Source organism: Ostrinia furnacalis, unplaced genomic scaffold (genome assembly GCF_004193835.3).
Source record: "Ostrinia furnacalis isolate ACB-3 unplaced genomic scaffold, ASM419383v2 OfSCF7554, whole genome shotgun sequence".
Taxonomy (NCBI): Eukaryota; Metazoa; Arthropoda; class Insecta; order Lepidoptera; family Crambidae; genus Ostrinia; species Ostrinia furnacalis.
The window spans coordinates 303,728-427,196 of record NW_021137793.1 but is presented as its reverse complement, the minus strand read 5'-3'; the positions used below and the strand labels follow the sequence as shown (position 1 = coordinate 427,196).

Sequence of the window (123,469 nt, the reverse complement as noted above, 5' to 3'; positions counted from 1 at the left end):
CACAGAGAAGTCGTCGCGTCGCGGTGCACAGGTCATGTTTAAAGTTTGTTCGATCCAGAACAGTCCAGCTTGCCAGATGTCTTCTCACGCGCCCGCCAATTTCCTAACTTTGATGACAATATCTCCACATAGCCAACACTCACAAAACAAGTTAAATCCTAACCCAGCATGTAATAATTTTCTCTAAAACGAAACCAAAGATATTTCATCTTTTCCTTCCAAGTATGTCCACTAAAAATTTAAATGTACAGTCAGCATCAAATAGTTCGTGATACCCAAAGTAGCCAAAAAGTTCGCAACACGTTTTTATCAGTTAAATTAGTTTAAGGTTGTGTTGTCAACTTTTTGGCCACTTTGGGTGTCACGAACTATTTGTCGCTGACTGTACTTACCTACATACGTCTTGGTATTTACTCCAGCCCGTTTGGATCGGGCGCGCACGGGTGACTTTTTTTTGTCGCCATGACAGTATTATCCGTTAGTTAACGGGACTATTCCCACCGCTGCAACTCCTGTGTAGCCAGGATCTACAGCTTGACCGCCAATAAAAACCCAACCAATGAAGGTCAATTTTGTACCGGGGGAAAGTCATTGGACCCGCAACGAAATTAATCAGAACATTGGAGGAATTCAAAGTTCTGTATCTGTTAGTTAGTAGTATATTATATAATATATCTGTTTCTTTTACACCTAAGAGAAAAAGAGAGACTGACGGTGACAAAGTCACCCGTGCGCTCGCGTCGTTAGTGAAAAATCGATAGGTCCGTGTCAGCTCACCACGGTACCTAACAATAACATTAAAGATAGTTGATGGTTGGTTGCTTAAACGTGGACAACGCGAATAAAGGCACAGACGACGAAGATCAGTATGAACCTATGCCTCCATGGGAAGTCTCAAGCGTAACAAAGTGCCGATTAATTAACTAATTATTTGTGTTTACATCACAATGTCAATTTTGTTATAAAATGAAACGTTTAAGCCTTCAGTGAAAATATAAAAAATACAAAGTCCTAAAGGTATGTAAGTAGATAAATGAGGTATAAACATGCCATTCACTAATAAATACACAGCAAATCAACCACACCAGTGTCCATACAAAAGTTTTAGAAACTATAGTAGGTATGATCACTTAAAAGAGGTAAAACACTACATAAAATTTGGGTTTCATAAAGCAGGCTAGAGCTAGTTTCGGTTTTAATATTTAAATAATTATTCACCTACTTTAGGACTTGGAAATTTAATTCCAAGAGATATTATCAAAATCATTCCTGGAGCAACTTTAAAATGCAATTCGAAGCACTAAACAGTTGGTCGAAACAAACGATAAAAATATACACCTGTGTGAAAACATTTAAGTGAAAATTACTGCCGAACATTTTATAATTTACATACAGGTAAGTAACAACTACATTTACCTGTATATAGACATTATTTCATATTATATCATCAAGATGAGATTAATTTATTTCATCTTCAGACCATTTAGTGGCAAACAGAAAATGGAAACAAAATTATCACTGCATATTTGGTAGCACTATATTAATTTCATTAAAACTATGCATTAGGTACGTACAGAATTTAAGTTTGCTCATCTTCAGCAAAATCCATAAAAAACTAATTAACTATATATTGCATTTATATACAAATGTCTTACATTATTATGAAGTGTTGAAATTACAATAATTTTCACTAATATTATCAGAGATTGTTAATTTGTTACATAGAACACAATATTGATTTGATAAGTTCAGTATCACAAAACTTATATTAATTTATAATCTCTTCAACATTGACAAGAATTACTACGAAACAAATTCAAATTGATTATTTCAGTCCCAAAATGTAGGTACCAACCCATGACAAGGATTAAATAATTTGTGCTAATGAAATAACAAGTTCAATATTTTCTATTTTAATCAATAAATATTTTCATGGAATCATCAAATAAAATCTGATGTCTATCACACAATACTTAATCAGAATTTCAAGTCACAAAAATAAATACTAGATAAAATATCCTAGTCAGTGACAATTAAACTAATAATTGAATATTAACGGTGGAAAAGTAACCATAAGGTATTTGCGGCTGTCAGTCTGCTGATATAGCAGTAGGCAAATCAATTGTACGGCTCTCATTGCCAAAAATTAGCCTTAAGCGTTTCATAGGGGGCAGAGGACGGATGGGACTGTGCTTACGATGGCGTTCTTTTGAACGACGCCTTTTTTTAAATCGACGCACAGTTTCCGGATCTACACCTTCTAATCGTAACACTTCGTACTCGGGCACCTCAGCCGTGGCGCCACAATCCATCACCTCCTCCACAACTGGGCTCCTCTTCACCCGTAATGTCAGTTTCAGACCTCTCCGAGGTGGTGTGCACGGACACTCGCTGCTTTTATTAGAATTATCTGCTAACCAAGGAGGTCCAGAGTCAGCCTCTTTATTAGAATCTTCGTTTCGCTCCGTTGATTCTACTTTATAACTTTTGTTCACTTTGTTATCTTTTATTTCACTTGGGTTAACATTTTCTCTAAAGTCATAAATCTCACTTCTGGAACATGCATTATTACCACTCACACAGTCAACTTCTATTTTTTGCTCTTTAATTTCAGGTCTTTCTACTGGACTATTTGGTTTGACTTCAAAGGGTGTAATTGTTTCTATGTTTTGATGCAGAGATTCTTTTGTATCACAATCACCTTCTTGCTTCACATTTACTACAATGCCTTCAGTATTAGTTTTCATAAGCTTATGGTGGCTATTTGTTATTTCAGTTTTATTAATTATTTTATTTAATTCTATTTCACTTATATTTTCTGATTCTACCTTAGGAGTGTTGAGGTTTCTATCTTCTTCTTTTGCATCATCAGTTTTGACATTATTTTTAATTTTGGAGCATGTAAGTTGATTACTGGACTCCAGAAGCCGCTTATGGCTTCTTAAAACTATACCAGTGTGAGAGTCTCTACTACTTCTTGAACTGGTTGTACTACAACACCGTGATGGTGGAGCTCTCTGCTTAGTTGAACTTGAGTTAGTTAGACCGTTAGCAGTGCGATTGCTATCAGTGCGCTTCCTTAAACGCTCACCTCTACTAGATGCAGAAGACTCTCTGCTTCCTTGGCCTTCTTTATTTGCTGAAGCATCCATAACATCAGCAATACATCCTTGAGCTATTAATAACTCAGCATCGTATTTTGTCAAACCTTTCTGTTTCATTTCCTTCATGCTCAGTGGTGAAACTATATTCGAATTTTGACGACTTGACATTCGAGATTTTTCAGAACTTTTTCCGTTTTCAATCTTTTTAGTCATCTTAGCTTTTGTCCTATTAATTCTGTTATCAGTTTCTCTAAATCTATATCTAGTTGCTTGTTCATCAGTGTCTGCACTTTTGACTGAAAATGCACCTTTACCTCGTCTTTCACAAGTTTCACATTCACAATAGCAGTTTCCATTCCCAAAGAAATCTTCACCATAGAAGCAAGTTATTTCTTCTCCAACCTCTATATCTCTTAAAACACGTACAAATGCTTTGCCTCGATCAGTGGCCTCAAAAGTACAGTTAGGTCTGCAGTCGTGATTAATATATGCAGCAGGCCCAAGCCAAAGTTGAGCACAGTTTTTTCTACAACTGTACATTACAGAAAAATCATTCTTTCCAGGATGAAGTAGTTGTTTTTCTTCATCTTCTGTCATTTCTGCTATACATCCAACTAAAAAATCTATTCTTTCATGCTTGAAAAACTTTTTGGTTGTTGAAATTTTTGCTCCAACTTGACCTTCTAATGAATATCTATAACATGGTTCTATGACAAAACCAGCCTTCTTATCAAATACTCGCAGGTAACGATAAATCTGAAACAAGTTATGTTATTGTTTTATTTTATACAGAATACAATTTTGTAAACCAAAATCAATCAAATACGTATCATTAAACAATAAATGGTGTATTAATACTGAAACAGCTGTACCAGATAAAAAGAATGCTTATTTAAAAAATAATTAAACTACAAACAACAACCTGTTTACAATAAATACTAACATGTTCTCTCAGTTTACTTTGCTGATGTTTATTTTTGCTAAAATGTCTTGGCATCCAGTCTCCATTGGCTAGTTTGGAATATGCTTTATTGTAGTCTTGAGTTTGAATGAATTCCTTTACAATATTCTTTAATTCCTCCTTGTTTGTTTTAATTGGTCTATAGCGGATATTCATTTTATGGGTTGTGATACCAAGGTAGGGGTCAACTATCAGAGCAGTCGCCAAGTCGTCGTAGTCCGAGAGCTCGCGCGGGGTCATGCCCATTGGCTGCATTTTGTGGAGCACTTGCCTCCCTGGGTACGTCGCTGATCCAACAACCATTCTGAATTAAACCTGAACAACAAAGGACGAGAAAATCTTATTAATGAATGACTTTACTAATGAACAGTACTTTTATGTTATGACAGGGTTAAAACTTGGAAATTATGCCCAATACTTTTGTAAATACATAACATGGTTATCACTAACACACAAAATCAAAATTCATCAGCTTTTTACTAAATAAATTATAAAAGGACAAACATGGCGGACGATCATGAAAGCCCGAAAACGACACGTCAAATCTTTGACACTCATTCTCAACGTTTTAGGCTAGATTTAGAGAACTATTGTTTGATGAAATAAACAGTATTAACATTCAACTAACTTAATCACTTACTAATATCATTGATCAAGGATCATAGTCATGTTTATTCCCTTCTAACAACTGCAGTATCTAGAAGCACATCCAGACGCTAACCTTTAGGTTATTATTATCTTCTTGCATGGGAAAACTTTTGTTTATTTTCCATTAAAGCGACTTCATTGTAGCTAACTATCAATTAAACATTAATGAAACCAAACAATGTTTATAATCTCCAAGGAAAGCTGAAAAACAACCATGTTTTCTTTTAGTTTCTTTTTTTTTAATACTACCAAATTTCCAAAGATAACAAAATTAAACAACTAAACCACCTTATTGCATAACTTTTTTTTATTGTTGTACACTATTTAAAATACTTATTTGTCGTTAGACGAGCCCTTGTATCGTTGTCGACTCGACTAAATTACCGTTCTTTTTTTACACAGTATTGATATTTAACGCGCAACGAGAGTTGAGGCCATTTACATTGTAGTCAAAAGAATCTGAAACGTCGAGTGGCAAAAATCGGTACTAAATCCAGCGCCCCGATTGCGCTAATTTGTAGTCTCCAATTCTTTCGCATTTCAACCCTAATCTACACTCCAGTCACGCTCCTTTTTCGTTCCAGCTGATGTGCAATTTGGTATCGCGGTAAAGTTCACGCGCAAACAAAGGAATTATGCACTTTTCATTAAAAAAAAGTCTCAACACCTTATTTTTTAAGTTAAAATTACTAAAACCTAAAACACAGCAGTAAATATTCGTGTAGCGCTTGACATGCGTATGAGAAAAAGTAGCTTTCTGCACGGTAATACTAGTATTACAACAAATACGTCATAATACAGTATTACTGCTTTTTGTCAGATTTTACTCAAAGGCGTTTTTTTACCCAACGTTCGCGTAGTCTGTTCACGCGGGCGGCTAACTTCTCACTGCTCTGCGCGGCAGGTCTTGTCAACTAGGTGGGCCTGTCGGGCAACCCATAACCCACAATTGAGTGGGCCGGGGCCGTCGAGGCATTTGCCCGGGCCACGATGCAGGGGACATCTTTAAAAACTCCCACAGGTGGGGGCTAGCGGGGCATTTGCCCGGGCCCATTCTTTGGAAGGCCGCTCTCGGTACTTCTCTGATTAGCAGACTGACTGAGCAGCGGCATGGAGCAGAACGTAACCCACTACGGCGGGCCGAGGGTCTTGTTGTACCAGGGCTACGAAGAGAAAACCTGTATAAAAAAAACTGGAGGAGGGAATTGGGAGTTTCCGTAGTGTGGATGAGCAAAACATTTTTGCCGACATTAAAAAAAATCTAGCCACACCGGAGAGTTATTAACGTGACACATTAGTACCCTGAGATAATTTTCGGGGCACAATCGGGCTCGAATAATAAGCTATCTAATGGTGTAATTTTCATCCACCTAGACCCAACAGATGAAAATGATGTAGCCAGGATAACGTTATCCTGGCAGAATCCGTTTTTCTTGAATACTGCCGGAACGACCAATGGCTCAAATTTAAAATTTCGGGCACATTTACACCAGATAGGGCTCTAATTAACTGCATCATTATGTTAGATTTTTGAAAGGAGACATTTTGCCAGGATAACGCACTCGAAACAGCAACAATAAAAAAATATATTTTTGAAGCTTAAGAGATAAAAGGACTTTACAATATAAAGGTAAGTTTATGAATAGAGACCAATATTAGGTTGATATAAGTTTTTATTTGGTTACATTTTAATGTTAACAAATATTTAACAGCTTGGTTTGTTTCAGTAGGTACTTCCAGTATCTGAAAAATAACCTCATTACTTTTTACCTTTACTACTAAGCAGAGTCTTCAGTGCGTGTTTTGCTCTAGACCATTTTGGTTGAATGTTAACATTAAGTATTGTTTTTGTCCTGGACCAATAAACTTTGTCTTTGTTGATTGTGTAGTGCAAAACACGCGCTGGAGACCCGGCTTTATCTCTGCTGTTTCAGTAATTTCGTGCTATGTTTCATTGTTTTTTGTTTGCGGAGCTGGAGGAGACTCACACCTATAGGCTTCGCAAATATAGGTACTGTTGATACTTAATTGTCGCTAGTATGGGTTATGGAGTTTTCATTATCCATTTCTTCATATTGATCATCTGCTGTTGAAAGCCAAGTTGTTTTGAAATCTGGAGAAAATGGACTATCACTATCATCTATGCTGGAAGCAGAAGTAACAAGAGCTGTAGGTGGTTCCAGGCTTTGTATGTCCAATCTATATAACATTCTATTTATTTCATACCTAGCTTTACATTGTAAATGTGGTGAATATTGTCGTAAACGTGCTGCAATATATAACCCAAAACTTGTTAGATCATCAGCAGGATTTTGTGAGATATTTTTTCTTTCCCTAATAACTCTCAATGTTTCCACTGCTTCTTTATAAAATGAACTCTGGCCATCTGTTTCCCTTTTCTTCTTTTTTGGTAGCGGTGGCTTAGATGGTAGTGCTTGAGTTAATAAACGCGGGGGCGTTGGAGTTCTCTGTGGCGGCGGTGGCGTTGTAGTTCTCTGTGGGTAATGCCAACAATGTTCAAGACAGCGAATATTTAATTACAGATGTGTCGCGTCTGATTGACCAAAATGCATTTGGCATATTTTAAAAAAATCCAGCTTTTAAAAAACACTTGACAGTGCAAATCGACACTTAAGTAAGGCGATGCATGCCGATTTTAAGTGCCACGTGGCACATTTAATAATGAAAACTTAAGGTGAAATATTACCAGTGCCCCGATTGCGCTAAAAATGTTCATCTTCAACGCGCCCCCGGACGAAGAACGAACATCAGCTGTTTTGAAAAATCCGTATCGCGGTGTTGTTTTGACAACTAGTTGAAACGAAGCATAGACGTAAACAGAGAGCAGCTGCGCCTTCGAGTAAAGTTAGAAAATTCTTCAAAACAAAGTAAACGTCATTATTTTCTGTCAAAAGTAGTGCAACCAACACTTGAACATGTGCTTGAACTTCCAAATCGACCTTCGATTTTAGATAAATATCTCATGTGACAATGAAAATACTAACAATCCATTTCCGTTTTTGTTCTCGCTCTAATCAAATGGTGATTCTTTGCGATAGAACGAGATGACATGACAAGCAATGGATAGTTAACACTGTGGCCGATAGTACGTCCATTACCGTGATACCGACTTTGCACCTCAGCTGGAATGAAAAACGGAGCGCAACTGGAGAAGAAGCGCCAATGAATTGGAGACGTTAAAAATTAGCGCAATTGGGGCACTCGACTTATTGGAGTTTTCAAATCATGCTTACCTCACTATTATTGATGTAAACTATTGGTGTATTGCATGACATTAAATCCTCCATCTCCTTGTATGCATACCATTTTGTTTTGTATACCGAGTCTGCGCTGCTGCCTGTTAAAAATAATATACAAACTTGTATGGCCAAACAAAAGTTTGTATGGCCGGGTCTCCAGTGCGTTTTCCCCTATACAATCAACAAAAACATGTCAACATTCAACAAAATTGCCTACAAAAATGTTGACATGTTTTTTTGATTATGTAGGGCAAGTCACGCGCTGGAATCTCGACTTACAATACTGTAAAAAATAAAAATATAGTAAAAGGAATTAATCAATAACAATTAATTAATTAACAATATTGTCGTGTCATATTAAAATACAAGAAATAGAAACAAACCCATCATCTTTCTCTTTTCCCGGCTGAATTGATTTCGAAGAATAGTCCATTTTACATTAACTTCTTTTATTGAGATGCCCATCAACATCGCCACTTCTGCCAAGGCGTCATGTCGTTTGTTTTTAATTTTGTGATCCCGCGATTGAGTGTTCCATATCGCAGGTCTCTCTCTTATAAAGCCAATGAAGCTTAAGATCGTTTCTTTATTCCAATCCATCTGTACTTGCACTACACCACCAAAAAGACTATGAAATAAATAAAACCTTGCTGCCAAACAAAACACACAAACACGTAGGTACAAGCCGAGCTAGCGAATTGTCAAAATGACAAATGTGAAATGATTGATGTGACAGTACGTATATTCTGCCCCTGACCCACGTGAGAGAGATTTTGTGTACGTGTTTTCCATCGGGCATGAAAAGCAAAAACATTGTTGGTGCAAACATAAATGTGTAATGAAACAATGTTTTGTCTACAGACAATTTTAATCAAGGTTGAATAAAATTGTTGATTGTGTGAGGCAAAACCATTGACGTATTATACGTACTATGGACTGGGCATACCTTTAAAATAAACGTGCTTGCTTTAGCACATACCAAAAAAGAACGTGACTATCGTCTATCCCTCGCACCTCCCACTCACCCACACACCTCTCCGCTTTCGCCCCGTTCGTGCCCCGATTGCGCTAATTTGAATGTCTCCGACAGGCTAGTTGTCCTCAACTTTTGTTGTTGCGCGTCCATTATCTAAGTAATATACACTGTTTGTTTAAAATTAGCCAATAGCTCTTTATACCGTATTCAACCTTCATTTACAATATCTTTGGTGACTCGAAAGTGACGCAAGAACCACTCTTTTATGCTCTTTGGCAAGAACTGTCAAACATCACATCACAGCTGACTGAGCGAGCAAGCGCTAAATATTCAATTTCAAAAACAAACTAGGAAAAACTACAAAAATACCTATTTAACAAAGTGGGTAAGTAAGTAGTATTTTAATAAATAAGTAAAAAGTGAATATGTCTATTTTCTTCATCAGACAACTATGAATTTTATTTAGTGATGAATTTTATGGCGAGGTTAACTTTTATGTTATCAACTATTTAACCTTATCATACTTATCACAAAAGTTGCTTCCACGCGAGCTTCTCATAAAATAGATAAGCGACCGTGTGGTGATATTTATCATATTTATCCAATTTTATTTACAACAGTATATTTTGTTTGTTCACAGAACAATAAATTGTTGAATTTTGCACAAACTATTTAAGCATAAGGGTATTTATTTACATGATTAAAATTTATAAAATTTATTTCCTCTATCCTCGTTCCCATTAAATCCTGCATACTTACCAAGTAAGGCACATTAGAATAGGTTTAAAAAATGCCCAAATCATTTTCAGTTTTCACAGATATACCTACTTAACTGGAAAAATGACTCATTCATCTGGTTCGTCTGGGAACCTCAAAAATGGTATTATTGATTTTACTGCTGGATCTTTGGGTAAGTTGAAGTTATTGAATAAACATAAAAATAATTATACTTCCAATGTGGTGTGTAAGAGTGCAGGACTTAGTATATTAGTAAAATGAAAATTAATAAAACTTAATTTATTCCATAATCCATATTATTTTGGTAAATATATTTTTCTTAAATTTGCGTTAAATGTTATTTACAGGAGGAGTAGCAGTTGTGTATGTTGGTCAGCCATTAGATACAGTTAAAGTGAAAATGCAAACATTTCCACATTTGTATAAGGGAATGTATCACTGCCTTAAACAAACTTTAAGAAATGATGGGGTTATAAGAGGCTTATATGCTGGCACCACTCCAGCGATTATGGCCAATGTTGCTGAGAACTCAGTTCTTTTTGCAGCCTATGGATACTGTCAGAAATTTGTTTGTAGTGTTACTGGAACAGAGGTAAAAATCATAATACATTGGTTTTATAGTGCTAGTACATCTTTTTCTATTTAGTCCATAAATTAATATAAACCGCAAATCTTAAGGTTTTAATGAAATTGTATTAAAAAGACATTATTATATTTTATCTAATATTATAAAATATATTTTTACATTTCAGAATATCGAGCAACTGTCAGCATTGGGCAATGCATCAGCAGGTTTTCTGGCTGCATTCTTTTCCTCATTTACACTTTGCCCGACTGAACTTATCAAATGCCAACTGCAAGCTATGCGGGAGGTCAATGTGCAAACTTCACAAACAGCTGTATGGTGATTTGTTTTGGTATCTGTTTAGTATAACAAAAAAGGCATATAAGTCTGGGTTGCACCATCTTATATCAACTACATATAACCAAAATCTAAAGTCAGTCAAACTCCATACAAAAACACCAGTTATATAAAATTACGGTTAAAGTTTAGGTGGTGCAACTTAGCCAATGTGAACAAACTACCCATTTTTTTTGCAATGTCACACCTATTACAGTGTATTAAAGTATATATGTATATTATATTAGTATATTAAAGTAACATCATCTATACTAATATTATAAATGCGAAAGTAACTCTGTCTGTCTGTCTGTCTCGCTTTCACGCCTAAACCACTGAACCGATTTTGTTGAAATTTGGCATAGAGATAGTTTGAGTCCCGGGAAAGGACATAGGATAGTTTTTATCCCGGTTATTGAAACAGGGACGCGCGCGATAAAGTTTTTCTGTGACAGATATATTTTTATAAATTTATAACAATTTGTACAGTGTACTTGTGCAATATTTACTCAAGAGATAAGTTTATCTATATTTTTGAAGTAGATTTAATTATCAGAAAGTATCCTAATCAGTAATAGTTCATAATATGTTTTTATTACGTCATTTTAATATAGACAATATCTTTAATATCTAATTGGCCTTTGCTATCGGAGCTCGCCGCGGAGGCACGATTATTATCTGCCTCAGTTTATCGATGTATGCGCCACCCTGTATGGTATGGGTGTAAGTTTCTAAATGATTAGAAAATGTAAGACTTAACCTAGGCGCAGACCACCGATTTTTATTTGGCCGATAGGTCGGGCTGTTGATCAAAAAAAAAAAAATAAAAAAAAAAAATAAAAAATGTATTTATTGCCTTCAAACCATTAGACATAGGTAGGTACAGGTAGTTAGACTTACAACTAATAAGTACACTGAAGGCAATTGGACCTGGCTCAGTATACGTTGTAAGGACAGATCCTTGCAACACTGGTTTTCAGCCATGCCATCAGTATGGAGATGTATGAAAGTGCGCACACTATACCGATTTGGTAACGGACGATACTTCATACAAATTAGTATCGGGCCCAACTATCGGCCAACTAATAGTCGGTGGTCTGCGCCTAGGTTTAGTAAATATTATAACTTAATATAGGAAAACTTTAAAACTTCTAGATAATGTTACACATAATTCGTTTTATGACCTATAAAAATATGGCGGGCAAGTTGTTTCAAAAGTATAGCCTGACCAGGAACATAAAAACCCTGGCATAGAGGCGCGTCAATTGCATTTGATAGTGCAACACTGAGTACAGTCGTACCTGTGTTAAATTAATAGGCTAACTTTATGTATTAGGATTCAGGATTACGGGCTAATTTGATATTTTCATAAATTAACGAAAAAATATTATTATAGGTAACCTGGTTTAAATAAATTAAATGAAACCATCAATCGAGCTAGTAGGATTTATTTTATTATTCATCAATAATCAAATTCAGAACTTGAATATTCAACTGCAATGTCTGCTCATGAACGCTTCAAACTCGGTACTTCTTTCCCAATTCCATAAAATTCAACACTTAGAAAGTGACAAAAAACTTTAAAATAGGTAGTTGAAACAAACCACAGCTAATTTTCATAGTGGACTGTACTATACGATAAACATGTCAGTCAATTTGACAACCTTTGTCGGAAACATTATTCAATGAAAATATTGTCCGAACCCTTAGTATTTCTCTTCGACAAATACTTTAACACCTTGTGAACCACTTTTCTTTTACGACTATAAAAAGATTTTAGCAATTTAATTCACAAAATCAATTGCGCACATTTAAACTAAAGTTTGTTTACACTTTGACAGCAATAGACTGACATGCAAGGTGACATTTCAATGAAGTTTTCAGTTACTGTTGCCATTAAAAGAAATTAGTACCATTAGTTTTCCGCAACATGGCGAGGGTTTTTATGTTCCTGGTCGGGCTATAACTGTTAAATTAATTAAAAAACAAAAATACCAGTGGAATAGAATTTTTATAACAAATTAAGTATTGTTAATAACTTACAAAGTGCCCACTTGGCCCTCCCCTAGATCATTTTCATAATATTGATATTAATTCGAGAACTAAATATAGTTAGGCCCGGTTTCCACCAAAGCGAAGCAGAGCGGAGAAGTGCGTAGCGGAGAACAGAAGTGGAAGACAAGAGAGAAGTGAAATCTGATCGATTTCAAAACACTTCTCCGCTCCGCCTTGGTGGAAACTGGGCCTGAATGCGCACATAATTATACAGGGTGGAAACGATAAGTGATCTCACTCGAATATTTCTAAACTATACAATATATCCAAAAATTGATTACTGATCCTGAAAGTGCTTCACGAGCTCTATCCAACGCCTTCCGCCCCGGGTGCCAAGCATCAGGGGGTGACTGTTGTCGCGCAGATTAGTGCTCACTGGCGCATCTGCGTTGCCAACCCATGCTAAGCCGCCACTTATCGTTTCCACCCTGTATAGCACACACTAATTATAAAGTCTCAAGAAACCAAGTCTGCTCGTTTAAAATAGCATTATTTTTTGTTAAATACAGTATACTAGCTTTTGCCCGCGGTTTCACCCGCGTGAAATTTAGTATGTCACAGATCGTCATAAATTATAGCCTATATGTTAATCTGGGTTATAAACAGTAATACTGTAAAGTTTCAACAAAATCCGTTCAGTAGTTTTTGCGTGAAAGAGTAACAAACATCCAGACATCATGACATCCAAACTTTCGCATTTATAATATTAGTAGGATAGGATAAAACTTGTTCCAACATTGTCCTGTTTTGTATACCTAGCTAATAAAGTAAATAAATACGGTCCCATTAATTTCCATAATAAGTATCTTTATTCCATTGCAGGTTAAAGTGACTCCCCTACAGTTGACGCAACAGATTTTTAGGCAATATGGGATACAAGGTCTATTTAGAGGACTTGTCCCGACAATCATGAGAGAAATGCCAGGATACTTTTTCTTTTTTGGTGGTTATGAAGGTAAGAAAATAATAATAATAAATTTATGTATTACAGAGGTACAATGCGCTAGCTACTAAGAATACTTATTGTCTGATTCCACTCATTCCACCCTCGGCTTGCCATTGTTGTTTCACGTGCCTGTCTCATACGCATTACGAACCCAGTCTGCGCCACGTACGAATACGTGATAAATACAACAGATCTTTATGCAATAATGTGAGGAAGATCATCAATACAGGGTGTAAATCCCAGGTTGGCAAAAACTTGAATGAACGTCCGCCATAATATCAGAGCCGAAGTTAAAAAGAGTAAGTTTTATTTAATCGATTTCTTTTAACAAGCTGGATTTTTACAGGTACAAGAGAACTACTCAAAAAACCCGGACAAAAGAAAGAAGATATTGGCTTCGTAAAGACCATGATAGCTGGAGCCGTTGGTGGACTAGTCCTTTGGACTGTTATATTTCCTACTGACGTCATCAAATCTCGAGTACAAATTTCTAACAAGAGCCAAAAGTTTTTAACTGTGGGATATGAAATAATAAAAAATGAAGGTTGGTACATAATTTTACAAATTTTTTTTTACTTAATAGTAAATCTCCACTTACCTAATAACAATATTAGTAAAATCACTTGCACTAGATAGATTACATTTAAAAAAAAAATTAAGATTATTAGTAATTTGTGTTACAAAGTCCCGTTAGCCCCTCGTACTAAGCTTATTATTATGCTTGTATCACGAGTGAGCTCACCACAATAGTCGAACGGCGGCGGCGGCGGGGACCGAACCCACATTCCCCGGATCACGAGTCGGCCAGTCCGACCCCTTCACCGTTCGGCTATCTTGGTTTCGAAAAATAAATACAGGCTTAATACTTACATTCAGAAAAATCTCAAATGAGTAGGTGTCGTATAATCGCAATAATGGGAAAACATATGAATGGGTAAAAGTGGGTGATAATGTGTCTTCAATGCAAATTAAGCGGATGGTATGTAATGAATAACTTCTTTTTTCAGGTGCCTTAGCTCTTTACAATGGTTTAAAACCTACATTAGTGAGAACTATACCAGCTACTGCGGCTCTTTTCGTAGTCTACGAATATTCCAAGAAGTTCATGCACCAATCATTTGGAGATTGACATTCTTCTGATATTGCAAAATAAGTAGTGCTGAATTTATACATTTTTATACTTTATTTAATTGACCTGTACAAACTGTAAAATTGATTATTATTATATTTCTAATCTAAGACTATTAAAAAGTTATCGCTGAAGCGAAATGTTGAACTTGAGTCTTTCATTCTCAGTTGATAAATATCTTACCACGTTTTGTAACATAAATGATTTACGGATTTTTATACATTGTTAAAAACGCTCATATAGGTATCTCATTTCCAATGCGTTTACGCATTTTAAATATTTTAGATGTCTAAGATCTATGTCACAAATAGTATCTACCAAGTATCGCTAGTGAGGTTTTCTATGGATAGGCTCGAATTTACTTGTAACCCTATTTTCAATGAAAAAAGTAGAATTGCCTTATATTAATGCATCATTAGTACGTTAGTTTCAAGCAATAAATGATGTCCACTGCAGGACAAACAAATATTTCCACAACGACCAGGTTTCCACCAGAAGCAGAGCGGAGAGTGTCGGGCCGTCTCAAATTTTTCTATAGAATTTGACAGAGGCGGCGGAGCGGAGCTAAAAAGAGAAGTGGAAATAATTAATTCTGATTGGTTATTCAAAACACTTCTCTGCTCCACTCCGTGTTATACCTACTTTAGTTGGTCTATCTTCTCCTTATGTTTGAAACGATCTTTTTTGGACAGTCTGTATTTCTCTGCATGCCCAATTAATTTTCTTTTGACGTTGTCAATTGCAATCATAATTGCGAGAACCGATCTAAAGTGATTTTGATAGAAAACAACAAATCAAGATGCTATGATTATCAAAATATTCATAAAACTTAAGGGTTGCATCCTAAGTTGCATCTTCTAGTACCTATATTCAAGCTGTTAGTAATGTCATCAGACGATTACCAGGTGCAAAACATTTATCGTTATTCAAGGAAAAGTTATAAGAAAAACCACAGAGAGACGCAAGACGATATTAACAGTCCTAGGAACATCGAAGTAACAGAATTATCACCCAGAAGTGATGAGAGAAATAATGGCCATGCATTTGGTTCGCCTGGCTGCAGTTGCGATATGGATTCTGAAGGAGAAGTAGCAAGTATTTTACACAAAAAGTGCCCTGTCATAACTCTTGCTCAACAACAACTTCAAAAGCTGCTTGACGAGACAGACAAACTGCTTTGCGACAATACAAGATGTTGCAGGTAGGTATCTACCGGATTCTACCGTCTTCTTATCATGGATGAAAGGAAAGCTAATAATAGGTAGGTACCTACAGAACTGAGTATAAGTAAATACATTCTGCACATCAGTCAAATTACAATTGTGATTTAATAGCGGGTTGGTAATTAAGTACTTTTATTTTTGAGGTGATCATGAGAGCGAAAGAAAACACGGAAATGGATACTTGCAACTCTGGCCAACTTTTAACCCTAAGTAGGTACCTACCTACTTCTTACCTTACCTACCATAGACTGTTCTGCTATCTGTAGCATAAATTCCTCTAGCTAGAACAAAGAGAGATTCCTAGGATAAGCGAGTTAGTTATCGCTATGCTACTTTCCCACCAAAGATACGCGTGTGTGACGTGAAAGTGCGATTATACGTGGCCAGTAAGTAGCGGCGTAAGAGGGGGGGGCGGTCCGCCCCGGGTGCCAAGCATCAGGGGGGGACAACAGTCGCGCAGATTAGTACTCACTGGCGCATCTGCATGACAAGGGTGGCCATGACATGCGATTGGTATCATCATCTATCTATCATATATCCTGGAGTTACCAACCCGTGCTACGCCGCCTAGGGTTGCCAGGTCCAAAATCATAAAAGCCGGACTTTGTGTTTCATTTGGCCGGACATTTTACCCTAAAAGCCGGACATGTGACGGGGGGGGGGGGTGCAATTAGTGTCAGCTCATGAGTGAGTACTATCATCATCGGTTGCTAACCAACATCCTGATGCGTGTAGAGTTGCCAGGCGTCCGGCTTTAGCCGGACATGTTTGGCTTTTTAGGGACTTGTCCGGCCAAATGAAGCACAAAGTCCGGCTTTTGTGATTTTGTGTGATTTTGGACCTGGCAACCCTAGATGCGTGCGCTTCATATGATTCTGTGGCTCGACTTTCGCCTGGCGCGGCAACCAAATAAAAAGCCTAACAAAAGCCGGACAGGCCGGACAAGGCAATATTTGGCCGGACAAGACCCTAAAAAGCCAAACATGTCCGGCTAAAGCCGGACGCCTGGCAACCCTAACGCCGCCACTGTACGTGGTGAAGAGAGTAGGTACAGTCAGCGTCAAATAGCTCGTAGCACGCAAAGTGTCTTAACAATTGACAACACCATCTTATTCCAATTTTAACAGACGTGTTGCGAACTTATTGGCCACTTTAGGTGTCCGTTGTTGCCACAATATATTTATGAAGCAGGCAATTACTTTTTCTAAACTTAGTACGTTTCATATTTTCTTCTAAGGAATTATTATGAGGTACGAAATTTTACTCTTATTATTTTTTAACACATGTGTTAAACGACTGTTACTTAAAGTAACTGATCTATCTTAACCGTTATAGTTTTCCTTGAAAGTTCATAAAAAGCACAATTTTTATGATATTGGTCGTTCAACAGCGTACGTCAGCTGTTTTGACCAATCGTATCGCAGAATCAGAAACGCGTCTGGATTGTAGACGTTATAAAAGTTAACCGTAATCGGGGCTCTGTCTGCGACATCTACATACCGTGTTCTATTAGGTTAACCCTCTATCAATTTTATTTCAGATCAGTATACGACTTTCTGTGTATTTGTAAGGATATTTTACTGAAACAAGACAAATGCCAATGTGCTTTAATTGCCCTTATTGCCGTGGCATTCTTTACCGGAATTTTAATTGGTGCTGCCACCTGCGGCTCCTACCTTGGAAGATTCAACAGTCCTATTTTAACGTGTATTGATAATTTCTTTATTCCTGAGAGTTATACCTCAATAAAAGAATCGTATCTCAGCATTACTTAATAATTTATGTTACTTATTTAATTTACTTTGATTATTACACTTTTAGTTAATTTAATTTACTTTAATAAAAATAACTTTTACTTAAATACTTACATGTTTATTTTTATTCATTCCAAATTCCGCTTGTGTAATAAAAAGTAGGTAGGTAGGTATGTAACCTTAGTTAAGTAATTAAGAAGTTGCATTCTTTCCCTATTCCACATTCCCTACCGACATAATAACCCCATGGGGATTGACTAGGATTTTTTTTCCACTTAGAGTAGGCGCACACCGTTGATTTTTAGTTGGCCGATAGTTGTGCCCGATTTTAATTTTTGTATGAAGAATCGGCCAAATCGAATCGGCGTAATGTGCGCACATGCCCATACTGATCAACTGCCCGACTAAACTATCGGCCGACGAAAAATCAACGATGTGCGCCTACTCTTATACCGGTAGGGATATACAGGGTGTCCCAAAAAGAAGTGTCAAGCCGAAGCCCAGAGGTAGAGAGCATCACTCACTAGGGCTACCCAAATCATCGTGCGTGACTTTTGAGTTACGTTTTTTTGTACAACAGAGGATTTTAGTTTACATTCGTATGATGGATGTAAATACTTCAGAATCAGCTAGGCCTAGTATTCATCTAATAATAATAAAAAAATCAGGAATGTAACTTGCTATCAAAAATCGCGGAACATAGGTACATGGGGGTGATGCGGATAGCCCTAGTGATGTTCTATTGGAATCTTTTGCTCCATCCTATGTATATTATGAATCATAATAATCATAATCTAAGGATATATCCCATCTATCTAATTATCTCCACTGATTGCACTGGTGGAGTTGGATTTTTATTTCCATTTATCGTTACCTACCAGTAGGGATAAGTTTTCTAGGGTTTCTTTAATATTAGGACATAATAATATGAAATGCTTATAAAAAAACTTAAGTTATGAAAACGATTTTCGTTCGTTCGTTTCAGCCAAAAGACGTCCACAGCTGGACAAAGGCCTCCCCCAAGGATTTCCACAAAGACCGGTCCTGCGCCGCTGGCATCCAGGCACCTCCCGCGACCCTCACCAGATCGTCGGTCCACCTAGTGGGAGGCCTACCCACGATACGTCTTCCGGCTCGTGGTCGCCACTCAAGAACTTTATACTTTACCTACTTGTATTCCACGAAATAGGTGAACTATGGTTACCTACATTATTTTGAATAGTAGAACACCTAGGTGAACCACTTTGGTGTTCCACGGGTCAGAAGGGTTTTTAACGGCTTTTTTTGTTTGATATTAACCCTTATTCAAACGCGAGCTGGTATGCATTTTTTTTACAAAGTTGAAGTGGATTTTGGGTAATTGTGGGTCACTTATTTCATATTTTTGATCAAAATTTATAAAAAAAAATAGGGGAAGGGGTAGTTTTTTGGGTGGTAAATAATTTACCATTATCCATTCATGACTACAAATTATTAAATGTTGGTGGTAAAATAGTTACCATTGTCCGTTTTGGTTTATTTTTGGTTCTTGACTAGTGAATTCCTCTTGCTTCTGCCTATATTTTATTAAATATTTTGGGAATGAAATATTTTTATTGTTTTTATTTAAAATAATATTGATTAATATTAGTTATTATGCTTAAAATTAGGATGCTTACCTTGAGTCTGAAACTAACAATTCACTAATTACGTAACGTCAAAACGTTACGTAAATAGTTATCAAAATAACTTAAAATTTCTCCAAATATTTATTTAGTTTTATTTGTGCACATACAAAAAACAACAGTTTTTTTATATATCATCAGACTTTTGTCAAGACGGGATCGGACAATGGTAAACTATTTACCACTTCTTTAAAATGTCTAAATTATATGAATAAATCAATTGCAGACGTTGCCTATAAGTAAGAATATACAATAAATGTTATAGTTTAGGAATTTGAATCCAAAAAACACTTATCAGAATTTTCGTTGAACAAAGTTTCAAAAATACTAAAAACGCGCGCTAAAAACTTGAAATTTTTAACACCAAAACCGTTTGGTTGACTTTGACATTATCTGACAGTGACAAATGACGTTGAAAAGTTGTAAAATGGCATAGATAAGTAAAAAAATATATTTAAAAATATAAATAAGTGACCAAGATATCTTTAAGTATTACCATATCGAAAATTAGGATCCTTTTTTAAAAGTAAACAAAGTGGTAATATATCTACCTTTATTTGAATAAGGGTTAATATCGAATGTCTTTAGTCAAATGAAATAAATTTCAGATCCAGATAAGACTGGATAGCTAGTTACGACGAGCCGCCAAAGTTTAACAAAAGTACAAACCTAGAATAGAATTGCATAGAATTACCTACTCTCTTTCTCTCTCCATTCCAGTCACTGAACAAGTAATTTAAGCCAGTGGACAAATCTTTAATGCTAGGTCATGAATTAAAAATAAACCATTTAAAATCAATTATTTATTTAAGTAGGTATGTATGTACTTAAATTAATTTTGTTAGGGAATCAATTTCATCAATTAGGTTCTCTTTAATAAACCCATGGGAGTTTCAATTTCTGGTGGCTATCAAAACGCCACCAATGAACTTGCATGATCATAAACATTATCTATTCATGTAGGTATTTTTATAATAGTAACACCACTTGACCATCCAGACTAATAGCCTATTTATGCCAATATAATAATAATTTATGCTAATTAGTAGTATATTAAAAGCTCAGAAATAAAGGCTTGCTTGTATGTCATGTGAATAATAGGAGGACTAACATATAAAATTTAAGTTACTAGGTAGGTACTGACACTGGTGTAATGAATGATATCTTGGATGAGGTGGAGGTGATGAGATAAAACTGGAGAAATATTTAAAGATGTTTACATTAATTTAATAATACTATATTATTATTAGGTTAAATTAGAGAATTAGGTTCACATAGCAACACTCCTGTAACACAAAACATTTTTCAAAAAAGTGAAATAACTAAACTTGATGTATTTTCGGGTGAACTATACAAAATCCCTTAAAAATTATTATAATTAAAATCTAAAAAGAATTATAATTTATAAGCTAGTCACAGTAGTGTTACATTACTTTTCCTCACACCACTCATTCTCCTTACGTACTTGATCTTCCTCCGCAGCTGTAAAGTCATTTTTGATGTTAAATGTTTTGCGGATTTCTTCAGGAGATTTGCCTTTGATCATATTAGCTACAGTCTTACATGTCACATCCAATAATCCTTTGATGTCTAAATAATTAGCAGCTAATATCAGTTCAAAGAGAGTGCCTTGATCCACTTTCAAAAAGTCAGCATCCCAAGAAGAGATATCATCTGTTCGCTTTTCTTTGTTTTCGTCATCTTCTGGCAATGGAGGATCATCTTTATGGTATGTGGCCCACTGAATCACTTTTTTTAAAATAGCGGAATTTACATTGGGTAATGGAACGACTTCTTCTTCTTCATCGTCGACGCCGAGGTCCTCCAACATAGTTTTGATTGTGACGGAACATTTTGCGATTTCAATATCGACGGGAAATACTTCATTGTCCGAAGACTGCAATTTTATATTCGGCATCTGTAACAATCATACATCCAAAATTACTTTCGAGCTTAGGGCAGACGCCATTTTACACCACGAAATTATTTTAGTTAGATGGACTTACCTTTCAGCGCTGATTAACCCAATGCGTTTTTAAGAATACTTTTTTAGGAATGACTGTGACTAATCAGAATTTAATTCGATCGATTTTCAGAAGTAAACCGGTAAAACAAGAAGCAGATTGGACTGGACTATTATTTCACCATTTTCATACCCACAGGGCGAGTCAGCAAATCTGCTTGCCTTGTTGCTTGATAAAGGCAGTGTTGCCATTGCTACGACAATTACCGTGTTTTACGGAAATTTGACAAAGTTGAAATTAAATCTATGGCCTACGGCAGCAAATCTATTACGATAGCAAACTCTACGCCAATTTTGAAAAATCTCTAATTAAGCCTAGGCGCCCAACTAAAAATCGGTGGTCTGCGCCTAGTCATGGCAAGGACATGGGGGGGGGGGGCACTTCCACTTCCGCCACTGTAACGCATTGTAACGTTTTTCAAGACCTCATCTCCCCCCAGATTGCATTACGTAACACTAGAACGCCCCCTTAGCAACAAATACCACTTCTCACTTTAAAAAAACGCTATTTTTGTTTTCACCCACCAGAATGGGTGATAATGGGTAAAATCCGGGTTTTTACCCAAATCACCCAGTTTTAACCCAATTGGGTGAAATGGGTTTTTACCCACTACCCATCTGCAAACGTTGTGATAGGTTATAGGGGCATTTTTGGAGAAATTTAACAAATAACCAAAAAAACACGAATATAAAAGCATTTTTTTTAAAGTATAATTTTTTATTATTTGTTGGCCTTTTTTGTGTATTTTATGTATTTTTTTAGTATCGCCTCTTATTTAGCATTATTACTGTTTTTATTTTATCAGGATATACCGCTTAGTTTAAAAGTTATTACGTTTTCTTTACAATAAGTTATTGGAAGAAAAAAAATCTCTAAAAAATAAAAAAAATCTCTCAATTTTTTTGACCTCTTTTTAGTCGATAAAAATAGGTCTAGTTTCATCTATTTTCATATGTACACTTTAACGTGACTCACACTGTATATGTTAGGGTTAATGTGATAAATTGAAAATTATAAAATATTATCATTTTCCATACTGAAACTGTCAATGTGCCAACTAGTGAGTTATTCTCGGATAAAAGTTTGGTCGAATCGGGCCTGAATGAACTATAGTTCAAAAGGAACCCCAATATTTTGATACGGGGTCGTTTAAGCTACCTACGGCCGCGGCCGCTCAAAAGATAGCTTTTCCTTTAAAAACACTGCAAAAAAAAATTGTCAGTGGCAACATTGATGATAAAAAAATCTTACCATAGATAACAGAAGTAGTCTTGTCAAAATGTAATGGCGCAAGTACACTATGCGGGAAATTGGCCAAGACTATAAGCATGAACTTGGACCATTTTCCGCATAGTGTACTTGCGCCATAAATCATCAATGGACAAGTTTCCATTTTTTTTCTTATAATAAATCTTGAAAATGTAAAAGCTTTCGCTAATGTCAGTCGCCGCGTCACCAGTAATTCGATTCGATCGGAAAATGGCAGCCAAAATGCACATTGAACCACCAACGACGCGGCGATATAAAAGTTCATTCAAAATCGAATAAAAGTTAAAAAATGTCTATGACTTTGCGACTGTTTTTACTTTTTGTAGCTTTTTTTTTTAATTTGTTTCTTCCTTCTTTCTGCTCTCTGTTTTATACACAGATATGGATTAGAGTAGACACAGCAAGTTGATCGTCAAAGCGTGCCATTCCGATATGTCCAAATGGACATACACGGTCGAGTGATGTTCATGTAATCCGATTACAACAATCGGTTACGATGATTTTACGAGAACAGTAGTACGAACACAGTAGAAAGAAGATATTATTTACGGATTGAGAATTGTAATTAACAGCACAAGTAGCAAATAATTAATTAGAATAAAGTAGCAGTAGAAGAAGTATAAAGTAGCATTGTTTTTAATACATATCCTGCGATGTACTCTTAAGAGTTAAAACCATGGTCCCTGTATGTGGTGCACTCATACCGATCCCAAGGAACCGTACTTACTCATAACAATAAGACACACACTGATCCATGTATTCATGCACTTGACTTTATGTCTTGAAACGCTGGTAGGGTAAAAAAAATAACGAGATTTGACGATTTGTAAGTATTACTTTATTTTAAAAAGGTAAATAAAGATGCTTTTAGTTTTGTATTTAACAAATTATCAGTTTTATCGGAATTAATTAATTTTCGAATCGAGTCACACGATATCATTCGATGACTTTGCGAATGCAGTACGATGATACGATTACTTTTACGTTGCGGCAATCACTAAAATTCGCTAAAATGACACTAATGACGTTTAAAAAGTGGCACGCTCGGCTTCATACAATTTTTGACACATGCTGCATCTATCCATATCTGTGGTTTTATACGTCTATGCTTCGCCGTCAAACTAACTGTCAAAACGACATCGCGATACGGATTTGTCTTAGGGTGGGTTGCACCATCTTAGTTTAACTTTGACAAACGTCTAAAATCTGTCAAACTCCATACAAAAAACTCCGGTTAACGTCATAGTTACGGTCAAAGTTAGGTGGTGCAACTCACCCTATTGGTTTTCGATCGAATCGAAGCTTATCACCGGGGTTTTAGTAATCGCAATGAAAAAGGCGGGTGTTGCGATTCGATTCGATTTTGATTGAGTCTTAAATGCATGTTGGCTAAGCCTTTGTATGGGAAATTTCAATCCAGTCTTTCGATTATCGATAGGTAGGGCTTTGCGATTCGATTTTTTGCCGTTTGACTAAGCCTTTTTTGTTATCGACCTCTTTTGCGATTTGTTTATTTGTTTGCGACTGGTTTGCGATTTTAAAGTGCGTTTTGACTAGACCCACTGTATAAAAAAGATGTGCATCCGTTCATAAGAGTAAAATTGACCATTTATTTGGAATATTCATAATAAAGAAATAATAATTCTATTTCACAAACAAATGAATTGTAAATTCTTCTTGATGAAATAAATGTCTTAAAATAATTTGGGCCAGGCAGGGGGGCCTCCACTCCTGCTGCCTCGAGGCCTCCAGACCTCTAAATCCGGCACTGGTCCGTGTCATGAGGTTTACAATATTTACAATAAAAGATTTTTATTACATGTATCAGATTTATATTTTTAAAGATTATATTTTTTAAATGCAACAATAAAATATATTATTTTCCCTTAGTTGTAAGTAGCACACTAATAGCTTAGGCCTAATACACATTGAGTACAATGAAAGTAGATATACATTCAATGCCCTAAACGGCATAAATAAATAAGTCTTTCTAATTTCTATTCAGTATAGATGACCCACGCTGAACTGTCCCACCAAACTCAATGACAGGGGGGCGCTACCATCGTTCAACTATATGGTTTCCAACATGGCAAAAATCTGAACCAGCGATCCGGTATTGACGGTGGCGCCCCACTGTCAATGTCATCGACAGGACAGTCCAGTATTTTGGAACTATAACTAAGTATTAGCCTAGGCGCAGACCATCGATTTTTCGTCAGCCGATAGTTTAGTCGGGCAGTTGATCAGTATGGGCATGTATGGAAGTACGCACATTACACCGATTCGATTTGGCCGATTCTTCATACAATTTAAAATCGGGCACAACTATCGGCCAACTAAAAATCGGTGGTCTGCGCCTAGTCTTATATCAGATAAATATAAAATTATAGGTACAATCGTTCTTAGGCTGCCTCTTTTAGGCTCTGATTATTAGTTAGTATTAGTTTCCTCTATTTTATAAAGATAGATAAAGGAATTTTTAGAAGATTTCCCGGGAATAACATGACAAGATAAAACTAAACATTACATACTAATAACACTTTGGCAATTTTGAAATTTTCATCTAAATTACTTTACGTAACTTCACATACGAATCAATAGAATACAATACCTACACTATTCTCTAAGAGTCATGGACTACCTACCTACTATCATTTTGGGATTACAAAAGGTCTGTTAATCCAAGCCAAGGAATGTTAATCCTGACTTCTGATCATGAGCAATGGCTAGATTATTATTTATTTATTTTTTATTTATATTTTAGTGAAACAATTCTGATACACAGACAATTAAATAAAATATTTTGTAATGAAATACCTAAGTACCTAAAGAAAAATTCTAGAAAATCTACGTTTTATCGAAAGTAGTTTCATCGAATGTCATTTAACATCGAAGCCGTTACAACGAACAGTCATTATATCGAATCATTGGCCTAAACATTGAATGGATAAAATATCGAATGTTTTCTTATCATCGAAAGGTATATTATATTATATTATATCCATCGTGTTCTTCTCATTTTCTTTTTTTTTTTTCTCTTTTTCTCCTCTTTCAGAATAAAGAAAATGACAAGAAGAGTAGAGATTCGATGTGACGGCTTCGATGTTATGTATTATTAATGATTAAACGAACTTAAAAAGTGAAGTTCTATCATAATTATGCGAGGGCTTTGTCCGAAGAGATTAGAAAGTTGAACCGCTTGAACGACGTTCAGCACCCCATATCTTCTGCTCCAATTTATTTATTTTCTTCAGCAAATGTTCCTTATCCTCATTTGACGTTTTTCGTTCGGCATTTTGACGACACAAAAACACTATTTTTAACACTGGGTACGTATTTAAGTAGAAGAAGTGCGAACTGGCAGAGCACTGAATCGTGACTGACGACGGATACCAATGTCAAATGGGATGTAAACTGAGATACCCAAAAAAAAAAAAAAAAAAAAATATCCCCAACTAACAGTGCGTAAACTGGCATCACCGTACGTGATACTACATAGTTCTTATTTCTAATCTCGAGGACAAAGCACGAGCATAATTCGATATAAACGTAGAAAGTGCTATATTGGCCCAACTTGTGTAGGTATGTACCAGATTGTAATAATAATATATTTGTATGTAATATTTATTAAATGACGATAAATACATACATACTTAGGCATACATACAAGAATACACTTTACAGACCCATTATACTTTAAGTACCTAATAAAATCATGCTCTTACGACTCACCCACCACTGAGAGCGGACTGTATCTTTTAAAATAGGTAAAAGAGCTTTTGGTAAACATTTTGAAACGGCTTTCCTTATTTAAAGAGATTTATAGTCCACACTCAGTCGTAACCTCAGATCATAGAAGGGAATAGATGTGAAACGGGGGCGTGGCGCGTGTCTCCGCGATATGCCCAGAAACGAACATCGCCCGCGACACCAGGTTAGTCGCGATTCAGTCGTACTGAGGAAATGTTCTCCGATATTGTTGGATAATGCGTCGTAACGTGCAATAACATAAGTGAAACGAAGAACTACAGGAACAATGAAGTCATTTACCACATGTAAGTATTGCAAATCCATTGGTATTTTGCTTATAAATAAAAAAAACTAAACATTTTTACGAACGAATTCAGTGCCGTGACATTTACTGCGATATCGAAATTAGTGGTGATAAAAATTCAAACACGTTGTACATTGACGATTTAGTTAGCAACCACTTTATGTCATGCGTAACTACTGCGCAATGTATTTTATTTCTTCCGATATCCACTGACGCGTGAAAATACACAGTACGGCCGCATGTGCCGGTCGTAACATAGTGCAGGGCTCGTGTTCTAATACGGTTTCCTATTATCGATAAATAGAAGTAAATTATTATTTTCTATTTTCTAATTTTGAATGAAAAAATCATGAGTTGCTTGCGATTTTTAAGTTTTTACAAAAACAATAACAATAGTAGAAGGGATTAGTAACTGTCAACTATGTAATTACTATAAGAGCTAGTTGAAAGCCTAATATAGGCATTATTTTTGATAAACATAGGCGGTACGAATTTCGCCATAATTAAAAAGTTAATGCGCGATAGTAGTTAATAATAATTACAGTGATCCTGTTATTATTATTAAAGTAAATAATAATATATTACCAATATTGTAAGTACTCCATCGATAACAATATTGAGCTTTGGTTGGGGTAAATTAATATAAGGTAACTTCATTTAGTCCCAATAATTGATTCTGAGTTTTTCGTCCATCTAAAATGGAACTGACTCCTTTATGCAAAAATCGTTAAAGAACATAATAATAACGTATAATAATAAAAAGGTTTTCATACAAGCATTTTTTAAACCAATTTCGAGCCTTGCCCCCAGGATTTAAAGTATCGATATCTTATCGACTCCATTTTATCTTTCTTCTCTCTTAATTGCTTTTTTCAAAGTGTGCGTCACGTCACGCGGCCATTGATTGGCCATAAGGCACGCCTTCTGGCCAATCACAGCACTTTTAAGCCGGTTGCACATGTTGTCGTAGACTCTCAGTCGCTTTGTTTTTACACAGTTGAATGTGTATGTGGGAGCTGTGGTGGGGGAAATGTGGGGACACTGGTTCTCGTTGTAGTTACGCGCGACTTCATATCTATTATCTTTCTATGATCTGAGGTCGTAACCGTAAGTCGTAACATGCTTTTTGAAGATGATACAGTTTTCTCCTTAAAACTATAAAAAATCTAAGAAGCTATTTTGATATTACATTTTATGTTCACCGAAAAATACATAATAGGTATAAATCTTTAGAAATTTCAAAATATTCACCTTATTTACGTACTTTGAACAATATTTTCATTGTGCATATAGTTGTTGTTGTTGCGTTTTGATTTGTCTTAGATTCTTTTTTCTTATTTGAAAGTCACTAACTCTAGTTTCTTTTGGATTGATGCTTATCTATATATATAAAAATGAAACCCGTTTCGCGTTGTCACGGCATCACGTGTGAACGGCTGAACCGATTTCGATAATTCTTTTTTTTTAATGTTTGTGGAAGTCCAAGGATGGTTCTTACGGAAAAAAATATTAAGAAAATCTCTACGCTAAGGCGGTACGAAGTTCGCCGGGTCAGCTAGTACGAAAATAATAATGTTGGTTAATGTGACATAATTATTATTCAGAATACAGTTTGTCACAAGCGAAATGTTCAATAGTTTCATTTAACTCCAGCAAGTTAAAGTGAAGTACATAGTATGTAGATTAAACTAGCTTTTTGTTGCTGACGACATATTTTCTATACATTCATAATATACCTACTATTTATTACTTTAAAAATAAACATTGATTTAACAAAGTTCGATAAAATAAATTTAACAGATGAGACCATTTTTATCATTGATGTGTGGGTAGTATTTACTGTAAGCGTTTCTAGCATGCAGAGCCATCTTTTGACAGCGCTAAGAACAGATTTTTTTTAATACAACCAATGCAAAATAAAATGGTTCTATAAACCAAAGAATCCTGATGTGGCTTGACTTGTTAAATCTATTTAAATCTATTTCATCATAAATAATTTACAGTAAAAATTTGGCACACATTGCATCATTATGTATATTTTTTTAATAATATAGCCCTGGCGTTAACCTTCAACTATAATGTACCTTTTTTATTTTGAGTAAACGGAGGTCCTTGATTGCAAACCCAAGGTCCAGTGGGAAAGAAAAAGGCCTTGTTCAGACAAGGCAAGACAAGACAAGACTTTCGCTGCAATGTTGCTTTATTTTAAATTCCAAAGTTAGTGTAACAAGATTCTAATTCAGGGCTCTAGCCATCTATAGCGTAAAAATAATTATGCAACTTTTACACTGTAAAAAAGCACCAACGACTAGAATGATCAGATACAGTTTTTATGTTAAAATTCTTAAGAAAATACATATAAAAATACAGGTTGAAAAAAGGTAAATCATAGTTTGATTTATTGTATAGCAATTTATGAGATGCTAGATTAGTTTGATAATAATAAAATAATGTTATTGTTTCTAGATTATAATTATGTATAAAAAAAGTTATATACTGAATATTGACATCCTAGTTCCTAAATGGTAAAAAGTAATTTGGCTGTTATCTCTAGATTTTTGTGATTGTTTTTTTTTTGTTTGTTTTACATAAACCCAAAATTCCATTCAGTTATTCAAAACAATACATTCAAAATCTGGGTCTTTTCAACCCGCATGCTCGGCCTAAAATGAGACGATGGAGACAGCCATTGCAGTGACAATAATTATTATTGTTGTCAATTTAACAACTTTTACGTGTTTCTTATTAGGTACAAAAGTAAATTGAAAAAAATACATCCTTACAAACTACAACAAAAATTATCACAATAATCTTTAAGCTTTGCTTTAAAACATACCAAAACAACAGGAAATAATATTTTATAACGTAATCATTTATAGTTTGATAGATATAAATACTTGAGAACTATTTTGTATGCCATTTAATTAACATTAAGCCTTTCCTTAACACGAAAAAATATTTTTAGGGAGGGTCTCAATATAGTAAATAACATAACCAACAAAACTAAGCACAAAGCGACATATTTTGATATATTGTCGCCAACTTTCATCCACCAATCAGAAAATAAGCCTAAACAAATTGTAACTATTCCCAAAGTAAAAGTTACAAGTCCAATAGAAGCATGCAAAACTTTAGTGTAAATTGGGGCAAGGTAATATTTGAGTTTAAGACTGTATAAAGCACCAATTCCTCCGAGCATGGTAGCCATCATGAATATCAAAGATGCCAAACCAAATTTTCCATGTAAAGAGGTGAAGTGAGGTTTATCAATTTTAATTTTATGTATAAGTATAACTAAAAATCCAATAGTGATAATAATACCTCCAATGGCTTGTAATACCCAGTGACGTGCGCTTCGAAGACGTATAGGCATCCACTCTGTTGCTAAATCTCCTGGAGTAATAGCATTTACAGCTGTAGTCATAAGGAATATCCACTGTAAATAAAAATAAATCAAATCATTAGAAATAAATTCAGTTCTTTGGCTTTATTACATTTTTGTTCTACTCCAAACATAAAATAAGTTGTAACTTACCCCCAACGTCATCAACGTGGGATGGAATGAAAATAGGGTGACTTCCTTTTTGAAACAACAATAAGTTATTATTCCGAGAATAATCAAGCCACACAAATTACTGATAAGGTTAAGGTAGCTAGGTTTCTGTGCAGAGCTCGACGAAACAAGACGAGATGTTTCAGAATCTCCATCAGCTGGTGGCATATCGGCGAAGTTGAGGTAGATTTCGACAAAAATTCCAGAATTTGGATTTACGAACTTTTGTCAAAAAAAATATTTATTTAGGGAAAATGGTGTGAAAAGCTAACTGAAACTGTGATTTCTCGTTGGAATTTTATTAATGTAGTTGGAATCAATTGCTGAGATAAAACTGTGAGATAAAATCACTTTTTTTTTCTATTGGCATCACAATACAATACACCACAGAGCACGCAATACACCATAGAGAAAAAGCACTGAAGCTAAAGATAAAAATGGAGACCACACTTGGAACAACAACTTGAGTCAAATACCTACTTATCTCTATCTCGCTCTCTGTGGGCCGACCTCTCTTTTTAGTGTGGACTGTATTATTGCTATCTCCTTATTGAAATCTCCTAGTAAATTCTTTGAAATAGCCAATTCACTAACCAAATCAGAATAGGTATAAATAAATAATTAAATATTTGAACTACAATTATAGCCTGACCAGGAACATAAAAACCCTCGCCATGTTGCGGAAAATTAATGGTACTACTTAATTTCTTTTAATGGCAACAGTAACTGAAAACTTCATTGACATGTCACCTTGCATGTCAGTCTATTGTTGTCAAAGTGTAAACAAACTTTATTTTAAATGTGCGCAATTGATTTTGTGAATTAAATTGCTAAAATCTTTTTATAGTCGTGAAAGAAAAGTGGTTCACAATGTGTTAAAGTATTTGTCGAAGAGAAATACTAAGGATTCGGACAATATTTTCATTGAATAATATTTCCGACAAAGGTTGTCAAATTGACTGACATGTTTATCGTATAGTACAGTCAACTATGAAAATTAGCTGTGGTTTGTTTCAACTACCTATTTTAAAGTTTTTTGTCACTTTGTAAGTGTTGAATTTTATGGAATTGGGAAAGAAGTACCGAGTTTGAAGCGTTTATGAGCAGACATTGTAGTTGAATATTCAAGTTCAGAATTTGATTATTGATGAATAATAATAAAATCCTAGTTGCTCGATTGATGGTTTTATTTAATTTACTTAAACCAGTTTACCTATAATATAATATTTTTTTGTAAATTTATGAAAATATTAAATTAGCCCATAATCCTGAATCCTGATACATAAAGCTATCCTATTAATTTAATACAGGTACGACTGTACCCAGTGTTGCACTATCAAATGCAATTGACGCGCCTCTATGCCAGGGTTTTTATGTTCCTGGTCAGGCTATACCTAGTTAAATAAAAAATCACAAAATTGTCGGCCGTTTAGGCTTAATGTGTTGGCGAATCAGGGAATTACAATCCCAATTTCTGGGAAATCGGTACCATGTGGCAACATTGGCCCATCATGGCGGTTGTTCACTATTTTGTTTATTATGCAGTTAATTTCGTTTGAGATTTTTTACAGGACATAATCATTGTTTTATCACAAGAAATGGTGCAAAATGGCAATGCCAGATTTTGTGTGGAAGGTGGCGTCTTTTTTTTTCGCGCGGCCATCGACCAAACCTTATTTTTTGATTACAAAATAGTGTGATAAACCAAACTTACTATGACATGTATACCTCTAAACTCAGTCTGAACTGAGTTACGAGCATTAGAAGTTTGATGATTTTACATACTAGATTTGCTTTCTGCGCGCAAGTTTTGTAAGAAATTGCAACAAAGCAGTGACATTGTATGTGTAAACAAACAGTATCATCCATTATAGGCTCCAGCCATCAGTGTGGAGCAGAATCAGCACAATAAAAAAGACGTCACTATTTTGTTGCAATTTCTTACAAAACTTGCGCACATAAAGCAAATCTAGTATGTAAATCATCAAACTTCTAATGCTCGTAACTCAGTTCAGACTGAGTTTAAAGGTATACTCATCTGTGTCATAGTAAGTTTGGTTTATTACACTATTTTGTAACCAAAAAACATGGTTTGGTCGATAGCTGCGCGAAAAAAAAAAGACGCCAATTTCCGGCATTGTCTTTTTGTAGTGCGTGGTTGCGGTAGTACGTGGTGTCCTGGAAATGACTTAAGATTCCACGCGTAAGTGTTTATTTCGTGATTTCCGACATTGCATCATTGTAAACATTTTTCACAGTAATTTCTTCCTAAAACGTTTTATCAGTAGGTATTTACACTTATTACCAGAATCTCATGGCAAATAGGGAAAATAAACTTTGTTGAGAGCAATACTGGGGAAATTGGAATAAACGATCTTGAGAGTGTTTAATTTTTTACTTTTATGACTTTAATATTAATTAACATGAAGTACGAATATACATTTTAGGTAGGTATGTGTATGAGGAATGTTGTTAAACATCGGGTTTTTAGCATAGGAAAATGTCTTAAAAAATAAATAAATCGTATTATTACTTTAAGTAACTAATTTTATTATGCATTATACTTTTAACTTATCACTTCATTCATAACTAGAAAACGATTCTAAGAACTCCACTTGCAATTTCTTGTTCTTCAATAGATGATCAAGATAAAGAGATAAAATCTTTTTCAATTTTCTTTATATGGTCATAACATTTTGACCATTCCTCTGCACCAATTTGTGAGATATACCTGAAAACCCCGATAAAGCAGCTATCAAGAATAATATAAAAAACATAACCCTCCTTGTGACGTAGTTGGGTAATAAACTAAGTGTATCAAAACATTTCAGTCCAACTTACTGTCAACTCGACGACGCGCTTTAGAATCAAAGATTGACTTTGAATTATGCCTTATTTTACAATTCACATTGAAAACAATATGACTTGCTTGAGCTTTTTCGACTTTTTCACAAAAATAACAAATAGTCAAGAAGAGATTACAAAATTTTTGCAGCGGCTGACAGATTTCATAACTTTCTTTGACAGGTGACAATTAAACCATAGACAATTGCCATATGAAAAACACACTTTTCCAATATTTTTGTTTGGCATGAGATTCTGGTAGACCTATATCATTTAATGATACCTATGTCAAGAAATAAAGATTTTACATTAAGTTTCATTGACTTTGAGCAAATTTATATTTTTTGTTTATTTAGAAAAATAGATTCTGCCCACAGAGAGCGAGATAGTGATACATAGGTTGTGCTTCAAGTAGGTATTCGGAGTGTGGCCTCCATTTTTCTGAACTGTCAAACAAAACTCATTGACAGGGGGGCGCCACCATCGTTCAACTATAAGGTTTCCAACATGGCAAAAATCGGAACCAGCGATCTGCGGGTCTAGTCAAAACGCACTTTAAAGTCGCAAACCCATCGCAAACCAGTCGCAAACAAATAAACAAATCGCAAAAGAGGTCGATAACAAAAAAGGCTTAGTCAAACGGCAAAAAATCGAATCGCAAAGCCCTACCTATCGATAATCGAAAGACTGGATTGAAATTTCCCATACAAAGGCTTAGCCAACATGCATTTAAGACTCAATCAAAATCGAATCGAATCGCAACACCCGCCATTTTCATTGCGATTACTAAAACCCCGGTGATAAGCTTCGATTCGATCGAAAACCAATAGGGTGAGTTGCACCACCTAACTTTGACCGTAACTATGACGTTAACCGGTGTTTTTTGTATGGAGTTTGACAGATTTTAGACGTTTGTCAAAGTTAAACTACGATGGTGCACAGACCCACAGTGGGTCTAGTCAAAATGCCATCCCAAACCAATAGGAAGTTTTCACTAATGTCAGTCGCCGCGTCACCAGTAATTCGATTCGATCGGAAAATGGCAGCCACATTGAACCACCAACGACGCGGCGATATAAAAGTTCATTCAAAATCGAATAAAAGTTAAAAAATGTCTATGACTTTGCGATTGTTTTTACTATTTCTAGCTTTTTTTTTATTAGTTTCTTCCTTCTTTCTGCTCTTTTACGTCTATGCTTCGCTGTCAAACTAGCTATCAAAACGAAATCGCGATACGGATTTGTCAAAACAGCCTTAGGGTGGGTTGCACCATCGTAGTTTAACTTTGACAAACGTCTAATCTAAAATCTGTTGGTTTTCAACTCACCCTATTGGTTTTCGATCGAATCCAAGCTTATCACCGGGGTTTTAGTAATCGCAATGAAAATGGCGGGTGTTGCGATTCGATTCGATTTTGATTGAGTCTTAAATACATGTTGGCTAAGCCTTTGTATGGGAAAGGATGATGGGCACAAATGTATGGAAAGTGGTACCCGCTCCAATAGCCATAACCAATATATATTTCAAAAGGCCTTTAGATGTAGAAAAATGTCTGCTATGGGGCCAGTTCTAATTCACGTTTTGAAAGCAGTAATTCCACTAAGTATTATATGAAAGTATAACACAATCATCCATGTATACGAGTATGTACTATGACTAGAATCTATTAATATAACTAAAATAAACATTGAAAAGGAAAGGATTATACCTACGATGAACTACCCAAGCCATTAGCCCTTTATTCGCTTTCATCATCATCATCATGATCATTTTAGCCATAGAACGTCTAGTTGAACATAGCCCTCCCCTAATGATTTCCACAATGGCCGATTGGTGGCGGCCTGCATCCAGCGCCTTCCCGCTACCTTTATGAGGTCGTCGGTCCATCTTGTGGGTGGACTTATTGGGTCTTGTGGGTTCGCTTTAGCAACCCATAATAAAACCCTTAAAAAGTAATAAAACTCCAACCCCTTTATTAATAAAAGTTACACCCTAGTTAAACTCTGGCTTAAATTGTCATTTGGTATGGAAATGTCATTTTAATCCAAGGTTCATCCTAGGTATAACTTTTTATTAATAAGGGGGTAGTAGTTCTTCAAATAAAAACATTTATTTCATTAATATCCCTATCAATAATTATAGAGTTAAGGAAGGATGCTCCAGCAGTAAACCCTTTATGCCTCGCATAACCTAAGTACCATACGATGGACAATTGGACACGTATGATACTTCGGTTACACAAAAAGTATGTTTATCTTCGAACGCAACCAGATCTGAGGTTGGTGGCCATAGTAAAAGTTGTTCATCTTGGTAAGACCTTTCAAACGACACTAGAAGCATATCTATTGGAGCCGGGTACCATTTTGCCCATTGTCCTTTCAATCCAGTCTTTCGATTATCGATAGGTAGGGCTTTGCGATTCGATTTTTTGCCGTTTGACTAAGCCTTTTTTGTTATCGACCTCTTTTGCGATTTGTTTATTTGTTTGCGACTGGTTTGCGATGAGTTTGCGATTTTAAAGTGCGTTTTGACTAGACCCACTGTGGACTGGTCACGGCGGTGGCTTGTCGTGTTGTCGTCTTCCTTCATTCATCATGTATGATGTCTGTGACTGTGATGATCTGTGGTGATGATCACTCACTCACTCACTTCACTTCTCATCCATCTGTGCAGTCTGCAGTGTGACTGTGCACTCACTTGCTTTGCTTGAAGAAGTGTTCGTTCGTTTCCTATGTATTACTTTTCTCTATGGTGTTCGTGTTGTGACTTGCTTGCTGCAATAAATGTTCCCGTTTTTTGAAGAAGTTACCGGTATTAACAAATTGTTTGCAGTTGTGACTATTTACCTATTCAATTACTTTAGTCAGTATTCAAGTATCTATTGTGAGTGTGAGGTGTAAAATAAACTTGCGTGAATGTGATTGAGGATTTCATCCTGAAGATGAGCTTCAAATTGAAGTAAGTTTTACCATAGTTTTATAAATTTATTCTAAATCACAGTAGTTATCACCACTCGTTTTCATTTTATTGCCAACACAACTTATTTATTTTTATTTTAAAAGTATTTGAACTCGATGTTTTATCATATTTTTAAAACCCAATTCAGGATGGAATTGGACGAAATATTATGTTGAATCGGTACCATTTTTTTTAAGTCTTAGATTGTAATTATTTGAGGTCATGGACTTGCAGTCAAATAATTATATTTCGATATAGTGATTCATTAGATAGAGTTAAGGATGAAGGCTCTTTTCATGGCATACATGGCATCAGCATCACAAGTTTTATTATGTATCGAGATAGAGCGAGATAGGCCTCAAGCCCCCGAGAATGATCCACCTTTTTTACTTAAAATTTTTATTTAATCCACTTCCATCCATAATGGCCCACAATTGTTTTTTAAATGACGGTAAGTAGGTATTTTAAAATCTTAATACGAATCAGTCATATAATTTTCTTGTACATTTGTACAATTTATAGTTCATTCAGCTTATGATGGTGATTTAGACAGATGAAACATTTTGTTTCATGAATCCAACTTCCTAAGAATAAAAATATGAGGTATAAAAATCAATCACTTTTTTGTGACTTTATCCTTTCAAAATACAATTAATAATCTTTCTCACTTAACCTAAACAAGAATTTCAAATACTTATTAGTTTATTATTTATTAAATTTTGTGAAAATTATCATATTACATGAAATGCATAATGCGTTAATCGGAACTTTTGCTCATAGGGATGGACAAGAACAATCGCAACCAATCAATAATCGGTATGGTAGTCATCTCACCATCTAATCCCAATTATTCTCTCAGGCAAGTCAAAGTTCAGTCAGTACGTGTGCGTTTGCCTTACATGGCCGGTTGTGTATTACGCGATTTCTCCACGAGTTGTATGTCATTCAATATTCTTGTTTTTATTGAATAAAATGCATAATATTTAATTAAATAAATAAATATCCTTGGACATTTTACACTGCGCTTCTAGTCCCAAACTAAGCAAAGCTTGTACTATGGGTACTAGACAACGGATATAAACATACTTAAATACTTTTTTTTTTGTAAATACATACTTATTATACATAGAAAACACCCAGTCCAATACAAACAAATAGGTTCATCCACACAAATGTTTCTACTGTGCGGGAATCGAACCCGCTACCTCCGGAATAGTAGTCCGTTTCGAACCACTACACCAAACGGCCGACTACTACCGAATTCTTTGTGATTTATTGTGTAACAATGTTTATTCCATATCCAGATAATTAAAATTCGTAGATATAATTTTGATTTTTCATAGATAAAATTAAAAATCAAACAAATAAAAAGTCAATTAGATTTCTTAAGAAAATAAATTCTTGATTCTAAAAAATATTGATTAGGTTTAAAAGAAGCGTCTCACTAAATAGAAGTGTCATAATCACTTTCTTACACTGAATAGACTATAATTAATAATCATTTTCAATTTTTCTGAACAATTAATACTTCCTTAGCTTTGGCTGGTCATCCTCCTTTGAATTTCATTTGGTATAGCTCTTGCCTTTGAAGGTTTATTCAGGCTATGAAGCAGCTTAATTTAGCGTCAGTTTATATGGTATTGGATAATATTCATACAAAATAACCTTGATGTTTTGTATGTAGAAAAAATGATAGCGCACATGAAGCATTTTCAGGATCAGTAATGAACTTCTTTGATATCGTGTATAGTAGGGATATTATGGATATGTAGTTTTGGTTATGGATAATAATATTATACCGATATTTTTTATATCAGATATCCGAAAGTTACGGTTACGGATATCTGTGATTTAGAATGCAATTTGCAATAGTTGTCCAACATGGTTCATTCATGGCCACTAGGGCATGCATTATTCGTTCGATATTGGTATTCGAATATTTCGAATACTAAAATTTATGGTATTCGAATACTTCGGATAAAACGATTTTTTCGAATACTGCTATTTTCAAAATAATGTAAATTAAAAGAAACACTTTTTTGTCTATAATCATTTTAATAAGGATCAATTTGCTTAATACAATCATCTAACTTCAATAACTACTTGAAAAAAAAACGCTGCTATCGAAGGTATTTGAAAAAATACTGTTCAAACGAATAAAGCCCCAGATCGGTGATCTGATACCTGAACACCAATTTGGTTTCCGGGAAAGACACTCCACAACTGAACAGGTCTACACAGTCTACAGAACCACAAACATCATCTCAGAAGTACTAGAAAAGAAACGATATTGCTCAGCTGCGTTCTTGGACATAAGTCAAGCCTTCGACAAGGTCTGGCATAAAGGGCTCTTGTACAAACTGAAACAGAACCTCCCATGCCCGTTCTACGAAATACTTAGGTCGTATTTGAAAGACAGATGCTTTGAAGTCAGATCTGGAGACTCTTGTTCTGCCCTATGCAACAAACCGTCCGGTATATCCCAGGGTAGTGTCTTGGGGCCCGTGCTATACCTATTGTTTACCGCAGACCTGCCAACAACTGCAAATACATTCACAGGAACCTTTGCTGACGACAATGTAACAATGGCAACACACGACGATCCAGTCACGGCCTCATTCTATATCCAGGAAAGCCTGACGGAAATGGAGAAATGGTACCATTCATGGCGTATTAAAGCGAACAGAGAAAAATCTGTGCATGTTCATGTAACCTTCACTTTAAAAAGAAACTCCTGCCCACCGGTTAAACTTAATAGTATCCAAATACCTCAGGCTGAGCCGCTGAGGACATTAGGTATCTGGGCTTGCACTTGGACCGCAGGCTAACCTGGAGAAAGCATATATGGACAAAGAGGAAGCACCTAGATGCCAAACTAAGAAACATGATGTGGCTTGTCGGAGGCCAGTCACAGCTGAACACCAGTAGCAAAATGATGGTCTACAAACCTATCTGGACCTACGGGATACAGCTGTGGGGAACAGCTGCCAACTCCAATCTCGACATAATCGAGCGCTTCCAGACAAAAGCCATACGTTTGATTTACCAAATCCCGTGGTATTTTAGCAACAGGCTCATCTATCAGGACTTGCCATTGCCCACAGCCAGAGAGGAAATAAAGAGCCACACACTCCGTTACAAGGATAAACTTTCAAATCATCCAAACTCATCAGACCAACAACTCATGACCATTGAAGGCTTCCTATTCAACAGACTGCAAAGAGCTAGTGTCAAGAGTCTCCTTAGTAGATTCCAGGACAGTTGAGAAACCATGACCACTGAGGGCAACTGAGTCACTGGACTCCTGCTGATTTACTACAAACAAAAAATCTCATTACAACAGGAGATAACTACACCATAACACTAGCACCATCGCTGCATCGAAAGCATTTATGTCTAACACTTTAACCTTTTTCGCGAATATTGGTTGGCACTTGAAGGGATATCTGCGATTGCGCGCACTTGTCCATTCATCTAACCTTACCGCTAACTTCTTGCCTGCAGTTTTAATAGTTCTAAGTTTTATTAAGTAGTTTGCGGTCAGATATTTTTACAAGTTTTTAATAGGAAAGGCGTATTCGTATTGTTCCAAAAGACCGAATAATTATATAGATGCTATTCGAATAATGAATGTGGCGAATATCCGAATAATATGGATATCCGGATATCCGAATTGCATGCCCTAATGGCCACACACTTTACTTATACAGAGTGTCCCAGAATGGGTGAATCAAACTGCTAGGGGAGGTAGCTCTACTAATGTACTATAGACTAGAGATGAAACGGATAGTTGTTTGGCCGGATACCGGATACCGGATATCCGGCCAGCTGCTAGGCCGGATAGCCGGATATCCGGCGGCCGGATAGTTGGCCCATTGTGTCGTTGCATGTCGTGACGAGTTTAGCGCCGCACAGGTACTTCGAATGCGATCAGTGGGTCTATTAGTAGACTAAACTAGTCACATTTTTCGAAAATCGAATCAGTCCGAATAGAATGTCAGATTTTGCCACTTGTCTAGGGGGCAGATCAATTCGGGCGATTTCGGTTGCTATCGTGAATGTGTGATTGAATAGCGAAAATTAAATTAGTTTACTTGCTACGTAATCTGACNTATAGTCTTTTTCACCTAAGATGATCCGTATGACGTTTCGAGTTTGAAAGATTTAGAGATGTCACATAACTAAACCATAGCGATTTATCTATCGATTTTTTTCGAAGAGTTAGTAAAACCTACTTTTAGAGAAATATTTTGTATAGGTGTTATTTAACAAAAAACATGTTTTTTTTCATTACAAATATTATTGTAACAATTTTTTATTGATAATATTCAAATTTCATGGTTCGTGTTCAAAAAAACGATTCCTAAAAAGTACTGGTTCTGTTTCTTTAAATTAAAAACTATTAATTTATTTTCAATGCGTTTATTAAAGTCAATAAACGAAAAATATAGTTGATTTTTGTGATGTTTTTAATAACTAAGTATTTACTGCAATCGATTAATGAACCGCGGAAATAATCGTTTTTATTATACAAGAAATACCCCAGCACTAAATCTATTCCGTTTCACACATTGCGCACATTAAATAAAAAATATTTGTACATCGTATTTCATTAAAATATAATCAATAGACTCAGGTTTTACTATATATTTCAAGACAAGTAGTTAATTTTTTTTTATTATATTGCTAATAAAATACAAATATTTTTTCAAAAATATTCTGCATATGTAGTATGCGTAATATGGATAACCTTGAAGTGTCATACGGATCATCTTACGTGAAAAAGACTTATAGATTAACGTTTACCAATCGTAAATACAATAAATGCTTCTTAAAATTAAGTTTTTATTTATTTTACTTTGCTTAAACAACCCTAACGCTTGAGCTGCGAGGTAGATAAATTCTGATCACAAAAAAATTGCGCTCTTGTGAGCGTAGTATTACGGTGCGATTTCGAATGCACCAGGTTCGTTGGAAATTTTGCATTATTATTATTACCGTTAAAATGTCGGCATCTGATCCTGATCAAAGGAGTGCAATTTCTGTTGGTACTATTATGTATTCTGTGCTCATAGCTCAAGCGTCAGGGTTGTGCAATGTAAAATAAGGTACTTGATACAAATAAGGCCTACGTTCTAATAAGGCCTATACATCAGAAAACACAGATAAATAAATCCAACCGGGATAATACTTCAAGGACACGTACTCATATGCCCTACAACCCGGTAGAGTGCAAGAGTGTCCCGATCCATGATCCCAGCACCAATTGGCACGCGTTCTTCTAAGGTGGTGGGTGATTTCGTGCTCTCTTATAAAAATCTGGCAATTTCATCTTAAATTTTCGGTAAAATAACGCTGTTTTAGATTAATCTTTTCTTTGTAATCGTTTCTAAATATTTCTTACTAGCTAATAATTACCTTAATTTGTACTACTGGCTATAGATGCATTATTTGTAAATTTTTAAAGACAACAAGAGCGAGATATCTAATAAGGCCTAGGCCTTATTTCAGCATGGTAGGCCATATTGGATACTTATGTCAACACCTGATAACGGACAAATTCATTAAACTAAATGAGTCAAAGAGTAACTAAATATTTATTTAATAAGAATGTTACTAACAGCACAGAAAATAAAAAGAAAACAGAGTAAAAAAAATTTACTAAACCTGTAAAAAAAAGAAAAAAAATACAAAACCAATAAAAAATAAGAAAAAAAAGCCGTATGTATAATTCTAAAGGATAGGAGAATCAAAGCTGGTATTATCATGCCTGTCTCGAAGACAATGTAGCAGATATGCTACCATAAAGGACTGCTTTTGGTGGCATCATAAAGATTGTGTAGGAGTTCGTAAAGATGATTCAGAAGCCTTTTTATGCCCTGGTTCTAATAAAAATTGAGATCTCATTTTGTTTNAAAAAAACGTATATAATCAAATGTTTTCAAATATTTATCTTTTTATTTGACTTAAAATTACGTTTACGTGACAATATAATAGCAAAAGTAGCCATAGAAAATGTATTTTAACAAAAAAATAATATTTTAAATCAGATTTACTCTATCGTTAAATTCGTCTTTAGAATAAAAAAAGAATAAAATTAAAAATGTTTTATTCTTTAGAATAATATGGCGTTTCAAACAATAGTTTGGTGAAGTAAGTGTCTCTCTCCGAAAAGCGGGACCGAGCCTGTCCCGCGCGGGACATTTAAATTTGATTTAAAAATCGGGACGTCCCGCCAAAATCGGGACGTCTGGCAACGCTGACCTATAATGAACTTCAGTGTTGCGATAATTCGAAATTGGACAAACAGTTTTAAAAGGTGTAGGTAGTGTCGGAAAATAGACACGGTGAAGTAAAGTTAATGTTTTTATTAGCTAAAATAATTTTTTTGCTACAGTTTTTTGTCATAATTATTTCAAAATTACTTAAAAAGTGTAGTTTTTTTAATTATTTAAATTACTGCAGTTAATTATTATTCCTAAATATTACGATTTTCCATTAAAGAAGGATAACAGTTCTGTTGGAACAATAAACCTTGATTGCGACGATGATCGACCGAGCGTGTATAGGTACACAGGCGCGTGGCGGCCCTGACTGATTTGCAACTTGAAGTTGTCGCGCGCTGTAGTTAATTATCTCAGCCGGCATAGGCGAGTGACGGAGGCCTGGTACAGGTACCTATTAATTACCTTAGTAATATATCTACATTTATTTAATTCCAACAAATAAAAACGGCAATGCGCGTAATCCATCGAGTTCCAGATCTACTCCCGTCCCGTCCGTCATCGCGTCACCCGATTTCCGATCGAGGAAATTCAACAAAAACATTCTAGGAGTCACGACTTTAGGACCAATAATGTTAAGAAAATGTTACTTTAGGTATCTACCTACTTAATAATGGAAAAAATCCCTCGATTTTGAAACATTCTTCATTGATGCTCCGCTCCTATATTCCTTGGTCTTATTAGTGTTATAATTTACAGGGAAAGTCGTACAGAATATTGAAGGACGTGATTATTCAGGTCATTTCTGATCGAATTGATCCTATAATATGGTATCCGAAACCTAACCGTTATGGAGATGTCGCAGTCAAATGGTATAATCCGCCGTTTTACATTACAGCTAGGCATTTTGCATTACAGCTCTGTTTTGTAATATGGCGGCTTAACGTTTAGGCGTATTGAATACAGCTGAATGAAAATCCGCCGGAATGTATTCGGCGCCAAACGTTCTTCAATACGGCTAGCCGTAATGTAAAACAGCGTGTCATTACCCGCCGCTTTGATAGTTTTTAGTTCCTATTTTCAATACCGTGGCGCTGCCGGATAAAGTGGCTATGGATTCTGGTGTTCGGCGGAATCCTACACAATAATATTATTAGTGTAAAATATGAAATCATGGCTGTGGCCGGTGAAGATAATTTTATCTTAAAGAAAAATAACACAGAAAAATGACTAAAACTTTATTGTTTTGAGTTACCTGTTCCCTGTGATCATTTTTAATGTCTAAAAAAGACTAAAGCCAAATATCTAATTAGGTAATTCTTAAAATGTTTAGAAAAGTCTAATTGTTTTGAGTTACTTTTTTTTAGATGACTATCCCTTGTGATTTATAAATAAGTAAAAAAAAATACTGAAGCCAAATATATTATTTAGTATACAGTAACGAAGATAATAATTCTTAAAATCTGTCTTATTAAAATTTATTTTCATTAAACATTGTTTTATTTTGTAAGTATGGTCACCCTACAATCTATAGTAGTACGATGCGGCTAAACGTGGGCCGCCGTATTGAAGAACGTATCGCAATGACGATCCGCCTAAACGTTAAACCGCCGTATTACAAAACAGAGCTGTAATGTAAAATGCCTAGTGGTAATGTAAAACGGCGGATTATACAATCCGACTGCGACAGAGATATTGAATTTTTAAGATTAAAAAAAAATTTTTTTTCTTTTGTCTTTTCTATCGATTTTATTGCGTTTGGAGCTACTAGGGCCCGGTTTTTTTATGTTTCCAGTTAGAAGGATAAATGGGATTGGAATGGGTTCCTGAGATTAGCGCGTTCAAGTAAACAAACAAACTCTTCAGCTTTATAGCTCGGGCAGAAATTGAAATGATGAATTTTAATTTCTGTGACGGGTCTGGGTGTGACTATGTATAATATTTATGTATTTAAAAAAAAAAGTATATAAGTAGTATATCCGTTAAGCTAGCACCCATAACACAAGCATTAAGTTGCTTACTTTGGGGCTAGCTGGCGCTGTGTGAAATTGTCCAAAGATTTATTATTATTATTTATTATTTATAATATTAACTAGCTTTCCGCCCACGGCTTCGCGCGCGTGGACTACATTATCTACATATTTTACGGAACCCTATTTTTTAAAATAAAATTTAGCCTATGTTACTCGTGGATAATGTAGCTTTCGAATGGTGAAAGAATTTTTAAAAACGGTCCAGTAGTTTTTGAGCCTATTAATTACAACCAAACAAACAAAGTTTTCCTCTTTATAATATTAGTGTAGATATAATATAAGTAAAGTAGATAGATAGGCATTATGATGATATTTTTGTTTTATATTGACATTCACAAAAAGTGGATGCTGCAGGGCCTGCAGGTAATCCGGTTTAGTTGCTACGACTCACCGATATCGGTGTGGTATCCATGATGAGTCATCGGAGAGCATAGCACGGCTTGACACCGACTCCGCCAACCGCTTAGCCAGTTTAAAAAAAGATCAATCGGGTTTAGGAAGGAAAGAAACATAACAATATGAATACAAGCAAAACAAAATATGATGTTACCTACCTATTTTGAAATGATGCTTGCTAGGTACTACGTATTTTTACAAATTGCAAGTTGCAAGTGTTGCAACCATTTTTATGTTGAATGTGCGTGAAACTTGTGGTGAAACTGAAAGAAACAAATCATTTTCTTCTGAAGTTCTTGATGAACCGGTAACCGGAAAACACAAATTATTTGCAGCCTTATATTTCTTAGATCCTACTTCCTACTATAATAAAAACTAATGAACGGATTTTGTTGAAACTTTACAGTATTATTGTTTATAACCCAGAATAACATATTATAGGCTATAATTTATGACGATAATGTGATAAACTAAATTTCACGCGGGTGAAGCCGCGGCCAAAAGCTAGTACCTACCTACCCCATAAAAATAGGTACTACTAGGTAACTTGGAGAAAAGATGTCATCAACATTGTCCTTGGTAGGAACTACTTTTGGATTGCTTGTAGCCTACCTACTATAACGTAGTTCTCTCCCACGACGAGCATAGGTACATCTATAATGATGTGTTTGTAGATGTAGATTCTGTAGGTATTATTTTTGTACTGTTAACCAATATGTTGAGTACCAAGGTCATTCGACTGTTTATTTTCTTATTATAAAAACTTGATTTGCGTATGAAACAAAATACCTATCTTGTCGTTGATTTTACATAATAGGTAGGTAGTGCGGTCAATGACCGTAAACTAGCGCCAGATCAAAGGATTCTTTCAGGCAACCTAGAAATCAGTCGCTTAGAATAAATGTAATAAAACGGCAAGGCGGTGGGTGTAAACTGATTAGAACTGTCTTAAAATTTTCGTATGGACTGGACTGGACCACTGCTGGACTATGAGCCTCCTCCACTGCCAAGCGTGGGGATATGGCAAAACCCTCCACTATAGTGGAGAAGGCTCATTCATGTATTACTTTAAATATAATTATTCGTTTGTGGAAAATGGAGATTGCATTAACTCCATAACGCAGTCGCTAAAGAGCGCGTAAAGGACACGTGCGCATTTAGAATAAATTAAAATAGTGATGTGAATCAGCAGATCGGCCGGTTATCGCGCTCGCTCTCGGCTCGCCGCGCATAAGCCCCACTCGCTCGCGTTATGTACCCTTTGTCTTTTTGTTACTAGCCAGCATCGCAATAAATATTGACGCAGTAAGCTCGCAAAGAAGCATGCGCTCACCGAGGAATGAATGATTGGGTCATTGCCCGATTTAGATACCTACTACGATCAATATTATAAGTTTACTAGTTATAATAGTAGGTTAGGTAGGTACCTACATACCTACTTATGTTAATAATGCCGAACAAGGAAAGATATTTTTTTTAGATTGATGAGCAATTCATTTCGTCAAAGTTCACCACACAGCTAGGTAAATACAAATCGTAAATTGCATAAATCTGTTGTGATAGTAAAGGAATGGATTTATTTTATTTTCCTACTCACAGTCACAATATTGTTTTATTAAAAGTTTTCCTTTTTAACATAATATAGGATATCTTAGGAGTTATTTAAAGTTTGCGTAAAAGGAGACCCTACTGTATGTTTTTGTATTACCTACAAGTTACTTTATGCCTATAGCACCTACCTAGGTACAAATCAAACATATGCTTGCGGACACAATGTTTATTATGTTTTTATTTTAAACTAAAGTAGATAGTCAAGATTGGAGATATTAACCTTTATTATACCTATCTGTTTGTTACTTTTGTAGGCAATTTAATTATGATATTGTATAATTGTAATGAAATTCAAATGGGACTGATATCATAATTCATTTAGTCTGCAAATGGGATTGGTATCATATTATGAAATAATAATATTAAAAATAAAATACTTTTGTAATTTTGAAAATTATGTACAATACTTAGCTAAGAAATAGACAAAGTTAAATACATAATTATAAATGATTAAGTTTGGTTTCATAATGTTAATATCATAAAGATCCTGGAAATATAAAACTAGAGACCATCCCTAATAGCACAGTAGCTAATAGGGTCCCGTTTTCATCCTTTGGGTACGGAACCCTAAAAACTAGTCTATACAAAATGTTAGGAAAATGCTTTCTAATGTCTTTTGACTTTTGTAGCTACTAACTAATAATAAAAACAATTCAACAGCCACGTTATCAATTCGTTATAATATTATGTCCAGATTAGGTATACGTAAATATAGGTAGGTACGTAGATAACGTAGATTAGGTAGAAACTTCTAGAACTCATAACAATCAGGTCCAGATTATAGGGAAGTATAGGTACATAGATTAGGTAGAAACTTCTAGAAGTCATAACACAATCACGTGTTACGTTTCGCTGATAGATAATAAGTGCAACAGACGACTCGCGTCGCGTCGTTCGATATCAATGGCCAATCATAAAGCAGCACTCCATGTGCGTTGTAGTAAAGGAAACTTCATTAATTAAATACAAGTTATTCCAATTAAATAGGAACTGCATAATATGTTGTAATGGCATAAAACCACAATTTTAAGTTATTAATTGGAGCGTAATACTCATACTTGTAGTTGGTTTCGTTACGACAGCTTTATGGAACCAGATTAAATACATGTAGGTGTCCATGAGGATTTGTAGGATAGATAATTCAAGTTCTTTCGAGCGAAAAACATTAACCCTGAGTTACACCATCATACATAACTTTAACGAAAGTAAAAAGTCTGTCAAACTTCAGACAAAAACAGCGGATAAGGTTAACTTAAGGTCAAGTGTTACTAAGTATTGACAGCTAATATTTCCAGATAAATTTCTATTTCATGGTTTACCCATGTAATGTAGGATGCGCGCGCGAAACTCGCGAGCTGGAAACTGTACTGAAACTAAATGAAAACTTTGTCTTTTCAGCACATTATTGGTGCTCTGGGCATCTTGGGTCGGCATGGGGGTGTCGAGCCAGCCCGCGGCCTGCTACGAGAATTCCAACTGCCCCACTGGGTTTTACTGCGAGAAGGCCACTACTCGATGCCTCGAGTGCCTGCAGTGCGAGGTGTTCAAGCGCAAGCCTCCGCCAGGCGACGTATGCGTCACGTCTGTCGTGCATTGCGGAGGCTGCACAGAGGGGTGAGTGATTTCAATGTTCGACATAAAGGTTTTTTGTCACCGTTGAGGTAGCAGGTTCATGTAACCAACAGTTACATACATAGCCATACACATATTATTTTCTTTCCTGTTTCAAAACAATTTGTAAGGATTTATTTGCGACTTCTAGGGAATGTGAAGTCATAACTGATAATAATGGCGTCTGCTCAATTGGTGAAGATAAGATAAAGATATTTTGCATTAATGATCGAGTTATAAAATTATTCCATCGAAAATAAAATAATGATAGCAATTAAGTTCACCCGTTCTCGGGCGTTGAGCTCTACACTCGACAGGGTATTGAGTATTGCGTCATGCGCTCAGTAAATCCGATAGTGGAATAAATTGAAAAATGAAAACAGCTAATGCAATTTATTTTATTGCTATTGTCTATGAAGTTCTTAATTTTATAACGTGCACAAATCACATAATATGTTATGAAAATTGTATGTTTAATTACGTAGTTTAATTAAATAAAAACAGCGAAACAGCTAGTAAGTAAATGCATCACTCATTTGAGGTGTGGGCGGGCGGTTGTGGTTTCCAAATCAATCGTAATCGAATTGAATCATACCAGGATTAAGATACCAAAGAGGAGCTCTCTCGTTCTATTACAAGTTGATTTACCTACCGTCGTCTGTACTTACAAAATAATGAGTAAGTATTTGGCTATGTATGTATAATGTAAGCTGCAAGCAGGCGTGTACACCAAGCGTAGGTATAATGACGAATAGCGTCTACCATTGTTCGCCCAACAAAAGTTGAGGTGAACACAATAATCACACTAATATCAAATCAGTCGGCAGAATACGCAAGATGTCAGCGCCCTAAGCGTATACAGATCTAAACCTTTGCTTGTGTGATGACCTAACTGTCTTTACTATAAGCTGCGCGCCGTGGACAGCAGCTGTACATAATGGGTTGCGTTATTTATAGGCTGGTTGAAGATCTGCGCATGGACAACGCGTGCGTGCCGGCGTTAAGCGCGCCGACCGCCGGCGCCGACGCCGCGGTGCCGGCGTACATGTGGGCCGTCGTCGGACTGCTGCTCGCCGTGCTCGTCGTCCTCATCGTCTACGTCGCCGTGAACAGGGAAACCTTGTTCCAGTTCATCCTCAAGATTCGTGCCAGTGAGTGCTCTTCATTATCGAATGGTGGTCGCGCGATATATTATTAGATTTAGATAACGCTACAGTGGGACGATAATATGCCGGATTTCCGATTATGTGACTTTCATGGAACTGGGCTTTGTTTATTTGTTTCATCTATCTTTCGAACACAACTGATTATATCATGTTGTACCTATTATGCACGTAGATTTACATTTTCAGTGGTGTTTCACAAGAAAGGAATCTTCTAACGTGTTTCCATTACACATTTTGTTTGTTTTACGTAGGTTAGGTATGTTTAATTGTGTCATAATATGGTATTCCTGTAAAAATATAGGTAGATTCTTTAATTTCTGATGTGAAATGTTCTGGATTGACTCCCGCCTAGACAACAGTTTTTAACGTATGATTCATAAAATCGGTCTCGCTGTTTCTTCAAGTTTCAGACTTCATGGATCCATGTTTGGAAAAAAATATTTTGACATAATCAAGCATTGAAAAGGTTAATTTAGGAAATAGTCTAAGCTTAGTCGCAGACCATCGACTTTTAGTTGGCCGTTAATCAGTATGGAGATGTATGAAAGTGCATTTGGTATCGGTCGATTCTTCATACAAATTGAAATCGGGCCCAACTATCGGCCAACTAAAAGTTGGTGTAAATAGAAAGACACGGGTCTTCTTAACGCGACATTTATTAATGAGTTACATTATGTACTCACGGCTTGACGTTTCGGGTGCTATGCTGCAGCCGTGGTCACAAGACCCGTGTCTCTATTTAAGTCGAAATGGAACGCGAAAGTTTAAAATCTTATAAAAGTTGGTGGTCTGCGCCTAGGCTAAAGCCTAAAAGGTTGAATGTAGAGTGTCGCGGTATGGTTGCAGCGACGTCGGTGCACAGCACTGCCGCAGCCGCGAGCCCCAGCGCGCCGGAGCCGCCGCCGCCGCCCTACACGGCGCTGTATGCGCCCGCGCAGCCGCCGCGATCCGAGCTGTTTGTCGTCGATGAAGGTAACACTTGTATTTGTGTCTTTTGTTACTAAGAAAGAAATAAAAACATTTTATTTCTTTCTTTCTTTATTTTTTTTTACTTTATTTAAGTTCGAACAACATGCCCCAGAACATCATGCATATCATCATTAGGTCCTTTTACATTAGTCTCCGTAAGTAAGCCGTGTGGTGACGGCAGAGTGGAAAACATTTGTCACCAACCCCTACTCTTCCCGCGGGTGACGTCGACGACTTAGGGACTACACATCAAACAGAGAACAGGCAGTAGCGCCACAGAATAAGCGCTCTCTGAAAAACATCAGTCTTTTAAACTGCGATCTCCAACCCGCCTGCCAAGCGTGGGGATTATGGCAAATTCTGCACTATAGTGGAGGAGGCCCATAGTCCAGCAGTGGACTGTAAAGGGCTGTTGATGATGATGACGTTATTCTCCATGTCGTCCTATAGTCAATGATTGTATTAAGCCTAAAATACTAACATAATTCAACTCACACATCATCATGATCATCAGTTCCTTTAGTTCCATGTTGTCAATGAAGGTACAATTACACATAAGCATTTCAAACATAAGTCTCTATTTACCAGAGGAAAATGGAGGATTTGGCCTTCACTCCCCCCATGCTGGCGATAAGGTTTGGAGAGGGCTGATGTTCGCATATTTTTATGGCCTTGCCTTAGCCCTAGTAGTTTTATGACATTTCAGAAAGGGAGTGGTGTTATTCTAATCTGCCTGAACTACAACGGCTAGATCCAACCCGTACATATTAATTTTCATACACAATACATTCATATGTACCTATAGTCACATGGTGTCAGAGGAACACGAGGCATTTGTCTCCAACCGTGGAAAAGCCTGGGCATACACATTGCACTGGCCCTTATCTCTTTCACCGTTGTTAGTTGTCACCAATAACCAATAACTTAACTTCTCTAAAGAAACTCTTCATTTTAGCACTGAAAATAGAGTTACATTTCAGTTGTATGTAAAATTTGATTTTTAGAATTTATCAGTGAGTTCGCGCTCTTATGACGTCATAAGTAGTCCCTCCCTATTGCAATGCAATAGAAAATGTCGCGCTGGGAAGCTCATAAAAATGTAATTTGACTAGGAGTACTAGGGCTATATTCAAAATAATCATTATTCAACTTTGTAAATGTGCCATGTGCTGCTAATGTGCCATTTTGTAATAGTAAAATAGTTTTTAGCTTGCAAATGTTCATTGTAATAAAGTACCTACACTCGACAGCAAATAAATCGCACCACCCGCGACGCGAACTTTAAAGATTTTCTTTTGACACAATAATGGTGCCCCAACAATATTGGTGTTATTTGAAAGCCCAATAAATATCCTTAAAGAAAAACACATTAATTTCTTAATAAATGATTAACATATACCATAAATGTGACTTGAAAAAAGACCTCACTTTGGGCTCACCTCTGGGTTCAATTAGACCAAAGGGTTATGCCCACTTAGTATGGGACATTTGGCCTGAGGTGGACAGACATTACAGCATGTAATTTGTTATTTATTAAATAGTCTATACCAGTAAGAAACAGAATATAAATATCATTTTGTATCCAAGTCCTTAAAAAATTTTTTTTTTTGCTGAAGACTAGAAAGGTTAGAAGAAAATAAAACACCATTTTTTTTATTATTATTATTGTAATCTGACTCATGGGTCAATAAAATATTGTCTAGGAACTAGGCAGGTGGAAATACATGTTACTGATACCTTGCCCAGCTCAAAAACCACAAAATTGTCATAACATGAGCACAGCAACCTACTGTTATTCGGCCAATATCAGGGCAAATGAATCCTCGTCCCATCATGTGTTTGTTGGGGCTCCATAGCATGTGTAGTAGCTCGATCAGCTCACTGCCACTTAAGGATGACATATTTGGTCAGATCCCCGCAGCTGAAACAAAGAAATTAATTATGGTATCATTCAAAATTCATTCTTTAAGATATTGAGATGTGATGTCAATTTTTATCTATCAGTAAGAAGTATTTGTATAGAAAAAAATATACACTTTGTTCAAATATATCAAGCCAATGTCTTTAATAAAATATAATGAAAATAATTATAAAAAAACTTACTTGACGAGGTGAAATCTGTTCCATTATTACATTATTTCGAATATGTGATTCTCTTTCCGTGTTAATATGCAGTCTATAGAACGTATTTGTAACAAAGACAATCCACGTTAACAGTGACCAGTGCTAGAGGTTGCTTCTTCATTTGAAATATTATTTGTCCTTGATTGGTGCAGAGCCACACCGTGGCCACGGTCCAACATGAGTGACAACATACACTGCTGTTATCAATCTAAAAAAAAAAGTTTTATTAGGATTATGGTAATCTACGGTAAAGGTAGTTGATCAAATACATTGTAAAAGGTATTCAACAAGTCCACACGCTCATTCAATAACTTACCAGCTGAGGAGTCATCCACTGACATTATAACCAACTGAACTTAATAAGCTCTAGGCTATGTCGCCTCCTCTGCATCATGTCAGCTATACAATTGATACATTTTTATGGTTATAAAACCAAATAATGATCACACGTGTCCTCTTTAACAGATGGATAGCGATTAATCCCAACTTAACAGTTTTATAGCCATAAAAGTTGGCTCAAGCGTAACTATCTATTTTTTGAAGAAGTGACTCTGGATCCTTCTAAAGAAACATTTTTGAGGTAAAAACCTTTCCTATAATGAAATGAAGTTTAGAACTAGGCTTTTGAATGGTACCAATATTGGTGTGAAGTGGGGATGCTTACGTTTGAAAGTGCTTGTCGCGGGTGGTGCGATTTATTTGCTGTCGAGTGTATATTACTGCTAGAACTATGTTTTATCGACCATTTGGCTGAGAATAGCCGTTAGCCTAGCATATCGTGCCGCTAGAGTCCAGTTTTCCGTGTATCAATATAGTTGTTTGTCGGCAGAAGCCGACCTGCTCCTGAAGCGCACGCAGGCGCCGCCGCGACCGCGCGAGGCCGCCGACTGTCAGGCCGCGCGGCCCTACAGCAACCCCAACTACATCCGAGGCCCGACCAGGTAACGCACTCAACTAGGATCGTCCTTACTCTACTGGAGCCCCTTAACTTCGAGCTCCTCTTATGTTTAACTTTCCCCCGGGACAAACTTGACCTTCATTGGTTGGGTTTTTATTGGCGGTCAAGCTGTAGATCCTGGCTACACAGGAGTTGCAGCGGTGGAAACGAGAGGTGGGAATAGTCCCGTACTAGAGGCCCTGAGCTCTGAGCAAGGGGCCACTTTTCCTTAATTAACCCTTAACCATCTACCAGGAGTCACTCAGACTACGGTGAATTTGTTTCTTGTCGTAACTAGTCCCATGCGCTGTAAGATAATTAGGCTTTTTTTGACAAATTTCTTACATCTTTTAACTAATTTACCTTTGGACAACTTAGTTTTTTGTTTAGAGTCTTGAAAAGAGAGGAGTTTGAGAGACTCCATGGTTATGTGACTGAAAAAAGTTTAACACACTTTTTTCAGTCACATATTAACCTACATGGAGGTTAAGGGTTAAAGGAAAAAAGAGGAATTGCAATTATACAATCTTAACAGCTATTTATGGTACGACGGGGTCCCCCTCGATCGCGGGGCCAAGGGCACGCCCAGAGTTCCCAGTGGGAAAGGGGCATGCACACCGTTGCAAAAGGAACTAAAGATCGTTTGCAGGAGCAAAGAACAGAAAGAAAATGCCGCGTCATGGATTGGACGCCTATGTCCAGAAGTGGTCTGACTATAGGCTGATAACGGTGATGATGATGCGCAAAGAAAAGAACCTAAATCTTATCCTTTGCGCTTTCCAAGATCCGGTTCGTAATATACGGCGAGACTCTTATCTCGATCGACACAGTACCTATCATGGTTCCCCGCAATGAAAGTAAGGCGTAAAGCTATAGAAAATTTGCATCAATTTAAAAAGTTTATGATTATCTCATATTCAAACAATTTAGCTCTGAAAAATTGTATTCAAATCGAAACCAAAGAAGATGCAAGCGTTTAAATGTAATATCAGCTGAGCTTGACGTCACATAATATCAGTCCATATTTACAATGAATGGAACGACACGCCACCACCACGCGTGCCGTTTTATCGCGGTAACTGACGTCATAATTCAATGAAAAATGTATTTTTTATCAAGTGTGTACTATAAAGATAAAGTTATTTATTTCCAAGAATAGGTATCCTCACCTATAACAATAACAACAAAAACGCTATTTTGTTCTGTTAAAATATTTAACAATCAAATTTCTTGAGCACTGTAGAAACAGGCATCAGCAATTCCTGAACTTTTTTCACCATCAATTGTGAAATCTATATATATAAAAATGAAACCCGTTTCGCGTTGTCACGGCATCACGTGTGAACGGCTGAACCGATTTCGATAATTCTTTTTTTTAAATGTTTGTGGAAGTCCAAGGATGGTTCTTACGGAAAAAAATATTAAGAAAATCTCTACGCTAAGGCGGTACGAAGTTCGCCGGGTCAGCTAGTATGTAATAAAAGAATTATGAATACATATAAAGTTGATAATGATGCTATGAAAATATTGCTATGACAGTTTAAAATTCATGTAAATGTGTTATTTTTTAATACAGACCTTGATGCGCGTGCGCTGCGCTGAGTCAGAAGCTTATCGGTTATCACGACACGACGCCTTGTAGGGCACTTCAGTCCACCAATAATTTCCATTTAATTGTGATCAGGTGATCAGGAGTCACGGCGAGACAAGCATTTTTGTCCGTGATATGGCTTAAATAATTTTATTTCTCGTTTGAGCCAAATAACGGTTTCACCGATGTATTAAGAAATCTACTAGGTATTCTGATATTCAAAATAAAATCAAAACCTGCAAAGATACGCGGTTCCTTGGCCCGTTCATAAGCCCGTGGTCATAATTCACGACATTGCCCAATTCGAGGGCGAGGTCCTAGCAAATGTGCTATTTGTTGATAAGTAGGTATGTAAATGTACAGTCGCGGAATGAAAAGGTTCGTCACCTTAGTGTCGGTTTTCGCTTGCACTAGGTACTGTAAGAGTCAAACCTGCCAACATAACCGTGCAAGAAACATTGCTGCTAACATTTAAATAAATATGACGTTTGCTAACGAATAAGGTTTTGCTTATTTATTTTTCTATCCCATCAGTGCAATGTCACAAAATGTAGTTTTTTTTATTTAATAGATAATGGCAGGTTGAACCAACAAGAAGGTTTTAGTTTATCAATCATAATAATCTTCTTGACAAGTTAAATTGTCAAACAACTTTGATCTGAATAATTTTGAACTTTACTGACGAACAGTTAAAGATTATTTTCTCTTAACTCGAGATTATTCTGTAACATAGTTTCAAAAGGTAATAATATGTGCTCGTGATTCGTTGAAGGAATCAATTTGAAAACTGACGAACCTTTTCATTCCGTGACTGTACAAGACACTATGATTTACAAAAGAATAAAATATGTATTAAGTTTAAACAAAATCCGCAAGCTAACTTCGGGTACACAATTTGTGCAAAATAACAAATAGAGTAGAGGACTGTAGCTTTTATTTAAATTACAATGACTCCATATATTTTGTAAACCATCAATGCCGTTTAAACTGACCACTTATTGTTTATATTTTTTGCATGCGGCTTGAAGTGTAAGTATTCCCGGATTATGTAAGCTAATTTCATGTTTGTTTGCACAGGTCCGAACCTGTTTTAGCCTGTGATAGACAGGTCTATTGCTTCCTTGCAATACAATGAAGAAGTATTTTCCTACTTAAGCCTATTGTCCAGGCATTCTTCAAAACCTTGTCAATATTAAAATAATTGTTTCGGTCTAAATAACATTTTATCTGTAGATATTCAATGTGTTTGGTTTCACTACTTTATGTAGGTATAATTTACCATATCTTGGCACCTACTTACTGTTTATTATAAAGTGTCTGAACGCTTATTGCTTTTAATTGATAAACTTTGGTCTTTTCCATTTGACATCACTTATGAGGTACAAGATAAACTATTAAGCATGTTATTATAATTTGATGTGCATTTTTTGCAGTTACAACCAGAATGAGGAAGCGGGACCGGCGTCACCCCCCTTCACTCCTCAAGATGAAGATACTATGGAAAGCCCTTGGACTCCAAATGAAACCACAAACAACGTTGTTAGTGATTCGAAGTGAGTATGAGTGTATAATTATGGAAGATTGCGACACGAATTTTATTGCGATGCATAAGATTTGACAGTTTTATTTTAAAAAAGTTACTAAAAAGATTAACGCCCGTATTCCCAAACATTACTATGAGGTCTCACAGTGCGCGTGGAGGCACAAGGTCACATACGAACCAATCACAGGGCTCTATTCAACGCTGTGCGTTCGTAAGCAAGCATCGTTTGTGAATACAGGTGTAATACCTATTTTAGCAGTTTTATGCAAGTGTGGTTCTAGAAAGCATCAAAATGTTCTAGCACTTTCTATTATTAAAGTAGAAAATTCTTTTTCTTATCATTTGAAGATAATATCGGTTCATATTCCGACATTAATACTATTGAATCCTGTAATTTTTGCACGTCTGCGAGCAGACTAAACACATGATCCTATTTAATATTGTCACCCTGTATTACTGTGTTTTTGGCAAATAAACGTTTTGAATTTGAATTTGAATTCGAAACAACATAACAACATTAAATGCGTTACTTCCATGCTCGATTTCAGCGAGTCTGCGAATTTTATTATTATTAGCGTTGAGTAGGATAGTGCTAATTACGTAGCCGGTATTGTTGACCTTGCATTAAAAGGTTATCTTATCCCCAAGCGGCAACGCGGCGGCGCTGGCGAATATGGCGGGCGCGGCGGGGCCGGCGGCCGGCGCGCGCGCGGCCGACTCGGACGACGAGGGCCCGCCTGCCAAGACCCTGTGCGTCAGAGAGGTCAGTTCTTTTTAAGAGTAGGCGCACACCGTTGATTTTTCGTCGGCCGATAGTTTAGTCGGGCAGTTGATCAGTATGGGCATGTATGGGAGTGCGCACACTACGCCGATTCAATTTGGCCGATTCTTCATACAAATTAAAATCGGACACAACTATCGGCCAACTAAAAATCAACGGTGTGCGCCTACTCTAAGATAACATTTTAAACCTTCGCGTTCCATTTCAACTAATAGACAAACACGGGTCTCAATGCGACATTCTTATTATTAACTAGCTTTCCGCCCGAAGTTTTCCCGGAATTTACCTAATCGAATTTTTCTCGCCGTAAAACCATCCTTGGACTTCAAAATCATTAAAAAAAAATGTTAAAATAATAATTGGTCCAGGCGTTGTTGAGTTATGCGCTTACCAACACATTTTGCGATTAATTTTTGAGACCTGTGTTTCTTTTTTTTATGTTAGGGAGCGCTCGGCACACGGGTGACTTTTTTGTCACCAAGGCAGTAGTAATAATTAATTACCCGTAATAGTATATCTGTTTCTTCTACACCTTTATAAAGAGAAAAAGAGAGGCATACTGTCGCGGTAACAAACATCACCTGTGCGCGCGCTCCCTTATTAATTCCCAATATTTTAAACTTTCGCATTCTTTTTTTACAATAAAATTAAAATCGCGGCACTTAACGCTACATTTTTATAAAGTAAGATGTACCTACCTACACAACACAGTCGAAATGTCAAGGTGTGAGTACCTACTCATGAACATACTTAATCAAAATGACACATTGAGACCCGTGATTCTCTATTTTAATTATTCATTCTTATAGTATTCTTATTTTTTTTAAATAATTTCCTTGTAGAATGCATTTAGCCACAACGGCGGTAAACATGATTGTGTCAGTCACCGCACCACTGACATGATATCTATCCTCTGAAGTGCCCCAAATGTTTCGTCATTAGTATTCTAAGAAGTCAACTCAATAAATAAAAATCTTAAATATATTTGACATGCATGAAAATGGCATGAAATGTCTTTTTTCAGTGATATATAGGGTAAACCAGAGAGTGATTGCCCACTGGTAGTGATTGCCCGCTTTAAGAATAATATTGTCAGGTGCTGACTTTGAATCACTCTAGTTAGATTTGAATTCACTAAGTAGATGGCTCCGAGATCAATGTACAGTAGATTTAAAATTTACAATAGGAAACACTAAAAAAAAAAACAGTTATGGCGGATTTTGTCAAGACGGGTGAAAATGTTACTCAAACAGGTAAAGACTTTAACAATTTTACTAAGGAATTACTTTCTTAGAGGTAAAATTTTTTTTGCAAGTTATTTAATATTCAACTAATGGTGTATAGTCATGATGAAATTATAAGTGTCTTCTCCATTATCAATGAAAATAACTGATAAAATTTGATTTCTAAGCTCAAATACTAATAATAAAATGCAAATAAAACATACCTTAACGACCTGGTTTTTCTTGTGTTGGGAAATAACTGAAAAAGGTGTGAAAAAAATCATGTTTATTTCTAATTAAATCCATTCTTACACCCTTAAAATGTATGAAACTTGTATCTGTTTTCTACTTCTACTAATAGATAATTTTATTGGCTATCGCATGATATAAAATTTTTGCTTATTTAATGTTAAACTACCCACGCTATCACTTGTTTTTGAAGGAAGAGGTGAAAACTTAAAATTAAAAACTTAAATCCTTGTAAATATGCGAGAAATGGGTCAAGCCCCAAATTTAAAGTATTTTCACCGATAAAATTGTCCATAGATTACGTCCTTAAAGTTTGATCACTACATGCCCGGACACACTGTATATTTTAAATACCTTCGCGAAGTAAAACTTCTGTACGTAGTACTTATTATTATTCTGTGGTTGAAATATTTAATTGTATTACATTCGGAGAAGTCAGGCAATCTAATCAACACAAGTAATTTATGTAATTCAATATTTATTTATAATATTTATAACTAGCTGACCCGGCGAACTTCGTACCGCCTTAGCGTAGAGATTTTCTTAATATTTTTTTCCGTAAGAACCATCCTTGGACTTCCACAAACATTTAAAAAAAAGAATTATCGAAATCGGTTCAGCCGTTCACACGTGATGCCGTGACAACGCGAAACGGGTTTCATTTTTATATATACAGGGTGTTAGGTAAATGGGTATATGAGCCGACACTAGCCCATGTTAACATGGTCATATAAATGGTATGGTGAAGTCAGAAAATTGATATCTTCATTTTAATTATTTTATTTTTCATACAAATCGGATTTTATAAAATTTATTTAGTATGAAAATTAAAAAAATTAAAATGATGATATCAAATTTCTGACCTCACCATACCATTTATATGCCCATGTTAACATGGGCTAGTGTCGGCTCATATACCCATTTACCTAACACCCTGTATATAAGAAGATAAGATAAGATATGTATATGGCTGTGACGAATCACTTTATGTGCCAACAATAGATATACAAAGATGCCATATTATTATTGAAGGTAAGATTCAGGGTAGGAGGTGATGGACACGTGATGAGATAAGGATGACATTGAGGACAAAGGTGAAGAAGTGGATGAGGAATCCTTATCAATCCTGAGAAATCGATAGACATCGAGTAAAATAATTAGGTGGCTGTTTCACGTGCGCGTGAGTAGGAGGAACCTGGAAATTTATTTAGAAACCAACCAAAAGGCCAAATCTTTCTTTTGCCTCTTGTAGATTAGGAAAGATCGTCCTCCTGCAGCGGACCCTGATCGACAATAACAGTTTCCGATATTTCGGCACTGTTGCAAGCGACATGATCACGGGAGTAACTGAGGAAACTGGTGAGTGCAACAGTGCCGAAATATCGGAAATTCGAAATTAAGGTACACGGTAGCGATCCATCAATAATAATATTAATAATGATTCCTGTGGCAGTTCTAGGGAGCATACTCGTGTATTAACATTGTCGGCCGTTTGGTGTAGTGGTTCGAAACGGACTGCTATTCCGGAGGCAGCGGGTTCGATTCCCGCACAGTACAAACATTTGTGTGCATGAGCATATTTGTTTGTATTGGACTGGGTGTTTTCTATGTATAATAAGTATGTATTTACAAAAAAAAAAGTATTTAAGTATGCTTATATTCGTTGTCTAGTACCCATAGTACAAGTTTTGCTTAGTTTGGGACTAGAAGCGCAGTGTAAATGTCCAAGGATATTTATTTATTACTAGCTTTCCGCCCGCGGCTTCGCCCGCGTGGAATTTTGTCTGTCACAGAAAAACAATATCGCGCGCGTATTTGCTCACCGTTTAGACCTACCCTGGGCTACGACAAATATTTTAAAACCAAAATCAGCTCAATCGGCCCATCCGTTCTCGAGTTTTAACCAGACTAACGAACATCAATTCATTTTTATTTATATAGATTTATTTATTTATTAACGTGAGTGCGTTTGCGCAGGATTCGAACAACAACCGCGGGCGCGAGTCTGGCGCGGGCGCGGCGCCGGCGCTCGGGCCCGTCGTGCACATCAGCGTCGTCAGCAACTTCACGTCGCTGGAGCAGCGCAACAACGTCAACCTGCCCGGGCACTAGCCCCTCGCCACGACCCGCTGCCTTGAAGCCCGTCAGACAACAACTTAGCAGTAATAAACATACACGGTCGCTTACTGCTCTTGCGGTCATAGTCAATTGCAATTTTACCGTGCTGCCAACCTTCGACTTACAAGATTACTTATTATTTTCAGGATTGCCAATTTCTGTTAGACTAATGCCCGTTTTCACCATCAATCGTTAATTCGTTCATCGTGACCCCTATGAAAACAAAATTCCTGTTATGTTTTACCATAGGGGACACTTAAAAATTAGGGATTGATGGTGAAAACGGGCATTCTTGTATTAAGAATCTTTAGCGAATCTATCCGTGATGCGCATAGTCCGAACTGTAACGTCTCTTGGCGGAGCCGAAGAGGCTTATTTTAAAATTTAAGCCTTGCCTTACATCACATTTTTTACTACTTAATTTCTATGTTTTGCTATGTTTTTTAGTTCGTTGTCGTTAACCTGTGATTAAACTAATCTTCTATTTGCCAACCTTTAGCCATGCCATTTTAAATCAAATTTAAATTCCTCTCTTCTTCTTTACTGACTTATTCGCCCGAACAAAACAATGCCAAAAATATAAAAACGTAAAATAAGGAGATTTGAGTGCGTATTTTAGAAAGAGGGAAATAAAAGTTTCGACTAAAAAGGTTAAGGTTTTGTACTTTATTGTTTAAAATATTTCATAACGTTTTTCAAGTTTTGTAAGAAAAAGGTAAATAAATAAATTTTTCTATTACTAATTTTGCTCTAAAATGAACTACATTAGCAACTATGTTATTTTAAGTTAAAACTAGTTTAATGTGGTCACCCGGCCGGGACCGCTAAAGCACTCAAGTGTGTGCAGGCGTATGACGTGCTCCCAGTCCGTTCAAAAGGTTAGTAACGAGAACGACTGACCCACAGGCTGTATCAAATTCACAGCTAAAGTTGACCGGGAAAATACCGTCACTTTATACGCCCGCAGCACACGGCGTCGCTAGTGTTGTAGCTAGATGTAGTGAATATATCAAATACCTACAAGCAGTGTGCGTTATAACTAGTGATGCAAGAGATCGAGTATTATAAACCTTATGACAGTAAAATGTAAACACTACACAGTATTAAAAATGAGTACATCGTTTTTGTAGGCCTTAACACATTGAACGCCAACGCGGTCAATGTTGTCCGACACTGCACTTTCCTACCAGGCCAAGTAAAAATTTCAATTTTTTTCAATTTTCGTCGATTGTTTTTTTTTGTTAAATCGTTACATTATAAACATAAATAAAGGATTTTATTAACATATAGTTGTTTTTGAGTCTCTACATCGAATTATTAAGCGTCGGACATCATTGACCCCCATGGCCCCAGCGAGCGAAAATTCGAAAATCCGTTCCGTAGGGCCGCGCGGTCATGTTGTCGACCATCCCCGCTCGCATCCAAAAAAAAAAGGAGAACAACCAAAAAAATAAAGAGTTGTACATTGGTAGGTTTTTGATATATTATATTACGCATAAATAGGAATATTATAAGGTATAAAATGAGAAACGAAACTAGCAGGATAAGTCTTAAATAGTGATTAAAAATAATAATAAATAAATCGATGATACCGTAAAAGGAACGCTAAAAGTGATTTTTTTCAAATTGTTTTAATTAAAAAAGGTTTAAATTTTATTTAAAAAATTGAATTTATCAATAATTCGTATAAAAGTTGTCCAAAACTGAGTCGTCCCAGCTATGGCATTGTCAGGAAGGCGCTACTATCAATACTGAACTATTAGTTCCCATTTTTGCCTCGTTGGACAGCCATATAATTATGAAATTTACAGGAAGGTGCTACTAACAACTGGGTTATTAATCCAATTTTTGCGACTTGACGTTTTAGAAATTGTTTGACTGTATTTTGAATTTTTCATCCATCACTGTAGTGTCACTTTCGATCGGTTCTTTTTTCAAAACAATATTGAATTGTCAGTATATCTACAAATAATATTTAAAAATATACTTAAAATTAAAAATAATTATAATGACATAGCTGATTTAACATGCCAATAATTTGACCTACATGAATAATAAAAAAAGTTCTAGAATAGAGTATCGATAAGAGAAAAAATGTTTTTTTCATACATTAAACAAATCTATTTTTCTCGACAATCCTGCTAGGTGTAAGCATCTAATAAGTACAATAATTTATGCCACTAATAAGGTTTTAAATGGCATAAGTTTTGTAGCTGTACAAAGAACTTAGTACCTGTACCAACCCTTCATACAAAGTGGTTGTTCAACAATGAAAGTGATTTTTTTTTATTGTCCTGCATATTATAAATTATATAAAATAAGTAAACGATATGTTTTAATTAATAAACCGTTATAATCTTGCTAAAAAGTTGATAAATTTGCAAAAATGCATTGTATAATTACCATGTTTCATTGCGCTACCGTTATCCACATTTTTTTTTCTAAGTCCGAGCTTTACCTGAGAACCAAGTGACGTACACTAATCTTGGGAGCCGCGCGGGTCAGCTTATATGAGAATTATTGAAGAAATGCTGTCCATCGGCTCAATACAGAGGTTTAAACATAGGTCTGACTCGCGGTCATCATTGTCCGACGCGGCCCGAACGGAAAGTTAAAGTGTCGCCCATCATTGTCCCCCATGGCCCGAACGGAACAGTGCCATTTTTAGGCTGGCAGCGAAGGTGTTAAAGAATTCTTGCATTCCTAGTTATAATTTGTGATATTGTAGAATCATTTAATACGACAAACTTCATACAAAAATCGTAAAAAAGTAAAAAAAAAGATTTATTATTGGTGATTTTTAGCATTAAGGTTTTGATTCTTTTAAGATGAATGAGTTGTATTATATTTTCTATAATGTTGCCAAGGTGCTTCTGGTACAGTATGGGATTGTATTTGTCATTCGCTGGCATTCTATTACTTGGCATCTTAGGCGATATCAAATGGGCCGTCAGCCGCCACTATAGCATCTAGCCTGCTCATTATTTATAATGCTCAACATAGTTCTAGCTCGTCTCGGCCCTGATTGCTCTAGTGAAGTCTAGGCAGGTCTTAAAACGGGAACAAAAATTATTGACGTAGTCTATTTTAATATTTAATTGCAATGTTATCTTTAAATTAATATAAAAGTCAATACTTTTTGTGTTACCTTATGTTATTGTGATATTTTAATTTTATTTTATTTAAGGAGTTGTGTATTTAAATACATAAAATGTTTTATTTAATTGGAGGAGAAATTCACCAACTCGGACCACAAGCCTACGGCCTATTTGGAACGACTTGCAGAAAATCTAAATAATTGCAACATTCGTCATATCGTCCCATTTACTTTTTGCGTAGAACTTATAAACCTTATCAACGTGTGGTACACTAACACTTATACTTCTGAACTTGTACCTTTATCTATAGATTAGTAACGTGGGACGTGTTGACGAATGAAATTTTAATTAATTTAGATTTTCTGCAACTTGTTCCAAATGGGCCGTAGGCTTGTGGTCCGAGTTGGTGAATTACTTCGATTAGAGCATTTATAAAAATGCCAGAGGAATTATGAGTACGGTTGCTAAATGGATTCTGTCAGATCTTAATATTTGACTGACTTGATAGAAGGTTAGTTAAATTTACCAGTGAAGTGGTATACGCATGCATGTTATCTATTACTTTTAAAGAAAACTACTCGTATATAATACTTAACTACTTAACTAACACAGTACTCTACGCAGTGGTTGCATGTATTTATATTTAGTTTATTGTTGCAATAAAATAGTATGATATTCATGCAGACTGCTGTCAGAATTTATATTCTAATTAGCACATAATGCCTATTATAAACTAATCCTCATGTTGGTTTGTACAATTGCCATATTATATAGCATTTCGTTAAATAGTTTATAATTTAGTGTTTTTCGCTAATCGTAAAGGCAGTGCATTTACTACGTACTCCCTGCTCAATAAATTAACAATATAATAAGTTTAGATGTAAAATTAAGCATAATATAGTTATATTAAATTAAAACTGTGTTACGGCGAGTTTACAAGGTGTATAACATTGTGTTCGTGGTGTTTTAGGAGTTGTGCAGTTGACACGACAGTCATTATGTGTAACCGCCATGTTTCAATCACGTACCTAAATACATTGCTTTCCAAAAACAGGTTTTTAATACAATCATGTAAACTCGTTGTTTTTAGGTTATGTTAGACTTATCAGTTGTTTGAGATGTTGATTATACATAATACGTTTATCACAAATAGTATTTGTGTTAAGTTAGTTTCCGCTAAACAACACTAAATCAAAATGAGGAAACAGTATGTATTGAACGTAGCTAAGGCTGTAATTAATACAGATTTCTTTGCCAGAACTTACAGAAGATTGTAAATAAATTCTTCTTTTGGTCGACTAAATGCACTTAAAGAATCCATTAAATTATGTCTTCAAAATTCATGTGAATCGATCAAAACCGCGCAATTACTAGCTATGTATATTCTCATTCAACGCACAGCGGTCGGACACAGTTAATTTATATTTAGTGCACATATACAATGATAGGCTCACATAGATAGATACCTACATGTGTATGTATGCCAATATGACGCATTTTACAAGTCGAAATACCAACTTCCAAATCCCTTTAACTAATTTCAACTAATTACAATCCCATTGCAATATTCATAAGTCCCGTTGCTATCAGTTTTAAAGTTAATGGAACGTAAAAGTTTAATTCTTACATTCAAATAACTCTTAGGAAAATCCATGTTATATGTATATTACTTAATAAACTTTTAAATCGAATTTTAGCTTAAAATAAATTTTGGCTGTGCGTTGATAAATCAGTCTAGCGGCCTAAAATTATAATATACATATAGCTTTTATAATTAGCATTTGGAACGACCAAATTAGTGTCCCCGCGCATCAGGCGGCTGGGCCGAGCGGCCAGGTCACTGCGGCTAACAAAACATGCATATGAAATGGCAATGCCAGATTTTGTATGGAAGGTGGCGCCTTTTTTTTTCGCGCGGCCATCGACCAAACCTTCTAACGCTCGTAACTCAGTTCTGACTGAGTTTAGAGGTGTACATGTCATAGTAAGTTTGGTTTATAACACTATTTTGTAATATAAAAACAAGGTTTGGTCGATGGCCGCGCGAAAAAAATAGGCGCCAATTTCCGGCATTGTCTTTTTGCCGCGCGGCCGCGATATGCGCGCACTTACATACACCGCGGAAGAAGTAGTCTGCCGCACGGTGGGCTGATATTAGAGCTTCATAGACTTAGCGTCGCTCAAAAATCAAGTGCCTAATTTTGAAAAAATAAATATGCCAATGTGTTCCTTTACCAAAAAGGAATATTTTATGTTATGTAACGTTTCTTGATAAAGTTATTATTTAATAAGTTATTGACAATTTCCTTTTTTTTTGTATGGAGCTCAACATTTATTTTTATTTTATTCGTTATTCTCAAGCTTTCTAAAGAAATTGACTTTTGTATTACGTAATGCAACATATAAGCTATGTTATCACCAAGTGTCGCACTTCGGAAATCTTCGGAACAATGTCATTTTGGACTTTAAAATAAAAAAAATAAAAAATTTAAATAACTGCCAAATTTTGTAAAAATAACTACGCCAATGTGTTCCTTTGCCAAAAAGAAATATTTTATGTTATGTAACTTTTCTTGATAAAGTTATTATTTAATAAGTTATTGACAATAATTACTATTTTTTTGTATGGAGCTCAACATTTATTTTTATTTTATTCGTTATTCTTAAGCTTTCTTAAGAAATTGCTTTTTGTATTATGTAATGCATCATATAAGCTATATTATCACCAAGGGACGAATCCCGGAAACCCTCGGAACATTGTCATTTTCGACTTTAAAATAAAAAAAAACTAACGAAAAAAATAACTGCAATGTTATGTACTTTCTTCCGTACTACCCTAACGAGGTGAAGAACTAAGCACGTTTTTTATAGTGGTGTTCCCAGGAGGCCTAATCCACTTGTAAGATTATTAAACAGAACACTTACTCAGTATTTTTGAAACCAATCCACTGGTGCTATGAGCCGAAGACAAAAAAGCCGGTAGAGCAACACTGGAAATTTTGCGAATACCCAAACCTACAAACCTAATAGGTAGAGAGGCTTGGGTCCATGATCGATCATCTAAAGGAATATTTAAAACGGAGGAAATAATTTGTTTTATAGAGTTATCTAATTTGGCAGTTAAGCTAGGGTATTTCCAAAACTGTGAAGAACGAATGCAATATGTGAATTTAGGAACAAAAAGACAAAATCGAATAATTTTGCACGCCATGTGTGTGTTAATTTTAAGTAAACGGTCCAAAACATTTTCAAAGCTCTGTAATTTTTCGTCTGTGAAAGAAGCAAACGCTTCCTCCAATATAGGAGACCCAAGGAGGCGAAGGGAATCTCTTTTAATAATTTTAATATTGGGAGCTATGGAATTAAAATTCGAAATGTTTTGTCTTATTTTCATAGATATATGGCAATAACATAATATAAATATGTAGGTACTTAAATACAAGATAAAATTTTACCGATAACGTCACCTACTAAGTTACAAGATTCTACGCAATTGGTTTTAAGGGTGATACTGGTGGCATTCTGAAATGCTAAAAAAGCAAAAAAAAAAGGATTATCAGTACCTCAATAAAAAAGAACTCTTAACTTATCAGTCCCTCAACAAAAAATATGTTTATTTATTGAGGCCAGATGGCCTCGTATTTTTGTTGTACAACTTTTAACTCAAACTTCAGATTAAATTAATCTTACAAACAGATACACAGTCACATATACAGACATACATACAGACAAAAAAAATACGAGGCCCTTATTTTTTTATTGATGTACTGAACTCTACTCAATACGTATAATTTATTCGTTTTAAAATATTGTAAAAACTTAAACACCAGTCATTATATTTTAAAATAAACCAAAGCAAGAAATCACTTTCGTGGCCTAAAATCACCTTCGTGTATAAAACACCACGAAGGTGATGCCACGAAGGTGACGAAAATTTTAGTTTTTTATTTATTATTCCTAAATTTGAGTTTAACGGTTCAAGTTGAATACTACACAAATAAGTCTAACATGTTAAGTTTTCAATGGCCTAAGTTTCAATTAAATTGTTTAAATTTTAGAGGTAGAAAATATTGTTCAAGCAAGCGACGGTAAGTCTATGGATAATCACAAAAAGTTACGTATTTTTTTCGCGGAGCGACGATCGACCTATCTCACCTCCCCAATGGTCGAAGAGCGACTGACGTTAACCGAATAGAACGCTGTGATTGGTTGCTGGTGTTCGGTTTCACGGCAATCTTGTATTATTACTCAAAATTTTAGGTACCTAAAATCGTGTGACCAACGTATTTCGCTTTCTCAATTCAAAATAATTATAAGAATTAAGAATAACGAATAAAATAAAAATAAATGTTGAGCTCCATACAAAAAAATAGTAATTATTGTCAATAACTTATTAAATAATAACTTTATCAAGAAAAGTTACATAACATAAAATATTTCTTTTTGGCAAAGGAACACATTGGCGTAGTTATTTTTACAAAATTTGGCAGTTATTTAAATTTTTTATTTTTTTTATTTTAAAGTCCAAAATGACATTGTTCCGAAGATTTCCGAAGTGCGACACTTGGTGATAACATAGCTTATATGTTGCATTACGTAATACAAAAGTCAATTTCTTTAGAAAGCTTGAGAATAACGAATAAAATAAAAATAAATGTTGAGCTCCATACAAAAAAAAAGGAAATTGTCAATAACTTATTAAATAATAACTTTATCAAGAAACGTTACATAACATAAAATATTCCTTTTTGGTAAAGGAACACATTGGCATATTTATTTTTTCAAAATTAGGCACTTGATTTTTGAGCGACGCTAAGTCTATGAAGCTCTAATATCAGCCCACCGTGTGCCGCAGCGACCTGGTCGCGCGGCCCGGCCGTCTAATGTGCGTGGGCACTAAAGATCTGATGAACTGATCTCAAGTTTCCTCCTCGACTCAAAATTAGCTTGTTGTCTTGTAGGTAGAATCTAGAGGGTGACAGTTTTGCTCTTAATTGCATTTCTGGAGTTGAAGAAAAAATTTGCCTTTTGGTGTGATCTCTCGGTCTGTCTATAGATTGGGATATTATGTGATTTGAGTATGAAATTTTATACATTCGTGTCTTCCTCAATGTGATATAAAAGATATTGTTCTATATTTTTTGTAAGTATGTATTTTTTTAAACAAAATTCGTGTGTGTTGCAAATATGTAAAAGTGGCAGCTCTATCTATCCTCTTATGAAATCTAAAGATTACAACATATATGGTATAATGTCATATCTGTGTATTTCTTTACATAGTAAGAGAGATGCCACACGGGCGTTTACGTTGCGGTGCGTCACCGCAGCGAGGGCGCACCCGCACGTCAGATTTATAGTTCAATATTACACGTGACGCACCGCAACGTCAACGAACGTATGGCATCTCTCTTACTGGGTAATTTAATTAATCAAAAAAATAATTTACTATCAAAATTCATGTCAATTGCGACTTAATAAAAGTACTTAACTATATTATGGGACCAAATTATCATCTTGGAATGTATTGAAATGTATATTATCCGAAAATATAATAAGCTATGTAACTTTTATCAATACAATACAAATCGAAATCAAATATATTTTTTTAAACTGTTGAAAATGTTGTTGTGAGGAAATGTTTTCTTCAAGTGGAACATCACTGTTATCTGTACAACTTTAGACGCGTCGACCTATTGATAATTTCTTTGAAATGTTGACATAGTGTTGTATTGTATTCATATGGTCCCTCCATTATGTATCATATGTGCGTTGGTTTTAATGTAATTTTATAGTGTAAAAACGCCGAGATAACTAAAAATATTTATTTTAATTTTTGTAATCATGTTAAAATATGTTTCTATCAATCGATTGCATAACGTGTTGACAGAGTGTTATTGAATTAGACGACACAATGCAAAGACAACGGGAACAAAACGCCTTCCATGGAAATTATTAGTTAATCAACATTCATCATAGATTTTGTTGTAATTAATTCAGTAACGCCATGTAAATGTTATTTAATATTGTTTTAATGTAAAAAACTCCAATTTATGATTTCAAATGATCGGAGATAACATTTGATTTGCACTTTTTAATCACGTTTTAGTTTATTATTTCAAAATGTTCCTCGTTAGTGAAATATTTCCTATATTTCTAGTCGAGAAAGTCGCCGGAAAATAATTGTTTAAATCATTTTCAAGGAACTTTTTAATAAACTGGTTATGTATTTTTATACAGTGGTTTTATTCAAGTTGCCCTTAAAATTCATCGAAAGATATTAGCAATATTCTTATATTAATAAAGGCAATATCATAATATTCACTTCAGTTAATTTCACCTAAATTCAACGTTACTGGTGTTTGTCTACACGAGCAAAACAGATACACCTAATTTTTTTGAAATTGAACCTCTCAGTTCACACATTACAGTAGAACGCCGATTATCCGAACGCCGATTAACCGAATCGCCAATTATCCGAATCGGTTCTAAGGGTAATATAAAAAATTAAAACCTAGGAATTTTTGTTTTATTGTATTGTAACAAATTGGAACTCACAGGAGTCTAGATATTTTTCAACAAAGCGTTATTGTAGAACTCTAAACACAGTTAATAAAGTTTATTCTATTTGTGTCAGTTTGTTTTTAACACGTTTTTTCTTTATTACCAGTCTATGTCCGACTATCCGAATTTTCGATTATCCGAATCGACCCCGGTTCCAATTAATTCGGATAATCGGCGTTCTACTGTATTTATCTTTAATTATAATACTTGCCTAAGTATAAATAAATATTCAGCAAGGATTTGAATCATAACGGAGAGAATTTGGGGTCTAACTCGATCAACTTACCCAAAAACAGCAATACAAAGACTACTCCTATACGAGTAATAACAAAATTATCACTGTGCAGTAGTGAGTCCTTTGGTAACGGTCTTTGCCTATGTATTGGCGCGAAGGTTACACGCTCAGTTTGGTTTCATTTCAGTGTATCAGTCTAGATTTACTTGACTGACGCCAGAATGATGGATGGTATTTTTTTCAAAACTTTACTCTTATCTGCACTATTATTCTTAGCAAAGTTTGAATAAAAGTGATTTTGCTCAAATAGATTTTACAGGAGCGTGCCTGTTCAATTCTTTTGTTTTTTTTTTGTTCGTCTCCGCGGCTGTGCTCTCCGTTGGCAAAACATGTCGCGACATGATCCTGCGTTCAAAACAAAACACAATGCGAAGGAGGAGCGCATAGAGCAAGTCTTCACTTGTTTGCAAGTAAAAGAGGGATGCACAAGGATTTGTAGTGAAGGTGAAGGTGTGCCTATTTTATGTGTATGTAAAGGTGAAGTTAACGTAAATTTTAATACTTGTTCGTTACAGTAAAAGTTTGTTAATTAGTTATAAAGTTTCGAACCAGTGTTTACCCACCGTTTGCAGAAGTCGCTGAGATGATCAGGTTCAGGTAAGTGCCGATTTTATTTCTCAGTAGCACAATCATCACAGTAGTATTTGAGTTATGAAACAAAGTAACCTACCTATGTTAGGTAAATAGATTTTTAAGGTTCTAAATAAAACTTTCCTAAAGAGCGTCATGCTTCTTACATAAAAGTTAAGTTATTGAAGTAGGCTAACTAACAAATAAGTATTCAATCAGTTTACTCACATAGATACTCTCTAATCCACTTAAATCTGTGAGTTTACTTCTGAGCTACCTAGTTTGGAAGTAAACTATAACTCTTTAACACTGACAGACGATATTCCTAGGTTTAAACCTATGTTCAAAAATATTTTTTGTAAAAAATATTTAAAAAAACATAAGTAACACTCAGTTCGTATTGTTTAACTACCCGTACGCAACATAGGATAACACGTTTATTTTGCTTTTAGGATTGTATTGCTGGTCATGTGTTTCGTGCATGCTCAATCAAATCAAGCTCCGTGCACTGAGGATTCTCACTGTTCGATTGGATTCTACTGTGATGAGACGGTTTTATTCTGTCGCGGTTGTCTGAGCTGCGAGGACCACCAGCGCGAGGCGCCGCCTCAGCGCGACCTCTGCGTCAAGTCCCTCGTGCAGTGCGGGGATTGTCTCATGGGGTAAGCAAAAATAGGATGATAAAAATAGAAGCACATGAATCAGCTATTAGCAACATTTAAGTTACATACTTTCCTTTTGTTTTCAGTTCACAGGCGAATACTCAAAATGGCAACGAAAAAGTTAACACTGATTGCGAATCGTCGTCAGAGAAAATTAAACAACACCATCCCTACCTCCCTCCATACGCGTGGGTTGCTATAGGTTTCGGGCTTTTGCTGATGGTGATTACAATCTGCGTATTTTTAAGGACTAAGATGTTTAAAGTTGTGTCTTATTGTAAGTGTTATTTAATTTTATCATTTACATAAACAGTTTATTTAAAAAAAAGTAGGTACTTACGCGACATGATTCTTACACTTGAATTCGAAAATTTTCAGCATCGCAAACTTCTGTGCGTTCTATGCGTGGGAATGAGGCAGCCGAACTAGAGGCAGTGCCTCCGCCACCCTACAACTATCAACTGCCTTCCACTTTTCAGCCTGGATCTGCTACTGAAATGCCAGAGATCCGGAGTCTAATTGGTAAGCTAAAAACATTTTGTGTCAATTTAAAATATTTTTTCTTTATTGCGCTTTTGTTATATTTAAAGCGACTGTCCTAATTTCCTAAAGCCGTTATCGGTTCTACATTTACGAGTACTTTATATGTCAGGCATCGTGGTAATATTGTCATTATCGTTACCAGCAGATTCACCACAACCGTGCTTGAAGCCTTCCCCGGAAACACAGACGTCGCGGACTCGTGAAACTGCGGGTAGCCAAGAGGCTCGTGTCTTCAACAGTCCAGCGTACGTGCGCATACCGCAGAACCAGAGCAGGTGAGTGTAAGCAGGAAATCCACCTATCTACCTATAAATGAATCGATGTTTTTGTTTTAAAAGCAAACAAAATATGTACACTTTGCGCTCTGTTTATAAACTGTGAGAGCAAAGGTGAATATTCCAAAGAAAGTAAAAAATTACTGTCTTTCAGATGCAACACACCAGAACCAGAGGCTGATTACGTTCCAGCGGCGGCCAGTAATGACTCGCATCTCTCCACAAGGAATATTGTAAAGTTAGATAATAATTCTACTGCAGCGTAAGTATCGTTCGGTTACTTCTTACCTACGACCGTTACGTTTTCATCTACATATTATGTTTAGTAACCCTCTTACTTACTAATAAGTAATTATTTTTTGCCAACAGTGATCAAAGTAGTGGTAACGCATCGACACATCGAGACAAGAATAGCAGAGTACTACAGGTTGGTGAAACTGCCTGTGTGCATTTTGTAAGCGTAATGTGCTTTTCAACCACTTGACTAATGTCCGTTTTCACCATCAATCCCTAATTTTTAAGTGATCCCTATGGTAACAATTAACAGGAATTTTGATTACATAGGGGTCACTTAAAATTTAGGGATTGATGGTGAAAACGGGCATAACTGACTTGTAACTTAGATAATCTTAATATTGCTCTTATGAAAGCTATTTTTGGACATGGATTCAGCTTCAAATGATCTGGGATTTATTATAGATATGTAGTAAGTATTGTACGAATTTTCCTTTACCTGAAATTAATTATGTCTCCGTTCATTATAGGTTCAAGACTCGAATAACAACTACCCGCGAGAGGAATCTTCGAATAGGGTGCCAAAAACCAGCGGCATTTCAATCTCTGAAACGCGCGTCATTGGCGGCCCTTCATTCGTCATCAACGTCTTGGAAAACATTCACAATTTTCAACAAAGCAATCACGTCAACTGCTACCATCCAGACCCTTCGTAGATTTTTCTATTGTGAGGATGATTGAAGGAATCATTAATTATACACAATTAGCAGTATTGATATTAATTTTGTTTTGTTTGTAACAAAACAAACAGGTACTTATTTTTTAAAAGTTTGAGTATTAATATTTTTAAATTGCATTGCGCACTTGCGCATAACATTTTAAAAAACTTCAGTTCATATTGTGATAGATATGTAGGTACTTATGTGATTTTTACCTTAGGCTAGTTGCCAAAATGTTACAAGTGATCTCTTAAGTTTAATATTACGGCCATTCTCACGATTAGGCGTTCTCAGCCTAATTACCATATCATTTTTGAAATTTGGCTTAATTGACTTAAACGCATTTAAATATGAAACACATGAAAAGTACGAATTTAACAATCGTTAAGGCGTCAAATTATTCCAAGCAGTTTTCGCGTAAATGAGACTCAAAAATTTTATGGTCATGGTAATTAGATAAGGCTAATACTGAATCTAACGGTAATTAGAAAAAATATGTAAAATAGCAAGAAAACAATATCTTGCATTGATATATTTGTATATAAATATATAGCGTCATAAAAAACGCTGTAGGTACACTTAATAACCCTTTGAAAAAAGGAAAACACTCATTTCTATTATTTATTGTATCAATATATTTTCAGTATACTGCAATAATTGAGGCTATAACAGGAACACTTAGTTTCGGCCAGACGGGGCTACGTGTCACATTTCATCAGAATCTTAATAATCATTTATTTGATTTCAATGTGGTACAAACGATTTAACGTACAGATAATGGATCAGGAGATCTCACAAATTTGATTTTTCGGATATGCATATATCGAAAAATTAATCAATGATTTAAGTGATTTTTCCTCTTTTTAATTTATCTGCGATCAGCCATCACCCATTATCAGATTAAATTGAATTTGTAATAATGACAGTTCCAGCTCAGCATATCAAATGATTTGTCACCTCGATTCTTTTACAATAAGTTTTCAGATTGATGCTATTCGCTTTCTCCTGAGCCTAAATGCAGAATTCTTAGAATTTAGAAGGGATGCAGCAAATAGATTGCATGAAGGTCTAGTCACTAGACCTTCATGCAATCTAGACTAGACTCTAGTCTTTGGTTGTAAGCTTTACAGGATTTTCCACACCCTCTTTGACGTTTGGTATCACTTCAGTGGACTTTGTAAACCAAGGTGCACAGCTCAAGATTTTTAAAACTTTATTTTGAAAACGTTAAAGTATTTCTACATTTGCGAGGCTAAGTCGATGCCATGTCTACATGGGTTTTAGGATCCATTTGTATATAGTTTGTTCTCCAAGCTTCTTCTGTCCAGTACCCATTGCATATCACGAAGTTTTTTCTATGCATAACAAAGCAGGTAGGATGCAGTTTAGGATGGTACAAAGTGCCTATACACTCTTGCCTTGAAAAGTCCCATTGTCTGTTGATTTGTTCTCTTTTGTTCTTAATGTGATCACGCCAGGTAAGTGTTACTGTTGGAAAATCTCATCTTCTTAGGGCAAAGGTATTATGGATAGATGTTAATGGTATTATATTAGAATTAATTAATGATTTAAGATGTTAATATCAATTATACTAATAGTAAAAATAAATATCTGGTACGAGACATGTTTCATGCAGGGGTGACATCTCCTGGCCATCAGAAAGCCCCGATTTCACTCCAGGTAACTTCTTTTTGTGGGGTCACCTTAGGGGTTAAAATATACTCTTAAATCCAACAACCATGCAGCAACTGAAGCTGAACATTCGTCATGAAATCGAATCTATTTCGAGGTTACTCTAACGAAAGTTTTTTAAAATTTTGATTGTCAGATTGGAAGAAAAGTCCGTACAGTTGTTATGCGAAAGTCTAGGTATATTTCATATTTTATCATCATACTTATTCAATCGTGAGTGCAATTTGTAGGTAATAATTTCATACAACGGTGATTATAAATATACGGTAATTAGTACATGGAAATTATAAAACGATAGTTTTTCTTCAAAATTTCCAAAATCTTCAGCGTATGCAAATACTGTCTTACTACAACGTATGAAGGCTAAAGTACTGAATCTATTTAAATTAACAACGTGGATCTACCTTCAAAAATCGAGTATAAAAATAAGGACATGGTAAATAGAAAAATTGAAAACCAAAGATATGGTAATTATACTCTTACGCAATTCATCGACGGTACGCCAACGCAATAGACGTCTACTTGCTAACAGGTCTTAGAACTAACTAAGGGCTCGCGCCGCGCGCGTAAATGATGTGTCAAATATTATTATTTAGGCTTGTGTGCCCAAAAACAGAAAACGTCACGGGAATTAGGACTTTCGCTCGGACAAGCAGTTTTTTAATTCTAATTATTTACAGAATGGTTCTATTGAATAGTTATTTTGCTATGCGTAAGACAATCTTTTGTACTCTTTAAAATGTTGAATGGAGTAAACCAAATCTATACGACATAAAAATTACAGCCAAGTTTTAACATTAAGTCAATGTGCGGACGCGTAACGGTAATTAGAGAACAGAGGTTCATGAAAATAATTAAGTCACAAATACTTAAAATAGAGGTCTATGATTTAATGCACAACTGGATGGGGTTGTTAAGTAACATATAAAAATACTTGCATGTCTCTAATTTGTCATTTTTAACGATTTAACAGTCCGGACACGCAAAAACTAGCTCATCTGAGAATGGCCGATTATTACATAATATTTTTGTATAATACTTTAGATGTAATAGCAATTAATTAATAAGAATATGGTCTGGGTTGCTCTGAGGCAGATATTAATGATTAAAAAAAACAATTATGAATGTAAACCAGAACCAGAATAATTTTTATGTTTCACAATGTTGAGTTGAGAGAATGAATAATTTTAGTTATATTTACATACATTTTTTTTTGTAAAAATCATTAATTCTGCTTTCGACTTTATTTTGTAAGTACCTAAAAGTGCTCTCAATTATTTTGAATAAAACATTAGTTGGTAAATTAACATTATTTTTAGATAATTGTTATAGCATTGTTAGAGCAACAAAATTGTAATTTGCTTTAATACGTGTACTGACTATCCAAAGTTACCAACATTTATGGTAAATTTTTACCAAAATAAAAGCATCTTAGATATAAATTATTTTGTTTTATTGATATTTCACCTGGCGTTTTGGGAATTCGGGGTTACTTAAAAAAAGGCAAAATTTAATTTTAGAGTATTTTATTACATTGTAATTAAGTGCGACCTACTACTGGCTACTACAGCTACACACAAGGATAATGATACACTCAAGATAAAGAATTAACTCTAAAATGATTACAAAGAAGGCCCCGGGTGCCAAGAATCGGGGGGTGACAACAGTCGCGCAAATAAACCAAAAATCCTGGGTCACAAAAATCGCCCCGGGTTCCAACCAATGCTGCGCTGCCACTGTTTCAACTAGTTTTTCAGAAATTCTATGATTTAGCTAGTGTTTATTTATACATACATTATGAACTTTTAAAATCGATACATATTCCCTATTAGCAACCGGTAGCTATGATCTGTATGAGCCCGGCCGCCGGCGGCTCAGTGGGCGGCGGGCGCGACGGCGAGCGCGACGGCGTGCAGCGCGGCGAGCGGGCGCGCGAGCGGGCGAGCTAGCGGCGCGCGCAGCCACGCCAGGGCTGTCTCGCGCGCCGCGCTGGCGTACAGCGGCACCTGCGCCGTGCCCTCGGGGCGAAGCGATATCTCACCACCCTGGGGAAATACATAAACAAATGAATGTGTGAACTCTCGAGTCACAACAAGGTTCATGCTATTGTCTTTTAGTTCTCGTTACGGCCGCGAGGGCGCTGTTTAAGTTTCCATGCAAAATCTTACGATGGCGATTTGAATACATAAATGATTTGAAGACCGAGGTTTTTTGCTCGCGACATCCCAAAATCATATTTGAGCATACTGCATGCGATCTTCTACATTGCTATAATAAACCGAATCCCATCATAGATAGTTCATTAATAAGCAAAGATTTAGGAGAGTATGAGGACATCCAAGAATCTCTTAAGTGACGTGCGTGCGTGGCACATGAAAAAACGTTAAACTGAAAGGGCCGCACGGTGGTTAATATAAATTGAAATAGGATTAAAATTAGTACATTTAAATAAAAATAACAACTATTCAATGTTGAAACATTGTTAAATAAATAAAATGTTATTATCTGCTATATTACATAAGCTTTCTTAACGATTTGAAGATCTACTCATTAGGAAACGTTGAAAATCTTTCGACTTGAGGATCCTAATCACTCGGGTACAGTTACCGTGGGCAGGTACCGCAGCAGCAGCGGCGGCGCGGGCGCGGGACTTGAGGATCCTAATCACCCGGGTATAGTTACCGTGGGCAGGTACCGCAGCAGCAGCGGCGGCGCGGGCGCGGGACTTGAGGATCCTAATCACCCGGGTATAGTTACCGTGGGCAGGTACCGCAGCAGCAGCGGCGGCGCGGGCGCGGGACTTGAGGATCCTAATCACNTAGTTCGGGATAGTGATGAATTTAAAGCCAAAATGTAACGTTTGATGTGCTTTTATGCCCTATACAAACTATAGGGCGTGATAGATAATATTAGTTTACGCTGGCATATTATTTATTTTGTCTTGCAAGTTAATAGAAAAGATTAGCTTTAAATCATCTGACACACAGCTAATTATTTTAATTTTAAAGTAACTTGTATTGATTACAATCTTGCTTTGCGCCCCTCGCTAAGTCGTCGTAACTGCCATGGACTCTGAAAAAGATAAAAATCACATTACTCTTAACAATCTAACTATTATTTAAACGGAGAAAGGAGCTCTGCTAACTCTAACGTCATTTTAATGGAGTGATTTGGACCCTATCTTAAACAATTTTAATTTTTTTTTATTCTCAACATTTTGTAAAGAAAGGTGCGACTAAGATCTAGTTAATACTATTTAGTTAATTCATACTTTAGCTAGGTATATCAAACTCCTGGCTCGTCTTTCGATAGTAGAATCCGCAAAACTGCAAGCCTAATTAATTTTGCTGCATTTCAAACTGTGATTCCAACTATTAAAACTTCTCATTTCCAAAGTGAATTCAAATGAAAAAAAAAAATCTAGCATTTTAAATTTTAAAAGCGGAATTCGCTTGCATTCTCTCTAAAGTTTTTTTCACCATGGCTTCGTTCGTAGCCAGTATTATGAAAATAAAAAAAATATTAAAGTTTAATTCAAGGCTCTACGTTTCAGCTACGTTCGCGGTTCAAAAGTTCTCAATTCAAAAAGCGAATAAAACAAAAGAAAATACAGCGCATTTTAAAAGACAAAAGACTTTTTTTTCTCTCAAGCTTCCAGCCAGTGTCAAGTAAATACCTAATGTTATAAAAAGTTTTTCTTAAATCTGCGTCTGTTAGCTAAACGCGGTTCACGGTTGCCTTGTCTATCTGGAGTCGCAAGTTCATTGACTGAGGCGTCTATACAATTTTAGTTAGATAACCGTTTTACTTCGCCTCAACGGAGTACATCGTGCTCCGTGATTGGTATGCGATTCTGAAGTACACTGAATTTGGTTGTGGCAATTTGACGTTTGGAAAGTTAGTTGAGATGGAGTTTTCTATATACATATTGTGCGTACATAAGGGTCAATTCTCCAAATCAAATCAAATCAAATCAAATCAAATCAAATTAGTTTATTGCAATTGTAGGTACATATCATACATTGATGGATCTTAAATTTAAACGTAAAATTGTTCAGCTACAATTTGCCAAGCAGATGGCGTGCAATATACATATAAATGGTTACTTAATACTAATTAACTAATTTACTTAAAACCTGTTCATTTTATAATTTTACATGCAAACATTTAATTTTTATGATCACATTTTTAAATTGTCCAGGAGGAATTCGTTAATGGAGTAGTATGCCTTCTCAACCAGAAAGTGAAATAATGCATTTTTAAAGGAAATTAATTCTTCTTTATTTCTTATGTTGTCCGGTAACTTATTGAAAATACGTGGTGCCATACCCGTGACATTTTTCGTGAACAAAGCAGTCTTATGTGTTTTCGAGCATATTTTGTTTTTATGACGTTTACTATTTATCAAACTTCTAATGCTCGTAACTCAGTTCAGACTGAGTTTAGAGGTATACATGTCATAGTAAGTTTGGTTTATTACACTATTTTGTAATCAAAAAACAAAGTTTGGTCGATGGCCGCGCGAAAAAAAAAGACGCCAATTTCCGGCATTGTCTTTTATATCAAACAATATAGGTAATCCACGGAAGACCAGCATCGTGGCATTATCTACTGAGATGCTACGACACCATGCTGAGTGGATACCTTTTCAGTATCATTGTAATTACCTTCTCATTAAATAATGTTAAGTATTGAAAGTGTATTGTCGATGATACTGAATAAACATTTTTTCTTTCTTTCTTTCTTTTCTTTCCAAAGATTCAGCCAAATCATCGCGATCAGCCGACGTGCAGCGATGGTAATCAATGCATTTAAGTCTGATCGTCATCGCTGCACGCCGGCCGATCGCGTTGGTTTGGCTGAACCTTAAATAGACCTAGATCACAATTATAACAAGAATTGAAATGGGACTGATAGAAAAGATACTGGATAGCGTTCAAACTTTTAGCGTAGAATAAAATGGCATGCGCCCGTATTAAACCGTAATATTACACCGTGGTTTTAATGTCGGCGAAGTAGCGTGATTAGGTATGCACTTCACTTAGTTTCGCCTCGCCTTGCCCGACTTTCGAAAAGTTGTCGGTAAATATAGGTTACCACGTTTTTGCGCAAATAAAGATTCTTATTCAAATGCGTTCGAGTCGAAGAGCTCCGAAGTTAAACAAGAAACGTCTGACTACATTCAACTTCGGTTTACGTAGAGACATTCGACACGCGTTTCAAACTTCGGTTGACTTTCTCAAAGATTCGAAACAACGAAGCGAGATTTCAAACAAAAATACCTAATTTGAGATATAGGTATGTAAAGTAAATACTTTTTACTTTAGGGTCTATGGTTTGTCTATGACTTTGACGTCTATCAAATGAATGTCACAGTGAATAGTCTATGTGGAAAATATGAAGATATTTTAAGAGATAATAATAAACTTTAAATGTCGTTTCTTTTATTTTACAGGTTTGTGTTATAGCTAATGAATAGGGAAGTTAGTTTATTTCTATGAGAAATGTATTAATATTGAATAAATCTTTTATTTTACAGAGCAACACATGCGTTTATTTTATCTCTAAGAAAGAGTACTTTATAGGTATTTGAAAAGAACAGCGTGATACAGAATGTGTATATTCTTAGCTCACTGACCTGTGCAGTCCCACTTGGCGGCGAGCGTGAGGTCGTGCGGCGCGGTGCGCAGGCGCGCGGCGCTCACGGCGCGCAGGGCCCACAGCGCGCGCGCCGGCCGCAGCCAGCCGCGCAGGTCCGTCTCTGCAACATTTTTTTATACAGGGTGGAATTTTGTAATGCCACCTGGAGGGAAAGTACTCTTAATACTGTAGATAGAAAATTTAATTGAAAGAAAACATTCCTTTATTTTTGAAAAGAAAGAGAAATGCATTCAAAGATTTTAGAAAATTTTTCGAAAATTCTCTACCATACCATACAATTTCCTGTACATAATTAAAATAATTTAAGATTTCATGGTTTTCCTTCCATTTGATTTATCAAGTTTGTTAGAAAGATTTCATCCTTATACTCAACCCTAACGATCGATGCAATAAAAATACAGGGTGTAATTTTTAACAGATTTTATTTGGTTCTAATTCCAAATGTGGCAAGCAAATTTTTGGAAATCTTTGAATGCAGTTCTATTTCTTTTCAAAAACAAAGGAATGTTTTCTTTGAGAAAAAATGTCGATCTACAATATTAAGAGTACTTTCCCTCCAGGTGGCATTACAAAATTCCACCCTGTATAATAATGCTAGGTTGCACCATCTTACTTTAAATATAACAAAAGCTGTCAAACTCCATACAAAACCACCGGTTATGGTTACGGTTAAAGTATTGGTGGTGAAACTCAGCCTTAGACATTTTGTTCAATAAAAAGTCCCGTAACCGCTCGTATTAAGTTTGTGTTACGAGTGGGTTCATCACAATAGTCGAGCGGCGGCGGGGTTCTAAGCAGCGTTCCTCCCTCGGATCTCGAGTCGGCCAGTCCGACATCTTTCACCGTTCGGCTATCGTCACTTCATTTACAATACGACTTTGACGCATACTAAAATTACGGTCAAATGCGAGTCAGATTCGCACACTGACAATTATTAACTAAGTTGCAAATATACATGTAAGCAGTAGCGATACTGACATATTATTTTTTGTGATGGGACAACAAGTTTCCTTATGCTGTGTGTACCAACAGCAACAAATACAGAAAATGAAAACTTAAATTATTGTGAGAAGTAAATTTTTTATAAGTTTATTAAATTCTTATAAGTTTACGTTCCCCTGCAGTGTTAGAAAAAAATAGTCTCAAATGGCTGTACTGAATACTGATATTTGTTTCCAAAATGATTCATCCTACCTGCGGGCGAAGGTAGCTCTGGCCTTGGCAACCTTCGCACAACTTCGCCCCATATGGCAGTCACGGAAATTGACCCGAAGGGTCAAGATCAAAATATTCGGGTCCAACGTTAAATCCGTTCTGCTCTATAGGTGTGAAACGTGGAAGGTCACCAAGGTTATCTCGCACCAGCTGCAGGTCTTCATCAACCGCTGCCTTCGCCGAATTCTCGGCATATACTGGCCCGAGAAAATGTCCAACGTTGAGCTATTGGAACGCTGCCAAGAAATTCCGATCGACCAGCAGACCAAGCGCCGCAGGTGGAACTGGATTGGCCACACTCTCCGAAGGGACCCCGATCACATCCCTAAGCAGGCTCTGGATTGGAATCCCCAAGGAAAACGCAAACGTGGTCGACCCAGGCAAACTTGGCGGCGCACTGTAGCGGACGAGGCGAAGAAGATCGGCAAGACCTGGAGCGAGATCAAGCGAGAAGCTCAAGACCGAACGAGATGGAGGACTGTTGTGGACGCCCTCTGCCCCATCTAGGGGACATAGGACCATAAGGCAAGTAAGTCACCTGCGGGCAGGTAGTCGTCTGCGAAGGGCGCGGCGAGCCGCTCGAGCGCGGCGCGCGCGCGGGCGCAGAACTCGCGCACGTATTCCTCGGGCCGCTGCGGGCCCGCCCATAGCGCCTGCCACTCTTCCGGCACCTACGAGAAAATATCTCTTTATTGATTGATCTCCTACTTTAACGTCAACCTAAGTTTATGAGAGAAATCATCATCATTATCATTCCTATTGTACAACTGACAACAGTTTGTTGCTAAGGCTGTGTTGCACCACCTAAAAAAGTAACTTTAACTTTAACTAGTGGCGTAACTATAGAGGGTGGCAGGGCTGGTAAAACACCACGGGCCCCCGACCCAAGGGGGCCCCGGCCCAAGAACCTGATCGCCCCCCGCCCCTCGCGATGCTTCAGGGCGCGATGGCCCCGGGGCCTCTCTGAAAATAACCCTAGATACGTCAAGGGCCCTATGCCCCGAATTTGCCACAGGCCTCGGATGGTATAGTTACGCCACGTCGATAACTGGTGATTTTTGATGGAGTTTGACAGATTTCGGATGTTTTGTTAAAGTAAGGTGGTGCAACTTAACCTTAAGATTCGTAATACGCATGCCGTTTGTGCTGCAACTGCCCAGCATTGACATCGTACCTTGTGCAGCGGCGGCGCGCGGGCCGCGTGGCGCGCCAGGCCCGCCAGCGCGAGGTGCAGGCCGCGGGCCGCGCGCGCCGCCTCGCGCGCCTCGCTCGTGTATACACTGCCCCACCATCAGGAGTCAACACCACATACCTTGTGCAGCGGCGGCGCGCGGGTTGCCTGGCGCGCCAGGACAGCTAGCGCAAGGTGAAGGCCGCGGGCCGCACGCGCCGCCTCGCGCGCCTCGCTCGCGCACACGCTGCCCCACCATCCGCGCATGCGCTGCAACGAACAAATCAAATTAATCCAATCTTATCAATAAAAGCGAAAGCCACTGATCGACTGACTCACTCATCACGAAATCTCAGAAACTACAAGTGCTAGGAGTCTCAAATTTTGCATGGGGGTTCCTTTTAAAACGTAGGTGCTCACTAACAACGGATTTTACTAAACTCCACCCCTAAGAGGCTAAAACGGGATCCACGCTTACGACCGCTAGCCCGCGTCGCGGGCGGCCGCTAGTGTTTAACTAAAAGGGAAATACCACTCACTGATTAATCACGAAATCTCAGAAACTGTAATACCTACAAACTTGAAATTTGACAGGTAGATTTCTTATAGAGTGCAAAAATCCGCTAAGAACGGATCTTACGAAACTTCACCCCTAAAGGGGTAAAACGGGGCGTACAAAGTCGCGGACGCCCGCTAGTTTTAAATAATAAACATACATACTCAATTTATACCATCACTAGAGAATAAAGAACTTACGTCAATCTTATAATCTGCTTTTAAAAGAGGACTTCCAGACATCAACTTCTTCCAAAGTGCCAGAATCATTTTCAAAGGCGTGACATTGTTTTTATTATTTTCTTGGCTACTCGTTGTCGAGTCCAATTCTGTAAATTAAGTTTAGTACATAATATTAAGCAATACTCAGTGAACAAAATAAATTAACAGCATTGAACAGTAGCGGCGTAAGGGGGGGGCGGTGGGGGCGGTCCGCCCCGGGTGCCAAGCATCAGGGGGTGACACAAATCGCGCAATTAGTTCTCACTGACGCATCTGCATGGCAAGGACGGTCGTGATTTCATGACAGGGGGGGTGCCATTCTGGGATGCCTTAGGCTATAATTTNGCTATAATTTATATTATGACGGGGGGGGGGGGGGGGTGCCCCCCCGGGTGCCACCCTTTGCTCCCCCCCCCCTGGCATTGAATGATTACTCACCTTTTAAACCATTTATGATATCGTTGGCGGCGTTTCTTTCCCATGCGATTCTGCAATTGGCCGGCAGACCGAGTATTTCTGGTGTATCAATTTGAGGGAGAGCTTCAAACGCCGAGGAATATTCCTAAAAAACAAAATTTTTGTTTGTATACAATAGATAAAGTACTCGCACTTGAATCATGGTTGAATATCGGTTATCATTAAAAAATCCGATTGAGTTAGAATTGGGTAGCTGACTTGAAATCAATAATTCTAAGACACAACTTCTTTAAAAACGCTTCAATTTAACTCTGAAAATCGAGACAGTTTTCAATGCACCTGTGTGCGGGTGGCATGTGGCAAACGCAGCGGTAGTCCAAGGCCTCGCTCCTCGCGCGCGCCGCGTACGGAGCTAGCATCAGAGCGCGGCTTTATATGTACCTGTGTACGGATGGCGTGTGGCAAACGCAGCGGTAGACCAAGCGGGCGCATTATACAGTGCGCGCAGGGCCGCGCGGTCGGCCTCGCTACCCGTGCGCACCACGGACAGAGCCAGGACCAAAGCGCAGTTTTAAAATATTAGGTACCTGACCTGTGTGCGCTTGGCATGTGGTAGACGCAGTGGTAAACCGAGAGGACGCGGGTCGTGTACTAGCGCATGATTCCCGAGCGTTTCATTATGTAAGGCGCGCAGGGCCGCGCGATCAGCCTCGTTACTCGCGCACGTGTATAGAGCTAGCATTAGAGCGCTGCTTTATAATATGTACCTGTGTGCGGGTGGCATGTGGTAGACGCAGCGGTAGACCGAGTGGACACGCGTCGTGCGCGAGCGCGTGATCCCCGAGCGTTGCATTATGCAGCGCGCGCAGGGCTGCACGGTCGGCCTCGCTTCCCGCGCGCGCCGCATACAGAGCTAGTACCAGCGCGCAGTTTTATAATATGTACCTGTGTGCGAGTGGCGTGTGGTAGACGCAGCGGTAGTCCAAGCGGGCGCGCGTCGTGCGCTAGTGCGTGATCCCCGAGCGTTGCATTATGCAGCGCGCGCAGGGCTGCACGGTCAGCCTCGCTGCCCGCACGCGCAGCGTACAGAGCCAGGACCAAAGCGCAGTTTTATAATATGTACCTGTGTGCGAGTGGCATGTGGTAGACGCAGCGGTAGTCCAAGCGGGCGCGTGTCGTGCGCTAGTGCGTGATTCCCGAGCGTTGCTTTATGCAGCGCGCGCAGGGCTGCACGGTCAGCCTCGCTGCCCGCACGCGCAACGTACAGAGCCAGGACCAAAGCGCAGTTTTATAATATGTACCTGTGTGCGAGTGGCATGTGGTAGATGCAGCGGTAGTCCAAGCGGGCGCGCGTCGTGAGCGAGCGCATGATCTCCGAGCGTTGCATTATGTAAGGCACGCGGTCGGCCTCGCTCCCCGCGCGCGCCGCGTACAGCGCTGCTTTATTATAATGTACCTGTGTGCGCGTGGCATGTGGTAGACGCAGCGGTAGTCCAAGCGGGCGCGCGTCGTGCGCTAGCGCGTGATCCCCGAGTGTCGCATTATGCAGCGCGCGCAGGGCCGCACGATCGGCCTCGCTTCCCGCGCGCGCCGCGTACAGCGCCAGGACCAAAGCGCGCGCGCCCGCGCCGCCGGCCCGCAGCGCCTCGGCACTCGCGCACACCTCGCCCCACTCCCACGCGTACCACTGGGTCCAACCTGCACGAGGCTGGGTTTACTACGTGTTCACATACAGGGTGGGAACGAGAAATGATCTCATTAGATTAGTTCTAACAATATGATATCGAAAAACTAGTTCCTGTAGGCCTAAGATGCGCGCCGCGATAAGCGGTTATCACGCCATTTTATCGATTTTTCCCATACATTTTGGCGTCGATAAAAGTTATCACGTCGCGCATCTTAGGCCTACTGGTCCTGATAATGTTCCACGAGCTCTATCAAACGGTATCAATAATAGGTTAAAAAAACGATAACTACGATACTAAACTATACAAGATATCGAAAAACTAGTTCTTGGTCCTGAAAATGCTTCACGAGCTCTATTATCGGATCAATAATAGTTTAAAGAATATACTGGCTCTATCCGAAAATTCAAAGTTTGCGTTGCGTTTATAAATAGAAATAAGCAGGTTCGTTCATTTCAACCATAGGGGTTCATTCGTTTCAATCAAATGAAATCCATTACTGGACAAAGGCCAGGCATCCAGGTGCTTCTCGTGATTTTCACTAGAACCTCAGCCCACCGAGCGGGAAGCATGCCAAAATTACGTCTTCGGTATGTTGTTGCCACTGAAAACCCAATCTCGACCGCCATCAATTCTGTACCCCACTACCAATAAAGTTTGGCAATACGACAGTAAGCATTCATCATCACCATACCCACCTTGCGGAATATAGGCGCGGCGCTCCTGCAGCACGGCGTGGAACAGCGCGAGGCAGGCGTGCGCGCGTACCAGCGCCGGCGCCGCCTCGTAGCCGCCCCACGCCGCCAGCGTGCCTAGAGCGTTGTGCTTCACGCCTTCGGGCGCCTGTCGACAGGGAATACGCGTCAGTTACGCAGCCCTATCACAGAATAATAATAAGTACTTACTACGTACAGAAGTTTTACTTCGCGAAGGTATTTAAAAAAATGTATGCTCAATGTCATTAACAATATGGTGTAATTTAGCCTGTCTCAAGAGTCAAGCACCATTTTGTTGACAAACGTCAGTGATCGGCACTGCGCCGAAGTTATAGGGCTGACTTCGGTAAAATGATGTGACGTGAGGTGCCAAACTGCGAAAAATGGCGGAGGAAAATACATGATTTAGCATGAATTACCAAGAATAATATTAACTACTTATTTACCTCTCAGTGTCTTGAGGCAACTTAAAAAAGTTCATTCTGTGTTTTTATTATTATTTAGGCAGTTAAATACTGCACAGTATTTAGTATACCATTTTCTTTATTTTCTTCCATCATACACAAGAATACGCGTGCGTGAGTCAATGTTCGCTCGTGTGTGAGGCCTTGTCGAATAGTATCCTGTAGGTGGGCCATCGTGCGTGTTTTGTTTTCGATGTAAACTCGCGGAGATGAACAGGCCTGGCCCTATGCTATGCATAGTTATAACGGAGCCCGGAGACCCCCTCCCCCTGTATGCATAGATACAGTCAGTGTCAAATAGTACGTGACACCCGAAGTGGCCATAAATTTCACAACACAACCTTATTCCACTTGTAACAAAGATGTCTTATTCTATTGGACGCACATAAGTAGTATTGTGGGTACATAAGATAATGTAACTAAAAAAGTTGCCATCTTCCTCTCTGGGTCATAAGATGGGTACATCCATTATCATACCAGCACCGTACTCGAATAAATGCATGCGAAACAAATTCTTTGCATAAAAGGGACGATGACACTGCTTTCTGTAAGTATTATTAAAAGAAAGGTAGTGAAAGATTAGCGACATAACTGATGAAGTGACCTTACCTCTAAAATGACATTCACGCACGCATTTGCAATAAGTGGTGGTATTTCACGGTCTTCGGAAACAATCCACAAACGAAACTCTTCACTGAAGTCTTCAGGCTGAAAACATAATTCTAATATAGACTTCTCTTAACTTCATCAAGACATCGAATTCTGCTTTGGTACGTGACAAATAAATGCATTTTTTAACCCTTTACCCCGTGAATCGAGACAAAATAGACAATCAGTTGTCATGGTCATTTGCAACCGCTTAAGGTTTGATGGTATAAGTAGTAGTTAATTATAGATGTCCAACACTGCACCGTCGCGTCCCAACTATAACCTTGCCTAGGGGGTTACTATCAATACTGGATTATTAGTTCCGATTTTTGCCACCTTGACCAACCTTAAAATTATGACATTTACAGGAGGGCGCTACTATAGGCACAGTGTAGTTAGTTTTTATATTGGTCACTTGGAGTTTCACTCCCGTATTCACGAACAATGCTTGCTTAAGTGAAGCAGAAAATTGAACACACAGCGTTGAATAGAGCTGTGATTGGTTCGTGTGACCCTGTGCGTCCACGCGCACTGAGAGACCTCACAGCTGCGATTGTGGTTAAATACCTGCCTTGTTATGCATAAAAAAAGATGTTTGTGAATACGGGCGTCAGAATCGTTTGGATAGCAGAATAGACTCACCGGTCGTTGCACGAAGGCGGCGACGAAGCTATGCAAGTCGCCGGTGAAAGGTGAAGCGCCCACGAGCAGCGCCAGCCAGCCGCCGCCGCGCGCCGCCTCCACCGCCGCCTCCCATGCGTGTAATCCTTCTTCCACGCCCACCTAAATGTATGGTTATACCATTTTATATGAGCAGCAGTTGGGACTTGGGTTAGTATGTTATCTCATTACGCGGTCACAATTGCTTAAGCTTGTTATTCCCTTGCTTACGTGACGTTGATATGAGCTTTCTCGTAGTTAGGGTTTCTGCTCGAGCTTTCTCGAACTCGAGAAAACTCGAGAAATTTGGCTTCATTCGAGACGAGAAAAAAAATACCGGAGCTCGAGAGTTCTCGAGTTTCGATTTTGAAGCTTTAATATGTTTGAAAGCCTATTTTCTTAGACAAAAGTAAGTTTTTAATTATTTAATAGGTTAACGTTGCGTTTAGACTGGCCTAGTCTTTCCTTTTTTTAACTAATTTGATTTGCAAGTAATGATCTTAACCGAAACTAATAATGTTCACCTACGAGTATGCTATATTATATTATGTTTGTATAACTGACTGATTTAAAGACTGAAAATTTTTTGTTAACTGTTAGTTTAGGTACTCGTAAATACGTTTATTCAAGTCGTTATCTTTAAGTTTAAAAATTTATTTAAAAGTTTTTTTTTGTTTGTAAATGTAGGTTTATTATCGTAATTTTTCAATTAATTTGGACTTGTGTTCTTTGGAAGACAAGTGATTCAATTGGAGCTCCAGATATTTATGGTTATTAATCCTTAAAGTACACGCGACTTTATGACTTTTGTTCCTTTAGTTAATTACTAAGTTATAATTATCGTACTAATATTATAAATGCGAAAGTTTGTGTGGATGTCTGGATGTGTGTTACTCTTTCACGCAAAAACTACTGAACGGATTTTGTTGAAACTTTACAGTATTATTGATTATAACCCAGACACATTATAACATTAATAAAAACCCGTGTTTTTATTAAATTTCAACCGATTTCAACAGTTTTAATTAAAAGACTCGAGACCCGAGAAAACTCGAGACTTTGGCCTCGAGAATTCCCGAAACTCGAGAAAAAAAATAAGTCGAGAAATCAGAAACCCTACTCGTAGTGGACATTAAGTCTGATTATTTCGTTATTTGGACACAGATTTTAATTAAAATAATGTTAAAGTTTAGTTTAAAAAAATATGGTTTGACACATATGTGGTTAATCGAGATAATAAAAGGCTCAAATTACAGTTTCGCCCAATGATCAGATTGGTGGTTAGTTAGCTGTTTAGGAAAACCCTTCCGAAACAGAAAGTCTCGTGAAATGAATCGATTTAATCTTTTCTGTTGAAGTTAAACAAAGTGATATTTATAATGCTCAATTTTTGCGTAATGGCGCTATTTTGAGCTACTTCAATGAGCCGGCGCAGGAAGCTGTGTCAGGTGATTAAGTTGGAGGAACGCAAGGAACTTTTTTGAGTCAACCTTGTACAGGGTGACTTTCAAATCGTTGGCATCCTTTAATACAACTACTCATTCCGCAAATATGAGACAAATTCAATGAGATTTTTTGTCATGACATCTGACATTTGACATCAGCCTTACATTTTGTTGCAAAATAACACTTAATATATCGAAATAAGATGGAGAGTTTTAAGCTTGATGTGCTGTCGTCTGTACAAGATTTTTAATATCGAAATTTTAACTCATTGAATTTGTCTCATTGTACGAGCTATCGTACATTATTACTTGCACATTTCCTTTTTATATAGTTAAATCATTTATTGCTAAGTAGGCGTTAAACACTTTACGTATAAGTTTGACCTAGTTTTAATTCACGCCTGTAGAATCACTTAGTAATAAATCAGTGTATGAGCAGCACTCAAACGGGTCGGTTTTATTTAGCACTCTTCGGAGTAACCCATCCCTCATCAGCAAGCATAGCATAGCAACTATTACATTTCTTTGGTCCTTCGAGCAAAACGGTTGCGGGGCCCATCGGTGATCAAGTGCGCGGCAATCGAGCAGAGTTTCGCGTGTGATCATTTGTGCCGTTGTGGTAACAACTCGTAACACCAACATCATCGGTCAGCATCAGCATTAGTCACTTGGCAAGGGTCAGGTGGCTCAGCAGCACTGTCATAACAACTTCCTTCTGGATCCACGGGGGGAGACACGACAGTAAGCAGTTAGCAGTTGCAGTTCATCAGTCAATCAAGTAAGATTGTTCCTTTATCACTTCAACTTCCAATTCATCATGGAAGGCATCATCATTCGTCAAAAAGAAATTGTTGACAAACTAAAGCAAATTCAATCATCCTTTGGAAAGGATTCTTCTACTAGAAAAACGCCGGAATACATCCAAATATACTATACTGGATTCTCTCTGGCAATGTAAAAACTTTTAACTGCCACGTAGTCATCAACGAATTGAAAGACATAGCAAAGTACTGGGAGTTAGAAGATATAAATGAAAGCACTAGCACATTGACTAGAGAGGAACAGTACTGCGAAGACTTTTATCAGGCTACTACAACTCGCCTAGACAGTGGGAGGTATGTAGTGGCACTTCCAATGAAGCAAGATTTTGAACAGAGCTTAGGTTCATCTAAACCGAAAGCTATAGCACAATTTAAGCAATTGGAACATAAAATGGCAAAAAACAGTGCATTCTCAAGCAGTTATAAGCAGTTTATTCATGAATATCAAGAGCTAAAACACATGCGTGAGGCTGGTGGTGACGAACCTAGTTGTTACTTACCTCATCATGGCGTCTTCAAGTTAGACTCAAGCACTACAAAACTGCGTGTAGTATTCAATGGCTCATCAAAGACCACCACAGGCCACAGTCTGAATGACTTGATGGAATGTGGTCCCAACCTTCAAGTTGACCTACACAATCTCATCTTAAGGTGGAGACAGCATAAATACGTAATAACTGCGGACATCGAGAAAATGTTCCGTCAGATACTCGTCAGGGATTCAGATCAACCCCTACAGTCTATCATTTGGCGCGACTCGCCTTCAGAGCCACTTCGTGAATACCATCTCACGACAGTTACATATGGGACTAAGGCAGCCCCATTTTTAGCAATTAGAACTTTGAGACAACTTGCTAAGGATGACGCATCGAAGTATCCTTTAGCAGCAGCAGCATTAGAGAGTTCATTCTTCACTGATGATCTCCTAAGTGGACATAATAGCATTGAGCAAACAAAAGAGCTACAAAATCAATTAATACAGATGTTACAGGGTGCAGGAATGAATTTGAGAAAATGGTCGGCAAACACCAAGGAACTGGTGGCTGACTTATCATCCAATCAAGTTGAAACACCCTTCGATTTCAAATGTTCAGAGTCCCGTAAGACCCTCGGGCTACGGTGGCATCCTTCAACAGATAATTTTTCATTTCAAAGTACTATTGATCAAAAGGAAGCCAATCATACTAAACGACAACTTCTATCTGATATTTCCAAAATTTTCGACCCACTAGGTTGGCTTTCTCCTCTTACAATTAAAGCAAAATTATTATTTCAAAAAGCATGGACGTCAGGTATGGCATGGGACGATAAATTATCACAGCAATTGCAAGAGGAATGGCATCTATTAAAAGATGACCTCAAAACCATTGATAAATTTTCAATACCACGCTATTTAGGTAACACATTAATTACATACAAAATACACGGATTTTGCGATGCATCCGAAAAAGCATACGCGTGTTCTATTTACATCGTAACAAATAACAATAAAGGAGAATGCACATCGACATTAGTAATAGCAAAAACAAGACTAGCTCCATTAAACAAGCAAGTCTCACTACCGAGGCTTGAGTTGTGCGGTGCACAACTTTTATCACAACTTATGAAGAAAGTTGTCCAAGCATTACCTAATAACGACAACGTATCAATTCACGCATGGACTGACTCCATGGTGGCCTTAGGATGGATCCATGGAGATGTCACGCGTTGGAAGCAATTTGTAGCAAATAGAGTCAATCAAATCAAAGAGGTCATCCCAGCCTCTCAATGGAATCACGTGCGGTCAGAAGACAACCCAGCTGATTCCGCAACCAGGGGTTCAACAGTGAAAACCCTACTAGAGCATTCGTTGTGGTGGCAAGGGCCCAAATGGCTTACTACATTTGACCCCAATGAATTTAGCAACAAAAAATATCAAAGCCCAATGATAGAGGCAAAACAAGCATGTGTAAATACTGCTTTACATCATAGCAACCAATCTACACTTATAACTGAATTACTGCAAAATAATAATTCAATTACTCGCGTTATAAAAACAATAGCATGGGTTTCACGTTTCGTGGCGCGCTTGCGTCATAGGTCATCGGAGTGTAATGAACTTCTATCGCCAACTGAAATTGAAAATGCATACAACATTGTCATCAAAGACACTCAAGCAAGAGATTTTGAAAATGAATTAATTCAATTACAGAGCAAGGGCCACGTGAAACCAAATAGCAAGATAGCAAGTTTACATCCATTTTTAGATGAGCATGGAATCATGAGAGTTGGTGGTCGGCTAAATAATTCGGATCTCAGCAGCTCTGCCAAACACCCGATCATTTTATCAAATCATAGCCGACTTACGGACCTCATTATCAGTCAAGGACACATAACAACCCTACACGGGGGTCCTAGACTTACACTATCATACATCAGAGAGAAATACTGGATTCTTAGTGGAATGAATACAGTAAAAAGACAACTCAGAATGTGTGTAACATGTAGACGTTATAGCACTGAAAAGAGACAGCAAATAATGGCAGACTTACCTCGGGCTCGGGTAACTCCATCACGTCCCTTTGCACACACAGGAGTTGACTTCACAGGTCATGTTGACCTGAAAGCAAGCAAGGGTAGAGGCGTACGGTGTCATAAAGGATACATAGCAATTTTTGTATGTCTCTCTACCAAAGCAGTTCATCTCGAGCTGGTCTCGGACCTAAGCACGCCTGCTTTCCTAGCAGCGTTTCGTCGCTTTTGTGCACGTCGTGGTGTTCCTACTCACATGTACAGCGACAACGGCACTAATTTTGTAGGTGCCAATCGATTACTGAAAAAAGAGTACAAGGAGATAACAGCAAATATCAATCATGAGTTCTTCAACAACATAGCCGAATGGGATATAAAATGGTCATTTAACTCACCCGCATGGCCGTCCGCAGGGGGTTTGTGGGAAGCAGCAGTCAAGAGCTTTAAACACCACCTAAAACGAACACTTGGCGAGCAACGACTCACATACGAGGAGTTTAGCACATTAATTCAACAAATAGAAGCCTGTCTCAACTCGAGACCCCTATTCCCTCTGACTGAAAACCCTGAAGATGACTTTCTAACACCAGGTCATTTTCTTATTGGTGGCTCTCTATTATCACGACCTCAGGGAGATGACAATATGAACCTTCCCAGTAGATGGCAACTTTTACAAAGCATGATAAAGCATTTTTGGAAGAGGTGGTCAACAGACTACCTTCAGCAGCTCCAAGCTCGATCCAAATGGAGAACTCCTAGCAAAAACATCGATATCAACGATATTGTTCTAATCAAGGACGATTACTTACCGCCCGGGAAATGGGTCATGGGCCGAGTGTATGACATCCACCCCGGTAAAGACGGATACGTTAGAGTAGTATCTGTCAAAACACAAAACAGCATAATAAAAAGACCGATTACGAAATTGGTACTTTTACCTGTTCATGAGATGTCATCAGAACAGAATCAGCATCCAGCAAAGCAAGAAGTACAGCAAGACACAAATAAAAGGCCTAACAGAAGCAGTAATAAAATAATCAATGGCTTAGTAACAACTTTATTGTGTTTTGCAATGTTAATTTCACCAACTGTCCAGCAAAATTCACAGCCCTACAACGTCACTCAAATTACAGAAAACAAGGGGTTGTACTTCGACAAAATATCTAATCTACAGTACATCAGAGACGAGTGGAAGCTTGTTGTCTATTACAACTTATCATCTTACTATCAAGGATTAACAAACATTGAATCTTATGTAAATCATCTATCACAGAGCTGCAAACCTCTACCTAAGCAATATCAAACACTTACCTCTCAATTAAATCATGAATTGAGCGAAATTCAGCATTACAACAAGTTGTTACAATTTCAATACAACAATCGACAGAAGCGTGGTTTGGTCGATGGAGTCGGCTACATCGCTAACTCATTGTTTGGAGTGTTAGATGAGAGATTCGCAGAGAAGTATGCAAAAGATATCGAGCAGGTGACTCACAATGAAAAACACCTTCAAAATTTGATCAGAAATCAGACTCTCATTCTCGAAGCTGAGTCTAACATCATACAACGCAATGAGAAAATCATGAACACTCAGTTTACATTCGTCAGACAGCACCTTCGCAACTTAACTGACGAAATTAATCACGTTCGCCTAGATGTTCAGAACGACCTCTACGTGACGTCATCAGCATTAGTAGCAAACATAATCATCTCCAATTTAAGGCGCATGCAAGAGACATTGATAAATACAATCACCGACATAAGACACGGTCGCATCGATACTCATTTATTGTCGCCTGAACAACTACAGTATCAAATTCTAACTATATCAAGTCAACTACAGGGTGATCTCGCTATACCTGTAGAACAAAATCACTTTACCGACATCTATAAAATGTTAAAGGTGTCATCGAGATTACATAACAGCTATCTAATCATTGAAATCAGAATACCGCTTGTAAACAAGGAAATTTATGAACTTGACAGAGTTATAACTATTCCTCAAAACAAAAATCAGCAGACATATTATATCATTCCTAGTCATCCTTACATAGCCTTCAATCTTAGAAAAGATACGGTTATGTTCTTATCAGATGATGATCTGCTTTTATGCATTCATGCCTCTGAAAACAGAATATTATGCTCACTCGATACGCCTATATACGACATTAGAATGAAGCAGTCCATATGTGAATTAACTATTAGTAATTCATATACAAAAACAACACTCTGTAAATACGAGCAATCAAGTTGTACGAACAGATGGATCAAGTTGCACGCGCGGAACGACTGGCTGTTCTCGTGTTGCCAAGAATGCAGCGTTCGCATTTTCTGCACAGCTGGTGTGTCAATGTTATCGTTATCAGGTAACGGCCTTGTCACCCTAGAGCATGGTTGTGTACTCAGGGACAATGACCTGTCAATCTATACTCACAACAACTACATGAATCATATGACAGTTCAAAACGATATCAAAGTCCCAGAGTTATCTATCTTGAACAACATCATCAACACCACCATCACGGATGAGATGATGATACCAGAGAATCACACACTCATGTGGCAGCAGCTAAAGGAGCAAATGGAGAACCTGAAAGGACAATCTTACTCTGACCTCAGCATCCACGATGTCCATCACTACACGACAACATATGCAATCGTAGCAGTACTACTAGCAGTAGCGGGGACACTCGCATACTTGAAGATCAGGAGACACCGGCAGGCGCGGGCGCGGCAGGTGGCGGCCGACGCTCCGGCGCCGGCTCCTCGCAGCAGCGCAGTGGGTAGTGTTAGTGATCTAGTGAGTGTTACTTCAGCTCCCATTGAGTTGAACTTACTGCGTAAGTCAGCAAGCAGTGTCAGTGTTGATCAAGGGACATCCCCCATGACGCCTATCGCGTCACGGTCAGTGTCGTTTCACGTCCCAAGTGTAGAGTCACGCGAGTGAATTAAAATTATGAACAGGACATCAGTAGTTAAATTTAGTTCAATAAATCATAATTATATCATCTTGATATTATAAAACAGCATTTATATCTTTATGTTTCATCAAGCACAGTAGCATAAGATACTAACCCAAACTATTGGATTCACCTTGTATCACGTAACAGCACTGTATATCATTTTAGTATTAAGCATCATTATTTTTGAGCACTATATAAATCAATCATCATCCTTCTCACCAATTAACTATTTTAAGCAATTGTATTTTAATGTTTTCTTTTGCTGGTGAGAAAGATGTACGAGCCATCGTACATTATTACTTGCACATTTCCTTTTTATATAGTTAAATCATTTATTGCTAAGTAGGCGTTAAACACTTTACGTATAAGTTTGACCTAGTTTTAATTCACGCCTGTAGAATCACTTAGTAATAAATCAGTGTATGAGCAGCACTCAAACGGGTCGGTTTTATTTAGCACTCTTAGGAGTAACCCATCCCTCATCAGCAAGCATAGCATAGCAACTATTACATACCAATTCTTTTTTTTAAATGTTTGTTGAAGTCCAAGGATGGTTTTTACAGCGAGAAAAGTTTGAATAATTTCCGGGTAAACCCTAAAAATCTCGAAACTTCACCCCTAAGGGTAAAACGGGGTCCACGCGTACGAAGTCGCGGGCGGCCGCTAGTTATCTAATATAATCATGTTTGTACAAAGTTTGTAGATAAAAGTAAAACGCGAAAACAATATCAAAGGAAAAGTTGTTTTCTAGTCTGAATTTGTTTTTTTTCCGAGGTCTATTGTGGAGGATGGAGGTGGAGTATATTCTTTTCTGGAGGCACCGGGTTTGTAGCCCCGGTTGCCCTCCCTTAAATTCGGCCCTGTATAGACATAGCCACTTAAAAAATACATGTTATTGTCAAGAATGCAATTCAACTTATCAGACCGTTAAACCATTCATTTCAGCGGATTCAGTCAAACACATTCGCGCGCTACATCGCCGTATGTACAATTTGGATTAATTTCGTTGCAGGCCGTAGGATCAGTGCGGCAGTCGCGCGCGCTAGTGGTGTGCGGAGCCGTCGCCGCGTGCGCCGGCGGCGTGGGCGGCGCGTGGGCCGCGCTGAGGCACTGGCGCCGCCGCGCCGCCTCCCCGCGCGCCCCGCGCCGCGCCCCGCCGCGCTGCAAGCCCACGCCCAGCCTCACAGAGTGAGTACTACACTAGCGGCGCCGCGTGCCCGGCGGCGTGGGCGGCGCGTGGGCCGCGCTTTGAAATTGGGAGCCCACTGCTCTCACCTATCGCCCGAAGAAACTAGAAAAGCCATTACATTTTATTCAGAGATACAGGGTGTGGTTTTGTAAGACAACGCCCAACTCAGGAGGGTTTAACAAAACCACACCCTGTGTACCGGCTCTTCGAGATAAACATTTACTAAGTCACATTCCTACTTATGATAATCATAAAAAATCTATCCACAGAGCGTCAGAAAGCCTCTGCGAGCGGTACCCCCAGCCTACAGCCAACCCGCCGCCTTCACCAGCCACCGCCAGCAACGGGTCGTCGGCGGCGGCGGCGGCGCGGCGGCGCGCCTACCGCCACTACCGCGCCTCCAACCGCCCGCCGCCGCCCACGCCCGCCTCCACCGACGCCTGCGAGTCCGAGCCCGAGCCCGCCGCCCGCGCGCCGCCGCCCTCCCCCGCGCCTTATCTGTACTAAAGCCTGGTCTGTGAGCACGTAGAATCCCGTCCAATGACCCCAAGCTGCCCATCCTTGTCGCTCGCGCGTAATTATATTGCTGTCGCGACTGTGCGACGCGCGCCCGCAGTGAGTGTGCGAGCATGACAGCAACATAATTACGCGCGAGCGATAAGGATAGGTAGCTTGGGGTCATTGCCTGCGAGTCCGAGCTCGTGCCCGCTGCGCGCGCGCCGCCGCCTTCCCCCGCGCCTTATCTGTACTAGCCGCGATTGAATGCTCGTCACGTGACCACGGGATACACCGACACCTGCGTTCGAAACCGAGCCCGCCGCTTTCCCTTGCGCCTTACCTGTACTAGCCGCGAACGCCACGATTTAACGCCGGTCACGTGATCACTACCGCGCCGCCCTTGCCCGCCTCCACCGACGCCTGCGAGTCCGAGCCCTCCCCCGCGCCTTATCTGTACTAGGCGCGAACGCCACGATAGAACGAACGCTCGTCACGTGATCACGGGATGCACCAACGCCTGCAAGCCCGAACCCGAGCCTGAGCACGCCGCGCGCGCGTCTGCGCCTTCCCCTACGCCTTATACGCCACGATAGAACGAACGCTCACGTGAGCCAGCTGCGCGCGCCCCGCCGCCTATCTGTACTAGGCGCGAACGCTGAGATCGAATGCTCGTCACGTGATCACGGGATACATGACTGCCTTGATACAGTCACACGCTCGTCACGTGACCGTGCGTGCCGCCACTACCGCGCCTCCAACCGCCCGCCGCCGCCCACGCCCGCCTCCACCGACGCCTGCGAGTCCGAGCCCGAGCCCGCCGCGCGCGCGCCGCCGCCCTCCCCCGCGCCATACCTATACTAAAGCCTGGTCCGTGAGCACGTCCAATGACCCCAAGCTACCCATCCTTATCGCTCGCACGTAATTATGTTGCTGTCGCGCTCGCACACTCACTGCGGGCGCGCGTCGCACAGTCGCGACAGCAATATAATTACGCGCGAGCGATAAGGATGGGTAGCTTGGGGTCGAACCAGGCTTTAGCCGCAACAGCCCCTGTTGCGGTTGCACGTTCGTCACGTGACCACGGGATACACCGACACCTGCGTTCGAAACCGAGCCCGCCGCTTTCCCTTGCGCCTTATCTATACTAGGCGCGAACGCTGAGATCGAATCACGGGATGCACCAACGCCTGCAAGCCCGAACCCGAGCCCGAGCACGCCACGCGCGCGTCTCCACCTTCCCCTGTACGCCTTATGTATACTAAGCGCGAACGCCACGATAGAACGAACGCTCGTGACGAGACCACGAGATACAACAACGCCTGCGAGTCCGAGCCCGAGCCCGCCGCGCGCGCGCCGCCGCCCTCCCCCGCGCCTTATCTGTACTAGGCGCGATTGAATGCTCGTCACGTGACCACGGGATACATGACTGCGCCCTGTTACAGTCACACGCTCGTCACGTGACCGTGCGTGCCGCCACTACCGCGCCTCCAACTGCCCGCCGCCGCCCACGCACGTTCGTCACGTGACCACGGGATACACCGACGCTCGCGAGCCCGAGCCGGCTGCGTGTGCGCCGCCGCCCTCCCCCGCGCCATATTTATACTAGGCGCGAACGCTGAGATCGAATGCTCGTCACTTGACCACGGGATTCACTGACGAGCCCTCCATACCTGTACTAGGCGGCCACCGCGATCGATCAGTGGTTATGTGACAACAGCCGCGCCCTTCCTCTACTAGCCGTGAATGCCGCGATCAAACACCGTTCACATGATCACGACTGCGCCCTATTGCAGTCACACGCTCGTCACGTGACCACGGGATACACCAACGCCTGCTAATACGAGTCTGAACCCGATGCTAGCACGCCGCCGCCTTCCACTGCGCCCTAACTCTACGAGCCTGTTGTGGTCACACACTCGTCACGTGACCACGGGATACACCGACGTCTGCGAGCCCGAGCCCTAGCATGCCACGCGCGCGCCGCCGTCCTCTCCGGCACCATGCCTCTACTAGGTGCGAATGCACCTGTCACGTGACCACGGCTGTAGCCTACGTACGCTAGCGACACCCATCACGTGACCACGGCTATACCCTACCTGTGCGTCACGCTCACATGATTTCGGCTGCGCCCGCGTAGCCCGCTTTCGCTCCCGGCATTTCCTGTTCCTCGTGCAACTAATACATATTATTTCGAAACTATGCAGCTAATAAAACAAAACTTGTTCTGGTAGTTAAAAACAATGTAGGACAGCTATTTTTCAGCAGCTATTTATAACTACGAGTATATGATATCAATAACATATTCAAAAAATAAGCAAAGTCAAGAATCTGTTGAGGTAAAGATTTCCGGCTCCACTTTACTAGGGAGATGTAAATAGTCCAAGACACTACGCTTTTTATTGCGTGTGGTGTAACAAAATTATTATCTTTATTGGTTCCACACTTAACCACATTGGGTAAGTTTCCCGCCCGATTGGAATCTACTTGCAAACATACATTTTTAATGTATGTAATGCTCTTTATATTGTGGTTGTGTTTAAGCACAAATTAAGTTTGAAAAAACATATGAGCATTAACTCTTCATAATATAATGTCGATTCGCACATCTTATAACATTGAAAATATTGATGTGAAATTTCATATTGGTGCTATTTCACTGTTCGTGCCTCAAATAATTATTAAGATAAATAAAATTTTATTTTCTATGTATAATATAATTAAGAGTGTGTTAGTTGTACATAAAATATTTCTCTTAGCAATGTGTAGATGTAGAAAAATCTTAATACTGACTGTTTTAATCAATTGTTAAAGTCGTTATGTTTAAATTAACAAAAATAATTATCGTTGCATTTTGGCGTCATATCGACTATTCAGAATTTAACAATCACTAAAAAACAGTCGGGATCATTATTTAAGCTCCATAACAGCTAATTATTGTTGAATAGATGATTTTTAATTCTTAATGCTTTGCAGTAACAAATGATAAATTAATCTTTCTACGTAAATAAATAAAATGTTAATTGTTAATCATCAGTCAGTGTGTATTGTTATCGTAAAAGGCTTATGAAAACATGGTCATTCTCAGTGCCGGATTAGCCACGTAGCAAGAGTAGCAAATGCTACGGGCCCCGCGAATTTGGGGGCCCCGCGCTCCAACGCCTGTCTGACCGAAATAAAAAAAGATTAATTTAGATAGGAGCGTAAAATATCTTGCATTAGGCTATGCTTTACTTTCACTTGAAAATCTAAAACTCGATTTCATCACGTTAAATCATAAAAATAAGTAGGTAGGTATTTTACGAACTTTTTAACGTGAATGTTCTCTAATAGGCCAGTAGAATTAAACACAAAAATGAATTAAATCTGAAACAATTCCTACTAAAGATTTTAGTGCTTTAATGGCTTCATTAGTTGCCCATAAAGACTCTCCTAGGTTTTCGACTTCGACGGAGTTGTGCTTAAGTGGTGGGGGCCCCCGAAAGGGGCGCTTTTTCGGTTTTCCGGTTATACCGCGTAAAAGACTTCAGTGCCGGATTAGCCACGTAGCAAGAGTAGCAAATGCTACGGGCCCCGCGAATTTGGGGGCCCCGCGCTCCAACGCCTGTCTGACCGAAATAAAAAAAGATTAATTTAGATAGGAGCGTAAAATATCTTGCATTAGGCTATGCTTTACTTTCACTTGAAAATCTAAAACTCGATTTCATCACGTTAAATCATAAAAATAAGTAGGTAGGTATTTTACGAACTTTTTAACGTGAATGTTCTCTAATAGGCCAGTAGAATTAAACACAAAAATGAATTAAATCTGAAACAATTCCTACTAAAGATTTTAGTGCTTTAATGGCTTCATTAGTTGCCCATAAAGACTCTCCTAGGTTTTCGACTTCGACGGAGTTGTGCTTAAGTGGTGGGGGCCCCCGAAAGGGGCGCTTTTTCGGTTTTCCGGTTATACCGCGTAAAAGACTTACCCTATCGAAAAGTAGTCTTCCTGACGGTTGAAGGGCATTTAATCCTCCATTAAATAAGACCAAATATATATGTTTTGAACAAACCGTTCTCGTGCAAATGTTCGGAAAAGTAGAAAATATGTGTATAACCCTCTCCACGTCCAATGGCTCGCTACCCGCGGGCTTCCAAGTCTTGAAAAGGAGCGCCTCAACCAGTGTAACCCTATTTGGGGGCACGGCAGTGCCCCCGCCAAGTCGCGAAGCAAACACTGCCGTACCATCCTTTACTGGAACCATTTCGCCGCATTTTCAGGCCCCTATTTGAGAACCTCTGGATAAGACCAGAACGCAGAAATTTTCGTCATCTAGTAAGCTATAATCACATACTTAAAATCCAAAATTTCAAGTCTGTAGGTCATTTAGTTCCGAAGTTATGCGAAAGCAAAGTTTCGCATAACTTTAGATTATCTTAATAAAGATTGTTCAACGGCCAAGTCACACAACATTAACTATAATAATAAAGAAATCGCAGTAAGGAACCATAGACTTGGCACGACTTTGTCTAGATTTCATTACTTTTTAGAGATAAACAAGCAGCTCCATCGAGACTTGGCTAGTTTTTTACAGAATGTTTTTAGTGGGATCAAGACTTACGAGTTACGATTTTTCCTACTTTGCCGAACATTTGCACGAGAACGGTTTGTCCAAAACGAGTGAATTTGGTCTTATTTAATGCAGGATTAAATGCCCTTCAACCGACAAGAAGACCACTTTTCGATAGGGTAAGTCCTTTACGCGATATAACCGGAATCCCTAAAAAGCGCCCCTTTCGGGGGCCCCCCACCACTTAAACACAACTCCGTCGAAGTCGAAAACCTAGGAGAGTCTTAATGGGCAACCAATGAAGCCATTAAAGCGATAAAATCTTTTGTAGGAATTATCTCCGATTTAAAATGTAATTCTACTGGCCTATAATGTTTAATTATAATCGATATATTTAGACTAGCATCTATAGATACCACATTTCTACCCTTCAAGCGGCCAGATTTTTATTTTTTTTCTATAGGTATACATTTATTTTATGAGTTTATTGTAGGTAGCCAAGATTATACTTTCTAACCGATTATCAATATTTCGAGAAAACAGGCGAACTATTTAAATTTTATTAATTCAGTCACGATCCAATCTACTATAGTTGGTTGATTTATTATAAAATATAGATTCATTTTATGAGTGAATATAGCTAACCTTTTTAATCGATTATCATATCGATCATGTTTCGAGATTATTGAAAGCTAGTGACGGTAGATTAAGAGCAAGGTGTTTTAGAGTCTCAAGTAAAAAAGCGGATAGTTAAAAAATGAGGTTTACTATTATTTAACAAAAAACGTATGACAAAAGATCATTTTACAAACAACGTTTAAAAAACTAATCATTTTATAAACTTTTAATAAATAATTCTTTAGAATCGTGTTTTCCAAACTTAGAAATTGCCTTGCGCATTTACATGTCTCTCATGATCACAAACTGCAGTGGCGAACGTTCTTTTTCAACATTAAAACGTATTAAAAATGAATTAAGGAACACGATGGGACAAGAACATGTTAATCATCTTACTTTGTTGAATATAGAGCATGATTTGCTTAAAGAAGTTGATATTGAAAGCAGTGCCGTAACTAGCCTTTTATGCGCCCGGTGCGAGAAATATAAAAAAATGTAACCTTTTTGAATAAAAAGNGATTTGATTTGATTTGATTTGACTAAAAATTGTTAATGATTAAAAATATGTTTTAATATTTTAAAATTAAACTTTCAGGTGCTTATAAACAATGGCTTCACACCTGAATGGATAACAATGAGCAAAGAAATTGATCAAGATATTGAATTCTTAAAGAGAGACATCAAGAATGACAGAATGGTATTAGGGCCATTCCCCCTCAGTGAGGTAGATGAGCCAAAGTGGCACAGGATTTGTGATGACTACAGAGAATTTGTCAAGACATTAAATAGCAAAATTAATAAGTACAACTTAATAGTACCTTTAATAAACAGGCAGAAGTTTTATGTAGAAATAGACAAAATACTTGATGATATTTTGAAGAATGGACCACATTCAATGAAACCAGTAGAAGCAGAGAATAAAGTGGAATACAAGACAGTAATAGTGGAAAGTGAGGATTTGTTTGGCATACTCCTGAAAGCCTTTGAAGATGTATTCACTATAGGGAAAGATAAGAAAAGCAGCCAAGATAAGGAAAAGTTAAGAAAAGAGCAGTCTTGAAATATGAAAGTTTTTTTGTAATAAGTACTGATTGTACAATCAGGTGGAAATATATTTTCTTGAAAATGGCACCTGATATTTTAAAACGAAAGTGTTAATAGGTAGTAAGCTATAGCTAGACAATTTTACAGTGATCCTATTTTCTGTGATAATCTATAGATTGATGGAGATTTTCGATATTTACAACAAAAATAAAACACCAAAGAACATATAAAACTTTTATTTTTCCTTATATAAAATGATTAACAATAGTAATTTTAGTAAAATTTATGACTATATCTGATGACAACTAAAATATCTAACAAACAACAATCATGATTTTAAAATAAAACTTATTTTATTTGTTACATAGATTTGCACATAAAATGTTATCAATTACACTGATTTTTATCAGCTATCAACTAAATATTCCATAACATTTAAATCATAGCTGTAAACAAAATACTTAAAGTAATATTACATGATAAATATGTACAAATAATTTCATTCGAGACTTCTTACAAAAATGGTGATGTAGGAACAAGATCTATATTTTATTCGAGACTTGGTTACATGAAAACACATTTATTTTTGAGTATGTGTTTTATGGCACGATCAAACTGGAATGATTCTGGTTAGGATTGGATGTTGAATTGTAGGAATGTACAGTCGCAGAATGAAAAGGTTCGTCACCTTAGTGTCGGTTTTCGCTTGCACTAGATACTGTAAGAGTCAAACCTACCAACATTACAGTGCAAGAAACAGTGCTGCTAACATTTAAATAAATATGACGTTTGCTAACGAATAAGGTTTTGCTTGTTTATTTTTCTATCCCATCAGTGCAATGTTACAAAATGTAGTTTTTTTTATAGAAATAATAATGGCAGGTTGAACCAACAAGAAGGTTTTAGTTTATCAATCATAATAATCTTCTTGACAAGATAAATCGTCAAACAACTTCGATCTGAATAATTTTGAACTTTACTGAGCAACAGTTAAAGATTATTTTCTCTAACTCGAGATTATTTTGTAACATAGTTTCAAAAGGTAATATGTGCTTGCGATTCGTTGAAGGAATCAATTTGAAAACTGACGAACCTTTTCATTCCGTGACTGTACATAATAACTGTACCTACTTTTGTAAATGCACTTTGCCTGTACTATACACGTGATACGTGGTATAACGAGTGTAGTGACGTCACAGGAGGCGTCTAGGAGTGACATGGCAAATAAAGGGTGGCGCCTGTAAGTGATGTGGTGGATAGCGAAAGGTATTAGCGTGGCGCACAGAAGTATGGCAGGTATTTCGGCCCCTAGGATTATCGCCACTGTATTTACGAGTGCCAAGCGACAGTCCCGCGCTACGTCAACCGCACGCGGCCTGTAGCCAGGAGACACAACACTCGAGGGAAAGCGCGATGTTCGGCGAGGCGTGACGTCACAGTTAGTAGTGTAGTTTCTAGGCGTGACAGCAGTTGGGGATGGAGTTTAGAGAATGAAGTTACAGTTAGGGGATGGTGTTTGTGAGACGTGTCGCCTATAAGGAATGTCGTGGCAGCTAAAGCCTGGTCCGTGAGCAGTGCCGTAACTAGCCTTTTATGCGCCCGGTGCGAGAAATATAAAAAAAAGTAACCTTCTACGGGGGGGGGTGCAGAGCGTGCATGAAACAAAACTAGATACTGGTCTGGTCATTTCTGCGCCCCTCCAGGGTCTGCGCCCTGTGCCAGGCACAGGTGCACCGCTGGCACCGCCCTAGTTACGGCACTGATTGAAAGTGTTATCTCTAAATCAAGAAAAGTTCATTTGTAACAGTTTTGTTTCATTTAATACCCTAAACTTGAGAACCTAAAGCAAACCAAGGACCCCTTGATAGAAATTTGCTACAGGCCCCGCGCTGGCTTAATCCGGCACTGGTCATTCTACCAAATATAGCCTCTTCTCTTAAACTGGTGTTAATTTTGTTACACACAGGTATTCCGAGCTTAATAACATAAAAACGCACAATCGGACACATTGTTGAATATAAAAAAATATATATTTGTTGACGAAGGGAGTAACAGCACTCAAAATTGATCAGTATTTTTAGCATTTTATTTATTTTTATCTTTTCAGCTATTTTTACCTAGATCATATTTTTTACCTAAAACTAAATTGTAAAAACTCTTAATTTAGTTGTTGAATTACCTACTATTATTGAAATATAATGGCTAATGGCCCAAAACTTTGTAAAGAAATAAAATTAAGATTGATATCTTTTTGCAAATCATAAAAAATATTACTTGGGAATTTATACATTAACCAGTTTAATCGAAACGCATTAGTTGTTGTTATATCTATTTTGTCTGCTTGTGAACAGTTAAATATTAACTAAATCATGTATTTTAAAATTAGGTAAATTACCTAAAATATTTATCACTTTATATTATGTTTTGTACACAGTGTAAAATTGTGATAAATTTTCATCAGTTGCCATTACTATTGCATTTAATATAGAGAGATTTTAGATTTAAAATTGTAATTATTGATTATTCTTCTCACCTTAAACAATTGTATAAATCTGACTGAATTTGAAATATTTGTAATAAACTTTATGTACCTGTTGTAATGGTTTCATTAAACGTATTACGTGATATTACGATGTAATGTGTACTATAGTGGGCCAAATCGTTTTGCTGAGATGCAAGTGAAGCAGCGTTGCATCCATCCTCATCCTTTTATGCTTGTAAGTTGCTTTCGTGACGTAACTTACGGCTGTATTCGCAAGTAGTAAGAAATTACATGCGACTTACAATATTTCAAAAAGTGTACATCGTAAGTTACGTGAGTAAAACTTAAGTTTCAACAATACTCAATTATTTATTGCATCCATAATATTACAGAGGTGGTATGGTTTTATCTGTCAGGCACAGCATTCTAAGAGTGAAAAGTTAGGCGGCCTTCAGATGCTTAAATTAACCGCTTTATGTTGGTTGGGAGTTATATTTTCTCAATTTACAGTTTTTGGGTAATAACGTTTTTGAGCACTGGCAATATTGGGGCTTATTGCTGAAAGTACACTATGCGCTAATATAGTTCGCCGCATCAATGTGAACAGGTACTTGACAAGTTTCTTCTTGATGGGTATGTGTTCACTTTGATGCATCTTGGCCAATTTCCTGAGCCCCGATTACGGTAATTTTTAACGTGAACAATCCAGACACGCTTCTCGATTCTGCGATACGATTGGTCGTTCAACAGCGTACGTCAGCTGTTTTGACCAATCGTATCGCAGAATCAGAAACGCGTCTGGATCGTAGACGTTATTAAAAGTTACCGTAATCGGGGCTCTGCATAGTGTACGAACCCAAAGATGTAAATCTAAAAAAAAATTACTGACAGACAAATGACATTAATGACAGACAATGACTTTGACAGTTTGTTGTTGACGACGACGTCGAACGAAATATATTTTGCCGGAACTGAATAAATAATTTCAGTATTTCCAATAGAAATGTGACTAGTGTGTAACTAAAATGGATATCATCTCAGTTATTTGGTCTTTGATCTTCTACGGTATTGTTTTCGGTCTGATATTATTATTTATTGTGAGTATTTGTTGGACACACCTACACAACAAAAGACACGACACCCGCTCGCTATAGCCTGAAATACACGTCAGCCTGAAAAATCTACACGTTAGTTCTGTATTAATAATATTATTCATAAGTGAGAACTTACAGACTGTACCATTTGTTTACAGAGTTGTGTCATCATCTATGTTGTAACAAATCCATACCCAGTTGTCGAGCGGTTCAAAGAAGAAGAATACTATGAAGATCCGAAATCCAAGACCAAAGTAAAGTTCCCGAGTATTGAGGAACCTCAGAGTGTCAATCTTAGTGTTGTGGTCCCGGCATACAATGAAGAAGAGAGGTGTAAGTTGGACAAGACTTATTTTTCTTTATCCTAAGCTGGCATGAATTGTAATGAGGTTCTTTATTTCAGTGCCACCAATGTTAGATGAGGCATTACAATTTTTGGAGAAAAGACTGACAGAGTATCCTTCGTACAAGTATGAAATCATAGTAGTGAGTGATGGGAGCAAAGATAAGACTGTCAAAGTGGCTGGAAACTATGCCCTGAAGTATGGCAGTGATAAAGTCAGATGTCTTGAACTGGTAAAGAATAGAGGCAAGGGTGGTGCTGTGCGCTTGGTGAGTGGATATCAAGCTGTGAGTATTTAAATTATCCACAAGGCAATATGTTTTATTCATTAATTTGTATATTTTCAGGGAATTGAGAGCTCCAGAGGCTCATTAATATTGTTTGCTGATGCAGATGGTGCATCCAAATTTGAGGATTTGAAAAAACTGGAAGTAGCCATACAAGGAACACTAAAATATGATGTAATCACACAGCCTGAAGAAATCAGTAAAGCCCACTCTATTGTCATTGGCTCTAGAGCTCATTTGGAAGAAGAATCTTTAGCCACAAGAAGTGTTTTTAGGTAGCTTATCAATAATGTTTTTAATTAATCTAGGTATCGTAAGATAAAATATATTTAATGATTTTTAATTTTTTCCAGGAATATACTGATGTATGGCTTCCATTTCCTGGTGTGGTTGTTCACTGTAAAGGGCATCAAAGACACACAATGTGGTTTTAAACTGTTCACTAGAAAATCTGCACAAACTTGTTTCAAGAGCTTACATGTGAATAGATGGTAATTATTGCATAAAAATTTTCTTAAAGCCTTGTAGCACTCTCTACCAGCTAACTGTACATTCAGTGCAGGTCAATCATTGTTGATTGTCATCATAGTTCCCAGTGACCACCTACTTTATTTTTATTTATTTCTTTACTTATATTGGAAATATGATAAATAATAATATTTGATTACAGGGCATTTGATGTAGAATTACTGTACATAGCACAACAACTTAACATTCCAATAACTGAGATTCCTGTGAGATGGACAGAGATCGAAGGCTCCAAGGTTACCCCTGTCCTCTCTTGGATACAGATGGGATGTGACCTCGGCCTCATTTGGCTTAAATATACAATAGGAGCCTGGAAGATCAAAGCTGATAAGATAGATTAAGCATGTCCTGCCTGTATATTATTATTATTTTGAAGTTTATTAGATCAAGCTAAATAAAAATTTATTTTAATGTATGCCTTTTCTCTTGTATTGAGTGTAGTCTCAACTAGCACACTAGAACCCTCATTTACCAATTTATCCTATTTATAAGATAACAGATTGAAGAGAATGTCTCCAACTTCCTCATTGGCCCTAGAGCAATTCCAAGTATACCATCAATAAAAGCCTAATTAGAGTCATCAAACCTCTCAGTCATTCAATTAGAGCCATTAGAACTTCATAACTATGAGTTGTTTTCTATGTGTAAGCTGAGGACACGTGTCTCCAGCTGACACATCTGTATCTTCGTAAATATTTATGCTACGATAATGTATTATACCTCAAAAATTACAGTCGAATCCAAATAGTAGGCTTTCCACTTTTCAAGACTTTAGCTCAAATACTGTTAAAACCACGATCAAAAAACTATGTGCGAGCTGGAGTACCGTGTCTCCAGCTTACACATCTGTATCTTCGTAAATATTTAAGCTACATCAATGTTTTATATCTCATAAATTAAAGTCGAATAAAAAAACCCGACTTCAATTCTTTCAAAGCTTTATTTCGAACCGTTTTCGAACTACGAACCGATACGTATGTGTAAGCTGGTGACACGTAACACACGGTGGATTATTAAAACCGTATAAGTTAGAGTTGCGTTTTAAAGATCAAATAATTCGTTATAATTGAAGTACACACGAGACATAATTTCAAATCTCTAGGCCTCTTAGTTTCAGAATTAAAAGCCAAAAACTATTTTCCCGCCAAATAATTCAAATAATATGGGTCGACTGCGACGTTGCCGTTCCGTGCGTCCACTAGAGCAGTCGAATTTGAACCTAAAAACTAGTACTGTTTGAATCATTTTTATTTGTAGTTTAAATCATTTAATTTCGATTATAAGAATTTTAGACTAGGAGCCGGCTGATTTCTGTATTGAGTACTTAATAACCTATATTTTATTAATAAGAAAAAGCTAGGTAAAACAAAATTATATTTTAATATACAAGTATAATAACGAACTTGTTTCCAAAGACTCAAATATTTGTGGCGTTTCTAAACGCAACCACTTTAATTTTTATTTAAATACCGTGAAGTCCCACGATTCTGCCACGTCAAGTGGCAAAAATGGGCAACAACTATACAGGGTGGAAACGTTAAGTGATCTCACTCGATTATTTCTTAACTATACAAGATATTAAAAAACTGGTTACTGATCCTGAAAGTGCTTAATGAGCTCTTTCAAACGGTACCAATAATAAGTTACAGAATAAACTGGATCTATCTGAAAATTCAATGTTTCCAGCTTCCATACTAAATGTATGCCAGACACACAATATTAGAAGTGTAATTTTTTTAATTTAATAATAAATACTTAAAATAAACTCGTAAATTGTATTCTTATTTTAAATTATTAATGAAAAACATTGGTTTTAGGCTTTACTTGCTATAATATTGTCAAGAGATGAGTGTCATGACTGTGGTAGTACTCAGAGAGCAGAAGGGTAGTACTAAATGTATGGAAGAAGGAAACATTGAATTTTTGGTTAGATCCAGTTTATTCTGTAACCTATTATTGATACCATACCATTGCACAGTCTTTTAAAATCACTTGGAAGCGGACATTTTTTGGTGAATAGATGACATGATTTAACAAGTAAATCTAAGTAAATTCTTAAAAGAAACCCGTGGTCTATCTTCAACAGCTTTCGAGAAAAATTTTTTTTGATTTGGCTTATTTTGTGTGTGTTAAAATACGATTTTTGGTTTATCTGTTCTTTTGTTGAAGTTGTAACACAATTGACTTATGTGAGTAATAAAACNGTGTTTTTAGTCAGCCAGTCAAATAATATACATAAATGACATTAAATGATCATACTCACTTATGCCTTTGAACCTCCTGCTGTAGAAGTTCAATTTTCTCTACGGTGCTCGCAGATTCACCCTGCTTGCTTAGCCAAAGGGATTCTTTGGTGCTCAACTCTCTGTAACATAACATACAATTAATACTATGGAATATTGAGTTGTTTAACATAATCTGTACAAAACAATATGAAAGGTTCATGCAACTTAACAAAAAAAAAAGAAATTCTGGAACTGTCGGTCTCGGTTTAAAAGGTATGTGTACTACATCGCTGACCACACTACAGACACGGAAAGAAAGAAAGAGATGACTACAAATTGGCATGAACTGTTTACTCACTTCATAAGTTCAGTTTCTCTTTCCTGGAAGTATTTCCCAAGCACTTCCAGCCTCGTCAACGCCTCGGTTGCCTGCTGGCTGGTTGTTTGGAGCGATTCTTGAGTTACACTTAGCTCGTCACTCAGCCGCTTCCTTTCTTTGTATTCCACCTGAAAGAACCATGCCATACAAGTTGAGGATAAACCATTGTCTATGAACGTTGGACGCCACGCGGCTCACCGGTGAGCTTCGAACAATTACATTTTTATTGTGTGTAGTGTCTCGACAGTCAACGATTTAATTATAAAATTATATTGTTTGGATACTTTTTGTTTGTCTAAGCAGAAGAAAAGGTGAACTTTGATCGAACAGGATAGGCAACAATAATTTATCTTGTACAAATATTTTGTTGTCAAATATGATTAGTCATCATTAAAGTTCAAAGTATAATGACAAAAATAATAAGAAGATAATTAGGTAAGAACACAAAATATGCTGGTAACATATTGACCAAAAAAATTGCTGAAAAAAAATGCAATTTTCTTGCCGATTTTAATGTATTCTTTATAACAAAAGACAAATGAATACATACCTCAAATTTCTTTTCAAATGACTGCTTCTCTTCCAACGCTTTGGCTAGTTTAGCTTTGATTTCGGTGTGGTCTATTAGCGACGACACGTCCATATTTGGGGAAAGTCCATTTTTCACGTCTTTTAATGCCTCCTGAAATAAAAAATAATATTCGTTGTATATGGACTCTCTTGTTAAAGAGTATTTTATTCCATTATTGTACAAAGTATGTCTCGAAAATTAAGGTTTTCAACAAATTGAAGAAACAGTTATCATGATCGTAAATTAAACAGTTTGCGAACTACTTACTTTGAGAGCAGTGATTTCGTGCTTTTGCAATTCAATCGTATTGTTAGACTCTGATAACTTTTGTGTTAGTTCTTCCAGCTTAACGTTTTGTTTCTTCGCTTCCTCTAGCGCTGTCTCCGCCGACACATACTTGAGCTGATAGTTATCTCTCTCTCTACTGACTGAAATCAACTCCTCTTCAAAGGCCTGCACTTTACCTGTAAATGCCAAACAAATATTATATCACACTGATAAAATTACATAAATAGGTTCATTATTCCTATCTATAAGCCTGTATTGATCCGATTAAATAAGATTAAGTGGTGATTCACATCATTTATTTTGTTAGAGAAATCCCGCACATCATAGAAGCCATTTATAATAAGCTGATTAGCTGAGCAGACGGCGGCCGGGATCAACTAATTTCCCGTTGCCTACACACGAGTGTGTTAAAGAACGATATACTTCACTACTTATTATAAAACAAAGTACCTACCTATGTCTAACATAAGAATGCTTATTTTAACGTTTATAGAAATGGTCACATTAGATATTAATCTTTGTTTATTTTCAGATACCTTAGATAATATCTTTGCATAATTATATAATTATTTGTATATCATGCTGATTAATATTGCTCTTTGGACCATACAATTTAACGTATATCTCACGATTAACGCAAAATTAAAACTGAGCCGCGAGAAAATACGTCGTTAAAAGTAAAGACCCATACCGTTCAATTCAGCAATCTGCTCTTCAGAGTTAGCTCTCTCACCCAAGAGCTCACTGAGAGTATTCTCGACCTCCCCAAGGGTATTCTGCAGCTCGCCGGCCGTATTCTCGGAGACTCTAAGCAGTTTCTCGTTGTCGTCCAACGATCTACGCAGCCTCTCGTTCTGTGCCTTCAGCTCGTCGATCTCTTCCCTTAGAGATTGCACCATGTCGTCCTTCCCGAAGGAACTGTCCTCGATGCCGGCCAGCTTGCTTTTAGTAGTTGCAAGCTCCTCTTTAAGGATCTCACACTCCTGTTTAGGAATACAATCCACAGTGATTTATATTATATGAGTCTGTCTGTTTTTTACCTTTTTCCACAAAAATTATGTAACATTTTGATTAATTTATAATATTGGTATAGAGATAAAGTGAAACTTGCAAAAGAACATAGGCTACTTTTACATTAATAAAAGGAGGATAAATAAAACATAAAAAACAGGATAAATAACAGACAACAAACAGGATACAGTATCTCAAGATGGAGACATGAGATTAATAATAAACAATAACTTTATAATCTTTAACACAGTTTCATTATGGTGAGGATTACGACCATTTCATACTCATAAATAATGAATTTTGAAACAAATTACTTAATTGACTAGAACAACTTACCTTACTGGTAAAAAGTAAATCCCTTTGCAGGGAATTGATGGTGCCAATGAGTTTCCCATCTTGCCTCTTGTTGTCTATGTAGTAGTAGCCTAGGGTGAAGAGCAGCACGGAAGTAGCTGTTGTTAAAAGGAACGTAAGCAGTCTGTTGCCGGTGTTGGACGTGCCATCGCAGTAGTCTTCGGAGAAGCAGGACTCACCTAAACAAGGAGAAAAGACTTGATATAATATCTTCATGAAATTCAGTCATACTTGTACTAGTATTTTTTTTTATTATTACAGGATTATTGTAAGTATTGTGGGAATAACAAAAAAAAAACCATATACTAAATCAATTTTTTTTATTATTATTGATTCAAGTGTTTCTTGTTAGTATAAGGTTCAAGACTTAAACAATGGATAGGTTCATAATTGATTAACAATTGTACGTTAAAATTAAAATATTATAGTAATATGAAGCAATTGGTTCTCTATGTCTTTGAGTAACTGTAATTATTCAGGAATGTTATAAGATGTGGCTTCTTTCATTTCCAGTTCATTCACAATGTTATTTTAAAAGCCAGAAACTCAGAATGTCAGTTATCAGCATGGAAAATTACAATGATTGTAACATTAAGAATAGCTGGAATAGTTGTTTATTCAACTTAATGTGTCTAAAATCAATATTAGCATTAGTTAGAAATCAGTAAGTTTAATTTCCAATTTAGGGTAAATACCCTATTTATAGATCAGATGTATGTACATATTTTTATGTGACTAACTAATACTGTCAGTTCTATTGGTGATATCAAATTAATTTTGTTGATAAAATAATTTATTTTTCACCAGAATTGTCCAAACATAAAAATCAGAAGCTAAAAATTTGTTTAAAACAGTAAATAATGTTACTAACAAACACTTCTCTTTTATCTATTGAGATAAGAAATCTTACTCTTGATAATCAATTTTAATTCGATATGCAAGCTAGAATTAAATAATAGCCATTCATGGACTGGACAGGGGTTATAATAATGTAAACTTATTAAAATTAGACAAGGTATAAAGAGCTAAAATGTTTTGAAAACTCACCTCCAGACATAAAAACTGCATGTGATTCAGGTTTTGATCCCATTATGCCGCTCATTATAAAATTGACGAATGAAAAGCCTTCATCAACCTTCTTTTCACTCACAGAACTGTATTCAGTATTAAATAAACTTTCTGTGGCTGGTGCCTCTGTGCTACTTGGCCAGAGGTCTGATATAGTTGTGTAAATGTTTGATAAAATGCCTTCCCCATTTTCTTGTGCAGGTGTTGGACTTTCAGTGGTTGAAGTAAATATATCATCGATTAAAGCATCAGTAGACATTGTGCTGTAATCAGGCGGTGGTGGTTCAGAAGCCTCTTCAGTATGTTCAGATGAAGACTGACTTTGTGAGGGGTTGTCGGCAATATTTACAGCCGGTTCACTGTATGGAATTTCAGTAGAAACATCAGGTTCACTGGTGGTATAACTGTTGATAATATTAGTGCTTGGTTTTTCTACTGGTGACTGTGTGGTGTATGTATACACACTGCTTTCTGGAACACTTGCTGACTGACTATTAATATTATTATTGTTAGTTGGTATTTCATTTACTTCTGAAGGGGGAGCTAGAATAGGTGGATAATTGTAGATATTGTTGGCCATATCTGGAAAACTAGGTGGTATAACCGCAGGGCTCGGTGGAGTTTCTTGTTGTAACGGAGGAGGTGTGGTCTGGACAGTGTTTACATTATCAGTTTTCGTTGTAGACGGAGTTTCTTCTACAACAGGAGAAGGTGTGGAACTGACCCCATTTAAATTGTCAGTGTTTTCTTGGCCGAAGAAACTACCAAATAAACTATTTTCATCTTTAGTTTCAATGACTTCTGGGAGGTCAGGATTGGCAACAATCACATTATTAATTGTAGTCTCACTTGTTTCAGGCACAGTTTTAGTCTCGGTTGTTGTTTCCGGAGCAAGTTGATTGATTTCTGTGGCAGTGTCAGTGGGGTTTGGCGTGTTTTGTTCTGCAATATTTTCATTGCCAGATTTAATTTCTTCTTGGACATCTTGTTTCTCAGTTGCTTCTACGTTTTGACTGCTGGAGTCCTCACCATTGGCAATAGTCTCCGAAACTTCAGTAGGGGATGGTTCTTCATTGGGCACTTGTGGTGGCTGCGGTTCCTGTGGTTCTTTCTCACTATTACTTTCTTGAGGCACTTCATTTTCTGGAGGATTTTGTACACTAGCTTCAGTTGAACTAACACTACTTTCATCATTTTGCAACTGTGTTGTTTCTTGAGGTTCACTTGGCAGATTACTGGGGATATTCTCATTAAGTTCACCACTAGCATTGGACTCTTCTCTAGCTACATTTTCTTCTATTTTATCACTGTTCGGAGTTTCCTGCACTGAATCAGAAAGGGATGGAGTAACATTATCACTGTTGGAAGGAGCAGGGGGCTCAGTGAAACTCTCCGCTTGGGTAGTTGCATCCCCAGATTCAGTAGTAAAAATTGTTGTTCCTTCTATAACTTCATGTGCTTGTTGCACTTTATTAGGCTGTAGATCAGGCTGAGTATTCCTCCTATATTCTAAAGGAAATACCCTCAGTTGAGCAGTTTTTTGTATTACTTTATGTTCTCTTAGAAACTGGGAGTTTACAAAGCCCGTTTTCCCGTTGATAGTAGCATACCACAAATCTGGGTTAGACCCAGCTGATTTCATGTACACCACGGCCTCGGCGTTCCCACGAAAAGATATAAGGTCTGGATCGGCACTTGTGTAAGACAATAGCGTCCTCGCTTTCGATATAGGGTCTGAAATAACAAGAAACATACGGGTAGAAAGTTACAGTAAGAAAACAGATTGTCACACAAGAAATCTAACTCACCTGAACATTTTTCATTGACACAATAAACTTTGTCTGGTACTCGGCATTGGTACATGGATATTAATAAAGAAACAGAAATAAATTTAAATATAAGCATTTTGCATTCTATTAAATTAAAATTATTAGAATATTCACAAGACGTTGGGCCACATCATCTGTCAAGTCGATCGTTCGGTCGTTGAATGACATTAGAGAGACGTTCTACGCACTTGTTTTACACTCTTTTAAGAAATGCATTTTATCTTATGATTGAGGAGGAAACAAAGGTTATTTTTATTGAATAATATGAAAAATAGATATTGTATCTATTTGACAACTACATTTTTAGTAAAAATCAATATTATACAGTTCATTATGTGTTGTACACATCTTAGCTGTTAATATTTCGTGTAATGAAACGTTTTAACGTTCCGTTTTATGTAATAGACAGAATTTATAAAGATTTGAAAATAGTTTTTAACGTTTTTGGCTGTTTTAGTCATGGCAGGCTGTGTCTTATTTTTCCATAAAAAAAAATCGAAAATTCAACAAATTCATAAAAATATTGATTGAGAAAATATTATTGCCACAATGTCTTTTAGTGCACACATTTCACTGATAGATTTATCTCAGCAGCTTCCTTTTGAAATAGGTAAGTACCTACCTTATTAATTATTATTTCGTATTAAAATCCGTTAGGTGATGAGAGTATGAAAACATCAGAGTAAGTATCGCATGTTGCGCGAGGTTTCTCTTTGTGCCACAAGTCTTCGAAATTTTCCAGCCCACTTTAGATTGGTCGTCCAGTAGTTTACGTTATTTTTGTTTGCTAGGAGTCTTAGCCGTGTGGTGACGGCAGAGTAGAATACATTTGTCACCAACCCCTACTCTTCCCGCGGGTGTCGTAAGAGGCGACTTAGGGACTACACATCAAACAGAGAATGCGCAGCAGCGCTCTCTGAAAAACATCAATCTTTTATACTGCGATCTCCAACCCGCCTGCCAAGCGTGGAGATTATGGCAAAACCCTTCACTATAGTGGAGGAGGCTCATAGTCCAGCAGTGGACTGTAAAGGGCTGTTGATGAGGAGTCTTTTCCGAACTTTTTTCCCCAAAAGATCCAACCATTGATCTGATTCTCCGATTCTCTGAATATTTATATTTTTTTTTATTAACATTGCCCTGTTAAACTTATAAAATAAGTTTTTTTGTTCGTGGTTTAGGGTTACATAATTAAGTGCAGTAGGCCACAGTTCCGACAACCTATTTCCGTTTTTTCTTTCGCTCTCATCATAGAACGAGACGACATGACCGAAAATGGGTAGGTAGCTGGAACCACGGCTGGAACTATGGACCATGTTGTGTAGTACAGCATGTTTCATGATTATCCATTAAAAATAATATTAGGTAAATTGTACAAAAAAATACTAAATTCCCTTAACTCTTCGTAGACAATGAGTTAAAGAAAGAGATATGCTTTGGAGAAACTCTCATTATTAGTTGCGGTCACTATGAGGGGGACATCGGAGAAGAGTCGTCAGATTCGGAATGGTCTTGCCACGATACAACCGAAAGTTCTACCTCAGACGAGATAAAAGATGATACTATGTTGGAAATAAAGGATCGAGTGGAAGAAGAGGCAGCAGATGAACAACATCAAGAAGAAGATGATGATTTTCACTTTTACTTCTTCCCAGACTGCACTAAGCCACCACCACCACGAGACAGCAAAGCGAGTATAATGATTGTTGATGGCTTGCCACAGATAAATCCAGATGCGAAAGGTCCACCGCCATGTACATGCGATAAGGACAAAAAAGGGCAATGCGTTTGTCACATAAAATTGCCCTGCCAATGTGGAGCCAAAACAACAGCCGATTGTGTCTGTCCAAAAGCTGAAAATATTTGTATTTGTCATGATGGCAAACCACAGCCTATTTGCACTTGTAAAGGAAGCGATGTTTGCTTATGCCACCCTGACGGTAAAATACGAGCAAAGTGTACTTGTGGGCAGGTGGATAAGCCTTGCATTTGTCACCCTCGTAAAAAGTTCCCCTCACCTGTTTGCACTTGTAAACATAAGCCCAAACTCGAAGTTGATGACCGAGTTAAGTCTATGATCGAAACTGTGGAAGAAGGCAGTGAAGAAATTGGCCTTGAAGAAATAGAGAGCGAAACAACAGAAAAAGTGGAAGGTGAAATTGAGCAAGAGCCTTGCTTGTGTCAAAAGCCAGATCCTAAACCAGTGTGTAAATGTCTCAAAGGAAAATCATGTATTTGTACTGAAAATGCATGCGTCTGCGGAGTTCAAAAAACATGCGTTTGCGAGCCAACTGACGATGAGGAACCAATTTGCAAAAGCGACGAGTCCAAATCAATTTGCAGCTGTCCTGTCCCTTTAGAATGCAAGTGTGATGCAAAATCACCTGATGACTGTACGTGTTTCCCTCCCCAGCTTTGCGCTTGTGGTAACGATCCCGGCAAATGTAAATGTTTCGCCGCTTGTGATTGCTCTGCGCCATGCATATGCGACACGAAAGTGGACGACGATGAATGCATCTGTCTCGACAAAACTAAGCAATTGGCTAAGGGACTGGTCTGCACGTGTTCCAGTAAAGAAAAAGAGAAAGATGACCCTATGAAGTTGAAGAGGATGAGGGCTGGCAAGCAAGGCTATCGTTGGTGTCATGAAGTGGACCCTCGTCACACCTATTTTGATTATGGGTATGGTAGACACGATAAGATATCATATAAATTCCAGGAGAGGGAAAAAATAAAGATCCTAGGGCTAGGGGACGAAAAAGAAGAGGAGGAAGTATGTGCTGTTCATGGTGTCAAGGCACCACCCTATAAAAAGAAAGTTCGCAAACCTTCAATTGATTGCTGTAGTGCCCTAGGAGGTAAGTTTAAGCTTTTCAAATAGTAGACATTTTTGAACCTAATATTATTTTTCAAATAAACTTCGTTAATGGCAGGTATAAGCATTTGTGTCGAAACCCTCGGCGAAGACAAGGATAAGTTTCTCGTTCAAGTTGTGTCGCATTCGTCAAAAGAAGGAGCTAAGACCGGCTCGAAGCTAGTAAGCATATTGGATTGCCAACTACATACGATGGAGGAGAATAGAACTGAGTAAGATATTCAGATTACTGTTGCTTTCTATTACGAAAGTAACATTAAGATCTAGAATAATATAGTTTGTTAGATCATAGATCGATACCATAGGTCTAGACAAGTGGCACTTTTTGATCGAATTTAAAATCGTATCCGTTCGCGGAGCAATGTAAAAAAACGCCGGAGCTAAAGTAAAAGTCACGTTTTACCATCTGTCTAGGGGGGCTGGAACCTTTATGATGACTGACGTCACTTTACATTTCCAGGCACATTACTAAAAAGAATATAACTAAAGAACGTCGAAGTTATATGACTATCTGCGAAAGCGGTTATTATAACAAGGTGACCCGCGTCTGCGGAGACCGTGATGTCGTCAAGAGGTTTTATCATTCCTTCGAGGATGCCCGATACTTCCTACTCGAAGGCGCCAATCTGGTTCTACTGAGATATTTCGGTCTTCGCCGGTATAGGGGCAATATTAAAACTGAAACGGTCTTGATGGACGGCACCATTTGTGAGAGTATTTATGTAAGTAGAGTTTTATGAAGTCAGTCGGTTACATGGTCCATTATTCAGCAGTGCAAAATTTTTATGGATTTAGTGGTGGCCATAATGAAGGTGTACTTTTTTCACAATTCAAACGTTCAGAAATCGACTTAATAATATTCTATAGCGTTCATGAAGAACTTCTTTCGGTCGTTTGGTAGTTTCTATTGTATGTAGAGCTTATGAATAAAATCAACTAACCGACATAATAAGTACTTATTTTAAGCGGCCAACTAAAACAAATGCAGGAGTGGCAACCTGTTTACTTACCCTTTTTGTTAGTTAAACCGCGAGATGAAACTTTCAAGTAACTGTTTAAAATTTCAGGTCTGCCACGGAGTCAGCCAAGCGATAGTAAATGGGAAACCACTGTTTGTTTGCAAAGTCGAGCGCCATATTATAGAACCATCAGGAGTACTGCACCAAACATTAACGGTCCTTACTCTACGAGGTACTGAAGAATACATAATGTATTTTATTATTGTAGAGAAGGATAAAAGAAATTTAAAATTTTGACAGTGTCCGAGATATATTTCCGTTGACTGAGCTTTCCATGAATTAGATTTTTTTAGGTATAAATAGGCGCAAGACGTCGAATCTATGTCATAAACTGTGTCGTATCGTATATTTAACTATCATATCTTGCAAAGTTACTCTATTTTAGTGCGTCATAAAGTTCCCAATGTTATATCCACCTTTTGGCTCCTACTATAAATAATGTTTTTGCTCTTTAGGCTATACTGTGAGTCACGAATGGGCCGACAACAGTTACATTTTACATCTAAATCCACTACTAAATATTGTTCCTGAAAAAGACGAGATAGAACCTCATGTGCCTCTGCGAGAAAAATGGCGGGACGATCTTCAGTTGTTATCGGACTATTTGGACTTTAAGGTAACTTTTCTAATATTGCCATGAGCTACTTGTATTTTAATTTGTTTCATGTCACTTTTGTTCGGGGACAGGCCTTTTCGCCCCTGGACGTCAGTCTTATTTAGGGGTAAAGCCCTCCCAGAGTCCCACAGGACCTTCTCTAATACGAACTGGGAGTAGATAGACAGGATCCGCCTGTACGAGTCTGAAATTATAAAATCGATCGTCAAGTAACTTCGTATTTGAAAATGGGTCTGATGAACCTATACATTTTCGGATTTTGTAATTTATAGAGTTACAAAAATATACAGATTTAATAATGGCAAATCAATCGTAGGATTTTTTTTAATTAGGTAGGCAGATACATAATTCCTAACGTTATTAGGTTGATTATTACAGCTAGATTACGACCTGAATGCTATTGAGCTATCTTATACAATATGTATAACATAGCTTTGACAGGTGAAAGCTGGAATAGGGCATTAATTATTATCCAACTAATACAAATGGTAGAATAATCCCAGTGGCTTAGCGAGCAGAGTAATATTGAATAACCAGGGCGACAATTAGTCAGAATGTAATCATCTTGTATCTATAGCTATAGATATATTATTATAATGAGTAGATTATATGAGTTTATCGATTCTTATAAGCTACGAAGAGATGTCATGTTACGGCAGTAAATTAACGAAAAATAATCACGCTGCAACTTTTCGAATGGTTTCACCACATGGTTTTCGAATTGTAAAAAATAATGCGTGATTGTAAATCTATTTTCCAAATACAAATTGCCTCTAACCGCGAACGCGCCACAGCTAATCCCGTAATTATGTCAGGTTTTAGTACCAACGACTCTACTATGATTGTATTCCGCAATAACATTGTCCTGGTTTGAAACAGAGCACCAGATCATCTGACGGCGCTCGCTACGTGACCGAGAGCGGTGCACTGACGGGCACAGTCCGAGACTACCTCCAGGCCCTGCTTCTCCTGAAACCCAGTGACGCCTTGCACTTCACCAGACACTACTTCGGAGCTGCCTTGTCAGCGCTGGACTTACCTCATGATGAGTACTTCGATCCTACAACCAAACACGTCAGGTACTACTTCTTTGAAGAATAAGGCCGTGTCCCTTCATGATAGAGCTCATGAAAGGGAGTACTGTTTTTTTTTTTACTTTCGACTTCTATTGAAGTTTTGTGCATGAATAGGTAGAGATTGGTCAGAATTTCAATTTAAGTTTTCTTGTTTCTTTTCATTTTTAAGCTCCATATAATCCACATTACTTTAAAATTGTATTTTTGGCACTTACAGCTGGCGTTCTACTTTCCTCACACACATTATTCAATGTAAAATCCCACGGAGTAGATTAAATATTTTGTTGCGAGTTATTTGAAAAAACTAAAAACATTGTATGGCATCAATGGGATGAGGCGAACAAAAGAGAATAGAGACTGCAATATCAAATATTGCCTGATAGGTTCCTGACAATTGTTTGACGTTTTTTATTGTTGCGAACGCAAAAATATTATGTTAGGTACGAAATATTGCTCGTGCATAATTTCTGCAGGGTTTGATTTATTCATATGGCATTTTCATTCATTGGGGCGTTGTTTCCCCGTTGATATATTTTTTAACGAAATCTTTGATGAATCATACCTATTAGTCATATTTTATGGCCCTTACTTATTATTATGTATAGATTATTATGAACTATTGGTAAAATGTTGTTATTTTTGGCAATAATATTTTAGAAATTTTAGAAACCAATAAATTTTTGCAATTTTTCTAATATGGTTTTTTATTTCATTGAAAATTCTTTTAATTTTAAGCTGGGTAAGGTGCTGTACTCATTTACTGGACGTGGCACGACTTGACCTATTTTTGAGAAGTGTCTACTATAAAACATGATTTGTTTCGTGTTAGATCTTGCGCTATCACGTACGTGAACACAGCAAGGATCTATTATGGACTTCAGAGAAAATAAGCACTCGTGAGGAAATGCTGACGTATCTATGATTTTGCTTCGTGGAAGTTCAGGGAGATTAGCTTTCTCGATCGTAAAACTAAGGGAACCTTTAAAATTGAAGCAATAAATCGGTTATTGTTTTGTGTGATGAATAGATACTAAACTTTTTGATGTGTTTTTTTCGATGATACTAAAATAATAACAATAACATTT

At 37.5% G+C, this 123,469-nt stretch overlaps 12 protein-coding genes across 19 annotated transcripts; 6 read left to right on the top strand and 6 right to left on the bottom strand.

Annotated features, from left to right (window-relative positions):
* Nucleotides 1-1,897: 1,897 nt before the first annotated feature.
* On the bottom strand, nt 1,898-4,948 carry Hmt4-20 (Histone methyltransferase 4-20). 3 transcript variants are annotated; one of them, XM_028321534.1, is made up of 3 exons: nt 4,706-4,948; nt 4,048-4,380; nt 1,898-3,860 (listed from the first exon to the last, which is right to left on the bottom strand). In XM_028321534.1, the coding sequence occupies exons 2-3, from the start codon at nt 4,366-4,368 to the stop codon at nt 2,091-2,093; spliced, it is 2,091 nt and encodes a 696-aa protein (XP_028177335.1). In that variant the 5' UTR covers nt 4,369-4,380; nt 4,706-4,948; the 3' UTR covers nt 1,898-2,090. The 3 variants fall into 3 exon arrangements, with proteins under 3 accessions (XP_028177335.1, XP_028177336.1, XP_028177337.1); XM_028321535.1 differs by having other exon boundaries at nt 4,787-4,874; XM_028321536.1 differs by lacking the exon at nt 4,706-4,948 and adding an exon at nt 4,516-4,579 and having other exon boundaries at nt 2,091-3,860.
* Nucleotides 4,949-6,368: 1,420 nt separating this feature from the next.
* LOC114365084 (uncharacterized) lies at nt 6,369-9,185 on the bottom strand. Of its 3 annotated transcripts, none has more exons than XM_028321547.1 (4): nt 8,357-9,185; nt 7,968-8,071; nt 6,940-7,208; nt 6,369-6,826 (listed from the first exon to the last, which is right to left on the bottom strand). In XM_028321547.1, the coding sequence occupies exons 1-4, from the start codon at nt 8,571-8,573 to the stop codon at nt 6,793-6,795; spliced, it is 624 nt and encodes a 207-aa protein (XP_028177348.1). In that variant the 5' UTR covers nt 8,574-9,185; the 3' UTR covers nt 6,369-6,792. The 3 variants fall into 3 exon arrangements, with proteins under 3 accessions (XP_028177348.1, XP_028177345.1, XP_028177347.1); XM_028321546.1 differs by having other exon boundaries at nt 6,414-6,858; nt 8,357-9,184; XM_028321544.1 differs by having other exon boundaries at nt 6,369-7,208; nt 8,357-9,184.
* A 50-nt stretch (nt 9,186-9,235) lies between these two features.
* LOC114365083 (mitochondrial ornithine transporter 1) lies at nt 9,236-14,865 on the top strand. Its single transcript, XM_028321543.1, has 7 exons — nt 9,236-9,334; nt 9,759-9,859; nt 10,035-10,279; nt 10,440-10,586; nt 13,466-13,598; nt 13,936-14,133; nt 14,597-14,865. Exons 2-7 carry the CDS (start codon nt 9,790-9,792, stop codon nt 14,716-14,718), a joined length of 915 nt encoding a protein of 304 aa, XP_028177344.1. The 5' UTR covers nt 9,236-9,334; nt 9,759-9,789; the 3' UTR covers nt 14,719-14,865.
* Nucleotides 14,866-15,272: 407 nt separating this feature from the next.
* LOC114365085 (uncharacterized) lies at nt 15,273-17,740 on the top strand. Its single transcript, XM_028321548.1, has 2 exons — nt 15,273-15,919; nt 17,482-17,740. Exons 1-2 carry the CDS (start codon nt 15,603-15,605, stop codon nt 17,714-17,716), a joined length of 552 nt encoding a protein of 183 aa, XP_028177349.1. The 5' UTR covers nt 15,273-15,602; the 3' UTR covers nt 17,717-17,740.
* A 2,407-nt stretch (nt 17,741-20,147) lies between these two features.
* On the bottom strand, nt 20,148-21,559 carry SkpA (S-phase kinase associated protein 1 SKP1-related A). Its single transcript, XM_028321552.1, has 2 exons — nt 21,366-21,559; nt 20,148-21,277 (listed from the first exon to the last, which is right to left on the bottom strand). Exon 2 carries the CDS (start codon nt 21,275-21,277, stop codon nt 20,789-20,791), a length of 489 nt encoding a protein of 162 aa, XP_028177353.1. The 5' UTR covers nt 21,366-21,559; the 3' UTR covers nt 20,148-20,788.
* A 7,700-nt stretch (nt 21,560-29,259) lies between these two features.
* On the bottom strand, nt 29,260-30,629 carry LOC114365082 (cytochrome b561 domain-containing protein 2). Its single transcript, XM_028321542.1, has 2 exons — nt 30,242-30,629; nt 29,260-30,142 (listed from the first exon to the last, which is right to left on the bottom strand). Exons 1-2 carry the CDS (start codon nt 30,425-30,427, stop codon nt 29,627-29,629), a joined length of 702 nt encoding a protein of 233 aa, XP_028177343.1. The 5' UTR covers nt 30,428-30,629; the 3' UTR covers nt 29,260-29,626.
* A 5,029-nt stretch (nt 30,630-35,658) lies between these two features.
* Nucleotides 35,659-61,772, top strand: LOC114365075 (uncharacterized). Of its 2 annotated transcripts, XM_028321532.1 has the most exons (9): nt 35,659-35,817; nt 35,855-36,061; nt 47,724-47,939; nt 48,894-49,087; nt 49,949-50,074; nt 53,025-53,136; nt 56,157-56,276; nt 56,915-57,029; nt 60,497-61,772. In XM_028321532.1, the coding sequence occupies exons 2-9, from the start codon at nt 36,045-36,047 to the stop codon at nt 60,629-60,631; spliced, it is 1,035 nt and encodes a 344-aa protein (XP_028177333.1). In that variant the 5' UTR covers nt 35,659-35,817; nt 35,855-36,044; the 3' UTR covers nt 60,632-61,772. The 2 variants fall into 2 exon arrangements, with proteins under 2 accessions (XP_028177333.1, XP_028177332.1); XM_028321531.1 differs by lacking the exon at nt 35,659-35,817 and having other exon boundaries at nt 35,832-36,061; nt 53,022-53,136.
* A 9,129-nt stretch (nt 61,773-70,901) lies between these two features.
* On the top strand, nt 70,902-73,685 carry LOC114365086 (uncharacterized). 3 transcript variants are annotated; one of them, XM_028321550.1, is made up of 8 exons: nt 70,904-71,188; nt 71,614-71,823; nt 71,910-72,100; nt 72,202-72,345; nt 72,512-72,641; nt 72,796-72,903; nt 73,011-73,068; nt 73,406-73,685. In XM_028321550.1, the coding sequence occupies exons 1-8, from the start codon at nt 71,175-71,177 to the stop codon at nt 73,589-73,591; spliced, it is 1,041 nt and encodes a 346-aa protein (XP_028177351.1). In that variant the 5' UTR covers nt 70,904-71,174; the 3' UTR covers nt 73,592-73,685. The 3 variants fall into 3 exon arrangements, with proteins under 3 accessions (XP_028177352.1, XP_028177351.1, XP_028177350.1); XM_028321549.1 differs by having other exon boundaries at nt 70,908-71,188; nt 72,509-72,641; XM_028321551.1 differs by lacking the exon at nt 71,614-71,823 and having other exon boundaries at nt 70,902-71,188; nt 72,509-72,641.
* Nucleotides 73,686-76,795: 3,110 nt separating this feature from the next.
* btv (dynein cytoplasmic heavy chain beethoven) lies at nt 76,796-93,518 on the bottom strand. Its single transcript, XM_028321573.1, has 12 exons — nt 93,498-93,518; nt 88,683-88,823; nt 88,002-88,100; nt 86,911-87,055; nt 85,829-86,225; nt 85,295-85,457; nt 84,549-84,672; nt 84,090-84,217; nt 83,475-83,603; nt 82,701-82,833; nt 80,925-81,047; nt 76,796-77,405 (listed from the first exon to the last, which is right to left on the bottom strand). The coding sequence occupies exons 1-12, from the start codon at nt 93,516-93,518 to the stop codon at nt 77,161-77,163; spliced, it is 1,848 nt and encodes a 615-aa protein (XP_028177374.1). The 3' UTR covers nt 76,796-77,160.
* Nucleotides 93,519-95,729: 2,211 nt separating this feature from the next.
* On the bottom strand, nt 95,730-116,963 carry LOC114365092 (transport and Golgi organization protein 1-like). The gene is made up of 10 exons (XM_028321560.1): nt 116,778-116,963; nt 114,949-116,703; nt 113,884-114,080; nt 113,228-113,519; nt 112,516-112,712; nt 112,228-112,359; nt 111,657-111,805; nt 111,337-111,438; nt 109,077-109,079; nt 95,730-95,808 (listed from the first exon to the last, which is right to left on the bottom strand). Exons 1-10 carry the CDS (start codon nt 116,872-116,874, stop codon nt 95,745-95,747), a joined length of 2,988 nt encoding a protein of 995 aa, XP_028177361.1. The 5' UTR covers nt 116,875-116,963; the 3' UTR covers nt 95,730-95,744.
* wol (Dolichyl-phosphate beta-glucosyltransferase wollknaeuel) lies at nt 107,737-109,484 on the top strand. Its single transcript, XM_028321561.1, has 6 exons — nt 107,737-107,918; nt 108,074-108,248; nt 108,319-108,527; nt 108,606-108,820; nt 108,899-109,036; nt 109,216-109,484. Exons 1-6 carry the CDS (start codon nt 107,847-107,849, stop codon nt 109,412-109,414), a joined length of 1,008 nt encoding a protein of 335 aa, XP_028177362.1. The 5' UTR covers nt 107,737-107,846; the 3' UTR covers nt 109,415-109,484.
* A 384-nt stretch (nt 116,964-117,347) lies between the features above and the next one.
* On the top strand, nt 117,348-122,958 carry LOC114365091 (uncharacterized). Its single transcript, XM_028321558.1, has 7 exons — nt 117,348-117,408; nt 118,208-119,656; nt 119,732-119,885; nt 120,134-120,395; nt 120,741-120,864; nt 121,148-121,308; nt 122,188-122,958. Exons 1-7 carry the CDS (start codon nt 117,348-117,350, stop codon nt 122,407-122,409), a joined length of 2,433 nt encoding a protein of 810 aa, XP_028177359.1. The 3' UTR covers nt 122,410-122,958.
* Nucleotides 122,959-123,469: the final 511 nt, after the last annotated feature.

Excerpts from the sequence above, each read along its gene's own strand:
- Hmt4-20 (XM_028321534.1), bottom strand. The coding sequence starts at position 4,368 with ATGGTTGTTGGATCAGCGACGTACCCAGGGAGGCAAGTGCTCCACAAA. Across the intron at positions 3,861-4,047 it reads AAAGTAAACTGAGAGAACAT|ATTTATCGTTACCTGCGAGT; the intron begins GTTAGTATTTAT and ends AACTTGTTTCAG.
- LOC114365084 (XM_028321544.1), bottom strand. The coding sequence starts at position 8,573 with ATGGATTGGAATAAAGAAACGATCTTAAGCTTCATTGGCTTTATAAGA. Across the intron at positions 8,072-8,356 it reads GGAAAAGAGAAAGATGATGG|GCAGCAGCGCAGACTCGGTA; the intron begins GTTTGTTTCTAT and ends TATTTTTAACAG. Across the intron at positions 7,209-7,967 it reads TTTACATCAATAATAGTGAG|AGAACTACAACGCCACCGCC; the intron begins GTAAGCATGATT and ends CATTACCCACAG.
- LOC114365083 (XM_028321543.1), top strand. The coding sequence starts at position 9,790 with ATGACTCATTCATCTGGTTCGTCTGGGAACCTCAAAAATGGTATTATT. Across the intron at positions 10,280-10,439 it reads GTAGTGTTACTGGAACAGAG|AATATCGAGCAACTGTCAGC; the intron begins GTAAAAATCATA and ends TTTACATTTCAG. Across the intron at positions 10,587-13,465 it reads TGCAAACTTCACAAACAGCT|GTTAAAGTGACTCCCCTACA; the intron begins GTATGGTGATTT and ends ATTCCATTGCAG.
- LOC114365085 (XM_028321548.1), top strand. The coding sequence starts at position 15,603 with ATGTCATCAGACGATTACCAGGTGCAAAACATTTATCGTTATTCAAGG. Across the intron at positions 15,920-17,481 it reads GACAATACAAGATGTTGCAG|ATCAGTATACGACTTTCTGT; the intron begins GTAGGTATCTAC and ends ATTTTATTTCAG.
- SkpA (XM_028321552.1), bottom strand. The coding sequence starts at position 21,277 with ATGCCGAATATAAAATTGCAGTCTTCGGACAATGAAGTATTTCCCGTC.
- LOC114365082 (XM_028321542.1), bottom strand. The coding sequence starts at position 30,427 with ATGCCACCAGCTGATGGAGATTCTGAAACATCTCGTCTTGTTTCGTCG. Across the intron at positions 30,143-30,241 it reads CCACGTTGATGACGTTGGGG|TGGATATTCCTTATGACTAC; the intron begins GTAAGTTACAAC and ends TTTTATTTACAG.
- LOC114365075 (XM_028321531.1), top strand. Across the intron at positions 53,137-56,156 it reads TACATCCGAGGCCCGACCAG|TTACAACCAGAATGAGGAAG; the intron begins GTAACGCACTCA and ends CATTTTTTGCAG. Across the intron at positions 56,277-56,914 it reads AACGTTGTTAGTGATTCGAA|CGGCAACGCGGCGGCGCTGG; the intron begins GTGAGTATGAGT and ends CTTATCCCCAAG.
- LOC114365086 (XM_028321549.1), top strand. Across the intron at positions 72,642-72,795 it reads ATACCGCAGAACCAGAGCAG|ATGCAACACACCAGAACCAG; the intron begins GTGAGTGTAAGC and ends ACTGTCTTTCAG. Across the intron at positions 72,904-73,010 it reads GATAATAATTCTACTGCAGC|TGATCAAAGTAGTGGTAACG; the intron begins GTAAGTATCGTT and ends TTTTGCCAACAG.
- btv (XM_028321573.1), bottom strand. The coding sequence starts at position 93,518 with ATGGAGTTACCCGAGCCCGAG. Across the intron at positions 86,226-86,910 it reads CCGCGCCTATATTCCGCAAG|GTTGGACCCAGTGGTACGCG; the intron begins GTGGGTATGGTG and ends AGCCTCGTGCAG. Across the intron at positions 82,834-83,474 it reads GCGCGCCGCCGCTGCACAAG|GTGCCGGAAGAGTGGCAGGC; the intron begins GTATGTGGTGTT and ends ATTTTCTCGTAG.
- wol (XM_028321561.1), top strand. The coding sequence starts at position 107,847 with ATGGATATCATCTCAGTTATTTGGTCTTTGATCTTCTACGGTATTGTT. Across the intron at positions 108,249-108,318 it reads ATACAATGAAGAAGAGAGGT|TGCCACCAATGTTAGATGAG; the intron begins GTAAGTTGGACA and ends TCTTTATTTCAG. Across the intron at positions 108,821-108,898 it reads GCCACAAGAAGTGTTTTTAG|GAATATACTGATGTATGGCT; the intron begins GTAGCTTATCAA and ends AATTTTTTCCAG.
- LOC114365092 (XM_028321560.1), bottom strand. The coding sequence starts at position 116,874 with ATGCTTATATTTAAATTTATTTCTGTTTCTTTATTAATATCCATGTAC. Across the intron at positions 116,704-116,777 it reads TGTCAATGAAAAATGTTCAG|ACCCTATATCGAAAGCGAGG; the intron begins GTGAGTTAGATT and ends TTGTTATTTCAG. Across the intron at positions 114,081-114,948 it reads TGCAGTTTTTATGTCTGGAG|GTGAGTCCTGCTTCTCCGAA; the intron begins GTGAGTTTTCAA and ends CTCCTTGTTTAG.
- LOC114365091 (XM_028321558.1), top strand. The coding sequence starts at position 117,348 with ATGTCTTTTAGTGCACACATTTCACTGATAGATTTATCTCAGCAGCTT. Across the intron at positions 117,409-118,207 it reads GCAGCTTCCTTTTGAAATAG|ACAATGAGTTAAAGAAAGAG; the intron begins GTAAGTACCTAC and ends AACTCTTCGTAG. Across the intron at positions 120,865-121,147 it reads AACGGTCCTTACTCTACGAG|GCTATACTGTGAGTCACGAA; the intron begins GTACTGAAGAAT and ends TTTGCTCTTTAG.